General features: G+C 43.4%; 1 protein-coding gene across 5 annotated transcripts; it reads left to right on the plus strand.

The window, feature by feature from the left end:
- Window positions 1-8057: 8057 nt before the first annotated feature.
- LOC147634149 (chaperone protein dnaJ GFA2, mitochondrial-like) lies at window positions 8058-87162 on the plus strand. Of its 5 annotated transcripts, none has more exons than XR_015266987.1 (20): window positions 8058-8197; window positions 8909-9098; window positions 25687-25753; window positions 25865-25948; window positions 26051-26136; window positions 26212-26295; window positions 26404-26442; window positions 26798-26911; window positions 77354-77404; window positions 77794-77875; window positions 77975-78039; window positions 78147-78221; window positions 78328-78400; window positions 78511-78602; window positions 78700-78771; window positions 78860-78916; window positions 79108-79156; window positions 86349-86412; window positions 86527-86683; window positions 86779-87162. XR_015266987.1 is itself a non-coding variant. In XM_086805276.1 (20 exons), the coding sequence occupies exons 2-20, from the start codon at window positions 9000-9002 to the stop codon at window positions 86840-86842; spliced, it is 1404 nt and encodes a 467-aa protein (XP_086661402.1). In that variant the 5' UTR covers window positions 8058-8197; window positions 8909-8999; the 3' UTR covers window positions 86843-87162. The 5 variants fall into 5 exon arrangements, 3 of the variants coding, with proteins under 3 accessions (XP_086661402.1, XP_086661403.1, XP_086661404.1); XR_015266988.1 differs by having other exon boundaries at window positions 86527-86676; window positions 86779-86912; XM_086805276.1 differs by having other exon boundaries at window positions 86527-86613.
- Window positions 87163-128982: the final 41820 nt, after the last annotated feature.

Consider the following 128982-nt stretch of genomic DNA (forward strand, 5'->3'; position numbering starts at 1 on the left):
TTACAGTTGTAGAGGGAGAACATACTATTAGCTCGAATTCTCTTTCTATCCTCTCTAACTCTCTCTCTCTCTCTCTCTCTCTAACCCTCTAACTCCAAAACTATCTCTCTCTCTCTCTCTAACCCTCTAACTCCAAAACTCTCTCTCTCTCTCTCTCTCTCTCTCTCTCTCTCTCTCTCTCTCTCTCTATATATATATATATATATATATATATATATATATACCATCTACTCTCGGAGCTGATGTTGCTCATGTTTCTATGTTCTTAGTATTCCATGATGAGTTTCCTTGGACAATTTTGTATCACCCCAGTGAGATAGCCATGTTTACGCTTTCTTTTTGTTTTATTTTCCACTCCATAATGATATATTTAGAGATGAGCCTTGATGATGAGAGGAGCTTGGGATTCCAGCAATGAGGACACTTGGTGTGAAGAAGGCTATGGAAGCTATGAATGCAAAGTTACAAAGATATGGAAGAGTCAAAAAACCTGTGCAGAGGTTGACTTATGATGGTTATGTGGCACATCACTATTCTTATATGACAAAAGTTGTGCAAGTTGTAGAACCCACATGTTTTGATGAGGCTATTGGAAATGTGTGTTGGGAGAAAGCTATGGATGAGGAGATGAATGGATTGTATGGAAATGAGACTTGGGATTTGGTGCCATTGCCTCAAGGCAAGAAAGCTATTGGTTTGTAAGTGGGTGTATAAGGTGAAACATAATAGTAATGGTAGCATAAGTAGGTACAAGGCTAGATAGGTAGCCAAAGGATATGCGTAGACACATGGGATTGATTATTATGAGGAGACATTTGTCCCGGTTGCAAAGATGGAAACTGTGAGAGTTGTGATTGCGGTGGCTGCAGAGTTAAAGGCTGGTTTTTACATCAGATGGATGTAAAAAATGCATTCTTGCATGGTGACTTGCAAGAAGAAGTGTATATGGATTAGCCACCCGGTTTTGAGGATACAAGTCACCCAGAGTATGTATGTAAGCTTTGTAAGGCTTTGTATGGCCTGAAACAAGCTCCACGAGTATGGCATGACAAGATTGCTGAGTATCTTGTCACTATTGGTTTTCATATGGCAGATGCAGATCACTCTTTGTAGGTGCGCAAGAGTGATAAGGGTATTGTGATCATCACCATATATGTAGATGATCTTATTGTTGGGGACGATAACTTAGATGAGATTGAGCATGTGAAAAGTCTTCTCAAAAGGAAGTTTGAGATGAAGGATTTGGGAGATCTGCACTATTTTTTGAGAATTGAGGTCATTCGCACACTTGATGGTATTTGGTTGTCAGAGACAATATGTATTGGACATGTTGTCCAAGTATGGGATGGCTGACTAGTGAGTTAATCTCGGTGCCATTAGATCAAAATGGAAAACTTAGTATGGATGTAAGTTATGTGTTGGAGGATTCCACTATGTATAGGAAGATTGTGGGGAGTTTGATCTATGTCACGATCTCAGTAGGCTAGATTTGAGTTACATTGTTAGCTTATAGAGCCAATTTATGCAGGTTCCACACAAACCACATCTTGATAGTGTGCGACGCACACTTCGGTATTTGAGGGCCACTATTGATTATGCATTGTTTTATACAGCAAGTGTACCATTGGAGCTATATGGGTACACAAATGTAAATCGGGCAAATAGCACACTTCGGTATTTGAGGGCCACTGTTGATTATGCATTGTTTTATACAGTAGGTGTACCATTGGAGCTATATGGGTACACAGATGCAAATCGGGCAAATAGCATCTTAGATAGGAGATCTACCAGTGGATTTATGTTTTCATTGGGGAGTACTGTCGTGACATGGAGCAGCAAGAAGCAACCCACAGTTGCCTTGTCGAGTACAAAGGCAGAGTACATAGGAGTTGTGGTGGCAGCCTGTGAGGTAGCTTGGTTACGCAAGCTACTTGCTGATTTGGGGTTGCATGTGGAGAGAAAGGTTGTCATATATTGTGACAATATTAGTAGTATACAGTTGGCTAGGAACCTAGTTTTCCATGCGCGCATGAAACACATTGAGGTACATTACCACTTTATCAGGGAGAGAGTCTTGGCAGGTGACATTGACTTGGCCTACGTTAGCACACAGGATCAGGTTGCTGACATCTTCACAAAGGCCTTGGGAGCTGAGAAGCTCTACAGATTTCAAGATATGCTTGGAGTTCATGAGCTGGAGTTGAGCTTGAGGAGGGAGTGTTGAGATGTCAAGCTCAACATGAGCTAACACTCACACGAGGTGCCTACGTCAGCACACAGGATCAGGTTGCTGACATGTTCACAAAGGCCTTGGGAGAGCTGAGAAGCTCTACATATTTCAAGATATGCTTGGAGCTCATGAGCTGGAGTTGAGCTTGAGGGGGGAGTGTTGAGATGTCAAGCTCAACATGAGTTAACACTCACGAGGCGCCTGCATGATCGTTCGACATTTACATCACTGGCGGTTTTGGTAGCTGGCACCGACATATCTTTGCCAGAGATTCTACAATTGGACTACACCGACTAGTCCACACCTACCTACTCCACTTAGCATGTTCACATTATGGGACGCTTGTATATACTCTATTATGTGTGTTAGTCACTTTATCTTCTTTGAAGACCTCTTTTGTTGTGTGAAGAAGAAGAAGAATTTTCAGCCGCTCACCTTGTGTGTTCTCTTCTAGGGTTTGTGTGAGTGTGTGTGTGCTTGCAAAAGCTCAAGCTCTCTTCTCCCCTACATCTTTTCACAATTGTTATTAGGGTTTTCTTTCCTATTAGTTATTGAAAAAAGACATGGTGGCCAAGCTTTTGTGTAGGTTTAGGTAAGCGGCAATGAAGCATGGACTGGTTTAGAGCAAAAAGCAAGGGTGCACAGTTGTGAGTAGATTAGCACGGTGTGTGTCGAAGGTGAAAAATACTGAACACATAGCATAAAATCTTGCAAATATAATAAAGAGAATATCAAGACAAGAGATGATCCCTACCTTGTTATGGATAAAGAGGTTTGGTGCAGGTGTCGAGCGAAGGAGACGCACTGGAGAGTAGCCAAGGAGCATACAAGATCAAGAAGCAAAAAAGAAGATTTGAAAAATATAGCTAAAAGAGGAGGACAAGTAGGTTTAAATACAAGCAATGAGTGCCAAGTATGTGCATTTAAGTCATAAATAGGGGTGGGTGACCACATCGTCGAGTAGTGGCTTGCTTCATTACCTCTAATTTAGCCTTGAACTTGTTGCTCTTAAAAGACCAACTTGGACTTGAATTTGTTTCTTCATTACCTCTAATTTAGCCTTGAACTTGTCACTCTTAAAAGACCAATGAATGAGCTTTTATATTCCACATGAATAACTTGGAACTTGACTATGCTCATATTGAGATTTTTAATCATGCACTCTTCTAAAGAGGCGTGTAAGAAATTAAGGCTTCTAGTACACATATAATTATATGCTTATTCGACATGGGAAAAATCAAACCACAAGTTCCATACAAACAGAAATGGAGAGTAATATAAAATTATTGCTAAAATTTGATCACATTAAATGGAGAGTAATATAAAATCATTGCTAAAATTTGATCACATTAAATGGCTTTGTTCCCACTCGTGTGTGCGAATGGTTGAATTGGGGAACTACTAACACCAATTATATTTGCAAAGAGGATACGAGGGTGCATGTAAACTATAGGTAGATGAGTGAATGATGAATGAGAAAGTATGCCAAGGGTCTATATTATATAGGCACCTAGTAGGTCGAAGTAAGCCATACCACCCATCTAAAGTAATATTAGATTAAATATGATATTATAACATTCTAAGGACAAGGTGTCTTGTGAAGATCTCTTTCATAGTAATATGAAAATATACATCCATGCTTGCTTGTAACTTGTTTGGCAATATGCATTAAATCTATCTTTCTAAAGTAACTTGAAGTCTCTTACCATTTAGACTACCACCATTTGGTGTCTCAATCAAGTCTTACTAATAAATTGGCACCTACAAAGGATCTTTAAGTTAACTTAAGCTTAATATGTACAACCAAAATCATAGATACGAACTCTAGAGTCAACTTAAGTCTAATATGTACGTCCAAAACCACAAATATTAAACTTAAGTTTAATATGTACATCTAAAACCATAAATAGGAACTCTAGAGTCTACATCCAAAACTACAACTATGAACTCTAGAGTCACTAATAAACTAGGACATTTAATACCTACAAAGGATCTTTGAGTCAACTTAAGTTTAATATGTACAGCCAAAACCATAAAATTGAACTCCATAGTCACTAATAAACAATGAAATTTTAAAATTAGTTTTTCACGTATGAAAAAGTTTATTTACCCAAAAAACACTTATGTGCTACTTGATCAATCTTTGTCTTCTAATTGCTTGTGTTTCTCCCTTTGTAAAACCCTTCATATCATTTGATTCCTTATATGCAGTCTAGATTTTTTCCTCCCTACAAGGAGTTATATCTCATTGTCCTTCTTGGATATATGATACTATGTGACATCTTCCCAGATAGATAATTCAATATAGGTCTAGCTACCAAGTCCCTCTCAAATAAATCATCAACTTCCCTCCATATAGGGGTCTATGACTCTCTTAAAGTTGGAGTGACATCCATCTCCTTTCCACTCCTAGTATAAATAAAACTAATAAATGCCCCATTCTCAAGAAATTATTCATTATATTGGAATGAGGGGAGACAAGTTATTCCTTAAACTCCGCACCCTAGCAACCTATATAAGGGTATTCTAAGGCACTCATATGGATCAAGAAGCCTACATCTTGCAATACTATCCTCTCCACTTGCTAGTTCAAGACCAAGATCATTTGTCTCTATTTTAGTCTCATCCCCACCTCCCTCACCATCATGCACATCATGGGATTGCTCTCCCTCCTTGCCATCATGGTCATGTTCTCCCTCCTCACCTTAATGGTCATGCACTTTCTCTCTAACATGGGCTTGCTCTCCCTCGTAAATGGGCATGCTCTCCCTCTTCATGGGCTGAATGGGAATGGGAACTACTAAGACTAATTCTATTTGTAGAGAGGATACAAGAGTGTCCGTAGACTAAAGGTAGATGAGAAGGGGGTATATGCTAGTATCCATTAACTAGGGGTTACTTTCCTCGTCTTGTTTTTCACATAAATGGCATGGTTTTATTATGCCTTGTACCATTTTAAAATTTTACATGGTTTGTGTATTACAAAATGGCATAGTATTACTTTCCTCGCCCTTGTGTTTTAAGTAAATTGCATGGTTTTTAATTATGTCTTATATTGTTTTCAATTTATTGCATGGTTCATGTATTACGAATGTCTATTTTTTTTTACTAATTCCATTTTAAAATGTCTAATAAGTATTTGTTAGTAGGTTGACTACAATACTGATATGAAGAAAGCAACTGAAAGTATAAATGAGCCAATCAAGGAAAGAGCCATGGCAAAGAAGGAGGAGAAAGATTCCATATAGAGAATGATCTTGGATAGAATAGGCAAGGTAAACCTAAAAAATCATAGCATAATGATGTATGTGGAAAAATCATTTGTCACCTAGGTTAGCATTAGATGATAAAATAATCTTCTAGTAGGTCCTAAGTTGTATTGGGTGATATTTGGAAGTTCAAGTTGTTCTCTTTGAATTATGAGGATGGGGAGGGAGTGTTGAACCTTGATAAGTTGAAGTGTATTGTAATGGCCAGCTTAGATTGAAAAATAATATAGGATATTTATCCTTGTTTGAGGCAAGCCTAATAATAATGAGAAATAGTTTTTGCATGCCACCCCAAAGTGTGGAAATTTCGTGAGCTTGTTTTAAATAATATTGTTAAGAAGGTTTATTTGGTTTCTTATCTTTGAGTTGTTTGAAAAACACATCATCTTACTTATGGTGTTTATGTTTTAAGATTATTGACCAGAGAGGTCTTCCTAGTGAAGATAGAGAACCATGTTATTGGTGTCCTAGAGGACTTGTTCTTGAGGACCTGCAAACTATTGTGACATGGATGGCATCACCATTGGTGCCCCCAACTAACTATACACTTAGCCAATACTTAGAGGACATCAAATTGGAGGCTAGAGCCTTCATATAAGGAATCTAGTGAGATAAAAGGTTTTATAAAGGGAGAAAACACAAGTAGGTAGAAGACAAAGATTGATCGAGTAGCTCATAATTTGCACTTAAGTTGACTGAAAGATCCTTTATAGATCCAAATTTATTGGCAAGACCCGATTTAGACACCAATTGGTGGTAGGCCAAATGGTAAGATACTTCAAGTTACTTTGTTCTTTATTTCTATTGAACACATCAAAAGATGATTTTTACCTCACTTGGAGTTTGTAGAAAGATAGGTTTGGTGCATATTACCAAACGAGCTACAAGCTAGCATGGATGTATATTTTCATATCCCAATACAATAAGGGATGAAAGAGAACTTCACAAGACACCTTGTCCTTAGATTGTTATAATGTCATATTTAATCTAATATTACTTTAGGTGGGTGGTATGGCTTATTAGGTCGTTTGGACCCGACCCTGTGTGTCCAACCACAATCGACTTGGAACTACTATGTGCCTAATATAGTGTTGGATATCAATGCTCCACCCTTATATTGTATTATTGAGGCACTGGCTAGCTCATGTTTATACAGTCAACATTATGAAGAGTAGTCATGGTTGAGCAGCCTGGGTGCCTAGCATCTCCTGTATTCACATGAGAAGGTGGCCTAAGAGTAGTCATCATGGTTGAACAACGCGGGTGCATGGCATCCCCCGTGTTCACACGGAAAGGTGGCATAAGAGGCAAGATGGTTTAGAGATGGCTTGGATTAGATTTGGCACATTGCTAAATAGGCTATATGCTACACTAGACCATTTTCTTATAATTGTCCACACATGGAGTAGGTAGACTTTACTCTTGATATTACGGGGCCTAGGATGAGCTTGGATAGGCGTGGGAAGTGGGGAAACTGTGTAGTGTCTAGTACATCTTTATGGGTCAGGTTTACATGGCGTGAGCGGTGGCACCAACTATGACCGTGGCCTATGTGGTCATGTCATGGACGTTGCCTCATGTATACAAACATATATAGATACATGGCTTGCCCCTTCTCCACACAGTTCATCAGTCTCATCACTGGGAGTTTACTCCCTAGCTTCTACTAGCATACATCCTCCGTCTTAGTAGTTCCAAATTAGCCATCAAGTCTCCCTTCAGAGAAACACATGGGTGTGGGGATTTGAGTTTTAAAGTTTTGTGCTATGAAAGATCCTACGTGTTCTCTTGTATACACCGTACGTTGTATACATCGCATGTTGTATTCTCTTACTTCTTGAATGTGTTCTCTTGTATACACTGCATGTTGTATCCTCTTACATATCGACCCTTGGCATACTCCCTCATTCATCATTGACTCATCTACCTCTAGTCTACATGCACTCTTGTATCCTCTCTATAAATAGCATTGGTCTTCGTAGTTCCTATACCAATTTCCATTTAGCCATTCACACACATGAGTACAAACGCAAAGACATTTGTTGTGATCAAATTTTAGCTGTAATTTTTATATTACTCTCCTTTTTTGTTTGTATGGAACTTGTGCTTTACTTTTTCCCATGGAAGAATCATATGATTGTGTGTCTATCAGAAGCTATAACTTCTTATATGCCTTTTCCCAAGAGCGCTTGATTATAAATCTCAATATAAGCATAGCCAAGTTATTCATATGGAATTCATTCATTGGCCTTTTAAGAGCGAGACAAGTTCAAGGCTAAATTAGAGGGAGTGAAGTAAGCCACTACTCGAGGACCTACAATGCACATGTGGTCCATACACATCGAATCATGCCTAGATTTCATCTTCATGCCTAGATTTCGTCTAACCATCAAGAGAGGCAAGACGATTGATATAAAATCTCAAATCAAGTATGCTGTGGTCAAAATTTTTAACATCATATCATGTAGTCATGTTATCATTATCCCAAATAAAAACTTAGTACATTATGATATTATATCATGAACTCAATTCAGGCCTGACCAGCTCTTAGATTATGGAATCTTAAGTTTCCATAAATAAAATGATCAAATATATATATTTAAGTGAGGCTAAAATAAATAGTTCGATTCGAAAACTGTTTGATAGAACCCGCGGCTTCTTTCTCGTGAGGCCTGCTTCCTTGCGGTTTTGCACTCAAGTAAGTAAAAAGTGTTCTATTAACGATCTAATGAAATGCAATTATATTCAAATTATTGTTCTGCCCTAGCTTAAAATGCACATGAGTGTGTTCATTCAAAGAAAACACCTGGACCGTACAACCAGATGCACCATATGTACAGACAGCTACATGCTGCACTGCATGTACGGATGACCTTACACAACTAAATAAAGGTGCACTTTAGTTTTTCTTCACCCGTTTGTGTGTGTGTGTGCGCTCGCGCGTGTGTGTGTTTGGGGTGGTGGGGTGGGGGTGGTCTGTGGTGCTGGCTGGAGAACCATACTGTTGGATTGCATCAACAAATTGGGGAGTTCTTGGTAGCAGTCTTCATGGAGATAGTGGCTTTTTGAACTGTCTGTGCATGTGTGCGTTTGCAAGTGTTTGTATGTGCGCGCTTGTGTGCATGTTGCCTCTATGATTGCTTTCCTCACTGCCAATATTGATTTACTTTCTTCTGGTGAGTTCATGTAGAATGTCTCAATCTTTTCCTTCTGGTTGGTGTTTAATTGGTAGCACTGTCTTCATGGAAATAGTGGTATTTGATCCATGTGTGTGGAGTGTCCATTCGTGTGTGTTCCATGCATGACTTCTTTCCTCACTGCCAATATTGAAGTAATTTTTTTCATGTGAAGTCTTGTGAGATCTTGATCTTTTTGGTGGTTCTTTACTTGTGTTATTACTCACCACCAGGGCCTTCGGCTCCCATAAATGTACCAAACTTGATAGCTGAGCATACCATTGAAAAGAGAAAGGAAGAAGAAGACGACCAACTCCTGTGTTCATGGGCAGGATTGTCCTGTTTCAGAAGTACTATTATTGTTCACAATTTCTCAAGAATCTAGGACATTATGGTTCATCACGGCTGTTCCGAAATCCGACTGTAAGTCTCATCAGTGATAGATTGAGCTACTGTTGTCCTTTTGCCATGCAAATTGCTGTTTCTATTATACACTTTTTCAGTCAAAGTCAAGTTGTGCGCTTTGAAACTTTTAGAATGACCTTACACACATGTACCTAGTAAGGCACTCTTCTTGTCCCAGCTTGACATGTGTTAATGCCCATGCCCTCTCTTACCAAGGCGGGCTAGACCATTGCATGCCATATTGTACAGCAGCTGCCTGAAAACCCTAGCCTTGCAGCCTGCCGCTAGGACATATGGGATATCTTGTGTGCCTAGGCTAATATTTGGATCATAGTTTGAGTGCCTCACAGCCTTAACATTGTTCCTCCAGATGTTGGGTGTATATGATACTATCCACCTTCAATTGTAAGTTCCAGAGATAGCTGTAACTTGGGGAGCTTGGAAGCGTAGCTCCGCCAACTGTATAAATCAAGAATGGTGGAGTATAGAGAATCCACAAAAGGAGATGCACGAGGTTGAGGAGCAGGCAAAGGCTGTCCAGAAGGTAGAGAAGGTTGCACATAGCCCATAGATTGCTAATATGGCTGAGGATATGCAGTAAAAGCATAGATAGGATTATTACCCGATATAGCTCCATGATTGGGCTGTCCCATATACTAAGATGGTACCTGAGGTGTACAAGTCATGTGTACTTGAGTGCCAAGTGGTACCTTTGCAGACTGCATGGTAGTATTGCTCACAAGCTCATATATAGATGACAAGGTCATGGGCTGGCCACCAAAAGCATCCACATGAACCCCCGAAGTTGCTTGCTGTTCCGCCATGGAATAGAGGATGTAGAAAATCAGGAAACGTGGAAGAAATCAAGGTCAGGGTTAAAGATGGTCGCTAATAGTGGGTAGATTGCATAAGCTTCCGCTTTTTGCAAAAGCACAACTCACAGAGGTCGACTTTCAACCCACGCATCAAGCATGCAGGCTTTTATTAGTTAAGTACTCCAAAAAAGCAAGCTTATCCCCAAAATTGCTCGGCAGACAGCTTTTTCCCTTTTTGTTCCCCCTTTTTTAGCATAAAGGCCATTTATACCAATGCATGTGTAAAATAACCCCATGCACATGCTTTTCCTTTTTGAAAGGCCGTGTGTCCCTGTAGTGTGCCCATGCTCTCAGCCACCCATCAGTCCTGCTACCCGCCTTTTACACACAGGTGGGCTTGTTATAGTACGGCCAACTGGACGGCAAGTTACACAGAAATCTCCCCATCACTTGTGTGTATAGACAGTGCTGACAGCAATCAACGAGCATGCCCAGCACGCTACAGTCCACCACCTCTCATCTCTCTTCCACGTGCCCTTCTTCCATCAGACACCCCCCTGTGCTAGGGTTTACCCTTTCTCTAGTCATTCCTTTCAGGTTGAGGCACTGATGTTTGCAGCCATGTACAGAGAAAGCATCTAGTAGAGTCCCAAAAAGCAAAAACTCCGATGCTTACCAAAAGGCGCATAGGATTCAGCCCTCTGCAGAACTTGACCAGCCTTCTGTTTAACACAGCAAGAAACCTACTGTGTATGAAAATGACTAAGACCTAAGGTGTCTCCCACAAGCACACACATACAAGGACTGTCATAGAACAAGCAAACGCACACAAACATAACAAAAAGCTCTATGCAAATATTTCAAAAACCATCTAAGCATAGCTAACCATAGCATCTTCTCCACTCACCTTTGGCTCTCCTCGGTCTTCTACTCATGTCCCATACCACTGGGCTTTTGGAAGACAAAAAGCAGCCCACATATTAGAACCCAAAAGATCCACGCGATGGAGTTTCTCCTCTCCCTTCGGACTATTCCGAGCTTAATTCTAGCAAGTCTGGCTCTAATACCAATATAAAGCCCCCAAGCTAACAGACCTACGATTAAGCATAAACAAAAAGGAAACAAACATAGACACTAGCATCTAGCTCACCGCCCAGCCATAGAGCCATTCAAGCTCACCCTCGAGCACAGGAGGTAAGTAGCATCCAAGACGAAAGCAAAACATAAAAAGGCAAAGCAAAAGCATGAAGGCTTTTTGGCAAAAAGCAGGATCTCTCTTTTACAAGTATAAAAAGGATTGGCCTTCTCTTGTAGTACCATGAACAACATCATTGAAGATTGAAGGAGATTGTGGAGTGTGTGTGGGCATCATTATGATCATGGAGAGCTTCTTCTTCGCCATCAACACCTTCTCCAACTTGCTTTTTAGATGTACGGTTAGCCCTAGACTTGTATGGGCATATGCATGGGCAATACGGATGCATGTACGGAGCTGCACGGACAGAAATTTCAGAAATCCTAAAACTGCTCCAAAAACCATAAAAACTATTTTTTGGATGTTTTTATCGCCCAAAAACCATTAAAACAGGTTTTATATGAGTTTTCTTGCCAGAAAGAGCTTCTCTAGGGTTTTCATCATCGACAAGGCTACAGAAATTGTGGTCATTATTCATGGGATGAGCGAGTGGATTTAGAGCTTGGACATGGAACATGGGCATAGAGCTTGGACATGGAAGCTTGAACTTGAGCATAGACATGAAGAACTTGGACATAGAGCTTGGGCATAAAGCTTGGACATGAACATGGAACACAGAGCTTAGACATGGAGCTTGGATTTTGGACTTGGATTTGGATTCATTGGACTTGGGATCCACTGGATTTGGATATTGGATCTAGTACTAGCTCGGTGAGAGATACTTGTGGGTCATCCCCGTGGTCTGCTCGGCATCAGAGATCTTGTGCGTCGACATCGACATCGACTTGGATATCCTACATCAGCATATTTATTTGTTTTGTATTCATTGATTGTATTGATCCTGGCGAGCGTGGTCGTGGATTGTTCCTGAATAAATTCCTGAAAGGGGGCGGGACCTATTCCCCGCTCGATATGGTGTACTGTGCAAGATCCCCATTCCCTTTTCTCTCTCCCCTCTCTCTTTATATTTTTCTCTCTTGGACATGTGGTTGAGTTTGTCATTGCACGCCCCGCTGGGCTTACATCCCGTATTTCATGCTCATATCAAGCACATTGAGATCCATTATCATTATGTCAGAAAGAGATTACATGCAGGGGAGATCAGTTTATCTTACTGCCCTACCCACTGTTGCCACATCTACCTGTGAGGTTGAGTACAGGGCAGTCTTCAGTGCTGCGGTAGATTGTGTATGGCTAAGGAGATTATTGGCTAATCTTCATGAGCGTTAGCAGACATGCACTACTATTCTCATTGATCGCGAGAGTGCTATGGCCGTGGTACGAAATCCCGTATTTCATGCTCATACCAAGCACATTGAGATCCATTATCATTATGTTAGAAAGAGATTACATGCGGGGGAGATCAATTCATCTTACTGCCCTACACAAGATAATGTTGCAGATCTATTTACAAAGGCTTTGCCTAGAGAGAAGTTTGAAGCTTTCCGAAAAGCGTTAGGCTTGCTCTCATACGGAGAGTGATTTGCTACCTTGTCCAGGTTCACTTTTACACTATTTGTAGGCAAATGCACACTTATGGTAGTAGCTACTGTGTGAAAATATGCCAAAAAGGCATTTACCCAGCCCAAAAAGGGGATTTTATATGATATTTTGTTCTTGTGCTGCTGGCCGACAACCCTTCTCTGGGCCGTCCAGCAGCCCTTCCACAACATATAATCAACATTAACCAACTTCTGTTGCCCGGCGCTACCTCTGCAGCTTGAATCGACCTCCGAGTTCCCCCCCCGGGTATGAGGATAAAGTCTTCCGCTTGCATAAAGCTCTTTATGGGCTTAAGCAAGCCCCCCGAGCGTGGTATCACTGCATCAACAAATTTTTACGCAGCCAAGGTTTTCAGCCATCTCACTATGATCCCAATATCTATATCCACACAGATCAGGGGATGGTTTGCTATCTAGTGCTGTATGTTGATGATCTAATCATCTCTACTCGGCAGTTGGAAGATAACAGGTAGGGGGCGCCCATTTGCTGTTTCAAGAGTTGGGTTCAAATCAAGCCAAAGTGGCTGATATCATGGCACAGCTGAGACGAACATTTAAGATGATTGATCTCGGTCTTCTCTCATATTTCGTTGGCATGGAGGTGGTCCAACATCCTGAAGGTATTTTTGTGTCACAACAAAAGTATTGTCTTTAACTCATTACTTCCTACTTTGTTGATGGTGCTATTCCTGTGGCTATCCCACTGGAACCAACCGTCAAACTTTCGAAGGAAGAGGACTCATCGCCACATGAAGAGCGAGCCTACTGCCAAGTGGTTGGGAAACTCATATGACACAAACTCTAGACCTGACATTTCCTATTGCACATCCATCTTAAGTCAGTATTTCAATGCTTCGAAGGAGCCATATTGGAGTTCAGCAAGGGTTGTTCGCTATCTAGCGGGTATCTATATGTTTGGACTTCACTACAGTCGTGGGATCACCCCGCGTGGTTACACTGACTCCGACTGGGCCGGTGATATCGATTCCCGACGTTCTGGTGATTATTTGTACTCACTTGGATCTGGCTCTGTCTCTTGGTTCAGTAAGAAGTAGGATACCGTTGCAGGTTCTTCAGCGGGGCCGAGTACTGGGCCCTCTATGTTGCCACCACTAAGGCTATGTATCTCCATCAGCTTCTTGAGGAGATGTGCGTTCCCATGGACACTGCTTCTACCATCTTCGTCGACAGTCAGAGTGTGATTGCCCTCGCCGGCAGTCCTATTTTTTCTAACCGTACCAAGGATGTTAGTGTCCATTTTCATTTTACCAGGGAACAGGTTGAGCTTGGTACCATCAGGCTCCAGTACATTCCTGCGGCCGGCAGACAACCATACCTATTGGCATATATGCTATGAGTAGTGCCACATGTGAACATGGGCTAACCAAGGGCACTTTTCTCCCTTTGGGGTTTTCCCCTTGGATATCTGGTGTGAAAGGACACCACCACTTTTATTGTATTTTGATATTATGGAGTTGACTCCCTAGCTTCACATTCCAATGCAATCCAGTGTGAGCATCAATCACCATCCACTTTGTACTTGTGCTGCTAATTCTGTGTGTGTGTGTGTCTGTGTGCAACCCTAACCCTAATCTGCCCTAACAGTGGTATCAGAGCCTGATGTTCCCGCAGTCCCCTTTCGGCGACCGTGCGCGTTCCGTGCGGTGACTGTGGGCTCCCTGGTTCGTTCGTCGATTGTGGCACCCGTGCCGTGCCATTCCGTCCGGCTTCGAGTCTTACTCGGTGCCTCCTTTTCTGCCGCTCACCTTGCTGTGCTCCGCCAGCTTTTCGTCTCCACGAGGGGCAGCACTAGTGCCCAAAGCACCGCTGCCCAACCGAGTGGTGACGCTCCCTCCACAGTAGGCGTAGCTCCGTGGAGCTCCGCCACACTTGTGGCTTACATGTGCCAATGGACGGAATTTTGCATTTTTCTTGGCCCCTCCTGTCTGGCAGATACGCCATTTGGGGAAGTCTCCGTCATCGTCCACTTTGCAGTTCGATGCCCGTCACACCAGCCGCCCGTTCACATCTGCCGGCTGTTCTTTGCCGCCTATCGTCACACATATTGGCGATGTCTACCGGCTGTTCGTCTACACCGCCTGTTCGTCCCGCCACATTTGACACCCGTTCGTGTGCTCGACTGGACGCCATCGCCCACCGTTCGACGCCGCCGCCAACTGCCCTGCTCAACGATTCGTTGTCCCGCTAGAGCAGACGACTGCATCACATTGTCATCAACATCCATCTAGCCTCTTTTAACATCTTTGCAAAAGCTGATCTGGACAAAGATCATTCAGGTACTTGTTTTTGGGTTCATTTCATGGGGCTTTTGTGAATTACTTGCTTCATTGCAAAAATCAGGTGCAGGTAGCAGTACAAGGCAACATTTTGGTGCAGGGTTCCGTGAAAATTTGGGGAATTTTCAGAAATTAGTGCTTAATTGCACAATTGCAGTTAGAGGACACTGAAAAATTTGGGGCTTTCCTAAAATCAGTGCTTGATCTCACAATTAAAGCTCATTGGTGCACAGAAATGTGGGGCTTTTCGCATTGCCAGCCTTGTTTGCAAATTTATGCAGTGATTGTGCAAATATTTGCATTGCATGTGTTGTCAGGACACTACACCTTTATTTGTAGCTATGTATTTGAGGCAAAACATTTGCACAGGACCTTGTGGTTTTTTAGCATTGCACTCAGGTGTGTTGGGATTTTGCCTACAAGTGCTTTTAACAGCATATTTGGTTGCACGTGTTTGCATATCTCCTGGTAAAGAGATTTTAGTAAATGGCTGGGAATCTAACCAATATATTGTTCGAGGTCATCTCTTGTCTATTTTTATACACCAGGGCCTTTGTTGTGGGTGTGCCCGCCCTTATGAGGTGTTTTCTCATTTTTCCCCACTCTCCGTATTTTTTTCCCATTTTTCCCTATTTTTTCTATGGCTTGGGTGGCTTCCCAGGGTTGGCAGGAGTGCCCATGTACTAGCCGACTGATGGTACTGGTCCACGACTCCATATCTGTGATGGCCGACTGCTGACAGCTGGCCGACTGGCTGTATTTGCTGGTCGTGGAGGTTTAGGGCCAGTCGACTGCCTTTAGCACAGGCTGACTGGGTATTTGGGGCCATATAAAATGGCCCCATGGCCCCCATTCCATTTTGTAGTATTCTCGGGATCTTCTTGTGTATATAGAGCAGAGTTACACACCTCTATCTCTCTCTCTCTCTCTCTTGTGCTGTGATTTTCTGCACTGCGTTTTGCTCTTGTGTTCCCAGATCTGGTCATCATCTCCGCTGCGTATTCCGACATGGTATCAGAGCCTAGGCTCTAGATAGTTCTTGGGATTTGTGTGAGCAAGAGGGGGACTGCTGTGTTGCTGATTGGTGGACCATACAGTACTGTTCGGGAAGAGGAGAAGCAAGAGGATGGCGGGCTGATTTGCTGGACAGCCACTTGCAAGTGTTAGTTCTGCCACGCACACAAAGGCATGGAGAGTGGGAAAGAAGAGAGAAGGTAGTGGCGAATCTTCTAAGGAGAGAGCACTTATCATTCGTTTCCCCTCCATGGAAGCGAAGGACTCCTTGAATAGACGTCCTACACTCAAGAAGACGGGAATATTTCTTGGAGATGACCTCACACTCTCGCAACTTGCCCACATGAAAGAAGTTATGCCTGAGATAAGGGCAGCCCAAGAGAAAGGGAAAGTGGCCTTCTATAGAGATGGTAAGAGTGATGGAGAGGCGCTCTTCATGACGGCTTGAGACCTATGGGACTACATTCAAAGTTGCTACTTGGAATTGTAATGGATCTCTACGCCTTGATGTAGGGGCTTTTGAGGATAGTTTCACTGGGAGGGACATCATCTTCTACTGTGAGACGCATCAGGCTCCTGGACAGTCCATGCCACATGTTAGTGGATACCGATGGTAGACAGCTTGTAGACAGGAGACTCGTTCAGAGCATAGAGGACGGGGCTCAGGAGGAGTGGCAATATTGTTTAGAGAGGAGCTACAGCCACTGATACATATAGTCTGCAGAGATGAGTAGGCTAGGTACATGTGGGTTAGTCTGAGGGCAGAGACGGGCAGATCTCTCTACATTGCTATATGCTATTTTGCTCCTAGTACATCAGTGTATGTATCACCTAGCGGGCAGTCTCCCTTTTCTATTTTGGATGATGACATTTGGGAGTTCTCCAGGGATGGTGACATCATTCTCTTGGGGGACTTCAATGCCAGGACCGCCCATAACCAGACAGTATTTTATGATACCTCAGAGGAGATGTTGAGGGAGCTTGATGTTAGGGATATGGGCCTATCTAGACTCTCACAGGATGAGGAACATACAGTGTATGGGCGGTATTTGATAGACATGGGGACTGCACATGGATTGGCCATCCTGAATGGCCTACAGAGATTCCCGACAGCGGGCGGTTTCACTAGCTTTCCACATCGGCATGGTGCTAGTACAGTGGACTATGTTATGGCTCAGCCCAGTCTCATTCCCTCTTTTCAGGATTTTATGGTAGGCACTAGGCCGGTTGGAATAGCAGTGGATCATGCTATCTTGTCCTTCACTCTCACATTTCAGTTCAGCACTGCTCCATTGGGACAGGTCTCCACACACACTCATTATACCTTTACGAGGGAGACTGACACCGTGTACACGGATGAGATATATAGACGCTTATGTGCCGAGGAGCCGGGACGGCCATTAGATGAGCTCACTCAGATATTGATAGAGATGCTTCATGCTGCAGCATCAGAGGCATATCCCCATAGTCAGCCTACACGGAGACGATCTGGGAACATGCCCCAGAACAGCTGGTATGATGAGGAGTGCAGAGAGATGAGGATCATATTACAGAGAGATGCTCATGGGTGTTACCACTCACAGACAGTCACGGATTACCTTCCGGCACCTAGTGGGACGGAAGAAGAGGGCTTATCTTGCTTAGTTAGAGAGGGATTTGTATGAGTTATTTATGAGTCAGGACTCAGGCGAGGCATGGAGACTATTCATGAGCATTCACCATCACCAGCCATTACCTCCACAGAGATTTGGGGTGAGTATGCAGCATCCCTGTACACAGCACCAGGACAGCCGCCCCTGCCAGACCCATCGGAGCCATGCCCAGAGACATGTGCTTTCTTTACTGCTGAGATGGTAAGGAAAGCTATTGACAGGATGAGGACTGGGAGAGCATATGATCATGATGGTTTGGTAGCAGAGCACTTTATTCATGCCAGAGATATGCTTGCAGAGCTTATTGCTATGATGTTTAACCGAGCCATGTGTGAGGGTTTTCCTGAGACTTGGAATATGTCCACGATTGTGCCTATCTTCAAGTCAGGGGATCCCATGCTTCCTGGGAATTATTGTACCATCATGATTGGTCACACATTGGCTAGATTATATGCATCTATTCTTGAGCAGGAGTTGAGTAGATGGGCAGAGAGAAAGGGCATACGTGCATCAGGGCAGGCAGGGTTTAGGAGAGGTTTCTCCACTCTTGACCATATCTTGACACTTACAGCTATTATTTAGGAGGGCAGATTATATGGCAGGAGGATTTATTGCTGCTTTGTGGATTTCCGCAAAGCTTTTGACACAGTACCGAGAGCCAGACTGATGCGCAGACTACAGGAGATGGGAGTGCCCACAGAGTTGATTTGGGGAATCATGGCTTTATACAGGACAGTTGTGGGGCAGGTACGTACTACTGAGGGTATATCTGAGATGGTTCACTCCACTATTGGGGTGAAACAGGGCTGCCCCCTTTCTCCCACCTTATTTGGGATGTATGTGGATGAGGTTTCGGACTATGTAGAGCGGGAGGATGCATTGCACACGTTTGCACAGGACAGTGGATTGTCTGTTAACCTTGGTAAAACCAAGGTGATGGTGTTTAACACCACAACACAGTGGGTTAGGAGGTCAGTATCCACCTTTACATATGGTCAGGAGACAGTGGAGTATCCAGATGCATATACTTACCTTGGTGTGGTTTTTAGTGGCCCACTATTTTCCTTGAGGAGAGCAGCGGAGTTCAGATTGACCAGAGCTCATGAGGATGTGTTTGCAGGTTCAGTTTCAGGAACCTCGAACAAAGCTCTGGCTCTTTGACACTTTGGTCACTACAGCCATGCTGTATGGAGTGGAGATATGGGGACCCTCAGTGGATCACCACAGTCGAGCTGGTAGCACTGATGGATGGAGATGTATGGAGAGGCCCTTGGTTTCTATGATTTCCCGGATGATTAGGGCCAAGGCCTCCGCACCACATGATATTATCGTGCAGAGATGGCTGCCCCCCCATTGGTAGTAGAGGCACTCACTCGATTAGTCTCCTTTATACATAGCACTTGGGCTCTCCCCAGAGACAGATATGCTCGCTTAGCCCTGGAGTCTTCACGACAGTTGGCATCACAGGGAGACGGATCATGTTGGTATGCACATATGACAACTTGGTTCCAATTGCATGGCTTTAGTATGGACAGGCTACCTCCATTTCAGTACTCCCTGGATGCACCCTCCCTCTCTCTCACACGGGCAGAGATTATCAGACGTATCAGGCAAGACTTGACTCAGCTGGACACTAGGAGGACATGGATACAACCGACACACGAGCTTGGTACGAAGATGGCTTTCTATAGAGATCATCTTCTCCAACTCATGGAGGATGGGTTTGTGATTAGACCCAGCTACATGGATACTCATCTTTCTCATGGGGTACTGTCAGATGCGCACATCCTCACACCAACTAGAGATTGAGACTGGCAGATTCAGAGGAGTACCAGCTGAGGCCAAGATTTGTCAGCTATGCCAGATGGAGCCAGAGACAGAGTTACATTACATATCATGTCCAGTATATTATGAGATACGAGGCCGTTTTCACTGCCTGTTCAGAGAGGGCTTCGGACCACTTTCTAGGGTCATGAGATACTAGGATCAGAGATGCCTCGGATTATACTTGCTGGAGCTACGTAGACATAGAGAGGGTCTCTTGAGGGGGAGGGAATCAGAGAGGGAGAGACACCTACAGAGGCAGGCAGATTACAGACTTCTTTCGACCAGAGATTGAGCAGTCAGGCCAGCAGGCATTGCAGCTAGCCCCAGAGTATAGCCGCACTAGAGGTACACTGATTGATCGGGCTATAGAGCTGGGGCGGTCCAGGTGCCCCAAGATGAGAGGCCCATCCCAACACCGACGGAGACTACAACAGAGGATCAGGACCATACTAGCACGGCATGGGAGACGTCCAGTCAAAGTACTCACCATGGAGGGAACATTGAGGATATCTGCCATGGACCGATGAGAGACATCTTTGGATAGTGAGGTATATGATGCTTACCTTTGTTGCTGGTGTTTTCCTTCCCAGATGTTATCCATTAGGAGCTCCTAGTACCTTACTTTTCCTCATAGTTGTTGTTTCAGTTTCAGTTAGTTGTTTAGTTGTTTTAGCTTTTCTTACACAGACATTGTATCAGATCCACCAATTGTTGTAACCTTTTTGGTCTCATTTTGGCCTTTTGAGGACGTTAATATACCATCGACCACATTTTTACATTGAGGTGCCTGATTGATCAGGCCAAGGCACGGAGGCAACGGCTCTATTGTTGCTTTGTGGATTTCCGCAAGGCATTTGATACTGTGCCCAGAGAGCGCCTCTTTCGGCGACTACAAACACTAGGCATACCTTCAGACATGATGTGGGGCATATACAGGCTATATGAGCAGGTCTTTGGGAGAGTCCGATGCCCAGGAGGCTTGTCCGACATAGTTGCTAGCACCATTGGTGTGAAGCAGAGGTGCCCGCTCTCCCCCACGCTCTTTGGGCTCTATATTGATGAGGTGGTTGATTACATCACACAGGGAGGAGGCTCTGGGGTTGAGCTATCAGGTATTACTGTCCATGTTATGCTTTATGCTGATGACATCGTCTTGGTGTCCGACATGCAGGTTGGGCTTCCTAGACAGACTGGACATAGAGCACCCCGACTCCGTCACCGAGAGATAGCAACTATCCGAATGAGACACCAGATGGAGACACAGGAGAGGCTAGCTCGCTTTCATTCAGACTCAGGGTACATGTTCATGCCATTCACAGCCTCAGCATCGGCGATGTATGATATCTTATATCCCTCTTATGGCACTGGATGGAGTTAGACATAGATCTGCATAGCATGCTTGTACTACCCCTTCAGCATATAGAGATGCATCTTGCCTTAGCACTCCATCCACATCCCCACCCCCCTTATATTGTTTGTATATGGGCTCCACCGATCCATGATGATTCACAGTTGTATCCAGACACATGCACACTTTTTCTTTTGTTTCTTTTCTTCCGATGACCGGAAGAACACAGTTGTATTATTTTTTGTCTCATAGGCCGACTTTGGCCTCTCGTAGACGTTAATATATCTTTCTTTCTTTCTCTCTCTCGCTCTCTCGCTCTCTCGCTGTGGCCTTCCAACAAGGGAAAGTAGGCGGGTACAAGTGGCTAAGGTTCAGATTTAATAAATCCAAGGTTATTGGCTATTTATGACTAGACTGTTATTTATAGCGCATAAATAACAACAATAAACACTATATGTGAGTCTTGGGTTATTATTGATTCATTGTGGTTTGGACATGGACCAAGAGGCTTAGTGCTACCATGGACATGGCGGATCATGGGTAGTCTTGCCAAGGGCCCCTATAGGCAGGCATTGGTGGTATGGGACACCAAGCCTGACTGGCATGGACTCGTGGGAGTGGAACCTTAGCCCTTGGCTCGAGGGAAGTATGTGGATGCAAACCTACGGTTCACAGGTGGAGGTCTGTTGAACAGGGCACTGTGGTGGTGGCAATGGGTGGCGCAATTGACGATAATAGCAGGCTGAACAGGGCATTGCACTGATGGCAATGGGTGGCACATCTGGCGGCGGCAACAGTGGCGGATCTAAGTGTTGCATGGGTTAAGCTTGCAGCTTAGGGCGCTGCACAGGCAGGAGTTGACAAACGTGGAAGTAAGTACTGCTACAACAAGTGGTGGGAAGCTACGGGTAGGACATGGTTTTGTATAGGTGGCTCCGACATCAGCAGGATTTATTGTGCAACAAAAAGTCAAATACCATCAAAGCAAGTCATCAAGTATACCATTTTGATACAGTGCAGTTCTACATTCTTGTTACAAGTCTCCATACTTGCAGGCACACAGTGTTGGGATACGTGCTCTAGTACTTGTGTTTGTAGTAGTGCAGTGTGGTTTTTAAATTGTTGAGCAATGATGCCTCAGGCATAGGATGTATTTGGGTAGGAGGACAAGTTGATTGGAACCAACTACTCATTATGGAGTTTTATGATTTGGAATGTGTTGGTAGCTGAAGGGCTGTGAGGTATCGTGTCTGGTGAAGACACACGCCCACCAACAATTCAGCCAACTACACCTTCTAGAAATGCAGCACAAAGGGTTGCAGGTGTTGATGCACAGGTTGTAGTCCCTCCTATATGCGGGAACAAAGGAGATGGGATTCTCGTGATGCACATGTGATGTCCTTGATAGCATTGTTTGTCAAGAAATCTATCATACCACATATATGGTCATGTAAATCTGCAAAACAAGCATGGGACACACTAGATAACATGTATCAAACAAGGAATGAGGCACGGGTTGCATATCTCAAGACGGAGCTTGATATTCTTGAGATGCATGAGGGAGATTCTGTGATAGAGCATCTTACCAAGGTCAAGGATTTGAGGGAACAACTGCTGAACATTGATTGCTTGTTACGAATACTGTGAATTCTTTGCCACCTTCTTATCGCGGATTTCATACATCTCTTAATCTCTCAATGAGAGGTTGTAGGGATCCAGTCACTTTTGATGAGCTTGTGGGCTTGCTTTTACAAGAGCAAACGAGGGCCAATTGTACTCATGGTGGTGAATAGGCTTTTGCAGTGAAAGACAAAGGAGAAGTCCAAGGCCGACTTCAAGAAGTCTTCTTCTAAGGGTAATACTTCAGTGAAGGGTGAGGCTTCTAAGAAGAAGGGTAAATGCCACTTTCGTCATAAGCCTGGACACTATATCAATGAGTGTTGTAAAAGGATTGCTCTAGAGAAAGACAAGAAGAGGGATTTGGCAAGGAATCTAGTAATGTGGCTGATGCATCTGAGGGTACACAAGAAAATTCAGCCAACCTTGTGGATGATGATTGGGTGTTTTTGGCCATGGAAGAGGTCAATAATGATGGTTCTGCATCCATTGATGTATCTCTTAGTAGTTCTCCTATTTGGTACATAGACAGTGATGCTACCCCTCACATAACATCTATGAGGGATGTTTTTAGCTGTTTCAGATCATCAGAGTCTCTTTTGTGCAGAGCACTCAACATACCTTGTTAAAGGTATAGGCAAGGTGCCTTTGGTATTGGCCAATGGGAAGCAGAGTTGCATGAATGATGTGTTGTTTGTGCCATGCATATAGAAGAACTTAGTGTCTGTGTCTTCTATTGCCAAGCAAGGTATGCATGTGGAGTTTGTGGGTGAGAAATGTCTCATCAAGGACCCTAAGAAAGAGTTCTAGATTGTATCCATAGGTACACTTTGCAATGGATTGTATAGGTTGGATACCTATGACAAACATACACATCAAATATGTTGAGGTGCATTAGATGCAAATGCAATGAAGGCAACTGAATTATGGCATGCAAGGTTTGGGCATGTAAATTTCAGAAGTTTGATGCTTTTGCAAAAGCATAATATGGTGGACTGTACGCCCCATATAGAGATCCCAGATGATCGTGTTTGTGAGGGTTGCATTCTTGGCAAAATGCATAGAAATCCATTCCCAAGAGATGGTTTAGTGAGAGCTAATAGCAAATTAAACTCATTCACAGTGATGTTTGCTGTCCTATGGGGGGATATCTATATTTTGTCACATTCACAGATGACTACACCAAGTCACATAGGTGTTTCTTCCCATGAAGGAAAAGTCTTAGGTATTCATGCATTTTCAGCGTTATGTAGCTTTGTTGAGAATTAGACAGGGTGCAAAATTCATACTCTTCGCATAGATAGAGGAGGAGAATACATTTTGAATGCATTCAAGGATTTTTTTTGCATAAAAGGGGATTAAGCATCTGTGTATGGTGCCATACACACGTCAACAAAATGGTGTGGCCGAATGCAAGAATAGATCTTTGATGGAAACGGCTAGATGCATGGTCAAAGGCCAAGGTTTGCCACACAAATTTTGGCTTGAGGCAATCTTATGTGCAGCACAGGTGCCCTACAAAACCTCGAACTAAACTCCCATGCACAACCAAAAGCGCATAGGATTCAGCTTTCTACAGAACAAGACCAGCCCTTTGTATGGCACAATAAAGCTGTTCAGAAGTGTCTCTTACGCATGAAAACGTCCATGGCCCAAGGTGTTACCCTCATACACACGCATACCAGATCTGTTAGAGAATAAGCAAACACACAAATATGATAGAAAGCTCTTGCTTTCTCCATAGATATGCAATGATTTTGAAAACCATCCGAGCATACCTAGCCATAGCGTCTTCTCTGTTCGCCTCTGACTTTGCTCCCTCTTCCGCCCTAAGTGTCCCATACCACTGGGTCTTGGAAGATAAAAGCAACCCACAGATTAGAACCCAGAAGATCCACGCAATGGATTTTCTCCTGTGCTTTTGGAGTGTTCCCAACTTAGTTCCAACAGGTATGGCTAGGCCTTCAAGGCATAAATAAAAAGGAAATACGCGAATGCTGGCATCTAGATCACCGCCCAACCATAGAGCCGTTTACGCTCGCCTCGGAGCAGAAGGGGATAGTAGCATTGGAGACATGTCTCCACGTGCAAAGTCCCTGGCGTCCCATACCAACAATATACACCCATCGGATGTAAGCACGGAGTAGTCTCAAGGCCTCGAATCTAGGTCTAAGGAGTTCTCTAACATCGGATGTAAGCACGGAGTAGTCTCAAGGCCTCGAATCTAGGTCTAAGGAGTTCTCTAATTGACTTATAGTGTCACTTGTATAAGCCTCCTATAAATGAGGAGACAAATATAGCACACGTCTCATAAAAGCCATTCACCCCCACTTAAGATGCCTAACCCCTAGACTATGGTTAACCTAACCTGAAGGTCTTAACCCTAGTTAGCCTTGGTATTTCTCTTTCCATTGCCAAGCTTTTGCCAGTGGGCAAGGTTTGGGCATACATACATGCTAGACAAGACATCACACTTTCTTGAGACTTGAAAGTTCCTTTCAATCATTTTTGGTTATATCCCTTGTTGTTAGGCATGTTTGAGACATTTGTTTTGGTATTTCTCCACTAGTGTTCTTGTGGAGACATGCTTATGATCTTTAAGATGTCCTACCTTGCATCAACAAACACAATTACACTAGAAAAAAGTTATTGAAATAAGCAAATTTATTGCAAGCCTTGAGGCCTGTGACGTTTGTACTGTGAGCTTGCTTCTACAGCTGTAGGTATATATGTTTAGAAGCCATTCGATACAGAATCTGTGATATTTTGTGAATTTTTTGATTGGGAAATAGGGTGGTTTTTGAAATCGTTCATTTTATCGTTAGTTGCTCGTGGTTCTTCAATCAAGAGCCAATTCATGTGGTTCTAATCAAAGGCAGTTCTATTTGCCACAAGATTAGATTAAGCTCTTGCCTTTCTGCTGTATTAGTGGACACACAGATTTCTTTTGAAATATCAGTCCACGTTGCAGCCAGCTATCCAAAGGGTTGCAATTGTCCAACGTATGTGCGCGCGCGTGTGTGTGCACGTTCTCTTTAGTGCTAGCTTTCATCATGGCTGAGTCTGCCCACCACCACCTTTGGAGAAGTGATAGAAACTCATTTGGTGGTTTAGCTATGAAGATTTTTCTTCTACAATGACATCTTTATGCATGAACCTAAACCTAATATCTAGTGTTGATGACGGGAGTGGGGATGCCATAGCACGTAGTCTATACTATATGCATGATAGAGTTGATGATTTGAAGCTTTGTGACTAGTCTCATGGAGTCAAGGTCACACTTTGGTTTTTGTTAAGTTTGGGAAATAATCTGAACTTTCCATTGGTAATTCTATTTAGGATATAGTTTGTGGAGAGGACCAATTTCGACAACTTCGACAGCTATGGGGCTATGCTTACTCACAAGGTGCATCTTGTTGTATGAAACTGGTCTGTCGTGCTAGATATTTTCCCTTTTTTGATACCCAGAGCAAGCTGTGTGGTAAATTTTGGCTTTACTTCTTGTTATGAACGTCAGGGTGTACTGCATCAATAATGTCAAAAATGCAAAAGACGCTGACAAGTGTGAATGGCATGTCCTGTCGGAAATTTCATGCCACAGGTGGTTACATATGGTGATAATAATTGGGCTTTCAGTATGCTCTCGTTCTCTATTTTATGTTACAGATGGTTTTCAGGTATTGATTTGTGCTCCATTGTAAAGGTATCAACAATGCTCGGGATTACTATGAAGTTCTTGGTCTTAGCAAAGGGGCATCATCATCAGAAATCAAGAAAGCCTATTATGCGGTATGATTACTTGTTGCTAGATCACTTTTGTGTCTCGTTGTTTTGCTGATGTGTTGGCAATCTTTCGGAGCTCAGCTGGCCAAAGTGCATCATCCAGACATGAATAAAGGTGATGATGAAGCAGAAAAAAGGTTTCAGGAGATACAAAAGGCATATGAGGTACGCACTTTAGGTATCCATGAGAATTGCTTAAGTTAAGTCCAGAACTAGCTTTATTTTGAGGCCTCTTATCAATCATGTCTTCCTGGACCTTTGTGTTCTCTTCAGGTTCTCAAAGATGACGAGAAACGAGCACTGTATGATCAGGTGCGTGTTGGTGTGAATGGATTAGTGCTATAGCTGGATAGTGCTTGAAGAAGGAAACTTGGTTGGATTGGGGAGCATGCTTGAAGTAAGTAGCTGAGCTTTCGTGAAAAAATTGAAGGTAGGAGTGAGCTTAAAAAAAAGAGAAGAGAAAGGGTGTATCAAAAGGAAAGGGGACTTGTGGTTTATAGCTAATGGTTATTACTGAACTTTATGGAGTTTGGTAAGGTATATAACTAATGGTTTCTAAGCTTTATGGGGTTTGGTAAGGTTTACAGTAATGGTTACCAAGTGTTTTTTGAACAGTAGCATTATGGCAGCCCTAGTTACGTTGAGGTTTTTTTTTCCCCATTTACAGCTTGGGCCAGAGGCCTATGAGCAAGCAGGGTCTGGTGGTGGCGGTGCAGGACCAGGATTTGGTGGATTCGGATTTGGTTTTCCCTTCTCAGATCTGCATGGCATGTGGAGCGAGGTATGTCTAGGGGCCTTCTCAAGGGGCACCATCTTTCTCGTTGGTATCTGTTTGATTTGGCAATGTGTCTTACAATGTTTTTCAATCTGAGCTATGTTTCCACATGGGTTTTATAAGGAAAAAGCTAAGTGTTTGCACATATCCACATGCTCCAGTATACGTGCATTGAAGCATCTGTCTTGAGGTTCTGTCTATTGTCCAGCTGCCAAGCTGGCATTTCTTATCCCCATAGCATGCGTAGTTTCAAGTTTGGCTGCCAGAGAGCTCAATCAGGATTCAGATCCTCGTCAAGAATTTTTGAGCCCTTCAAAGTGTCTCTAATTTTTTTAGCGAAAATGCACAAAGGCTTATTCCCCTATGCCCAAGTCAGGATTCATATGGACGGCCATAGTTTCCAAGTCAACTTCATGCGACTCTCCAGCTGGCTATTCTCTCTAATGATTCATATGTTTGTACTTGTGTTGGAGCTCATGTAGCTCATTGAATATTGATGGATGCTTGAGGATTTTGTAACCGTAAAGGACCATCAATGCCACATTGGAAAGATAGGCTGACTCCCCCTTGTGTGCCTTGTAAGGTCTCCATAGACCTAACCAAGGATTATCTGACATAGAGTCACAGAGGATTAGGGATAGACCCACATACCCGAGAAACCCTAACAGAGGTTTCGTAGACTCGATGTCCTACACATCTCATGACTGCAAAGATTTGTGGTCAGCACCCAACCGTAGGTTCAGAACCTTGAACTACCCATGATTGTCGTGAGCCTGCCAATCTGAGACAGCGTCTCATAGCACCAGGACGATCCACCCGCTCGCTGCTCCATGGCCCGGAGGTCCTGCACATCCCTGTGTTGGCATGTCCGCTGTGTGGATACCCCTCGTAATTCATAAGTGCCCCAAGGTCACTTCTATAGCAATAACCTAGGTTTTATTGGCCCTTGCTTTATTTATAAGCTTTCCTACTTATATAAGTTCCCTAAGGTCACTTATATAGCAATAATTGGCCCTTGCTTTATTTATAAGCTTTCTTGCTTTAATTATAAGCTTTTAGCTATAACTAGCCCCTTGACCCATGACCAATTGAGACCTCATCCTGGTGCTCTTAGCCTAGGTGTGAACCCTTCAGGAGCCCACGCCCTACTAAGCCAACTCTAATCTTGGGTTAGCCCTAACCCTAATCTTGGGTTAGCACACTTCCCTCGCCCTGGGTTAACCTAAACCTAGGGTGGTCGGGACGTAACATTATTTCCCCGTTCTATTAGATTCACGTCCTCGTGAAGACACACCACTATAAGTGAATCACCCATAGCATCTACTCAAAGTCTCTTGGCTCTTACCTAAGCCAGTATGAAACCCCTTGTAGATCTTGCTACAAAGATCCAACTACTTTTGTTTTTCCTCGGAAAAAAGATCCTTCTATTAGTTTACAAAAACCAGCCCCGAAGGGCTGCATACAACCTCGAAGGGCTAGATACAAACTCACCTCCATGTTTGGGAGAGGATCAAAGAACAAAAGGGGGGAGAAAGATGCGCTTCTCCTCCGGTTGGCTGCTCTATGAGGAGAAGGCTATCATACAGGGGGTGGGGGAGGGAATAATCACATAGGTGGTCTGAAGTGCCAAGTCGGCTCACCACCTCCATCTGTAAGAAAAGGGCCAGGTCGCCAAAGCCTCAAGAAGGCTTCCCGCCGCTTCCGCATACGGTCAGAGCCACCCTACAACTTCCCCCATTGGCCGCGGAGGGTATGAATTATGTTGAGCCAAATGCTCGTGATGGACTTCGCAGGCGGAGTGTGGGTGCCTTTGATGATTTCGCTACATGGAGCCCTCTTGATGTGCTAAGCCGCAATGCTGCTCTCTGGCACAAACCCAGAGTCCAGTGATTAGTAGCGATGGGGTTGGGATTGGTACTGATGAAATTCGAAGGTGAGAGACTTGAAGGGCTACCCCCCCACCTTCCTCCTCATAAGCCATGACAATCTCAGCCTCTGTGGCCCAAGTGACAATGCCCCATGAAATGATACGGGTAGAGGTCTTGTCTATCGTGAAAATGTGGAGAATCCGTTGCCAAACTTGCTATGCCTTCGGGCAATCCTAAGGACAATGTCAGTGAGACTCCTGAGAGTGGCTGCACCTCAGACAAGCTGCTGGTCTACTGCCAATGGCCAACCACGTGCCAATTGTAAAACTCCTGTGTGCAAGCAGCCACAAAAAGGGTGATCTTTCGACCCAAAAACTGTCCTTATACAAGCTCCCCGAGTTTGTTATGAGAAGATACATGCTTATTTGACTAGCCAATGCTATCAAAACAGTTCGATTGAAAGGACCCTACATGTCAAGGTGGATGAAGAGGTTGTGGTCATCCTCTATGTGGATGACATGATACTCATCGGGACACATGAGGATAAGAATGTAGCATTTAAGGATGATTTGGAGGTCTCATTTGAGATGTTAGATCTTGGCCTATTGCACTTTTATTTCGGCATCATACAATTCATGCAGACAGATGAGGGCATTGTGCTACTACAGTCCAAGTACATAAAGGGGTTGTTGGGAAGGTTTAAATTTCAAGATTACAAACCTATTTCTACCTCGGTTAAACCCAGACTTAGACCGAGCATGTATGATGTAGGAGAGCCTTTTGATTGCACATAGTGCATCCAAGCTGTGGGCTGCCTCATATATTTGTGTAATACAAGGCCAGACATACAATATGGGGTGTTTCAGTTGAGTAAGTTCACTGCCGAGGAGGGTCAAAGCATTGACAAGAGTAAGTTCACTGCCGAGGAGGGTCAAAGCATTGACAAGCTGTGAAGCAAGTGTTTCAGTACTTACAGGGCACCAGGATGTTGGACTGCTTTATCCCGGGGGGGGGGGGGGTGATTGTCATTTACGTGCTTACAATGATTCAGATTGGGCTGGTGATTATGACACTCGAGTGTCCACAAGGGGGAATTGCTTTTTCCTTGGCAGCTCATGTATGTCCTAGTTGAGCTGTCTTCTTTGGATAGAATCCCCCTCGCACCCCTTTTCAATTCGTCCCTTTCAGCATGTGAGTCTATCCACCATGGCTTGAAGAGCATTATTGGCCTTTTCAAGATCCGCATCTCGTTCCATTGTTCATTGTTCAAACGCTCAGATCCCTAACTCCATCTAGGTCGTCTCTTGTAGAAGTTTGAGCTGATCTAAGCATCTAGTTCCATGCTGATCTGATTTTGTAGAGTGTTGGCCTCCTTTCGGGCCCTATCCCTCTTCTTCATCTCCGTTGCTAGTGTGCATGTAAGTTCCGCAACCTCCTCTTTGGCCCTTTACAGACTTTTGGCATTAATCTCTCAGCTTGGTCTGCCAGCTGCTGTAACTTCATTTGTAGTTCATCTGCACGAGGAATTTGTCAGAATATGCAGCGGAAATGATAACCAAACTTGGGTAGACAAGAGCAAGTAGACTGCAGAAAATAAACAGCACAAGAAACACAGAGAGATAGGTGTGTAAACTCTTCTCTATACACAAGATCCCGGAAAAACTGAATGAGAAAGTGGTGGGGGCTGAGGGGCTATATATACATCTCCTAGAGGGCAGTCGGCCAGCAGCAAGAGTGCCCACGACTGGAGAAAATAATCCCACGACTGAATAAATGTAGTCGGCCAGCATTCTGATGCCCACGACTGATCAAAACAAGTCAGCCAGCAGCCCTGAAGCCCACGACTGATGAAGATCCAGTCGGCCAGCAATGGGGTGCTCCTGGCATCATCTGGCAGCCCTCCCACCACTAGGAAAAATGGGAAAAAATAGGGAAAAAATACGGGGAGTGTGGAAAAATGATATACGGGCGGGCACACCCACAACAGAGGCCCTGGTGTATACAAATAGACAGGAGATGACTTCTAACACCCCCTCTCAGCTCCTGGCTGTGAAACCAACCCAAGGGAGCTGGAGTGCCGCCTGAGCGTAGCCTGAGGTAGAGACTTCGTGAAGAGGTCCGCCGCATTGTCCTTCGTCGAACAATAAAGTAGCAAGATGTCACCCGCCAAGATCTTCTCACGTACAAAGTGATACTGTATCTCTATATGCTTGGTCCGGGCATGGAAAACTGGGTTCCGAGCAATAGCTATACAACTCTGGTTATCGCACTGGATGACTGTGGGCTCCCTCTGTGGAAACCCAATCTCGCCTAGCAGCCTCCGCAGCCATACAACCTCACAAGCAGCATCACAAGCAGCCCGATACTTTGCCTCTGTCGAAGAAAGGGCAATAGTTGGCTGCTTCTTGCTGCTCCAAGAAACTGCTCCTGAGCCGAGGGTAAAAGTGTATCCTGAAGTAGATCTCCTCGTGTCTGGATCTCCTCGTGTCTGGATCTCCTCCCCAATCTGAGTCACTCCAACCTTGGAGCTTGACTCCATTCCCTCCTGTGTAAAAGAGTCCCAGATCCTTCGTACTTTGCAGATACCGCAAGATCCGCAATCCTGCGTCCCAATGAGTCTTCAATGGCGTTTGCATAAAAGAGCTCAACAGCCCCACGGAGAAGCTCAAGTCCAATCTGGTGTTCAGCAACCAGATCAATGAACCAACCAGCTTCCGGTACTGCGAGGCATCAACTGGCTCACAAGGATCTGTAACGGTTAACTTTGTGTTCGGGTCCATCGGCGAAGTAATAGGCTTGCAGTTCTCCATCCCAAAGGCCTCAAGCAACTCATGAACATACCGCTGCTGAGAGACGAAAAACCCCCTCTGGGTCTGCCAGATCTCCAATCCCAAGAAGAAGTGGAGTAAGCCTAAGTCGGTCATCTCAAACTCCTTTGACAAGGCAGCCTTCGTCACTCCAATGTGCTCCACATGACCGCCGGTGAGAATGAGATCATCCACATAAAGGATGATAAGTGTGACCATGCCGCGTTCCCGAAAGAGATACAGGTTCGGATCTGCAACCGATCTCTGAAATCCAGTCCGAATAAAGAAGGAATCAATCTTCTGATTCCAAGCCCTGGGAGCCTGCTTAAGACCATACAAGGCCTTACGTAACCTGTAAACCATCCCTTCAGATCCTGGAACAATAAAGCCTGGAGGCTGCTCAACGTACACCTCCTCCTGCAAGTCACCATTAAGGAACGCAGATTTTACATCCATCTGGTACACGGGCCACCTCTGAGAAGAAGCAAGGGCAAGAACGGTCCGAATCGTGGTCATCCGCGCTGTCGGTGCAAAGGTATCCTCGTAGTCGATGCCTGGCCGCTGAGCATAACCTTTAGCCACAAGCCTGGCTTTGTGTTTGTCCACCGACCCATCAGACGCGTACTTGGTCTTAAAGACCCATTTGACACCAACGACTGACCGCTTCGACGGCCTCGGTAAGCGTTGTTCTTCTCGATGGCATCAAGTTCCACCTGCATGGCTTTCCTCCAAGTATTCTATGAAAGGGCTTCCTTTACGGAAGTGGGCTCTTTGTCCCGCATGATACGAGACATCAAAGCATAGTTCACCTGAAGAAGCTCCGCCGTGTTGCTTTTATCTCAGACTCGATGTGATCTTCGAGGGCCGTCCTCTGTGGTCCACTCGGAGGGTAGCTCCGTGACACCTGACTCCCGAAGGGTGTCTAACAACCACCTAGGTACTCGAACAGATCGTGGAGCCTCCTGTGGTCGCGGGGGCTCAACTCCAGCTGCGGGCTCAACCTCCTGTGACGACTGAGGTGGATCAACTGGAGTAGTAGACTGGGAATCATCATCAGACTCCTCTGGATCTCCAAGAAGTGGCGGCTCCTCGACAGTGGATGCTGGAACATGCTCGTCAAAGACCACATCCCAGCTGACAACAATCTCGTTCCTCTCTGGATCATACAACCTGTATCCCTTGGAAAGAGAGTTATACCCCACAAATACCAGCTTGCGGGACTTGGAGTCAACTGCCCCCTCTGCTTCTTCGGAATATGTACATACGCGTCACTCCCAAAGACACGGAAGTGTGAGACATCGGGTTTCCTGCCAAAATATGCCTCAAATGGAGTCATATGGGGTACAGAAGTCGTTGGAGAGCGGTTAATGGTATGGACAGCCGTTGCCACAGCCTCACCCCAAAGTGGACGAGGAAGATCACGATGCTCCAGCATGGTCCTCGCCATCTCCACCACAGTCCTGTTCTTACGTTCAACAACTCCATTCTCCGAAGGCGATCCGATATTGGCCAATTCCCTCTTGATGCCATGATCTGCACAAAACCGGAAAAATACAGTCGAGGAGAATTCACCTCCTTTGTCAGCCCTGAGAGTCTTGACCTGAAATCCAGACTCTTTCTCCACCATCACGTGCCAATCCTTGAACCGAGCAAAAGCCTGGTCCTTCTGGGAAAGAAAGTAGACCCACGTGAATCTGGTACAATCGTCAACAAGCAGCATGAAGTAGAGAGATCCTCCCAAGGATGGTATCTGCTGTGGTCCACACAAGTCAGTGTGAATCAACTCCAATGGTTTCGAAGCCCGCCTGGAAGCCTGCTTCCCTCAAATTCCACCTGAAAGCCAGTCTTGCATACCTCATGCACTGACAGAAGATGAAAACCCAGAGCAGGGACATAAAGAACACGGGAAGCATGCTTGCCCCCCTTGCTGTCGGGAATAATCTCCATCCGGCCCTCACTATGTATCGGAATAGTGGAGTTATCGCCAATAAAGATACGACCTGACTGCCATTTCAGATCCAGAAAGAAGTCACGGGATGGAGTCATGTGCCTGGAAGCACCACTGTCGAGAATCCATTCTTGGGTATCCTTCGCGGTGAAGCCAACTGCCTCCTCGCTCGAAGATGATGAAGCATCGGAGTCCTCCATCTCTAAGTGCACAAATGCCGGAGTCTTCGCAGCTGAGGCTGAGGAATGAGCACTCTTCCCTGTCCGCTTAGGGCACTTCCTCCAGTAGTGGCCTTTCTCGCCACAATCATTACAAGATCTTTCGGCCTTCAGCTTCTCTCGTTCTGGATCAGGCTTCTTCTCAGAAGACTTCTCCGGTGAAGCCTTCCCTTTGCCCTTGTTGGTATTACGGCCTTTCGACCGATGGCCAGTTAAGGCCTCTGAACCTCCGCCGTGAGGAGGGTTCGTGAAACGTTCCTCCTGGTCCAAGACCATTGGCACAAGCTCCTCCCAAGTAATGGTACTGAGCCTACCACTCGTGATCAACGAGGAATAGAAAGCAGAATACTGACCAGGCAAGTGGGAAAGTAACGTGATGGCCATATCTTCGGATGATATCTCTTTCCCAGCTTGAAGGACTTCCTGCTGAAGGGCCTGCAGCTTGTTAATGTGTTCCCGCATCGTCGAAGACTTTGCAGGGTTCATAACCCGCATCTGCACTTCTAAGGAAATCCGCTTCATGGGTGACACCCTGTTATACAAAGAAGCCAAGTGCTCCCATATGCCTCTTGCCAGCGTCATGTGCTTCACATGGTTGATCACCTGTGGTGTGCAATTGAGGAAAATAAACGACCGGACCCTGGCGTTGACACGATCCCACATGTGTGCCTGTGCCTCTCGGTCCTTCCTCGTCGATAATAACTCCCCTTCCTCAGCTTCCGGCCGTGGCACCCCTATGATAATAAAATCAGCAAGGTCATATGACTCCAGAACTGACTCCATCATGACCTTCCAGATGCCGTAATTGGACCCGTCCAACTGACGATCCACTGGGAACGTGGGGAGAGTCCGAATCTTCACGTGCTTCTCAGCCATCTCTAGTAAATCTGCCATCGCGGAGAGTAACCTGAAAGGGTGGGTTGGTGGGAAAAATCTGAAAATCTGCAAGTGGCTGTCTAGCACCTTTGCCCGCCTTCCTCTTGCACCTTCTCTTCCCGTTCAGCCCGAAACAGTCCACCAATCAGCAACCTGTTGCTCCCCCTCTTGCTCAGAAAAACGCCCAAGATCTCCTAGAGCCTAGGGCTCTGATACCATGTCAGAATATGCAGCGGAAATGATAACCAAACTTGGGTAGACAAGAGCAAGTAGACTGCAGAAAATAAACAGCACAAGAAACACAGAGAGATAGGTGTGTAAACTCTTCTCTATACACAAGATCCCGGAAAAACTGAATGAGAAAGTGGTGGGGGCTGAGGGGCTATATATACATCTCCTAGAGGGCAGTCGGCCAGCAGCAAGAGTGCCCACGACTGGAGAAAATAATCCCACGACTGAATAAATGCAGTCGGCCAGCATTCTGATGCCCACGACTGATCAAAACAAGTCGGCCAGCAGCCCTAAAGCCCACGACTGATGAAGATCCAGTCGGCCAGCAATGGGGTGCTCCTGGCATCATCTGGCAGCCCTCCCACCACTAGGAAAAATGGGAAAAAATAGGGAAAAAATACGGGGAGTGTGGAAAAATGACATATGGGCGGGCACACCCACAACAGAGGCCCTGGTGTATACAAATAGACAGGAGATGACTTCTAACAGAATTGTGGCCACATCATCTTGTGAAGTTGAGTACAAGGCAGCTTTCACTACTATAATTGAGTGTGTATGGTTGAGGAGATTGATGGCAGATCTTTGTGGGTGTGAGGAGACACCCACTTCCATTCTTAGTGACAGTGCTATGGCTGTGGCAAGGAATCCAATTTTTCATGCTCGCACCAAACATATAGTGATTCATTTTCACTCTCTTAGAGAGATTACATGCAAGGTAGACACCCACTAAGGAATGCGGTTCTATGCGGGAGTTATCCCATATGCAGATGGGTATCTCGAAGTTGTATAAAAGGGCATGTACTTGGGTCTTTGGATTTCTGTTTGATTCATTAGTTTAGTAGGCAACCGCAACTGCTACAGATGAAGTGGTTTCCATCTATCTCATCCCCCTCTTGCTCACCACACTTGCTCTCCTCTACCACACTTGGACCTTCTCCATTGCCTCCCCCACACTTGGTCTACTGAGGTGTTGATCATTGCCTTGTTTGGCTAGCTTGATCTGTTGTCTTACATATGACAACATTGTAGATATGTTTATGAAGGGGTTGCCTCTAGAGCAACTCGAAGCTTTCCGCAAAGCTTTAGGCTTACTCCCATTTGGAGAGTGACCTGCTACCGTGTACATGTTGACACTATTACTACATGAGAGATTTGTAGGATTATACATATGTGGTAGTGACCCTGTGAACGGGGGCTTACCAAGGACACTTTTTCCCTCTACACATTATAGAGGTTTTTTTCCCCTTGACATTTGGTTTGTCTAGAAACCTATACTTTTACATTTCAGGTTTGTACATAGAGTACTTGTGGTTGTACACATCTTATCACTTCATTCTAGTATATCCACACTTCCAAGCTCTCTATTGTTCCCTACTCTATGTTCTTGCTGTTTTTTGTGTATTTCTGTTGAACATTAGGGTTTCTCAGAACCCAACACCCTATACCTAACATAGTAGAATCTAGGTTTTTCATTTTGTATAATCTCAAAGTTTGAGATCTAGCTTTTAGATTTTAGTTTAAGTTTACCATTGCCTTTTCTTTTTTCATCCACGACGAGATTTCATGCACATCTATGTATGCTGATCAGTTGAAGTGCTTCCCTCTCCTCACATTAAATATCTCTACCATGGGGCTGTCTAGAATGGAGAGGTCGTAGAAGCAAGGTAGGCGCCTCTGATGCTGAGCAATAATGGCTCTAGTCTGGTGATGGTGAGGATGCCGTGGTCGGAATCCTGGTGGGCGTGGCCGACGAGCACGACATAAGACAACTGCTCTATCAATGTTGACTCCCTGGGAGCGTGGCTAGTGTCCTCATGACCCGATGGAGGAGGTATCAGGAGGCTGGACTGCTAGTGCTGGTGTTGGTGGTGAAGAAATCTGAGAGAGAGAGAGAGAGAGAGAGAGAGAGAGAGAGAGAGAGAGCAAGTTATATTAGCGTCTTCAAAGAACCCAAAGGGTCTATGAAACTAAAATGACGTATTTTCCAGTATTTTCTACTCAGTATCATCTAGGAGTCTTACTTACAGTTTCTATAACTATAAGATAATCAGTTTATTATACTTTTTACTTTCATTTGGTTGTTCTCTTTGATGAGACACCAACTTCAGATGTACTCTTAGTTTTGGTCTCATAGGCCATCATGGCCTCTTAGAGATGTTAATATATCAGTTCCCCGGTAGGGGCGCCAAAAATGTAATGGGCTACCACGCCTCCAAAGAATGAACTCTATGCATTCACCTTTGGAAGAAGCAATAGAACACAACTGTTGTAGGGAACTTACCAATGCTTCGAGCTCTTGTCCCTTAGGTCTCTAAGCTCACTTCGAGAAGCTCCAATCCTCCAAGCTTCACCTCCACACTGTCACCATAGAGTCGCTCACACCACCACGCAAGGCAATCTCTCTCTCACTTCTCTACACAAGCATGCATGCATACAAGCATAGAGAAGGCACATGTACTAGAGTACTCTCTCACATTCTCTCTCAAGACAAGGCAAGAACTCTCATAGCAGAAAGGGGGATTGCGTCCATTCATTATGAGAAAATACTTTATAATCAATTGGCTCTTGTTCACACTTGGGTGCCCAAAACTTACTAAGGCCTTGGGTGGCCAATATCTTATAATGTTACAACTTTTATAGTGTCTTTGTATGACAGTTAGTAATGTCCTCAAATGGAAGAGCATAATTGTTAATCCTAACTGGGATTAACATCCCTACTTGATATAGGTTCTATCCTTAGAACCTGTCACCGTGGCCTAAAGACCTGGTCACCGAACTCATGACGATAAAAGTTACGGCGTGATTGAAGCTTTTCCAGGGTTCTTCTGAATGCAGAGTGTGATCTCCAGAACCTGGTGTCTACTATATCTTCAAATGTTACATGCATGTACGTTGGTAAACACTTGAGGCGATGATAGTATAACATCATGCCTCTATCAGTGGGACCTTGGTTCATGTCGAATAGTAGTTGATCTGCATCATATCCATCATCTCTCTCTTTGGGTTGGTCAATAAGGACCACCATAGTTGTTACGAGGCACGCCTCTAACAATTCGATGCGTACGACTGCCTGATCGAGGCGTCCACATATTTATTTATTTTTGGTTGGTACGAGTCTTTAGACGGGGGCTTTAAGGGCCCAAGGCAGCCCCTCTCACACACACTCTCTCTCCCTCATTCTCTTCCTCCCTCCCTTAAGCCTTTCTCAAGATCCAAAGTTTAAAGTTCAAACTTCAAACATACTAGGATGATGATGTTTTTTATACCCACTTTTGGAGCTATCTCTATACTCTACCGGTTCATTTCATTTTACTTTGTACCCTTGAATCTTGATGATGTATCCAGATGATGAGGATGGACTATTTTTGTCTCATAGGTCATTTTGGCCTTTTGCAGACATTTAATACAGCTTTCTTTCTTTCACACACACACTCTCTCTCCCTCTCTCATACACACCCTCTCTCTCCCTCCCTCAAGGCTCATACATACACACTCTAGTCTCTCTCTCTCTCTCTCTCTCTCTCTCAACTTTCACTATATATCTATCTATCACTATATATATATATATGTGTGTGTGTGTGTGTGTAAACAGACGCCTCTAACACGCCTCTAACGCCTCTAAAAAATACGAGTCTTTCGAGGCGCGTCCCATACCCGCCTTGTACCAAACGCCTCTGACGCCTCTAACAACCATGAGGACCACGATCAACTTCAGAAATCGGACACTGGCCACAATAGTAGGATCCGGGATGCGACACCAATACATGTATCCAAGTTAGCAATTGCTTCCTTTGCTGTCCTGTATCTGAAAATGTTGCTGGCAAAAATAGAGGAAAGTTGTAGCAGATATGTGAATCTCGTTACTTGGCATCATGGAATTTCAATGGTGTCCATCTTCGTTTCAATGGCATATATAATGGGTCCACTCTCCGTGTGGGCGGAGAACACATGTACTGGTGACTATATTCTGGAATTGTCAAGTACTCTTACCGTCATGCTGGCTGCATACCAAAATCTTCAATTCTAGGGTTTGCATCCTCTGTGACAATTGTTGTATAGCCTCCTCGTATATGGACTGGATGTGCCTTTCTCCACCTGCAGAAGTAGTAGTTGATCATGAATGTTATAATCTTGATTTCAAGTAAATTTGCCAAGTGCGGGTTAGCCAATTTGGTATGCCTCGCCACATTTGACCATAAGGTGCCTTCTCTAGCTAAGGGCAATAATTCTTCTAACTTCGGCTTTGGTGCTCGGAGAGGGTATAGTATATAAGGCTGCTTTGTAGATGTAACGTCAGAGTATGTTTCTGGCAGGATCCGCCTGGTAGGTTTAAAAGGTGTTATTTGCATTAACACTTTGATGATTAACTTTGGCTTGAACAATAGATTCCGTGCTCTGATGAATCCTTCATATTCTGCAGCAGTAAACAAAGACTCAAGAACAATATCATTAGTAAAAGGCTCAAGAGTATCTTGTGGTAGAGTGTGACTAACCTCTTGGGTTGGCTGTGGTGGAGAGAGGTGGGATGCCGGCAACTCCTCGGGGGCGAGAGTGTTAGTGGGAAATTCTAATGGAAGAGAAAGAAGACAGGAGAAAATACAATCTGCCTGAGATTTGTCAGTAGGAGGAATACTAGGGTATGGATTTAGTAATTTACTTGCTACAGTGAAAAGCACTGGATAAGTTGAAAGATTAGATGAACTTGGTGTTTCCTCTTGACCCTCTCCAGAACTAGGGGGTGGGTGGGTGGTTTGTTGAGCTTCACAAACTCCTGGATGTCTATGACCTCCGCAGGAGATATATCAAGATATATATATATATTTTTCCAGAAAGGAGACTTCTATAAAGTATGAAATTTTTTTACAAAATGGAGATTTCACACCAAGAAAGGTGGAGATCTCAACCAATCAGGAGCCCTGTGCTGCCAATAGGGTCCCGAATGAGAGGACGTGAAAAAGATACCAATGTCCCACTCTCTCATAAACTGGCTGCGCTTCCTCTCCGCAGCCCTGGAAGATCCCTGGATTCTGGCCCAGGTAGCCATGATGGTGTGAATAATATCACTCCAAATCCTGCAAAGACACTGAGAAAGAAGAACGGGAGTACCCTCAATGGCCTCGGTGCATCTAGCCTTCCAGATATTCCAGGCTGAGATGCTAGCAATAATCTCCCAAGGACTGTCTAACCTCTGTGTCGGAGGGACAAAGTGCGAAAGTGGCAAATCCTGAAGACAACACTGCCGAGCAACTCCTTGCCTAACCATAATGGCCAAGCTCCTGTCAGTCCCCTCGAATCTCAGCTGAGGCCCAGATTGTGTCAACCAAATGATAGAACCAAAAGAAATGATAGCATCCCTCTTAATCCTACCAAAGAGGTGTGCAATCGCAGACCAAACCCTCTGTGCTTCCCTGCATTCCCATAAACAATGGTAAACTGACTCCGAAACTCCTACACATCTAGGGCATGCTGGGCAAGCACCAGTAACTGACCTCCACTGATTGGTGGCCAGACCACCATGAAGAGAAACCCAGATAAAGGAGGAAATTTGTGGCTTCCTATAAGAATGCCACAATCTCCGCCAAAAAACCCTTTGAATGTCTGTCATGTGCATCACAGATGCCATGGACATTTCCAGGGCTAGATCCAGACGAGGCAAACAGATAAAGACCATGAACCAGTAGAAGATGGACATGGAGCAGGACTTGGAGCAAAAGCTTGATCCAGATAAGTGCAGTCGGCTGGCTGCAGAAGTGAGTCGGCTGGCTGTAGGAGTCGTCGGCTGATCCAGCACATAGGGACAGCAGCAGGCGCCTAAAGAACATGATCAGATCCAGTCGGTTGAGCTTGGAAAAAAGGAATTAATGAATTATGAACTGGCCGACCAGCAGTCGGCCAGTTCCCCATGTAGTCCAAGGGGCTATAAATAGCCCCTCTTGCTCTATGGCTTAATGATTCAACCCACTAGGGGTATGAGTCATTAGGAGTCCTAGTCTAGGGCAGTTTTGGTGTGTTATCACCTTTTCAAGAGGGCAGCCAAGGGCTGCAAAGATATGTACCCTTTTTGTACCATAGTATATACTGAATTTCCAGCACTTCTCACTCTCTCTCTCTACTCTCTCTCTCTACCTGCGTTTTTGCATCAGATGGTGCGTTTTTGCATCAGAAGGTTTCCAAGAGTGTTTAGGGCTGAAAGAAGACTACCCAGAGCTTCCGCGTGTTACATTGGTATCAGAGCATCAGGCTGAGCAAAGCTAAACACTGATTCAGTCCCAGATGATGGTGTACAGGTCCAAGGTACAGGAAAGTACACGGATTCGAAGCCCAAGGCGAGAGCACAGAAGCAGGAAGAACTCCCAGGAGGTTTGTTGGTGGTGTTCCACAGTGCCAGATGGGGATGGCAGTTCCGTGAGCCAGATAGGTTCTCAGGTAACGGTCCCAAGGGAGGTTGATCCTCCAAGGGTGATGTGAGAGTGCCAGACTCAGTTCCAGGAACGAAGACCAAGACGGTGTTCAGAGCCAGGGCAGGAATGGATTGTGGACTAGAGGAAGACCAGATGCATAGATCTTCATCAGAGACAGAGTGGTTTGGAGAACAGACCGGATTTTCAGAGAAAAAGGTTTGCCAGGGATGGATGATGACAGAGGGACTTCGGGACAGGATTGGGATGATGACAGTCATCCAAGAGCAGGTTGGATTCCCGTCATCAAGTTTAGCAGAGGGGGATGTCATGTGCATCACAGATGCCATGGACATTTCCAGGGCTAGATCCAGACGAGGCAAACAGATAAAGACCATGAACCAGTAGAAGATGGACATGGAGCAGGACTTGGAGCAAAAGCTTGATCCAGATAAGTGCAGTCGGGGCTGGCTGCAGAAGTGAGTCGGCTGGCTGTAGGAGGAGTCGGCTGATCCAGCACATAGGGACAGCAGCAGGCGCCTAAAGAACATGATCAGATCCAGTCGGTTGAGCTTGGAAAAAAGGAATTAATGAATTATGAACTGGCCGACCAGCAGTCGGCCAGTTCCCCATGTAGTCCAAGGGGCTATAAATAGCCCCTCTTGCTCTATGGCTTAATGATTCAACCCACTAGGGGTATGAGTCATTAGGAGTCCTAGTCTAGGGCAGTTTTGGTGTGTTATCACCTTTTCAAGAGGGCAGCCAAGGGCTGCAAAGATATGTACCCTTTTTGTACCATAGTATATACTGAATTTCCAGCACTTCTCACTCTCTCTCTCTACTCTCTCTCTCTACCTGCGTTTTTGCATCAGATGGTGCGTTTTTGCATCAGAAGGTTTCCAAGAGTGTTTAGGGCTGAAAGAAGACTACCCAGAGCTTCCGCGTGTTACAATGTCAGTCGAAATGCTGTAGGATTCCCAATGGGGTCTAAGAGTAGGGACACTCTGAATGTGTCCGAAGATAAGATGTCTGGCATTCCGCACCGTATAACTGAAAAAAGGCATGCTTTTCAAGGGGTTACAAGCATCCTTCCACACCCACTCACCGGGGTTACAAGCATCCTTCCACACCCACTCACCGGGGTCCCAATACAAATGTTTGATAGGGCAGCCACCATACAACCAAAGGCTAACACTCTCTGTGATCATCCCGGGAGGGGGGGTCAACAAAGACGTGCTTCCCTAACTTGCCAACAACTCTGATTGGACGAAACTGGGGGCCCTCAATAAGGTCCTGCACGTCACATCTCTCCAACTGCCATCCATCCTGTACAGAAAAAAAGACCGGTACATCATCCTCCCTAGGCAAGGGGAGACCCATAACCTGAAGAGGAACACCTGTCCCAGAAAAAACCCCAAACCAAGAATGATGACGATCTTCCAAGAAAGATCCAGTAATCCAGTGGTTAGGAATGGCTGCATCAATCTGTGCAATCCTCCGACTAGAGCCTCTCAAATGCTGCGTGAGATACAATCTCTGTACCTCGGTGAGGCTTTGAAACCTCTTCCAAGCCAACACTGTAGGGCAAAGGGTCTCCCAGCCAGCCCAAAGAATATGCATAGCTGCCCCAAGAGGCCTACCATGCACATCTAAGATCAAATCATTCCATAGAATGGGCTGCCAGTTTATTTCCTCCGCTGAACATGGGGGGATGTGTACCAAAAAAATCCTCAGGCAGTCCCAGGCCCGTAGGAGGGACCTAACCAGGGGGGATGAAGGGGAGCGGTGAACTGCATCCGAAAAAATAAAGCGTGAGCTGAGAGTCCAGTCACCTCCGCGAACAGGGATACACTTCGTGATCTGCTGCATGAGAAAGTCTTTCCACGGCTCAGTGCTTGGAAGAAAGCCCCTAACAACCAGCTTACACAGCAAAGCCTTACATTGCACCTCAGGGTCAGTGATATTCAATCCCCCTTCCTGCTTAGGCGTGATAATGGTTTCCCAAGCAACTCTAGCCCTGGTGTGTGCATTTCCATCAAGCCCTGACCAAAGAAAGTTCCGAATAAGGCGACGAAGCTGGCCAATGCAGTCCTTATGAAAAATCCAGCACGAAGCGATAAACCAAGTTGTGGCTAGCAAAACTTGGTTAACCACCAAAGCTATAGAAGCCAAGTCGAGCTTCCTCCTACTCCAATGATGAAGTTTGCTTTTAATGCTTAAGAGCACTGGAGCAAAGTGTTGTGCAGGGGAGATGTCAGCGCCCACCTGACAACCAAGGTATTTGGCAGAGCATCCTCTCTCAATCCAAGTAAAACCAACATCTGTACCGCAATCTGCAAGAGGAGAATCACTGATCCAAAAACCAACTGACTTATGCCAATTGATAGTAGGTGCTGCTGCCAAACAAAAGGCCTCCAAGGCTGTCCGGAAAGCACATAAACAAGCATGTGAAGCCTCAAGGAACAACGCTGTATCATCTGCTAACTCAGAGTCCAAAAACTCTTCCTCCGTACATAAAGGCAGCCGAAGACCCACAACACCAGGGGCAGCCCGAAGAAACCTGCTCATATCCTCAGCTACAATGAGGTACAGTAAAGGGGCGAGGGGACAGCCCTGCCTCACTGAACGGGAAATCTGAAAACGCTCGCCGCGCCCCCCACAGGCTAAAACAATGCTATGAGCCTCCCTTTATAGGCAAGACAGATATATCAGGATATTCAATGTGTGTTTTATCAAAGTTATAGACAAGTGTGGTCAGCATGGCTTCTAATTGTTTATGTATATAACGATACAATTTAAGAATGCCAGAGGCATAGTAGAGGGTAGATTCACAGAGGTTTAAATGTTGATGCGTATTATACACCTCTAGCCACCTATGACTAATTATCCACTGATAACTTCTAGCTACAACCTCGTAATTGGCCGGTGTAACATGAATATCATCTGGTACAAACAGATCAAGTTTATCGACATTATTGTCCAAGATGTCCGAATTTTGCAGCACCTGACACCAACTACGTAGGTTGAGCACAATAGGTGTAATGGATAGAAGAATACATCTTTGGGATCGGTTAGTACTAGGTCCCCCCGGAAGATACCCATAATAATGGTAGGGTCAGCATCACGTTCTGTATTTTGTTTAATTAGTGTTAAATCTCCTAGGCTTAAATCTTTAGACAGATTTATTTCATATTGAAGTAAAGAGAGTGTTAGTGTAGACAAAAAGAGAGTAAGACTTTGAGGGGGGGCCCGAGGAGACACCGGCAACGAACCCATCTCCGAGGCTCGTTCAAGAAGCAAGCACAACTCATTGGTAGGTTCTTGTCTTTCACTTCGTTACCTGATGTAGCATTCTTGGAGGGGGCCAACAAAGGCCCTAGTGCATTCCTTGAATGGGCAAGAGGTAGGCCTTGTGCCACCCGAAGGGGCCAACAAAGGCCCTAGTCTTTGCCCACCAGCCCATAGAAGGGATTGGCAGGCTATCAGCTAGCCCAAGGGGCTTGGCCAAGCAACTGACTCGTGGGGGGGGGGGTGTCACTCATATGTATGTAAGCGTAGCACATGGGTTCAAAAGAAGGGTTTTTAAAAAATCCCTTTTTTACACATATTTTACATACAAAAGGGTACCATTTAAATGGGGTATTCATAGATTGAATAGAAAAAGGGTATATTTTATTCATGAAAAATTCACAGAGAAGGGATTTTTAAAATAGGCCTTGAACGCATGTGATACAGAGAGTGTACTCATAGTGAACTCCCTGAGGCAGCCGAGTGGCTCTAGGAGACTTGCCCAGCTAGGCGGCCAAGCACAAAGACTGCCCAGCAGCCTGCGCAGAGGCCAGGAGTAAGCGCATAAGGACTAGCTAGTGACTAGTGTGAACACGACTAAATAAAAGTGCATTTATTTGCATTAGAACTAGTCTAGAAGGGCCAACTAGTGACTAGTGTGAACACGACTAAATAAAAGGGCCAACTAGTGACTAGTGTGAACACGACTAAATAAAAGGGCATTTATTTGCATTAGAACTAGTCTGCAACATCCCCTTCTTGAGCTCATTATGAAAATTTAATACAAGATCTCAAGGGACATGAGCTGGAAGCATTGGTAAGTTTCCTACAACGGTTGTGTTCTATTGCTTCTTCCAAAGGTGAATGCATAGAGTTCCTTCTTTGGAGGTGTGGTAGCCCATAATATTTTTGGCGCCGTTGTCGGGAAACTGATATATTAATGTCTCTAAAGAGGCCATGATGGCCTATGAGACCAAAACTGAGAGTACATCTAAAGTTGGTGTCTCATCAAAGAGAACAACCAAATGATACCTCTGAACCGGAAGTCGAGGAGACTCCGGCAGTCACACGGGCTAGTGCAACTGGGTCACCTATAAGCAGGAAGAAGAGACCAACATGTGGCCCAAAACTAAGCTATTTGGGACAGTATGCATTCCATGGATCATCCATACTACCCATCATGGGAAGATAGCTTTGTAGTACCACAGCCTAGAGTGCTTGCAGATCTTGGAAGAATCTGAAGTCAAGAAAAAACTAGAGAAAGTAGGCCAGCCCAAACTATCTTCAAAAAACCTCTCCCCACTTTGGAATTCCATTATATCAGATCCACATGCATCACCTGAGTTGGGTACAGAAAAAGCCATAGACCAAGAGAAGTTGCAAGAAGAAGGGCACCAGAGCCACGAAGAGGCAACCTCAACACCTGTAGAGGTCCCTGAAGAAAGACTGAATGCAGCCAAGAGAAAGAGAAATGAGGAAGCAACTAGCCCCAGTAAACGACAACGGCTGGAGGATGTAGATAGAATTTCAGAAAAGTCCTCCTTACATAATCTGGATTACGAGCACTTACTGAACGAGACTGTAGAGAGCCTGGATAGTCTATTACAATTACCACACTATGATTTGGAAGGCGCAGCTGCAACCAGTGCCTCTATTTGGGAACAAGAACATTGGGTGTGGCGTTGTCATCTACTAACAACTCACATGCTTCAAGACAGAAATGCAACACTATGGAAACAGGTCCAGGACGCCACAAGCCAAGTTCAGACGCTCCAAGAACACTTAACAGTAGCAAAAGCAACCTATTGAGATGTGATTTTAAAAAGCTTAAAGGCTGTCGAAGAGCAAGAAGTAAGGTACCGAACACGAGAAAGCAATAATCTAGTTCTCAGCCAGACACTAGTACAAAGAATTAAAGAAAATACAAACCTAAAGGCACATTCAAAGAGAAGTTGCGCACATTAAGGAACAAGCCAGCATCCAATGCTCAAAAGCTTCAGGAGGTCCAAAGTACATTCCAGGCCAAGAAAGAGGAATTACAAAAGAACTTGACATCTATATGTGCAGCTCTCAAAGATGCTGCTCCAGCTTCAGACAAAATGGGAACAAACAAACAAAGCCAATGCAGAGAAAATAAGGGCCTTGAATGAGACAATCAATGCCAAATCTTTGGAGATGGAGACATTGATGAATACCCACAAACAGGAAATGCTACAGATTACCTAGCAACTCCAAGCTAGCCAAGCATTGGCAGCTGAAAGGCTTCAGAAGATTGCAGAGACTCAAGAGTTGGAAGGCTTGGCTAGACGAGCACAAGAAGCTGCCACCAAAAGATTTTAGGAATTAGATGCAGCAAGAATGGTCTGAGAAACGGCCATTTCAGAACTTCTAACCACCAAAGACTCAAGGATACAAGAATTGGAGCGCCAACTAGCGATTTGGTAACGAAGTGAAAGACAGGAGCCTACAGACGAGTTGCGCTTGCTTCTTGAGCGAGTCTTGGAGATAGGTTCGAGTCTTGGAGATAGGTTCGTTGCCAGTGACTCCTCGGGTCCCTTCTCAAACTCTTACTCTCTTTTTGTCTACACTAACACTCTCTTTACTTCAATATGAAATAAATCTGTTTGAAGATTTAAGCCTAGGAGATTTGACACTAATTAAACAAAATACAGAATGTGATGAGTGATGACCCTACCATTATTATCGATATCTTCTAGGGGGACCTAGTACTAACCGATCCCAAAGATGTATTCTTCTATCCATTACATCCTATTGTGCTCAACTTACATAGTTGGTGTCGGGTGCTACAAAATTTGGACATCTTGGACAACAGTGTTGATAAACTTGACCTGTTTGTACATTCCTGTTACACCAGCCAATTACGAGGTTGTAGCTAGAAGTTATCAGTGGATAATCAGTCATAGATGGCTAGAGGTGTATGATACGCATCAACATTTAAACCTCTGTGAATCTACCCTCTACCATCCCTATGGCATTCTTAAACTGTATCGTTATATACATAAACATTTAGAAGCCATGTTGACCACAATTGTCTATAACTTCGATAAAATACACATTGAATATCTTGATATATCTCCTGCGGAAGTCATAGACCTCAGGAGTTTATGAAGCTCAACAAACCCAGCCACCCACCCACCCCCTAGTTCTGGAGAGGGTCAAGAGGAAATACCAAGTTAATCTAATCTTTCAACTTATCCGGTGCTTTCCTCTGTAGCAAGTAAATTACTAAATCCATACCCTAGTATTCCTCCTATTGACAAATCTCAGGCAGATTGTATTTTCTCCCGTCTTCTTTCTCTTCCATTAGAATTTCCCACTAACACCCTCGCTCCCCAAGAGTTACCGGCATCCCACTTATCTCCACCACAGCCAACTCAAGAGGTTAGTCACACTCTACCACAAAATACTCTTGAGCCTTTTACTAATGTTATTGTTCTTGAGTCTTTGTCTGCTGCAGAATATGAAGGATTCATCAGAGCAGGGAATCCATTGTTGAAGCCAAAGTTAATGTTCAAGGTGTTAATGCAAATAACACCTTTTGAACCTACCAGGCGGATCCTGCCAGAAACATACTCTGACGTTACATCTACAAAGCAGTCTTATATACCATACCCTCTCCGAGTACCAAAGCCGGAGTTAGAAGAATTACTGCCCTTAGTTGGAGAAGGCACCTTATGGTCAAATGTGGCGAGGCATACAAAACTGGCTAACCCGCCCTTGGCAGATTTACTTGAAATCAGGATTGTAACATTCATGATCAGCTACTGCTTCTGCAAGTGGAGAAAGGCACATCCAGTCCATACATGAGGAGGCTATACCACAATTGTCACAGAGGATGCAAACCTTAGAATTGAAGATTTTGGTATATAGCCAGCATGGCGGCAAGAGTACTTGACAATTCTAGAATATAGTCACCAGTACATGTGTGCTCTGCCCACGCAGAGAGTGGACCCATTATATATGCCACTGAAATGAAGATGGACACCATTGGAATTCCATGATGCCAAGTAGCGAGATTCACATATTTGCTACAACTTTCCTTTATTTTTGCGAGCAACATTTTCAGATATAGGATAGCAAAGGAAGCAATTGCTGACTTGGATAGATGCATGGCATCGCATCCCAGATCCTGCCATTGTGGCCAGTGTCCGATTTCTGAAGTTGATCGTGGTCCTTATTGACTAACCCAAAGAATGATATGATGGATATGATGCAGATCAACTACTATTCGATATGAACCAAGGTCCCACTGATAGAGGCATGATGTTATACTATCATCGCCTCAGGTGTTTACCAACGTATATGTATGTAACATTTGAAGATATGGTAGACACCGGGTTCTGGAGATCACATTCTGTATTCAAAAGAACCCTGAAAAAGCTTCAATCACGCTGTAACTTGCAAGCTTTTTTAGCTACATGCATGCATCATGCAATGCTTTATCTTTTCATGCATCTAAAAGTGTGCCATGCAAGCTTACTTTTCTTAAAAGTAAAGCATGCAAGTTCACTTTTCTCCAAAAGAGTCATGCAAGCTAGTTAACTCAAAAGAAAAAGCTACACGAGTTGCTACTTTGCTAATAGCCATTCTTTGATCCAAAAGTCTTGCACAAACCTCTCCCTACCACAGCTTTTCACGAGCAATAACCTTCACTCCTCCACTTCATCTAGGTGCCTCCTTTTAGGCTGAATAGAACTCTATAAATTCAGATTTCCAGCCTCATTCAAGAGAACTTCTTGGCCTTTGTTTATTGCTCTATCTAATGCACTTATTCTAGAGTATTTTTCTAGCCATACCATAGTGTTTTCCCCAAAACACTTAGAAACTGGCTGAATTCTGATTTTCAGAATTGAAAGTCTCCATTCAAGCTAGAAGAAGAAGAAGAAGACTATGCCCAAGATTGAAGCTATGGAAGAATCATCTTGGATCCGGTTGCTACGAGTTCTATGTGGGAGAACCCTTGGGAAGTGCTGGGCATTCTCCTAAGGCTGATTTTCAGCCATTAGTTGGTTGATTTTATTGAAGTTAAGCTACATTTGAAGAAACCGGGATTGTTGGGCAATCTTGGTGAAGGGTACTAGGTACCATATTGCTAACTTGTAGCCGGGCTACTTGTAGGCAAGTATAGCATTTGTAAGTTGTTTTCATATTCAATCATTTTGGAAGAAATGGTGGTGTATGGCTAGGCCAATCCACCCGTTTTATGTACTTGTAAAATTCTTACTCCCTTAAGGCAATACATATCCGTGAGAGGGGCGAGGGGCGGGGGGGGGGGGGGGGGGACCAGCCCATCTTCTGGTCCCTAGTGCAGTATCATTTCTTTTCAGTACTTGTATAATCAATTGTTATGGTTATGTATGTGGAATATGGTAGTGATCAAAGGACGATAAATCTTGTGATTTCAATATTTAAATTCTGTATAACCACGCCCCCGTTTGCGACAATAAGGGCCAATTGAATATAAGGTATTTTCTCATGAATGGACACAATCCCCCTTTGTGCTATGAGAGTTCTTGCCTTGTTTTGAGAGAGAGTGTGAGAGAGTACTCTAGTACATGTGCCTTCTCTATGCTTGTATGCATGCATGCTTGTGTAGAGAAGTGATTGCCTTGCGTGGTGGTGTGAGCGACTCTATGGTGACAGCGTGGAGGTGAAGCTTAGAGAATTGGAGCTTCTCGAAGTGAGCTTGGAGACCTCAAGGGACACAAGCTTGAAGCATTGGTAAGTTCCCTACGATGGTTGTGTTCGATTGCTTCTTCCAAAGGTGAATGCATAGAGTTCCTTCTTTGGAGGTGCGGTAGCCCATAACACTCGCTCTATGTCTCTCTCTCTCCTACCCTCCTCGCCCTTGCCTCTCGCCTCTGCTCATTCATGCCAGGCTTGGTGCAAGGCACCGCCAGGCCATGGCGGTTACCTCAGATAGGGGGCCCACCTTGTCATAGCTGATGATATAGATGTAGGTGGTACAGACGACCTAGCCCTACCAACGATCCACGATGCCAAAGAAGTCGTATGCTCGTGCCCTGGTAACACTGACCAAAACCCTAACCAGTCAAAGTTCGAGCTCATGGGAGGTGTTTCTCCTAACAGAAATCGATAAGCTGCGAGAGGAGAATGGCAAACTGAAGGATCAGCTCACCGAAATTGAAACCCGGCTGGCCTCCCTTGAGGGCAAGCCCGACCCAGTTCAGGTAGTTCAGGAGCAGATTCATGCAGCCAAAGCAGAGTTCATTGAAGCTACAGAAGGTATGGAGCAACATCTTACCGCAGATATCATGTCAACCATCAAGGAAGAAGAACTCCGAGAAAGCATTGCTGAGCATCTCCGAGTAGGTGGACTCGCAGAGGGTTGGGACGAGCAAGAAGTCAGAGAGCAAACAGAAATTGATGAAGATGAATACATCTCAGACATGGAGATTATGAGGAGGCAACTCAGTAAGGCCCTCTCCCTCATTGATATAGGCAACCCATGGTCAGTGAGAAGGCATGAATCATTGTCACGTCACTGACAGGCCCGTAGGTTTCACATGTAGAAAGGTTGGGATCTGCATGCCATTGCGAAATATCACAACAAACAGGACAAGACTCAAGTTCTCCAACAATCCAAATCATTATAGGGCACCAGGCTCTGGTTAGCTGATGAACTCACTCCCCTACAGCTTAAAAACAAAAGTGCAGACCTCGCCAAAGTCCAAGCAGCCCGCCAAGCTGGAAAGTGGACAGTCTACCGCGACGGAACGGCAATAATCGAGGACTTCTGTAAGCCTAAACCCAATTGACTAGCATTCTGATGTGCCATCGGCATTTTTTGTATCAGAGATAGTTGTTTATCATCCTAGGGTTTTCATTAATCTTTTGCTTATGCCTAAATGCACCCCGAAGTGCATTGTAATGACTGTGAGGTACCGGTTTTTGGTCCCATATGCCTTCAAGGCATTCCGTGGACATTAATATGACTTTCTCTCTCTCTCTCTCTCTCTCTCTCTCTCTCTCTCTCTCTTTCTCTCTCTCTCCCCTTGGGATCACTTTTGCTGGAACTCAGTTCTTGATGCGCAAGGTGACCGAAGGTAGATTGATGAGGGGATATGCAGCCCTTGGCTCGCTAGAGAGGCAATGCTCAGAGATATAGTTTCAGGAGCCGAGGACGAAGCTTTGGGTATTTGATACTCTAGTTACACTTGCACTACTGTGTGGTGCCCCCATCTGGGGTCCCAGCTTATATCACAGGAGGAGACAGAGGAGAGACCTGGCCGAGACAAATACAGAGGTGTATGATGTGTGGAAGTCGATGGAAAGGCCCCTAGTGGCGATGATCTCGCACATGATTAGGAGTAAGCCGCCATCAGTGCCACATGAGATTGTGTAGGCAGAAATGGGGGCTGCACCGATAGTGACAAAGGCTCGATTCTAGACAATGACATACTGGCACAAGCTATGGGAGCTTCCACTAGATAGATACCCCCGGCCAGCCCTGGAGTCCTTGAGATAGCTGACACTCGAGGGAGATACAGAGTGCTGGTATTATGCACATGTAGGCACTTGGTTTGGCATGTACGACATGTAATGGAGGCACTCCCCCTGTTCCAGTACAGCATAGAGGCCCCGTCTTTTGCTCTTAGCCGCACAGAGTGGAATAGGGTTATTAGGAAGGACATTGTCAGACTGGATATTCAGAGTACATGGAATTCACATAGTCGTCCGCTAGGGACGAAGATGGCCTTCTACAAAGATCAACTCCTATGCCTAACAGAGGATGGCTTCATCATCTGCCCACGCTACATGGACACACACCTATCTTTTGGGGTGAGATGTGCGATCGGCCAGATGTGCACCTCGTCCCACTAGTTGAGAGTGGAGATTGCCAGATATGGGCCCAGGGCGGCCGCACTAAAGGACATGATATGCTAGCTCTGTCACATAGAGCCCAAGATAGAGGATCATTACATATACTATGAGATTCGTGGAGGTTCCACTGCCTCTTCCGAGTTGGGTTCGGACCACTTTCTAAGTCATGGACTTCTTGGATCAGAGATGCCTGGGAATTTTCTTCTAGAGCTCCGCAGACACAGGGAGTCCTTAGCAAGATCCAGATCAGCTCTACTTGCTCGAGGACCAGCATAGAGAGCTCACTGACTTCTTCCATACCAACGCTCCGAGGGCCGATCCACCCACCATACCCGGATTACAAGCTAGTGCAGGAGCTCGTCGAGTGGTGTGACACTCGACAGAGCCACTGAGTTATGCAGAGCTCGACGCCCCAGACCCCATGGCCTGCTAATTACCAATCCAAACATGCCCCGATTGTGACCAAACTTCGCAAGCGTGTGGGGGTGGGTCCCCCCCCACATGCTTGCAAAGTTTGGTCCCCATCGGGGCATGTTTGGGTACGATGGTATGGGGAAGGCCCGGATTTTCAATGGCCTCTTAAGCACCAAGAGACTTGAAAAATCCGCACTGGGCGCTAATTACCAATCCAAACATGCCCCGATTGTGACCAAACTTCGGAAGCGTGTGGGGGTGGGTCCCCCCCACATGCTTGCAAAGTTTGGTCCCCATCGAAGCATGTTTGGGTACGATGGTATGGGCGCTAATTACCAATCCAAACATGCCCCGATTGTGACCAAACTTTGCAAGCATGTGGGGGTGGTCCCCCCCACATGCTTGCAAAGTTTGGTCCCCGTCGGGGCATGTTTGGGTATGATGGTATGGGGAAGGCCCGGATTTTCCATGGCCTCTTAAGCACCAAGAGACTTGAAAAATCCGCACTGGGCGCTAATTACCAATCTAAACATGCCCCAATTGTCACCAAACTTCGCAAGCGTGTGGGGGTGGGTCCCCCCACATGCTTGCAAAGTTTGGTCCCCATCAGGGCATGTTTGGGTACGATGGTATGGCGAAGGCCCGATGGCCTCTTAAGCACCAAGAGACTTGAAAAATCCGCACTGGGCGCTAATTACCAATCCAAACATGCCCCGATTGTGACCAAACTTCGCAAGCATGTGGGGGTGGGTCCCCCCCACATGCTTACAAAGTTTGGTCCCTATCGGGGCATGTTTGGGTACGATGATATGGGGAAGGCCCGGATTTTCAATGGCCTCTTAAGCACCAAGAGACTTGAAAAATCCGCACTGGGATGGCCCACGACCACACCACCACAGGAGGCATAGTTGTCACGGTACGAAAATACGATACCGTATGGGAATTTTTGGTACGATATGAAATTTTCGACAAAAACCGTACGATAAAATACGGGGGTTTTTTTTTTCACTTACAAACTATGGAGCTTCAAGCTTGAATGTGAAGGAAGGTTGGGGGGAGGGAGGAGTCTACAGTGCTTGAGGAATCAGAACACGGAGATGTGTCTCTCCCAGTTGGATCTACCAATTGTCTCCAAAAAAGAACCTGCGTGGGTAATGCAATTCCAAAGGTCTCCCAGTGTAGCGTTTATGACTAAGGGACCGTCCTTGCACAAATACAAGTAGTGCATCTAGGGTGATAGGTTTAGGGACTCCTCTCTAGATCAAAATGGCCACGTCCAAATCTTCTCCCTCGTACATAACTTGAGGATCTGACTGTCTAGCCTACCTATACCAAGGATCTCCAAGTGATGTAGCAAGATTCTCTCATCCTACCAATCATGTGTACACTACCAGTCTACCTTGCCAAATTTTTTAGGTCTCTCAACTCCATATGGAATACTCAGTGGACACGAAAGTTGCGAAATATTGCGAGCATTTGGGATCTTCGTTAAGCAAGATTTCTATATTTTTTTAGCATTTGGAATTTTTTTCTCAAGGTTGGGGGGGGGGGAAGAAAAAAGAAAAAAGAAAACTCGTACCATACGATATTATACCGTACAAACCGTACGGTGCGAATGGGTTCGTACCGGTACGAGAAACAACTATGACAAGAGGATCCGGGCCATCATCTCCCATCATCGCAGGACCTTCTCGTGCCGGCTCAGGTTTACCACGTTGAGCACCATTTCACAACGGCCCATGGGGGATGTATTAGGGTGATATGAGAGCTCTCTACTCATGTACCTAGATCAGATTTTTTAGTTCTAGATTTTTGTTATCTTTCTTTATGTATATTACTATTTTGTACCCAGGATGATGTACCTCATGGATATGATGTACCCTTTTGGTCTCATAGGTCATTTTGGCTTTTTGAAGACGTTAATACAACTTTCTTTCTCGTACAGAACCATCATGCTCGGCCATATCTTGGCCAAGCTGAGTTCATCACACTGGCAGAGAGAGGGATACAAGGCACCATGGCGGGTAGGGTTCAAGAGGACCTTCTCCATGTTGGATCACATGTTCACGCTTCGGGCTATCATCGAGGCCAAGGCAGATGGCCGCCGACTATACTGCTGCTTTGTGGACTTTTGCAAAGCTTTTGATATAGTTCCACATTGCTTACAGCATCTCAGGGTCCTGTCTGACATGATATGGGCTATTATTGCCTTATATGGGTCAGTTTATTGGCAAGGTGAGATGCCCTGGAGAAGACTCTCTGAGGAGGTCTCTAGCACCATCGGAGTGAAACAAGGATTCCCACTATCTTCGAACCTCTTTGGACTCTACATAGATGAGATCTCAGACTTCATTGGCAAAGCTAGAGGTGGAGGAACTTTTCTAGGAGGTATTCTTGTTTCCATTGTTTTTTATGCTGATCATATTGTATTATTGTAGATTATGAGGAGGGGCTACAGAAGCACATGGATACTTCACATGATTTTTGCACACAGAGGGGGCTCTTAGTCAGCCTTGGGAAAACCCAAGGTTATGGTATTCCACATCTCCTACCCAGTTGCAAGCCGTACATATATCACTTACATAGGTACACTTATATGTGTAGCAGGGTTAAGGTGGTGCACTCATGTGTCTATCTTGGAGCTACCTTCACTTACATGGGTACACTTATATGTGTAGCAGGGTTAAGGTGGTGCACTCATGTGTCTATCTTGGAGCTACCTTCACTAGTCCTCACTTCTATATGAGACGAGCAGCAGAGGATATGTAGCTCTAGCCTTATTGGAGAGGCAGTGTTTCCAGGTGCATTTTTAGGAGCCAAGGACAAAGGGTTGGCTTTTTGACACCCTAGTCACCTTGGCACTTATGTACGCAGGTCCCTTCTGGGCACCAGATTCATCCCCGGTAGATTGGCAGCGCATAGAGCGTCCTCAGATTATGATGTTATCATGGACGATATGTAGTAAGCCATCTGTTCCCCACCAGATCATCCAGGCAGAGTTTGCTGCGGCTCCTATGTTGATGGAGGTGCTGTTCCAACTTCCAAACAGTCACTTATGTACACAGAGTGAGGGAGACGGATCTACTTCGACTCCCCCGACTTGCACTATAGTCATCACAGCAGATAGCGGCCGGATGAGAGCATTCATCTTGGTATGGGACTCACTTGATTTCAGGCACATGGATTACAGATGGACCGGCTCCCTCCATTTCAGTATGATGCAGATTCCCCATACATTAGGTTTACACATGAGGACAGGAACCGCATGATCTGATACGATCTATTGGGGCTATACACATGGATCACACTGGTAGGCCCATTGCCTACCAAGATACAGTACTACAGAGATCATTTCCTGAGATTCACAGGAGATGGTTTCATACAGAGACCAAGTTATCTCGATGCCTTCATGTGCCATTCTATGAGGATAGCCATTGGCCAGCTTAGGCTATCATCCTATAGACTGAGGATAGAGACTGGCAGAGCTGAGCGGATTCCAAAGAGGACATGAAATGTAGACTCTGTCAAACGGGGGTTGAGTTGGAGGAGCACGAAGTTTGCCAGTGCCTAGTCTTCTATGAGATAAGAGGGAGATTTCACTCTTTATTCAGAGAGGGATTTGAACTCTTATCCTGGATCATGGAGTACCGAATCAGAGGTGCCTTGGACTCTTCCTACTGGAGCTCAGCCGACACAGACAGTCACTACTCAGAGATCCTCGCCCCCAACAGCCCTCCTCTCAGCCTACCATCACTAGTTTTTTCCAGCCTAGGGGGTGGATAGGGAGGCACCAGAGCCCATCACAGTGGATACGGGAACCTATACCATAGTGCCCCCTCACAGCATGCCCATGGGAATCACATCAGATTGGGCTTGCACACTCCAGACTCCAGAGAGCTAGAGGTCCTCATCCCGTTGGACCCCGGCCACCCCCAGCTTATTAGCCCCAAATTCTGGAGATCTTGGCCTGCCATCATGCAGCACAGCAGACTATTGACATCTCTAGCCTTCTGGTATCACCCATAACGGACATCTTGGATGGGCCCCCGGCATATAGGGCTGATTGACTCTTTTAATTCAGCTCTCCCATATTCCATCACTTATTGTACCCTTTACCTGGCGTAGTAGGATCTAGATGTTTCATCTTGTATAATCTCCGAGTCTGAGATCTTAGCTTTCAGTTTTCAGCTCTAGTTTACTGTTGCTTTTTCTTATTACATCCATGAGGAGATTTCATGGACATTATGTATACATCATTTTGGTCTCATAGACCCTTTGGGTCTATTGATGACGTTTGAATAACTTTCTTTCTTTCTTTCTTTCTCTCTCCTCCCCCCCATCTCTCTCTCTCTCTCTCTCTTTGGCCGCAGTCAGACAGCCTTACATCTTTTCCGCATGGGGGAGGCACTAGTATGGTGGATTACCTCATGGGATCTCCTACTCTTATACCACACATCCCAGACTTCACCATCCCTCCTCCCCCCATACTAGCTGACCATGCATTACTTTCTTTCACGATCTCATGCCCCATCTTACCGCCCACACCCACACCCACACCCCCTGTCACCACCTTCACCCGGATTCATTTCCATCACGATCTTGACCACATCTATAAGGACCACCTCTCCTGCCACATTTCAGCTCTCGACTTATCCCTCCCTATCTCCACCATCACATCCCAACTTTCCTCCTTTTAACACGCTTGGCACTTATCTCTAATTTATCCTCTAGTTGGATGAGCTCTTTTTTGAAAGATTCTTCAAAATTTTGCCAAGTGGTAGGAATGGAATCCTCTTTGAGATCCTTCCACCAAATCAATGCCTTCCCTTTGAATAACCCTTGTGCCATCTACAGCGTTTGTGCATTCATAAATGGATGAAAGGCAAAGTGTGTAGTCCACCTGTTGAGCCAAGCTTCTACACATTCTTGAGTCTTCTCCTTTTTGTCACCGCCATACACCTTTGGTGAAAATGACGGAGCAATTGCTTTGGTAGGAGCAGGAGGCGCCACCAAAAGAGCCTTTTGCAAAGTCAAGATCTGTACCTTCAGTGACTACATCTCGTCATGGCATTTGGCAATAGTTGCTTCTAGACGCTCGGTCACTTCCATAAATTCACTCTTTCCAACAACCTCCTCTTCTTCAACAAGGAATTTAAGATCTTTCCTTCCTGAGTCGGAATGATCACACATCTCATTGACATTATCATTGATCGAAAAATCAATGTGAGCCATGGTAATAAGGTTCTCTGAAAATTACGAATCACTCGAGCTAACTTCACTTGACCACCCTTGACCAAAATGATCTAGCAAATTAATTCACCAGAATAAAGTGCACATAAGAAAACATCCATGACTCCGCCCACGCCAACTTCCCCTACACCACATGCTACACAGCAAGTTTGCTAGTGGGATCCCAGCCCCAAAATGGATGGCATGATGAAGAGTGCAAAACCACCAAGCTTCGCCTCTTACGCGAGAGGGAACATGGGCTGATTTCAGTCCATAAGATGCAACGCAACTTTCGTACATTCACTCGCCGAAAGAAACGGGCATTTCTTGCCAGACAAGAACAAGACTTATACTACCAGCTCTTTTTGAGCGAGGACAACTCAGAAGCTTGGCACATTCTGGAAGAAACAAGAGCACCTACACCTATCACAGATCCTAGCCTTTGGGAAGCCTATGCATGACAGTTGTATGATGTGCCAAACCAGCCTATACACATCCCTAGGCCTATATCATCTTATCTCTTTGATTCCCCCAATGTCACTAGGGCTCTTAAAGAGCTGCATAATGGGAGAGCAAAAGATCACAAGGATCTACGCGCGGAACATTTTGCCCACAAGCACCACGTATTGGCTCCCATTCTTGCCAGTCTTTTTAACAGAGCACTCTGTGAAGGCTTCCCACCCTCCTGGACTACCAACACCATTGTCCCCATCCACAAAGCAGGAGACCCCACGGACCCAGGTAACTACAGGACTATCATGATTGGTCACACAATGGCCAAAATCTATGGGGCAGTACTAGAGGACATGATGAGCTCTATGGCAGAGAGGATGGGAAGCAGAGCATCAGGCCAGGCAGGCTTCAGGAGAAACTTCTCTTTGCTGAACCATAGCTTTACTTTACGGGCTATCATAGAGGAGGTGAGGTCCTCAAAGAGACATGTGTATTGCTGCTTTTTGTGGATTTCCTCAAAGCCTTTGACTCCGTCCCTCGATCTCGTCTGATAGGACGCTTGCAGGAGCTCTAGTTCTCACATGAGATGATATGGGGTGTGATGGCATTATATGAGGCAGTACTTGACCGAGTACGTGCACCGAGTGGGACCTCGGGAGATCTATGTAGCACTATTGGGGTTAAGCAGGGCTGTCAACTCTCACCTACACTCGTTGGCCTATATATTGATGAGATCGCAATATTTGTGGATAGTTTCGGAGGTAGAGGTTCACCATTGGCTCAAACAGCAGTGCCCATATTGCTATATGCTGACGACATTGTCTTGATCTCAGATTCAGCAAAACCAAGGTTATGGTCTTCAATGCATTGGACAGATTTTGCAGGGGGAGAGACCTTACGGTCAATTTGGGCAAAAACCAAGGTTAAGGTCTTCAACACTTCTTATGCAGTCACCTCACGATTTTCTTTCATATATAGAGATGCCCTAGTGGAGATTGTGCAGAAGTATGTGTATCTAGGTGGAAAGTACAAGCTTTGGGAATGGGGGATTATCGTAGAATACAAAGGACCACACTCCTAAAATTTAGGAGAGTTGCTATTTTTGGCCCGACTCCGATGGAAATTCTGTTCGCGTCATTACATCTGGAAATGAGCAGATACCAAGAGTTGGCAAAGTGCCTATGATAGAATGTCTACCAGTTGGGATATTTTTAGAGATAAAGTTTATGGAAGGACCCATCTCTTAGATTGGGACATGTGGCAAGAAAGTGAACCAAAGTGAGACAAGTGGCCTGACACTTGTTAGAAAATGGATCAAAGTGAGACAAGTGGCCTCACACTTGTCACTTCAACTATTGTGTGGCTCTCCACTTGTCATTGTAGCCTTCTCTTGCCATTTTAGCTCATGGGAGGCCCAAATCTATAAATTGGAGCCCTCTATCTTCATTAATGGAGGCTCTCTCTTGCTGCACTACCACCGTTGAAGGCTTCCCTAATGATGGCTACTCTCTTTCTCTCTCTCTTGAAGGCTGCCCATGAAGAATACTGGCTGTTGGGGACTATTTTGGAGGCTTCCTGTCACTTCAACTATTGTGTGGCTCTCCACTTGTCATTGTAGCCTTCTCTTGCCTTTTTAGCTCATGGGAGGCCCAAATCTATAAATTGGAGCCCTCTATCTTCATTAATGGAGGCTCTCTCTTGCTGCACTACCACCGTTGAAGGCTTCCCTAATGATGGCTACTCTCTTTCTCTCTCTCTTGAAGGCTGCCCATGAAGAATACTGGCTGTTGGGGACTATTTTGGAGGCTTCCATCGCGAAGAAATACTGAAGGCAAGGGTATTTAATCATTTATTATGATTTCTAGCCATTGTACTTGTTGTACCAGCCCTTGTACCTATTGTACCAACCCTTGTACCTGCTGTACCAGCCCTTGTACCGGTTGTACCGGTTGTACTGGCCATTGTACCCATTGTACCAACCATTGTACTTACTGTACCAGCCACTGTACATGCTGTACCGGCATTTCTACTTGTTGTACATACTGGACCAGCCATCGTACCGGCTGTACCAGCCGTACTAGCCATTGTACCTACTATACCAGCCATTGTACCGACTGTACCAGCCATTGTACGTGCTGTACCGGCTGAATGGAAAGTTGTACTTGCTGTACCAGCTCTATTGCATGAAGACCCGTGGTTTTTGGGGAAGAATCAGTACCCACACGGAGGTATATGGATTATGTTGTTGGCTCGGCATTTCTACAGCCTATGTTCCGGCTTGGTTGCCTCGTGTTGGGCGTGTTATGGCATTTGTATATGGATAATCCGGCATCTCCCGTGGGGAGAGTAAGGCCCTCAAAGCTTTTACATGATATTATTCTCCTTGGGTAATAAAATACTCCAAGGGGGGGGGTCGGCCCATTCTGGACTCTATGCGGTGTCACATGTGCAAGCTCTATTTTCAGCATTTGTGGATGTTTTGTCCAGCTTTATGTTTTATGCAAAGTGATGATGGATATGTGTTAAGGCTGTGGCCATGTTTAAATGTTTTAATATGCATTGATGGTATCAACAAGTGTGTCAAAGGCCCTAGTCCCCCGGGCACCCGCCGCGAGCTACATTGGTATCAGAGTATAGGCTTTCTTGGAAGCGGAGGCTTCCTTTTATCAATAAGGAAGAGAAAAGATCTCAAGTGGGGACCACACTTACCATCATTGCTATTAAGCATGGCCAGCCACTTCATAGCCTATGAAGCAAGAGCATGAGCATGAGCATGAGCAGTAGACAGCTTGTTGATCTAAGGATTTATGAATTCACAAAATTTTATCTTGGAAGTGTGAAGTTGGCTTTATGTGCACACGTTTAGCACTCTTTCCATATGGATATTGTGGATTATATTATCAAGCTTACAAGAAAGCTATATGGAGATATATCTCGGGATATCTTAAGGATATGGTGAGGAGATATTTCTTTTGGCTTCATGACCAACCTGGCAAAGAAAAGCTAAGTATACTTTGAGTTTGCAAAGTTGGTGCTTTGGCTATTTACTATGAAGTATTTTTGATGTTCACTAACCCTTGTATAGCCATGCAAGGAGAAAGGTGGTGTTCGATCCTTAGGTTTATGGATTATTCTTTTTTGTTCCCTTTATTTGGGTTGCATTGGACTTATGAAACTCATGGTTCACATACCCTGTGTAGTATTCTCTTGTCCTACGTGCTCTCTTGGAGATTGTTTCTACCATGTGAGGGTGGAACAATAGAGAGCAGATGGAAGGGAACATGGGCACTTTAGAGGGTAGTGTCGAGCACAACATGCCGTGTGTAGTGTTCTCTTGTCCTACGTACTCTCTTGAAGATTGTTTCTACCATGTGAGGGTGGAACAATAGAGAGCAGATGGAAGGGAACATGGGCACTTCAGAGGGTAGTGTCGAGCACAACATGCCGTGTGTAGTGTTCTCTTGTCCTACGTGCTCTCTACCATATCTGGGTGGAACAATAGAGAGCAGATGGAAGGGAACATGGGCACTTGAGAGGGTAGTGTGAGTTGGTGGCTGAAATGCGTATAAACTATGTGTAGCAGAAATGCTTATGGAACACCAGGTTATCTATGCCTGCGAGTGATTGTTTTATCTTGTTACTTGAGAGCCCACCTCTCATCCAAGGTGTGTGGTCAGAGTACCAACACGGAGTGCAAGTGGTAAAGTGGACATGACGCCTGGTTTGCACGGGACTTATGTCTATGCCAAGGGTCATGTGGACCGATGCGTTGTTGGCAGGAGACTTATTTTGTCTCGCCCATTTACTTGGGACATGGATTATGATATCTCGACTTATGGGACTGATTTGTCTCGCCCATTTACTTGGGACATGATTATGATATCTCGACTTATAGGACTGTTTTGTCTCGCCCATTTATTTGGGACATGGATTTATTTATCTTTATGACTATCTCCCCATACAGAGGCCAAAAGGGTTCATTGTTCATCTCACCATGCATGTGGATTCATGTTGGGATTGTGAGAGGGCAATTCAATGAACACTCCACCATACACGTGGATTCGTGTTGCGATTGTGGAGTGAGTGTTTCACACCATGCTTGTTGATCAGAGTTGGGATTGTATGGGAGAACATGGGAACTGTTGGGATTGGGAGAAAGGATTGCCAGAACTATGGAAAATCAGCTTTTTTGTCACCATGGTTTGTACTCTTGAATGGCACCAGTTTGTATGCATAGCACATGTTTCTGTGCGAGGCACTAGTTTCTTGTGCATGGCACTTATTTAAGTGTCTTAGCACCTGGTTCATGATTTTCATTGGCATATGATTATCTCATTGATATTGGTGATTGAGACACAATTGGCTCTTGTGCTTGTGTCTAGTATATCTTCCATGGAATTCTCGCCCATTTATTTTGGGACATGATTTTGATATTGGTATTATGGAGACTTATTTAGTCTCACCCATTTCTTTGGGACATGGATTCTTCAGTTATATTAGATTTTTGAGACGGTCTCGTCTCGCCCGCTTAATGGGACATGATTATATCTTGAATATATGGCTTGAAGCTTCAAGTTGCGGACAACTTTTAAGAAGTTGGGGAGGATGTCACCAGCCTGGACATTTCCCAGTATGAAAGGAGTCTGGTGGACTCCAGGATGTCTAAATATTTGGAAAGTACAAGCTTTGGGAATGGGGGATTATCCTAGAATACTAAGGACCACACTCCTAAAATTTAGGAGAGTTGCTACACTTGTCACTTCAGCTATTGTGTGGCTCTCCACTTGTCATTGTAGCCTTCTCTTGCCATTTTAGCTCATGGGAGGCCTAAATCTATAAATTGGAGCCCTTTATCTTCATTAATGGAGGCTCTCTCTTGCTGCACACTAGCCTCTTCCACCGTTGAAGGCTTCCCTAATGATGGCTACTTTCTTTCTCTGAGATGGTTCACTCCACTATTGGGGTGAAACAGAGCTGCCCCCTTTCTCCCACCTTATTTGGGATGTATGTGGATGAGGTTTCGGACTATGTAGAGCAGGAGGGTGACAGAGGAGCACAGCTAGCAGGGACATGGATTCCGCTGTTATTGTATGCTGATGATATTGTGCTGATCTCAGATTCTCCAGAGGGGATGCAGCGTCATTTGGATGCATTGCACACGTTTGCACAGGACAGTGGATTGTCTGTTAACCTTGGTAAAACCAAGGTGATGGTGTTTAACACCACAGCACAGTGGGTTAGGAGGTCAGTACCCACCTTTACATATGGTCAGGAGACAGTGGAGTATACAGATGCATATACTTACCTTGGTGTGGTTTTTAGTGGCCCACTATTTTCCTTGATGAGGAGAGCAACGGAGACCAGATTGACCAGAGCTTATGCAGCATTGGGGAGACTAGAGAGGATGTGTTCGCAGGTTCAGTTTCAGGAACCTCGAACAAAGCTCTAGCTCTTTGACACTTTGGTCACTTCAGCCATGCTGTATGGAGTGGAGATATGGGGACCCTCAGTGGATCACCACAGCCGAGCTGGTAGCACTAATGGATGGAGATGTATGGAGAGGCCCTTGGTTTCTATGATTTCCCGGATGATTAGGGCCAAGGCCTCCGTATCACATGATATTATCCGTGCAGAGATGGCTGCTGTCACCAATTGGCCGACCATTTCCAGATTTGTGTCTCGTTCACTTGAGGCCAGGCCGGTGTCTCATGTGAAGGGGCCAGTATTTTTGCATAACATGGACGGGAGCCAGACTGGTGCCACCCGTGTGTTAGCAGGATGGTGTCGTATGGACAAGAGCCAGACTGGTGCCACCCGTGTATGACCTGGACTGTGTTCTATCCATGGGATTGTCACGCCATGGAAGAGCCAGTATTTGTGCCGTGTCTTGCCTATGGGACTGTCACTCCATAGGGAGGCTCGTGCCTGGATCTGTGTCTTATCTATGGGACTGTCACTCTATAGGAAGACCGAGATTTATACTTTCTATCGTGCCATTATTGTGCCCGACAGGAATGTTTAGTACTTGTTCCATGAACGGGAGATATGTCCATGATACTGTTTGCACATGCATTCATGTTTTGCATGTTTGGAACTGTTTTCGCGTGACTTGTTTGCTCTGTCTTCTGACGAGTTTTGTTGCGTGTGAACAGGTGGTAAGTGTATTGCATTTGTTTATTTCATAGCATTCTTTTTAACCTTTGTTTTTATAAGGTTGCAGTTTCACACTCATTAATGAGTGGGCACCCTTCCCAATATTTCATGGTACCTTTAGAAGGGTGGGCACCCACGAATGGGCCATGGTGGGGAGAGAACTCCTCCCTAAATCTTGTGTGTGGGGGTGGGTGCATGGCCACCTACCCACCCCCCTTGGGAACGTTGGAGCTGGCCGCTTCCATGCAATCAAGGTGGGCCGGCTAGTTGTTGGTCGTGTGCCTCTCCATGCAAATCAGGGGTAATACTTCTCTTGCATAAAAGCGGCTATGCATGGCCACCTTCTCTCTCATCTGGCCGCCAGGTGACCTCCCCATCGTTTACCCGCAAGACGGCTGCACCCAAGTTCTGATTCGACGCTGGCCCACAGGCAACTCTGCTTACTCTTGCGTACAGGTCTCTCTTCATCTTGCTCTGCAGGCGGCTATCCTCTTGCCTTGCAGGTGACTGTGCGCAGGTCCTTCCATCCCTCTCGCTTTACAAGCGGTTGTACAACTTGCAGGCGGCTACGTAGATTCCATCTCTCTCTTGCTTTGCCTGGCGACTGCAACTTGACGGCTGCGGACAGGTGTCCTCTTCATCTGGCTACCCACAAACGGCTGCGCACAGGTCTCCTCTGTCGCTTGCCCACAGCCGGCTACGCCCACGCGCGACCCTCTCTTGCTTGCAGATGGCTGCGCACAGGCCCTCCTTATTTTGCCCGCAGGCGGCTGTGCCCAGGTGTCCTTCTCTAGCCCCTATGCAGCTGCACTCAGGCGCCTTTGATACTTGTTCTCCCACTAGCGAGCTACAGGTGACTCTCTCACTTGCGAGCTGGCAGCAACAGCAGTAATAGAGACTTCTCCTTTCATACGTGGGTGCCTAGTACTTCCGAAGGCCATATCCATTATTTTACAAGGTAAGTGGATTGAGATTTAAGCAAAGGTCTTTGGTGTAAATCTTGCAAGGGATACCCTCTGCTGCTAACACCTGTTTGGTGCCGGGTAGTCCAAGCTTCTGGAGAACCACGGTCAATGGGTGCCGAGATCGGGAGAGCCAGGCCTTAGTACGGGAGCGCCTGTTTGTGCGTGGTCCTGGAACACCAGTGGGGCGCTCTCTGCGGATTCCAGTGATGAAGGCACAAGACCGTAGAGATTAAAACGTCTATCTCTTGTTTGGTAACTGTATTCATCTCAGTTGTACATGGACATCATTTGGTTCATTGAACCCATGGAGCATTGTATCACTTTAATACTCCCAATAATATATCATATATTGAGGGGGGGGGGGGGGGGGGGGGGGGCGTTCCGGACCCAGTGCTGGTGTCCATTGATCATCATTTCAGTTCATTTCAGTTTTCAGTTGTTGTTGAGTTGTCCATTCATATTGTGATATTTAAGTTGTGCTATTTACGCGTGTGGGTGCCCAACAGAGTCTATTCCCACTTGACGGGATCGGTTTCATTGGTATCAGAGCACGGTTATTTCCCTCTTCGTAGTGGGGAAACAAAGTTGTGTATTGGACACCCCGCTTCTAGCACACTTTACACAATGGACAGCCAAGGCAACCCTTTGGAAGTGCCTAATTCAAGGGGCCCATCAAGGGCCTCGCGTGGTTTTGATGCTTTACAGGGAAGGCACAAGCCCCTTGAGAGGGTCAATGATAGTGATTCGAGGGGACAACCGTCTCGTGGAAAGACAGTTATGCAAGAAGAGTCTAATGCAATGAGGGCTGAATTGGAGCATATGAGAAAGCTTTTGCAGGCACAAGAGAAAGAGCTGAAATTTTTGCATGAAGATCCCCATGTGCAAAGTGCCGTTGAAGCAAGGAAAGCCGATGCAATGGTGGACATGACTTTTGAGTCCATGGCACGAGAAGTGGGCAAGAAGCCAAGGGAGTTGGCACTTTCATACCTCCTCCGCAAAGGTGACATCAAAGAGGGGGAAGATGGAGAGCTGAAATTCAGAAATCCACCTCGCTTGAAGCATGGAGATCCCGCATCTCAAAGGTTGAGGTCATTTATGCAAAGGGAAGAGGTGACAGCCACCTCTCGTCATGCATCTTCTCCACAAGGCACAAAGGGTGACAGGTATATGTATGCTAGTGCTCATGGAGGGCATGATGGTCACATGTATTCAAGGCATGTATCCCATGGAGGGGGTGACAGGTCTGCAACTAGACGAGCTTTGCCTACTGAGTTGTCTCATGGAGAGACATTGCCTTATGCAGGAAGGTCACATGCATGTGTTCCTCAGGTTTGTGGAGCACATGCCACCGTGCTTCATGAAACTTCCATGATGGCCCATGAAGCCCATGCAGATAGGGCTGCCCTGTTGGATAAGGGGAAAAGAAAAAGAGAGGACCATGAGCCTCATCCTAGAAAGCTCAAGGAATTTAAAGCAGGTGACAAGTCCGTTAAGTTTGATGTTTTTCATGGAGAGCATGATGCTTCCAAGGTGTTAGCATTTGTGGCACAGTTTGATATTGCCTTTAGTGATGAGGACTTCACTGAGAAGTCTAAAGTACGCCATGCTAGCATGTTCCTGAAGGGGACAGCCGCTCATTGGTGGATCACTGAAAAGACCACCAAAGACCCCATTTGCACTTGGAAAGAGTTTAAGGACAGATTTTATGCCCAGTTCTTGCCACCTAATGCGGAGCAAACTCTCACTCAAAAGTGGGATAGACTTGAGCAAAGAGATAATGAAAGTGTGCAACAGTATGTCAATAACTTTTGGAAAGTGTTGCTTGAGGTAACTTCTTTTATGCAAATCACCGAAGATGAAAGAAAGAGGAAGTTTCGCTCCGGATTGCAACCAGCTTATCGTTCGGGCATTGAATTGCACCCGAAACACACTTTGCAACAGCTTATAGCCTCTGCTCTTGCTACTACGGAGGAATTGGTGCTCAAAATTAAGCAAGATCAAGGGGGTTCAAAGGGCAAAGATAAGGCTGTCCCAAATCTACAAAAGGGTGGACAGCCACCTAAAAAGAGCTTCCGGGAGATCCAGAAGGGAGGTAAAGCTGAAATACCTCATCTAAAGATCATGGGCCAAAGAAGAACAAATTCGGCTTGACTCCCGAGCAAAGGGAGCAATATGCCAAGCAGGGGAAATGTTTTTCTTGTGGCAGCAAAGAGCACATGTTTAGACAATGTCCTGACCGCAAACCAAGACATGAGGACAAGCAAACCAAGGCTAATGTGCATGCAGTTCCCGATGAGCAGGGAAACACAAAACATGATGCAAAAGAGCGGATGGTATGCAAAGCATGGGGTCAAATCAAGGATCAGCCTGCCTTATTTATGTTTGATGATTGTGCAACTGATAACTTCATCTCTATTCAGATGGCAGCTGCCTTGGGTATTGAGTTGAGAACATGGGACCTCAAATTGAAGCAGAAGCTGCCTTTGTTGGTAAAGAGGTGCAGGTTACCCCACTAATAGGGAAGTTGCGCATACATATCTAGGGTTACCTTGATCATGAGCATTTCTTGGTTGCACCACTTAATGGATGTGATGTATTGCTTGGTAAGCCATGGCATCATAGGCTTGAGCCCTGCAAAGAGTACAAGACAAACATGATTTCTTTTATGCATAGAGGCCGCATGCATATCATTGATGCCGGCAAGGAAGGGGATTCTATCCCACTTGTATCTCACATCCAAATTAATAAAGCAATGAAAAAGAGTCTTTCTGTGTACTTGGTTTTTGTTCGTGATAGCATTGACCCAAGTCATCAAAATGTGGATGCTTTGACTCACGATAGGCTGAATTTTCTTCATGCATTCAACATTTGTTTTACTGATGCATTGCTAGGTGAATTAGCTCCCCAAAGGCCCGAGGATGAAGCAGGTAAATGGGCTTTTAGAGAAAGGGTTGGTTCAGCCAAGTTCCTCACCTTATTGCTCTCTCGTGCTTCTTGTTTAAACGAAAGATGGGTCATTCCGCATGTGTGTGGATTATAGAGCTTTAAATAAGCTCACCATCAAGAATAGATTCCCAATCCCGCGTATTGATGAAATTTTGGATAAGCTTGATGGCTTGGCTTGTTTCAGCCGTCTTGATTTGAAGAGTGGTTATCACCAAATACGAGTGGTGCCACAAGATGTCCACAAAATTGCATTCAGGACAGCTTTTGGATTATATAAATTTTTGGTGATGTCTTTTGGTCTCACCAATGCTCCCGCCACATTCAATCGTATGATGGATAGGATATTCCGACCCCATCGCAAATTCACAGGTGTATTCTTTGATGACATCTTGGTTTTCTCCAAGAATGAGCAGGAACATAGAACTCATTTGGTCACAGTGTTCGAAGAGTTGCGGAAGCATAAACTTTTCATTAATGCCAAGAAAATTGAGTTCTTTCTTTCAGGGGTCACATTGTATCCAAGGATGGAGTAACAATGGATCCTGCAAAGATAGAAACCATTCGGAATTGGCCAGAGTTGCAAAATGTACATCAAGTACGTAGTTTTCTGGGATTATGTTCATACTATAGGCGTTTCATAAGGCATTTTGCTATGATAGCCACCCCTCTACATGATCTCACAAAGAAGAAAACCACTTTCAAATGGACTCCAAAAGAACAGGATACCTTCTTGCAACTCAAGCATGCTATCATATGTGGACCCGTATTGATTGTCCCCGACTTACAAAGGTCATTCATAGTGGAATGTGATGCTTGTGGCGACTGTATAGGAGTTGTCCTAAATCAAGAAGGGCATGCAGTTGCATATGAGAGCCGTCGTTTGCATGATGCTGAGCTTCATATGGATATCTATGAGAAAGAGCTCTTGGCTGTAATTCATGCCTTAAAGATATGGAAACATTATCTTCTTGGGGTTGAATTTGTAGTCAAGACAGATCATCAAAGCTTGAGATACTTTCTATCTCAAACAAAGCTTTCGGAGAAGCAGATGAGAATGGCAAACTTTCTTTCCATGTTTCATTTTCAGATTGTGCATACTTCGGGAAAGAAAAATGTGTTGGCAAATGCATTATCCAGGAGGCCTTATGTGGCTGCAGTTTCAGTGGCCTCTCATGGGGACTTATCTGCTATGCGAGATTTGTATCATTTGGATGCTGATTTTTGCCATATATGGACTGATTTGATGGCTGGTCACTCACATGCCTCTTATGTGATCAAAGAGGGTTATCTTATGAAGGATAACTGCTTATGTGTGGTGAAGGATATGCGTCCAAAGGTTATGGACGAATGTCATGCTCCACCTTATGCTGGTCATAGAGGTATCATGCCTACTACACGCATGATTGAGAGATATTTCTTTTGGCCAAGCATGACATTGAGGCATATGTACGTGCATGTATTACTTGCCAAAAAGTGAAATTTGACACGCAAAAACCTCCAGGTTTGCTTCAGCCATTACCTATTCCTTCGCAGCCATGGGAAAGTATTACTATGGATTTTATTATGGACTTGCCTAAATCCCAGCATGGGAATGATGCTATTTGGACCATTGTGGACAGGTTTAGCAAGCAAGCTCATTTCTTGCCCATCAAGAAAACCATTAAAGTTGATCATATAGTGAAGCTTTTTCTTGCTAATATTTTCAAGCATCATGGTATGCCTAAATCCATTGTTGGGAATAGAGATCCCAGGACTACGAGCCTTTTCTGGAGGGCTTTATTTGATAACATGGGCACTAAACTTGAGTTTTCATCAGCTTATCATCCCCAAACGGATGGCCAAAGTGAAGCTGCAAATTCAGCCGTGTTGGATTTGTTGAAGTGTTATGTGGCAGATCAAAAGACTGCATGGGAGAAGTATCTTCCACTTGTTGAGTTTGCCTACAACAATACGATCCATGCCTCCACAGGAAAGGCCCTGTTTGAGATTATTTATGGCAGAGTGGTCTTGCCACCCATCCTTCGTACAAAGGATGAGATTTTCGCAGCTGATGAGTATGTTCGTGACTTGGATGTAGCCTTTGCTCAGGTACGGACAGCCATTGCATAAAATGGTTGCTGACAAGCATAGAAGGGACATGCAAGTCAAAGAAGGTGATTGGGTTTTGTTGAAATTTGAGAAAGCTAGGCTTCGGAAGAGGCCAGGACGAGAAGGATCATATCCTAAGCTTTCTCCTCGCTATTATGGACCCTTCAAGGTGATTCAAAAGATCAATTAAGTGTCATACAGGCTTGCTTTACCTAGTCATTGGAAGATTCACAATGCATTTCATGTGAGTCTTTTGCGGAAGTATGTCGGGCCAGATCCTGAGGAGCTTGTCACAGAAGATCTGCTAGAGATTGATGAGCTTGAGGAGATTCTCCAGCCAGAACAGATTGTCTTTCACAAGGAGAGAAAGCTACTTGCAGGAAAGCTTTCCAGGAGATACCTTGTGAAGTTCAAGAATTATTTACCCATTGATGCAAAGTGGATAAACGAGGATTATTTTATTGACTACCCACAGTTGTTGCAGGCATATCTTGAGGCTTTTCAGTTGAGGACAACTCTTTAGAAGCCCGGGGGGATGTCACCAATTGGCCGACCATTTGGTCCACCTCTAGATATGTGTCTCGTTCACTTGAGGCCAGGCCGGTGTCTCATGTGAAGGGGCCAGTATTTTTGCATAACATGGACGGGAGCCAGACTGGTGCCACCCGTGTATGACCTGGACTGTGTTCTATCCATGGGATTGTCACGCCATGGAAGAGAGAGTATTTGTGCCGTGTCTTGGCTATGGGACTGTCACTCCATAGGGAGGCTCATGCCTGGATCTGTGTCTTACCTATGGGACTGTCACTCCATAGGAAGACCGAGATTTATACTTTCTGTCATGCCATTATTGTGCCCGATAGGAATGTTTAGTACTTGTTCCATGAACGGGAGATTATATCCATGATACTGTTTGCACACGCATTCATGTTTTGCATGTTTGGAACTGTTTTCGCGTGACTTGTATTCTTGTGTTTGCTTGTTTGACGTGCCACTTACTGAGCGGGGACGCCTGTCAGTGAGTCGTGAAGTTTGCTTTGTCTTCTGACGAGTTTTGTTGCGTGTGAACAGGTGGTAAGTGTATTGCATTTGTTTATTTCATAGCATTCTTTCTAACCTTTGTTTTTATAAGGTTGCAGTTTCACACTCATTAATGAGTGGGCACCCTTCCCAATATTTCATGGTACCTTTAGAAGGGTGGGCACCCACGAATGGGCCATGGTGGGGAGAGAACTCCTCCCTAAATCTTGTGTGTGGGGGTGGGTGCATGGCCACCTACCCACCCCCCTTGGGAACGTGGAGCTGGCCGCTTCCATGCAATCAAGGTGGGCCGGCCAGCTGTTGGTCATGTGCCCCTCCATGCAAATCAGGGGTAATACTTCTCTTGCATAAAAGCGGCTATGCATGGCCACCTTCTCTCTCATCTGGCCGCCACGCGACCTCTCCATCGTTTACCCACAAGACGGCTGCACCCAAGTTCTGATTCGACCCACAGGCGACTCTGCTTACTCTTGGGCACAGGTCTCTCTTGATCTTGCTCTGCAGGCGGTTGTCCTCTTGCCTTGCAGGTGACTGTGCGCAGGTCCTTCCATCCCTCTCCTTTACAGGCGGCTGTTTAACTTGCAGGCGGCTACGTGGATTCCATCTCTCTCTTGCTTTGCCTGGCGACTGCCACTTGACGGCTGGGAACAAGCGACCTCTTCATCTGGCTACCCACAGACGGCTGCGCACAGGTCTCCTCCGTCGCTTGCCCACAAGCGGCTGTGCCCAGGCGCCACCCTCTCTTGCTTGCAGACGGCTGCGCACAGGCCCTCCTTATTTTGCCCGCAGGCGGCTGTGCCCAAGTGTCCTTCTCTAGCCCCTATGCAATTGCACTCAGGCGCCTCTGATACTTGTTCTCCCACTAGCGAGCTACAGGCGACTCTCTCACTTGCGGGCTGGCAGCAACAGTAGTAATAGAGACTTCTCCTTTCATACGTGGGTGCCTAGTACTTCCGAAGGCCATATCCATTATTTTACAAGGTAAGTGGATTGAGATTTAAGCAAAGGTCTTTGGTGTAAATCTTACAAGGGACACCCTTTGCTGCTAACACCCGTTCGGTGCCGGGTAGTCAAAGCTTCTGGAGAACCATGGTCCATGGGTGCTGAGATCGGGAGAGCTAGGCGTTAGTACGGGAGTGCCTGTTTGTGCGTGTTCCTGGAACACCAGTGGGGCGCTCTCTGCGGATTCCAGTGAAGGCACAGGACCGTAGAGATTAGTCTTCTTCAATTGGATCGCTCTCCTTCGAACGTCTACTTCAAGTCTCTTGTTTGGTAACTGTATTCATCTCAGTTGTACATGGACATCATTTGGTTCATTGAACCCATGGAGCATTGTATCACTTAAATACTCCCAATAATATATCATATATTGAGGGGGGGGGTCGGCCCGTTCCGGCCCCAGTGCTGGTGTCCATTGATCATCATTTCATTTCATTTCAGTTTTTAGTTGTTGTTGAGTTGTCCATTCATATTGTGATATTTAAGTTGTGCTATTTACGCGTGTGGGTGTCCAACGGAGTCTATTCCCACTTGACGGGATCGGTTTCAGCTGAATCCCCATTGGTAGTAGAGGCACTCACTCGATCAGTCTCCTTTATACATAGCACTTGGGCTCTCCCTAGAGACATATATGCTCGCTTAGCCCTGGAGTCTTCACGACAGTTGGCATCACAGGGAGACGGATCATGTTGGTATGCACAGATGACAACTTAGTTCCAACTGGATGGCTTTAGTATGGACAGGCTACCTCCATTTCAGTACTCCCTGGATGCACCCTCCCTCTCTCTCACACGGGCAGAGATTACCAAACTTATCAGGCAGGACTTGACTCAGCTGGACACTAGGAGAACATGGATACAGCCTACACGAGCTTGGTACGAAGATGGCTTTCTATAGAGATCATCTTCTCCAGCTCACGAAGGATGGGTTTGTGATTAGACCCAGGTACATGGATACTCATCTTTCTCATGGGGTACGGTGTGCTATTGGTCAAATGCGCACATCCTCACACCAGCTAGAGATTGAGACTGGCAGATTCAGAGGAGTACCAGCTGAGGCCAGGATTTGTCAGTTGTGCCACATGGAGCCAAAGACAGAGTTACATTACATATGTCACTGTCCAGTATATTATGAGATACGAGGCCGTTTTCACTACCTGTTCAGAGAGGGTTTCGGACCACTTTCTAGAGTCATGAGATACGAGGATCAGAGATGCCTCGGATTATACTTGGTGGAGCTGCGGAGACATAGAGAGGGTCTCTTGAGAGAGAGGGGATCAGAGAGGGAGAGACACCTACAGAGGCAGATTACAGACTTCTTTCGACCAGAGATTGAGCAGTCAGGCCAGCAGGCATTGCAGCTAGCCCGAGAGTATAGCTGCACCAGAGGTACATTGATTGATCGGGCTATAGAGCTGGGGCGGTCCATGCGCCCCAAGATGAGAGGCCCATCCCAACACCGACGGAGACTACAATAGAGCATCAGGACCATACTAGCATGGCATGGGAGACGTCCAGTCAGAGTACTCACCATGGAGGACATTGAGGATGTCTGCCATCGACCGATGAGACACATCTTTGGATAGTGATGTATATGATGCTTACCTTACTTTTCCTCATAGTTGTTGTTTCAGTTTCAGTTAGTTGTTTAGTTGTTTTAGCTTTTCTTACACAGACATTGTATCAGATCCACCTATTGTTGTAACCTTTTTGGTCTCATAGGTCATTTTGGCCTTTTGAGGACGTTAATATATCATTTCATTTCATTTCATTTCTCTCTTGAAGGCTGCCCATGAAGAATACCGGCTGTTGGGGACTGTTTTGGAGGCTTCCATCGCAAAGAAATATTGAAGGCAAGGGTATTTAATCATTTATTATGATTTCTAGCCATTGTACTTGTTGTACCAGCCCTTGTACCTGCTGTACCAGCCACTGTTCTAGCTGTATCAGTCCTTGTACTTGTTGTACCGGTTGTACCAGCCATTGTACCGGCTATAGTAGCTATCGTACTTGTTGTACCAGCCATTGTATCTGCTGTACTAGTCACTGTACATGCTGTACCAGCATTTGTACTTGCTATACCAGCCATTGTACATGTTGTACCAGCTATTGTACCGGCTGTACTAGCCATTGTACCTACTGTACCGGCTGAATGGAGAGTTGTACTTGCTGTACCAGCTCTATTGCATGAAGACCCGTGGTTTTTGGGGAAGAATCAGTACCCACACGGAGGTATATGGATTATGTTGTTGGCTCGGCATTTCTACAGCCTATGTTCCGGCTTGGTTGCGTGTTGGGCTGTGTTATGGCATTTGTATATGGATAATCTGGCATCTCCCGTGGGGAGAGTAAGGCCCTCAAAGCTTGTACATGATATTATTCTCAAGGCATCTCCCGTGGGGAGAGTAAGGCCCTCAAAGCTTGTACATGATATTATTCTCCTTGGGTAATAAAATACTCCAAGGGGGGGGTCGGCCCATTCTGGCCTCTATGGGGTGTCACATGTGCAAGCTCCATTTTCAGCATTTGTGGATGTTTTGTCCAGCTTTATGTTTTATGCAAAGTGATGATGGATATGTGTTAAGGCTGTGGCCATGTTTAAATGTTTTAATATGCATTGATGGTATCAACAAGTGTGTCAAAGGCGCTAGTCCCCCGGGCACCCCCCGCGAGTTACATTGATACTCTAGTTTGACGAGCGGCTATGTATGGTGCAGCCTTTTGGGGGCTAGGTCTAGGGAAGGATCAGTGGAGGAGCATAGAGAGGCTACAGGTGATGATGTTGTCATGCATGATTAGGAGTAAGCCATTTGTACCACATGACATTCTACATGTAGAGTTTGGGGTGGCCCCACTGGTTACAGATGCCCTTTTTCAGATTGTCACTTATATTTAGCATGTATACACGCTTGACAGAGATCGCCTCCCACGACTAGCACTAGAGTCCTCTATGCAATTATACCGTGAGAGGGAGATGGAGTGATTGAGACGAGCTGGACTGCCCCCCTCCTCAGCGACACGGCCACCACCATTACCGACACATGCATGGTACTCTGAGGTAGTCGAATGGTTTCATGCACATGGCATATAGATGGACCGTCTCCCTCTGGTTTCAGTATAGCTTGGATTCCCCATACCTTGATCTCTCACGTCAGGAGATTAACCGGATCATCCAGTTAGATCTACTCAGGCTACACATACACCAGACATGGGTGTCTCTGTCAGAGATTGGTAAGAAGTGTGAGTTCTATAGAGATCACTTCTTGAGACTCTTCGAGGATGGATTCTTTAAGATCCCGGGATACATACAAATACACATGTCACATGCCATGTGTATCACGATCCGCCAACTCAGGGTATCCTCCCACCACCTCAGAGTAGAGACTGGCAGAGCTGAGGATATCCCACATGAGGAGTGGACATGCACAGTTTGCATCACAAGAGCAGTAGAGGATGAGGCCCATTATATGCTCAGCTGCCCGGCTTACTATGAGATACGGGGGAGATTCCACTGCCTCTTCCGAGAGGGATTTAGACCACTCACACAGGTGATACAGTTTGAGAATCAGAGGTGTTTGGGCATGTACTTGATGGAGCTCAGACGACACAGGGATGTAGTGTTGAGGCAGCATGCTAAGAGAGAGCCCCGGCTCCAACAGGACACCTCATAGAGAGCCATCACAGATTTCTTTGTGGTACATACATCCACATCGGAATCCACTGCCCACAACAATTCCTCTACTACGACATCAGAGCCCACCACCCGTATCCATGCTCTAGCTCCATGCCCTAGAGGAGTTCTTAGCGAGAGAGCTCGATCCATTCTGTGAGCCAAACGTCCCCGACCCAGAGCATCAGGACCCTCCACCACACAGAGACAGATTCGTGAGGTTCTCCGTTGACATGTCACGCTCCCATTACAGAGGCCTGACATTCACTCCACCATCAGATCGGTTCTGGCCGAGGCGGGTATCGTCATTAGCTGGTCACAACATATCTCACTCTACACAGGATCATCAACTGATCACATGTGCTGTGAGATGTTTTCATTTTACTTTTTCTTTCAGTTTTCCATGGCTCGGTATATCCATGGTACCATTGTATTACTTTTGGTCTCATAGGCCCTTGGGGTCTTCCGTAGACGTTAATATAACTTTCTTTCTTTCCTTCTCTCTCTCTCCCCCTCTCCCCCCAATCCCCTCTTGTGTGCCAGCCTCTGTTTGCCCACTTGACATATTTTGCAACTTTTCATCTTAGTGAATGTAAGATACTCGGTTCCTTATTATTTTTTGGTTTTTGAATTGCAGCTTTTGCTGCTGTAAAAGATAAAATTTTCCATGTAATAGTCAAATTAAACATAACAACTAAGTCAAAGTTGTGCAATGGTGGAAGAGATGCTATGCAAGCACATAGATTGCCTAGGACTGGGCTATGAGTATCTTCAATCCTTGTTCACAAGTAGGCAGGGCATGGCCCACTTGTAAGTAGGATGGTTCTTGGATATATACATGACACCTCATGGATGGTCAATGATGCATTTGTACAATTGATATGTTTTCTGCTTAGTATTAGTCTTATTCATTTTTTAAAATCAGCTGTGTTCGTCTTTGAAGTTTCTGTTCAAAATTTGTTGCTAAGAATCTCTAACATAATGGTTGCAGTTCATGAAGGATGGTGTTGATCCTGACGCATCTGAGAATGTTGAATTACCGGTAAATTGTTAGAGAGTTGAGTTTCAAATATATCCATACATATATATGTACCTATTTACCCACCTACCTACCTGAATGTGTACATGCATACATGCATGCATACATACATATATACCTACATGGATACATACATACACACATACATACATATATACCTACATGCATGCATGCATACACATAAATACATACAAATTAACTACATGCATACCTGCCCAACGACCTACCTACTTACCTGCATACATACATACATACATGCATACCAACGTACATGTATGTGTGCAAGCATGCATACATCATGCACACATGCATGCATGCATCTATACATATGTACTTATATACATTGTATTCAATGCAAATCATTTATCTCATATTCTGATGTTTACATGCAGGTGCAACTTTCATTCATGGAATCTGTGAAGGGCTGCACAAAGAAGCTACAATACAACACAGCAATGCGATGCAGGAATTGCAGTATGTCTCAGGACGTTCTTCTTGAACAATGGGTTTATTTTTATGTTAATTGTGTAGGTTTTTTCAGAGAGATTTTAAAGGTTTGCTTTTGACTTACAGAGGGTACTGGAGCTCCTCCAGGGGCCAAGCCTCAAGTTTGTAGAGCATGCAAGGGAAGCGGAAGGGTTTGTTATACTGAAACACGCAATTCTGATATGATTGGTTTTTAAAATTTGTTTAGAATTTTGTTTCTCAATGATTAAACGGCTGAGTTTCTCCCCCCATTTTGCAGACATACTTAAACACGGGTTTCTTTTCTGTGGACACGGCATGTTCAACATGTGGAGGCGAGGGCCAAGTCGTGAAGGTAACAAGTTTGTAGTATTTATCACAAGCTTGCACTTTTTCTCGTTAAGATTAATGATGGCTCTTTAGTTTAGCTAATGACTGACTGGTTTGTCTTATCATTTTAGGATAATTGCAAGACTTGCAATGGTGCGGGAACAGTAACGAAGCTTAAAGAGTTGGAAGTTGACTTCCCCCCTGGTATGTGAAGTTAGAACAAGAGTATCACGTCATTGAAGTGGTATGCTTCTCCTCATCCATTATTGTTGAAATTATAGCTAGGGATGTAACACTGTTTCCAAACAAAACAGGAGTGAAAAACGGAGAAGTCATCAGGCTTACTGGTGAAGGTGGAGCTGGTCCCCGTGGACATGCACCCGGAGATTTGTTTGTAAAATTAGAGGTAAGTTAAACAAGTACCTTAACACTTTAGAACTTAATTATCTCTGATTCGGTTATCCAGTTACTTGGATTTTAAACTGCTGCTGATACTTAAACAGGTTCTGCCGGATCCTGTTTTCCGAAGACAAGGATCAGATATTCACGTGGATTCTTCTGTAAGCTTTACTCAGGTATTTGACTGATTTGATCATTTGAATAGATCTCTGTGTTGTCAAGGATGATTTGAGTGTATGGCACATTGATTTTCTATTGGTGTAGGCTATACTCGGTGGAACAGTTCAAGTACCCACTTTGACTGGACATGCAGTGTTGAAGGTACATAATTTTCTCATGCATGCATGCATGCATGATATATGTATGTATGCATGTAAATTGCAAAACCTAACATCATCAAGAGTAAGACCATTTTCGTTGTTCTAGTCTCACTTCTCATTGAGTTCAGAAGGCAGTAGGCGATCTCGTATTGCACACAAAAACATTAGTTGATTGGATCGTGTCTATTGCAGGTTCGTCCAGGAACACAGCCAGGCCAAAAGCTTTGTTTGAGAGGGAAAGGTGTGTTTGTTTTTTTCTGTAACTTGCATATATTATGCTACTGTTTTATCATCTTGAAGAAGCACATGTAGCAGCATTGGGCCATCTGTGGATTATCATCAACAGAGTCTTACACCCCATGACTGGTCTAGGACTGGTCCTAGAATGTCTTTCAGCTTGCCCTGTAGGCCGTTCCACTTGGTGGAGCGAGTCATGGTCTTGAACAAAGACGATGACCTGGGCTGCACTGTGCACAGAGGAAAGAGGGGAAGGTGGGCAGCACAAAAGAGGGAGAATAAGGAGCAGCGAAGAGAGAAACAGGAAGAAGGGAGAAAAAAGAGAGAAATGGGCAGCAAAGAGAGAAAGCTGCGAATGAGGGTTTCTAGGAGAGAGAAAGGCAGTGCAAAGAGAGAGAAAGGCAGCGTGGAGAGACAGAAAGCAGAAAATAGGGTTTCGAAGAGAGGGGGGCAGCGCAAAGAGAGGGAAAGCTAGGCATTTTTCTCCAAACTTAGGGTTACACCCAGGCTACAAGGCTTCATGCCATGAGAGAGAAAGAAAGATATATCAAGCATCTACTAAAGACCCAATGGGCCTATAAGACTAATTTGATACAATATTTTCCATGGCATATCTCATCATGGAACAAAAAATAAAATAGAACAAATCAAAACTATCTCACTGGAGTGATGTAGCAGACCTTGCTGCCTGGCACACTGGGGTTGAGATACTGACTGTGTCACGGGTTCACTATGTGGCAGTATGCCTCTAGGAGTTGCTGCTTGGCTAGGGAGACGTGTGGCTACACTGCCCCACTCCACTACGCACTCACACACATTGGCAAGACATTATGCTCGATGTGCACCCAAGAGACAATGACAACATGCGATTGGCAAGACAACACTTCAGTAGAAACCACTTGAAGGGAAGAGACACACATAGTTACGGAGACAACGAAGAACAAGAACGATTGCATTCATTCACTAAACTGACAGATTGATTGATTGATCGGTTCGGGGTCCCTTGGCAGTCCCCCCCCCCCCCCCCCCCCCCCCACCGTGCAAGTAGGTGCACCGTTTGGGCCATGAAGTGTGTGGAGTGTGATTCCGTGTGCAACCTGTTGGCAAAGGGGGATCTCAATGGTCTACTCCTGGGAGAGTTGTTCCTGCAGTGTGGTGACCTCCTGTTGTAGGTGACTCTCGGAAGATCTTGCCTGGGTGATTTCCAGTTGGAGGGCAGTGAGGGAGGTGGCATGAGAGTAGCTCCTCCAAAATCCTGCCTGTCCTAACGCTTTGCATCCCTATTTACAAATGAACCAAGCTCTGCCTCTTGCACCCATCCACAAAGTTTGGCCAATGTGTGGCCAATCCTGATTGTCGTGTAGTTATTAGGATCAAGTGGATCTCCAGCTTTGAGGATGGGGATGATGTAGATGTGTGGAGAATGTTGGTGAGTTGTGTGACACACCTACGAGTGTGCAAGGCACAACTGGACATCACATAGCAGCCGACAGGCAAAGTTAGACAGCACATGTGACACATGGCAGTGATGATGTGGTGGTAGTGATGTGGCACATTGATGATGTGGCAATCGGGTATATGTGACTGACATCAATACTACTGGCCAACTAGGAGCATTGGTACATATAAATACATGGGTAGCCAAATCATTATATCCATTTTCTTTCCTCAATGTTGGACTTCATAGAGGGTTTATCTGTAGGCGAAGTGCTAGCTAGGAGTGTACAGTAGGTCACAGGGCAATGATTTGATGTCTTCATTCTGAGCCACATCTTCTACTTGAATTTTAGTTGTATTACTTCTTTCTTGTACATAATAGAGAATAGTAGTTTAGGACTTGTGTGTTGTATGTGTGATTCTATTGCACTCTTCTTTCTAGCTCTAGAAAACCCTAGCACATAGGCACCCGTGTTCTACAGTTGGTATTAGAGCCTAGGAAATCTGCAAATTCTTTTCTTTTCTGGTACCCATGTGCATTGAACTGCTTGGATAGGGTAGAGCACTTCGATTCAATTTCGTGAGGGATGTGTCTCTTCATTTGTAACTCTTGAGGCCCTATTTAAGGCGGCCTAGTGTCTCAATGCAACACAACACAACTTTTTTCTCTCTGACTCCTATTTACTCTAGTATTTAACTATTAAGATCTTTAATTATGTTTAATAATGCTCTAGTATTTAACTATTAAGATCTTTAATTATGTTTAATAATGTTTAATTAAACTAAAAGCTTAACAAAGGTGTCAAATAGCCACATCTTGGTCCTCGGCTCCTAGAAATGGGATTGGAAGCACTCTCTCTCCTTGGGAGCGAGAGAAGCATACCCGCGCATCAATCTAGCCTTTGCAAAATGGCTCATCGAGAAGACTAGTCTAGTAAAAGTGATTACACATGAGTGTGCAATCTCCACTGGGCTGCCCATGTAGGTGAAACTTAGTCGAGATGTGAAAAGAGGGGATGTTATAACCTTTGCGGAGTTTGGACGGTCCATTTCATGACATATCCATGGACTTTGTCACAAGCCTTCCCCCAGTGCAGTAGGAACATGACATGCTTGACTATAGTTGATCGCTTTAGCAAGTTTGTCATGCTGATTCCTTGCAAGGTCAATGTCACTGCTGAGGATGTTGCCCGATTGTTTGTTAGGCATTGGTGCCCAGTTTGTGGTTTGCCTAGGGCCATTGTGATAGAGATGCTAAATTTGCTTCGCATTTTTGGCATGATTTGTTTTACAATTTGGGTACTAAGGTTCATTTTACCAATGCATTCCACACACAAAGAGATGGTCAGGCAGAGATTTACAATCAGTTGGCATTTGATATCCTAAAATGCTACGTGAACGACCAACAAGGTAAGTGGGAGATCTTTTTGCCATTGGTTCAAGCAGTTCTTACAACTCGTATTCTTCATTTATTGGTGGGACACCTTACGAGGCCACTTCTGGGAGGCCTTCTTGACGAGATCGTGCTCAAAGGTACCTGAGGCTAACAAGGTGACTGAGTCATATGCTGAAATTTTTTATTCAATAAAGCTGCATTTGGCCAAGGCGCAATAGGTCTACACACACCAGGCAACCAAGGGTAGGCGTGACATGTCATTGCATATATCTTTGAATTGTGAAGCAGAGGCTCAAGCAAGTGGGCAAGCATTGCCCAAAGTGTCTTTTCGCAGTTTTGGTCCTTTTTCCCATCATTAAAAGGATAAATGACGTCTTTATGCAACTTCGGTTACCGCCTAGTTGAACTATGCATATTATGCTTCATGTTACTTTGTTGAAGGTGTTTTAGGGACCGACTCTCAAAGGAGATAGTTGATGAAGATCATCCATACATTCTTGATGAAGCGGATGTGTTGGAAATGGAGCAATAAGTTCTGCACCATTTCAAGCATAGTTCTGGTCACAAGAAGCGCCAATTCCTGACGAAGTTTAAGTACCGTGGTACACATGAAGCGGTGTGGTTGAACGAGGACTTCTTCGAGCAATACCCGGCATTGTTGGTGGACTACTTGGAAGCTCTCCAAATCCTACCATCAACTTAAGTAGGAGGAAATGTCACGTGTTGTTATGTACCTGGAGCTAATCCTCGGATTAGCAAGCATAATCTAGCAAGGCTGGGGGGCCCTAGGATTAGGAGATAGTAGGTAGATACGTGTGGGCTAAGGTTCAGAATTAATAAAACTAGGCTATTGGCTATCTATAGCAGGTTAGCTATTTATAGCGGCACTTATCACTATATAAGTGATGCCTCAGGTTATTATTGCTACAAGATTTTGACATGAAAATTCGGTACCGAAAGCTTAGCTTGAACAGGGTTGTAGATGCATTGAGTCAGATTGGGAAGGTGAATCTTTTGAGTTTCATCGAGATTTAGGCTGACCTTTATGATTCCCTGAGAGGGCTATGTGAGACCGATAGATATTTTCGTCGGTTTTGGCAATAGGTCCAGGCAGGAGCTCCATGATTACAGACCAGAGCTTAGGGATCATTCCACCTGTCAAGGTGGTTGGAGGTCAGTATCTTATTCTGAACGGATTGTTGTTCTGAAACAATAGAGATTGCATGCTGGATAGTGCTGACATTAGGAGGAGGATCCTTTATGATTGTCACGACACTCCTACAGTAGGTCATCTGGGGGTACAATGAACTTATGACTTGGTAAAACATATGTTTTATTGACCCAAGATGAGGGCAGAAGTCCAAGACTATGGTTAAGTGTCGTGAGTGTCAGGTAAATAAGGTTAAGTACCTTAGGACTAGAGGACTATTACATCCTCTAGGGATCCCTTGTAGTAAATGGGAGAGTATTTCCGTGGACTTATCACCGGTTTACCAAGCACTTGCAGGGGGCATGATGCCATTTGGGTGGTGGTAGACAGATCAACAAAGATGGCAAGGTTTTTATCCACAAGGAAAACATCGTGAATTGGCATAGCAATTTGTTGAGCAGCTTTTCAGGTTATATGGTTTACCTTGTGACATAGTGAGTGATAGGGACACGAAGTTTACAGGACACTTCTGGCAGCTAGTCTTCTAGAAATTTGAGACCAAGCCAAGTTTAAGTTCCTGTGATCATCCTTAATTCGACGGGCAAGTTTTGGAGGATATGCTTCATGCATACGTCTCCAAGCGACCATCAGACTGGGGAGGTACATCTTGATGGTTGAGTTTGGCCATAGCAGTGCTATGCATGCGGCCACTGGTTACAACCCATTTATGCTAACGTACAGTTACCAACCTACATCCGGTAGCTATGGATCTTGAGGGTATTCAAAATGATGCAGCTAGGGAATTCTTGGCAGATATGCTGGAGAAGTTAGCCAAAGCTAGAGATTCTATCAGGAGTGCTCGGTATAGAGCACGGTTTTATGCTGATAGACAACGTTCATCGAGGGAATGTTGGTGTACTTGCAAATACCCAAGAGTTCTCAGACATTATGGACGAGGAAGGTTGGGAAGTTATCCCCTAGGTATTGTGGACCTTTTCGGATCCTTAAAAAGATCGGAGAGGTAGCCTATAAACTAGAACTACCTCAGAATGTGACAGTTCATCCAGTCTTTCATGTCAGTAGACTGAAATAGATGCTGGGAGCTGAGGATAGCATTGTGACTCCTCATGAACTTGTTGAGGTTGAGGAATTGGCCTATGTTCCACATGAACCAAAAGCTATGATTGATTTCAAGGAAAGGCAATTTAGAAATAAGTTGATCCCTGAGTATAAAATTAAGTGGAAAGATAGGGCAAAGGAGGACTCAACTTGGGAGACATTTGCTAGTATATAGCATAGATTCCCCAATTTTCTTTCTCAGATGTTGTTTCCAAGAGTGGAAACGTCTGAGGAGGGGAATTATGTTATGTACCTAGACCTAATCCTCTGATTAGCAAGCCTAATCCAAGTTAGGGAGGCCTAGGATTAGGAGATAGTAGACAGATACAGTGGGTCAAGGTTCAAAATTAATAAACTAGCCTATTGGATATCTATAGCAGGTTAGCTATTTATAGTGGCAGTTATCACTATATAAGTAATGCCTTGGGTCACTATTTGATAGTTAGTTGTGCGGTGCACTTTTCATGTTTGTGTGCCTTGACTAGAGTTTCTACTGCTGTAGTGGACATGGTAGATCGCAGATAGTCTTGCCGAGGGCCCCTGTGAGGAGACACTAGTGGTATGGGACACTAGTGCTGATTGGCATGTGTCTGCAGAGTGTAACCTTAGTCCCAAGCCAGGCTTGGGGGAGGACGAAGTACCGATCCTATGGTTGGGTGGTGAGCTTGCATGCTCTCCTTTTATTTGGTTTTCTCTAATCTTGTGTTGGATTGTGTTTAAGAGATCTTGGTTAGAGAGGCGTGGAACCTACTATAGATAGCCTGTAGCATAGTTTTATTAATTCTGAACTTAGCCCACTATATCTGCTTGCTATCTACTAATTTGCCTACTATCCCCTAATCCCAGGGCCCCCTAACCGTGCTGAATTAGGCTTGCTAATCCGAGGATTAGCTCTAGGTACATTACACGTGCACCGTTTGTCCTAGGGTGCTATGTGGACATTGTTTTTCATCTAGGACAGAGGATCCCTTTTTTGATGAGCCTTGAGCATGTTATCCCCTAGTCAAGGGACAATCGCCAAGCGCCATCTAGGTCTTTAGGGTTTGGTTCGGTTGTTCTTGTGGCACAAGTCTTTTGTAACCCTCTTTGCAAGTTGTAATGGTTGTGCAATCGGTCAGGTGCCTAGGAAGGCTAAGTCAGTGTCAAGTCCTTGTCCAAGTTCTGGGCAGTTAGGTCTGGCCATGCGTGAAATCCATGCACTTACATGGCTACTAATAATGGTCATTTTTGGGAGCATGGCTGTGGAAAGCCCATGGGCACCCTTCAAGATGGACCAGTTTGGGACAGTGGACCAAAGGGAGGGGCAGTAAAGGGTGCCTGTGCAATTCTGTGGACAGCACTTTCAATCATCGTACCTCTTCATACTCTTGCAATAAATCAAGCAAATACACCGGCCAGTGGTGGGGGCCCGTGAGAGGGTAATTTGGACCCAATATTGTGTTATTGCATATCTTCTAATCCCTAATCTCTGTGCATATTCAGTTTTCAGCAAGTGTGATTGCATGTTATTTCAGAAATGCTTCTGCATAGGTGCATGTTACACCCCTTTCCTTTGTGATATCAGTGCTCCATTTCATAATGTAATTTCTTGCGGGCATACTGGCTGGGTCATGTATGCATGGTCCCCATTACGAGTAGCAGCTATGGCTAAGCAACTCGGGCACTAAACATCCTTGTGTCCACTTGGTATGGTGACCTAGGAGGCTTGATGGTGCAGAGATGGTTAGATAGATTTGGCAAGTGCTACCTATTATTGCACCCTAGCACACCCTAGGACAACAACAATATGCTATTGTGCTCCATCTATGTTTTTTGTGCAACTTGAGTTTAAGTTTTGTCCTGTGAATGATCCTTCTTGTGAGTGTTGCTTCCATACAATATGCTATTGTGCTCCATCTATGTTTTTTGTGCAACTTGAGTTTAAGTTTTGTCCTGTGAATGATCCTTCTTGTGAGTGTTGCTTCCATACACCACGTGTTATATTCTCTTGGTAAACCCCGCCAACCCCCCCAAAAAGAAGAAGAAGAAAACTAAAGAAGAAACAGGGATTTGGGTGACCGAAGCAATGAGGGACTATGTTTTGATTGTAAGCAGGAATCAAGACTCCCCACAAAGTTCCAGGTGATCAATTGGTCAATATTCGTGTAGAGATGCCCAGGTAAGCTAGGCTATAACTGGCTTTCTTCATGATTGTAATTTTATTGCCGATGCTTTAACAACCACAAGGATAATCATGTGGATTTCTTACTAGACTTTTCTATATCTGGTGCAGAAACTTGTCTCGACGGCAACGATTAATAATTGAAGAGCTTGCAAAAGAAGAGGCTGAGGCTGAGAGCACAGCTGCAGCTGGTACTGGGTAGGTTTATTATTCCAAGGATTGGTACACGCAGTGTAGAAGATCATTTCATGCAGCTCTTCGGTAATTTGTAAGTCACTTCTTGTAGCATTCTTATGTCATTGGGGTAACTTTTATTGAGTTTTTCAATTGCCAAAAGTTGCTTACTGGTTGTCGTCTTTGCAGATGCAACCTCTTCATTAAAGATCAGACCAGGCAGGATAAATATTTCACGGCTTTGGTTTGCTGAACCTTTGCTATGACCTTATTTATCCTTGTGTTATAATACTAGTGCCTGAGCATCTGCCCATAGGTCTTATATATTCAATGTTTACTGCTGAAGGGCCATCAAGTTTTTCTTCCTACTCAAGATGGCTTGTTAAAGCAGTTCAAAATTTTGACTTATGCAACATTTAAGGGGTTAGCCAATCCTTCCTCACAGATATTCATGTTTAGATAGTACAGTCTCACCACAATTTGAAGTGTCAGGGACTAAGGAGCAGCCAGTATATAAGCTGAGCAATGACTTAAGCCAAACATCTCAGATCATTGTGATGGTGCTTTATCGATTGTGATGCTCTCTCTCTCTCTCTCTCTCTCTCTCTCTCTCTCTCTCTCTCTCAGGTCATTGTGATGGTGCTTTATTGATTGTGACGAGACCAAAGATGGCTTGGAAATGGCAGTTTGGAATCGTAATGGAACTCTTTGGTCAGACATAGGGGTTTAAAGAGACATATACAGATAGAGATGTGGTCTTTTATATAGAAACTCTTTGGTCAGACATAGGGGGTTTAAAGAGACATATACAGATAGAGATGTGGTCTTTTATATAGAAACTCACCAAAGCCCTGAAAGAGGGCGACCTGATGTCACAAGATACGTACGCAGTGAGATAAAACGTGGGGAGTCCCCATATTTGTTGACATTGCAGACTTCTCCCAGCAAGGGGGCATACTGTTACTAGGGGCCTTTAATGCTTGGACAGCAGGCATGCAAGTGCAAATGTATGTTTTCCATGATGATGTCGTCAGATTGTCAGAGATTGATTTGCCTGAAATGGGATTACAGAGGAGCAACAAAGATGAAGGGGGTGTCACAGCTTATGGTAAGCACTTCCTAGAGATGGGGGGATGCTTGAACTGGTTATATACAATAGGATGACAAGATGGCCAGACAACCTTACATCCTTCCCACATGCGGGGTGGACAAGCCTGGTGGGATCTCTTGCTCTTATACCACAGATCTTGAATTTCACCATCCCACCCCCACCCATTTTGGCCAACCATGCATCTCTCTCGTGTACAATCTCTTGCCCTGTTTTGACTCTCACACCTACACCTTCCGCCACCACCTACACTCCCATCCACTTTCGCCATGAGCTTGATCATGTATATGAGGACCATTGAATATCACTACCTCTCACCACCCAAATCTCCTCTGTCATCCAGAACTCCGCTCATGCCAGCTTCCCCCACACCCCACGTTCTATGGCCAACCTACCAGTGGGTTCTCAGCCCTAGAATTCATGGTATCATGATGAGTGCCGGACCGCCGGATTGCCCCTCTTATCACAATACGCAAGATACAGTGTAGCTTTGACCGACTCATCTGGTGCAAGAAGAGGGCTTGTATCAGCTCTTCTTGAGTGAGGACAATTCAAAGGCTTGGCACATTTTTGATGAGAAGAAAATCCCCACCATCACAGATTCTGTCATATGGGAGGCATATGCGAAGCGTCTATATGATGTGCCGGATCAGTCTATACCTCTTGTAGGCCCACATCATCCCATCGTTTCAACACTACAAATGTCACCAGGGCCCTAAAGAAGTTACGTAATGGGAGGGCAAGAGATCATGAGGATTTATGAGTGGAGCACTCTGTACATGGGCATATGCAAGGCATCTATATGATGTGCCGGATCAGCCTGTGCCATAGACGACACACATCTTCATGCCCATATCATCCCATCTTTTTAACACTACGAATGTCACCAGGGCCCTAAAGAAGTCGCATAATAGGAGGGCAACAGATCATGAGGATTTATGAGCGCAATACTTACACATGGACACCATGTTTAGCTCCCATTTTTGCAAGCTTATTTAGCAGAGCACTATTTGAAGGCTGCCCGCTTATAGAGCATCGTTCACATTCATAAAGCGGGATACCGCTCGGTTCCCAATAACTATAGGACTTATGATTGGTCATAGTATGATCAAGATCTATGGGTGGTGCTTGAGGACATAATCAGTTTGGTGGCAAAGTATTTGGGTCACGTGGCAATTGGTCAGGTAGGCTTCAGCAGACATTCCTCCACATTGGACTGCATATTCTACGAGCTCTCATAGAGGAAGCACAATCACGACGGAAGCATGTGTATTACTGCTTTTAGCAAAGCTTTTGATTTGGTTCTTCCCGGTTCATTGGACAGTTGCAAGAGCTCCGTTTACCACATGATCAATTTGGGTTGTGATGTGAGTTTATGGGGTAGTAATGAGCTAAGTGCGTGCACTTGTGTTTTCTCAGGAGAGATGTAGCACTATATGAGGTAGTAACGGGCTGAGTGCATGCACCTAGTGGTCTTGAGAGAGAGATATGCAACACTATTAGAGAAACCTTATGGTCAATTTGGGTAAAACGAAAGTGATGGTATTTAACATCAACTGTCTGACCACCAGTATTGAGAGGCTGTAGGTGCCGATGTTGTTATGCCGACATAATACATGCAAAGTTTGGGGTAGTCCCAGTCACAAATCAGACCATTATTTACATTCAGCATGTATACTCTCTCGACAAAGACTATCTCCCTCGGCTAGCACTAGAATCTTCTGTGCAGCTATATCATGGGAGGGAGAGGAAGTGGGGGAGAGAGGCCATCTCTCAGAGACAACAACCGCTACCCTTGCCAAAGCATGTATGGTACTCGTAGGTAGTTGAATGGATTGCAGATGGATCATCTCCCCCCCATTTTTATACAACCTAGACTCCCCACACCTCAACCTCTGACGATAGGAGATCAACTCGATCATTTGCTTGGATATACTTGGCCTACACATAAACTAGAACTGAGAGCATTGAATATATGCAGAAAGATCTCCCTTTCATTGCTGCCTCTCTTGGCAAGGTATTTTGTCTTCCTTGTCAAACAGGGAATCGCGATAGATTTTATATCTTGCGGGACACAGATAAGCCTATTATTCCCTCTATTGCTATAGAGGTTGAGAATATGAACATGGGTGCTAAGTATTTTGAACTCAAATGGGGTGTATTTGCACGTGCCTGCTATAGATGTCACAAGTTTAGTCATGTGTTTGCGAAATGCCCACTGACAATACTGCAGTTTGATTTGCCTACATCCAATAGAGTGTCTAATGATGTGTCTGCAAATGCAAAGGGAAACTTATCCATGGCTACGCAATGCTTTTCTTTGGGGAGATTTTAACAATGCTCCAAATTATGATGATAACACAACGCATAGATCGGGCATGCTGAATATGGAACACAGCTCATGGGCTAAATGCTATCTTGCATCAATGCTTCTAATATCTAGGTATTGTCCAAACCTCATGACAAAGGCTATACTTTCCATCATAATGCACATTCTCAGTATTGGGGGATATTAGACCAGTGGTACTAGCTAAATGTTGACACGCATGATAACTTCACATGTGACATGTGGGTGGACCACTCGATGACCCTTTCGGATCATGCACCCCTTTGGTTGGGACTCTATTTTGGTATGAATACGTATGCATGTAGACTGCCTATGCAAAAACTTCTTATTGTTAACAAAAGCTATTTGGGGCACCAACAGTTTGTTGACATGGTAAAGCATTCAATCTGCCCTTTTGCTCCCTCAAGAATGTGAAGATATGGATGTAGCATGGCATTCTTTTGTAATGTGAATGTAGCAAATTATTGCATGATATGGACGACACTATCTAGGTGAGCAAAGACAGCAGGTAGCAAATGCAAAAGAAAAAAATCATGAGTACTCTCAATTATGTTAGCGAAGACCACTACAAGAATTTGAGATGCTTGATCTTTTGGTAGCCCGGAATTGCATCACTCAAAATGACCATAGAAAATTACAGAAATGGCAAATCCGTGCGCGTCAAAAATCCTTTGAGGATAAGGGCTGCTCATCCAAAGGTTTGCATGCATCCAGTCACCTCACAGAAGAAATTTATTGCTCGGGTTAAGAAACTAGATGCTCTCAACGTGAGGTTGCAGCTAAAAATGTGTTGTTGGATGAAGTGACTACCATAGTGTTGCCTGAAGATGCTCTTAGCATGGATATGCCTTTCTTGCAAGGGGAACTTGATGATGCATTAAAATCTCTTGGCACATGGAAATCCCCAGGATGGGATGGACTCATAGTGGAATTCTTTCATACCTATTGGGATCAACCCAAGGATACAATCCCTTACACGGTTAATCACTGTTGGGAGATTCAGCTACTCCCATCTCGTGGAAGGAAGGCTTGGTTAAGTTGGCCTTGAAAAAGCAACTGTGTGAGTCTCTTGGTGATTGGCGTCCGATAACATTGATGCTTGTTATATATAAGCTCATAATTAAAATGTTGGTCAATCGGTTGAAAGGTGTCCTTTATGCGGGTCTCCATGCGGGTCTCCATCTGGCTCAGTATGGTTTTGTACCGTGTAGGAAGATTAATGATAATATTGCAAATGCCCACATTGGGATTGAATATGCGGAGTACACCAAACAGGATGTGCTAATCATGCAAGTAGATATTGCCAAGGCTTTTGATACGGTGCATTGGGAATACATTGCTCAAGTAATGAGAAAAATGGGGTTCGGTCCTAAGATGAGTAATGTTATATATTGGTTGTATAAGGATAGCATTGCTAGATGCATTCTTAGTGGTGATCTGTCTCGCTCCTGGATACTTGGTAGATCAATACAATAAGGTTGGCCCCTTAGTGCATTACTTTATGCCATTGTTGCTACACATCCATTATTATTGTATATGGATAAACTCATTGCTGTGGGACGTTTGCATGGGCTGCAGCTACTTGATGGAAAGCATTTTGTCGCTCAAGCGTATGCAGATGACTCTTTTTCCCCCCCCCGAAAAGCTGAGTTGGACCTGCGATCCATTATGGATGCTTTGGATTTGTATGGATTAGCTGCTGGGTTGCAAATTAATTTTTGCAAGTCAAATCTCTTGCCTTTGAATGATACGGATTGGCATGACATTTTGTGGCCAGGGAATATTTTGTCACCAAGACAAATCATACGACACCAGGGCTATCCCATAGGCTGGTCTATTTCGCTCAAAGATGAAACCCAATGAGTGATGCATCGCATACAACAAAAGCTACATTATTGGAAGCTCTCAACATGGCCTTTGCATGTTCGCCTGAGAATTGTTCAATCGATTATTATGGCGTACATATAGTTTTACTTACCACTTCTAGCATGGAACAAAAAGGATTTGGATGCTTTTATGTCACAAGCTATGGAATGTCTATGGAAAACCCACACTAATAAAAAATCACTTTGCCTTTTGAAATTTGGGCTGGTATGATCTCCTAAAATTCAACATCCTAAACATTCATTATCACCTGATTGCAAGGAAAGCTGCCATGCTCCAAACTTTTGCCGCCCAACTGCAACCATGGACGAAAATGTTGGGTGAAATGTGCACCAAGGTGCAGGCTGATGTATTTGGCAATCGGGAGACCACTATATGGGACTTTATCATCACAGGCTGTTTCAAAGGTACAATTCTTGGCAGCCCTTTTTTCAACGATCTGATCACAAATTAGCAAGAGATCCTGCAATATATGTGTTGGTCGGGGAGACCTCCTCCGGTGGGCAACAACATGGCGTTGGAAAGTGTGCATTGGAGTCGTATGTTTCAAATGCCCCTTGCAGTGGTTGAACCCAGAAAGGCATACTTTCTTGCCTGTAAAAGAGTCAAACATGTGTAGGATGTTCTACAACCAGTTGGTTCTTTTATGTCTTTTTCGTTGGCCAATAGGCTATGGTTTGGGCATGCACTCTCGGCCAATTTGGCATAGAATGCAAGAGTTGCTTCAACCCTTCTTGCCTGCTCCCATGCTAGAGATGTAGAATCTTCTGGATGATTGGAAACTAGATCGACAAGAGACTGGTTACACTGCCATTCCTATGAAGGAAATAATAGTAGCAAAGACCTATGGAGGACTATTGATTCCCCCGTCGTGGATAAAGCAACATGCCAATCGGCTTTGGAGAATTGATAAACCTCTCAGATGGTGGACTCGGTGCCTATGCTGTATACGAAAGAATGGTCTTCCTTTGAAGCAAAAAGTTTTCATGTGGAGATGTCTGCTCAAGGTGTTACTGGTGGGGATGACATTGGCAAAACGACGTATTGCATCGTCACACTATGTGCGCTGCTCCTACTGCAGTAGTGAGACCGTTTCGGCATTGTCAGCATGCCTACAGATTCGTTTTCCATCAAAACGTTTCTTGAAGCAATTTTGGCTCTTTGGGAAGTTCCCCTCATCACTGGACGACGCATATGCCCCTTTCTTTGCTTGGGTCAAATTTTATGCCTTCTGGATTATCTGGCATGATAGGAATCATTAGACCTTCATGCATGCCCCCTTAGATACGTATGCAGATTTGTTTTCCATCAAAACGTTTCTTGAAGCAATTTTGGCTCTTTGGGAAGTTCCCCTCATCATTGGACGACGCATATGCCCCTTTCTTTGCTTGGGTCAAATTTTAGGCCTTCTGGATTATCTGGCATGATAGGAATCATTAGACCTTCATGCATGCCCCCTTAGATACGTATGCATTTTTTAGGCATTCTTTGCATACCTCTCTATATGATGCCTACCATATAAGAGACATTTCTCTGCATATCTTAGAAGTGTCTCCCCACTATGTCTAGCTTCTACCACCCATTGAAATGACTGTTTCTAGGCAGTCATATATAGGGACCTCAGTTGTATCATGATGTTTTGTTTACGGTTTTTGTAGGTTTTCACCTTGCAATGAGGTTTCCCACTGGTAATATAAGAATTGCTATATATAAAAAAAGTGTGTGTGTGTGTGTGTGTGTGTGTGAGAGAGAGAGAGAGAGAGAGAGAGCTTTGTGGTGGTGGATGTGGAGACATTTGGACAGTGTGTAGGTTTGGGATTTCGAAGTTGGATGGAGCAGGACGGTTGAGTGAGGCACACGTGGGCAGGGAAACCTAAAGTGATGGGGATTGGGTTGATGATTGGGAACACTAGTGAGGGATTTGTGGTGGATGGTATGAGGGAAGACCATATGACTAGGAAAAAAGGAACTAGTACAACATTTTGGATGGTGTGGTTGATAGTATAGTACGGCATGGTTGACAGAGTAGCGAAAGGCCAATCGATGGCCTTTCTTTGCGGTCGTCATAGTTTGGGGGATTTAAACTTGATCCAATGAAATTTTGCCAGGTCATCTAACAAAATGTTGATTGTGACAAGCAATGCAAGCAAAACTCAGCAACTCAGTAGGCAGACTGGATGTTGACAGGGGAAGCCTTCTAGCACAATTTTAAGTGGAGCAAGGGCCACCTTGAAGAAATGGTCATGCACAATTTTAAGTTCAAGTACTAATAATCTCGTACAATCATTCCATACATAGATATGGCCCCCACATTAGACATCACAATTACCCATCATGCCTCACATGATAGATCTCGTTAAATCTCTCGGCCCTACAATTAGTAAAATAATTATAATGCCTATTTCGATGCTCAATTTTTAAAAAAAATAAATTCAAGCCATCTTTGTTATCATTCAAGGCCCAAATGCTCATTAACAATGGTGTGCTATGATGTAGGGCTTCAATACTTGGACTACAACCATGCTAGGATTAGTGCTCTCAATAATGAGATATATAGATGCAACAACATAGAAAAAGACTAGACAGTGAGTATAGATAGCTTGGTCAGGATGCATCAATACTTACAATGTGCTAATGATGTCAAGCATAGACCCATCACCCCCTCCCCCTTCGAGCGCACAGCTCCCTATTTTTATAGCTTATCATACTATCAACTAGAACATGACCATTAATAGCTTGGTCACGTGACCTGGTAGGTTAAAGTTAATTAAAAGTCTCCAGTATCAAATACACTATGATTTGCCTTGCTTTTTATAGTAAATTGCTACAACAAACAAAAGGAAGTGAGGCGAGAGAAGGGGTTCTTAAGAACATGTAACTATAGAGAGGACCTTTAGTAGAAGAGGGTGGAATTATTTCCACCAACCCCATACCCTCCTTGCAAGAAAAGGCAAATAAAAACCTAAGTGAGCACTTAGCCCTACCAAGCATCACCAAAAACTTATAAAACAAATCTTGTGCTAATTGAGATAGAGAGTATGTGAGCATTTAGCCCAACGATTGTATACGGTTAGAGTGTAGAGATCCACTCTAAAGTTTAACTCCAATAATGTTGTGGGAAACTTTCCATTGGCCAAGGCTCGAGCTGCCAAAGAGTTCCACACCTCCTTGGGTGGCTGGTTTCTCCCCTTTCCTCTCACGAGCGTCATCAATACCATCGTGGTGTACTATGGGTCCTCGTCCCTCTTCTCATCTCACACAAACTCACTAGCGTGTGATTAAGAAGAGTATTAGCAACAAGAGCAAGAGCAAGAGTCAATTACAACTACAGAGAGAATGTAACTATAGAGAGGACCTTTAGTGGAAGAGGGTGGAACTATAGAGAGCATGTAACTATAGAAAGGATCTTTAGTGGAAGAGGGTGGAATTCTTTCCCCATATCCAAACCAACCACATACCCTCCTTGCAGGCAAAGGCAAATAAAAATCTAAGTAAACACTTAGTCTTACCAAGGCTCACCAAAAACTTATAAAACAAATGTTGTGGAGAGTACGTGAGGTGTTAGCCCAACGATTATATAGGGCTAGAGTATAGGGATCCACTCTACCTTTAACTCCAATACTGTTGTGGAAAACTTTCCATTGGCGAAGGCTCAAGCTGTGCTCCAAGAGTTTCACACCTCCTTGGGTAGCTGGTTTTTCCCTTTTCTCTCATGAGCATTGTCATACCGCCATGGTGTACTATGGGTCCTCGTCCCTCCTCTCATCTCACCTAAACTCACTAACATGTGATTAAGAAGTTAACAAGAGGAAGAGAAAAATTCAATCGCACGATGGGTGAGTATATTGCATTATGAGAAACTGACTTATATACAAGGTCATAAGTGTTCACACACACTTAAACTGTGGCCAACGAAATGTCCATGGCTCATAAGTGGCAGATTTCTTATACAATTCTTAATCTCATAGTGCATTCATGAAGTACATCATTTGAGAAGTCACGCTCGTCCAATTTGTAGATATGGACATTGCATTGTTGCTTCATCGCTTCTTGATGGTGCATCTTTGGGTGTGTTCATCCTATCTCTTTGATATAGAATATTAGTGGCATCATTTGTTAATCCCATAATGGGTTAATATTCTTCCCATCGTGCATCCCTAAGATTGTGTAAAAAAGACTTTGTTGTAAGGAGAATTAAGAAGTTATGTTGTTTTCTTTTGATATTGACTGAATGTTCAATGGTCATTATTTCTCTAAAAGGAATGGAGAGGACTAGTAGTGGATGGAAAAAGCTAGTGATTGATATGTAAATGGAGGGGGGGGGGGCCTTTGCTAGTGATTGATATCTAAATGGAGGGGGGGGGGGGGGGCTTCGCTAGTGATTGTATTTTTCTTATATGTTTGTAAGCTTTTTTTTAAGATTTTGTTTATTTTTTCCCACTTCCTTTTAGCAATCACAAGCAGGATTACAATGTTTTATTATGAGGTTAGCAAAATTCTAAGACTTGTTAGCAATGGAGGAGAAGAAATGGGGGTTCGGAGGAACATAGACACAATCATTAGATTTAAATTATGAATCTCAATTCCTCATTCGATACATTGAAGAAATATGTAAGAGATGAGCTTCTTGGATGATGCTTTCCTCAGGATTGTTTCCATGTGAACTTAGGAGAACCTGTCCTCCTACATTCTTCATCCCATATGCTTTTTTTCTTTTAAGTGATTTTACAAGCAGTTGTATAAATGACGTATATAAAAGTCGAGTCAATCATATCCTCAATGTAGCTGATGTTGAAGTCAATACCGTTGGAGAGGCATGAAAGAATTAAAAATTTGACTTGAAAGTTAAACTACTCCAACTTCTTCAATCAGGAATGTAAGGCTCATTACGTGAAGAGGTTGCGAAGCTAATGACAAACTTCTCCACCTTCTTTAAATAATTATGTGAAGAGGTTATTATTGGGGGGCCTTGCTATTGGCAAGGTTAAGGTTGTCCAGATGGTATGTTGTAATGGTGTTAGAGGACAACTTATTGAGTTTTCACCTTTGAGGAAATCCACATGATGGGTCTTTCCATGTTGCACGATTGTTGTCATGTTGAAGAGGACATGTCTTTGCATGAAGTTCTTGAAAGTTAAGTCAAGAAGACTCTTGATGTAGTTGGTGTTGAAGTCCAAAATGTTGGAAACATGGATCCTCCCACTGTCCGGGAGGTCACCCATCCCAGTTGTGTTCCTGTGCAAGCACGCTTAACTAAGGTGTTTTGCAAATTGGTCTAGCTATCTAGACCCCAAAACCATAAGGTGTTAGGTGACCTACGGTAATCCAATTTGTAGAAACCTCAACTTGCCAAGATTCAAACCCAGTCTCACCACGTGAGCGGTTCTCTCTAGAAGTGTGGATTGCATATCCAATACCCCCCCTTAAGCCACTCTTTGGTTGAGGTCTTAGCTTCCAACATCACAATCTAGGCTCTGATACCATGTTGGAAACATGGATCCTCCCACTTCTAGGGAGGTCACCCATCCCAGTTGTGTTCCTGCGCAAGCGCACTTAACTGAGGTGTTCCACAAATTGGTCTAGCCATCTAGACCCCAAAACCTTAAGGTGTTAGGTGACCGAAACCCCAACTTGCCAAGATTCAAACCCATTCTCACCACGTGAGCTGGTTCTCTCTAGAAGTGTGAAATGCTGATACAAACTAGCATCAAAAGAGTCTCCTACATCTTGAAGAGACTAAGTCGAGTACCTATCTCCATAGGTGTAACCACACAGGTTTACAGTCTTCAAGATTAAACCTCTTCAATAGATTCTGTATATATTTAGACTGTAGCATAACAATGCCATCATTGCGCTGCATAAACTGAATCCCCAAATAGTAATACAACGGCCCCAAATCTGACATCTCAAACAATGATTGCAAATAAGTCTTAAAGGCTGAAATCTAATCTATATTGGGTCTCGTGTGAGCAGCCTGTCTCATCAACGTATAGAACGATGACAAAAAATGTATCCTTGCTCCTCTTCACATAGAGGGTACTCTGTGTTGGACTGTGTTGGACTATTGCAAAAATCATTTGCAACTAAGTATGTATGAATCTTCTCATACCATGATCTAGGAGCCTACTTAAAGCCATAAAGAGCCTTTTTCAACCTCCATACTTTAGATTCTTCTCCTTTCACAACAAAACCAGGAGACTGCAATACATACACCTCCTCATGTAAATTACCATTCAAGAATGCAGTCTTAATGTCCAACTGGTGTACATTCCACCCATGATGTGCTACCAAAGCAATGAGACACCTAATGGTAGTAGTCATATGAGATGTGGGTGCAAAGGTCTCATCACAATCAATGCCCTTTTGCTGGGCATACCCCTTTGTAACAAGTCTGGCCTTGTAGCGATCAATGCTACCATCTGCTTTATGTTTTAACTTGTGAACCCACTTAGTACCAATGGCCTTCTTGTCATGAGGTAGATCTGTTAAATACCAGGTGTCATTCATGAGTATAGAGTTATACTCATCCTGCATAGCATGCATCCAATGATCATCATCTTGTGCTTCCTCAAAGGAAACAGGTTCCTCCTCATTACATAAAGTAGAAATGAGAACATGATCCACATGAGAATAATCTGCATGATGAGAACCTGCACAAGTTCTGCTAGGTAAAGGAGCTGCCAACTTACTATCCCCCTCAATGTATGCACAAGCCATTTTGGCATACGCTTAGATTATTTTATGGCTACTTTCTCCTCATCATAATTACCTCATCAAAAGGCTGATTTGCAAGCTGATTTTGCACCTGCAAAGGCTGAATTTCAGCACTTGGTTGAGCATTCAATTGCTCTACATATAGCTGCTCTCCATTAAACAAAGGTAGGAGCGAATCAAACATGTCCTGTGAGCATACATTCTGGTGTTTTTTGCATGACCGTATGGGCTGAACTGAGTTTTCGACAAAAGCAACATCTCTACTTACCAAAATACGCTTTGAGGCCAGATGGTAGAGTCTATATCCCTTGCTTTCTGAACTGTATTCCACAAATATGCATTTAACTGCCTTATCATAAAGCTTTTCTGCATTGTTGCTCAGGCACAAGAGCATAAGCAAGACAACCAAAAACACAAAAATGAGCCATAGAAGGCTTCCTTCCATGCCAAGCTTCATAAGGAGTTTAGACCGCAAGGCCTTGGTAGGGCATTTGTTCAACACAGTTTTCGCACATAGTTACCTTTAACCAAAAACCATGAGGTAAATCTTAGGCTTTCACCATATATCGTGCCATCTCCATGAGAGACCTGTTCTTCCTCTCAGCCACACCATTTTGCTGAGGTGTGTATTGCATTGTACATTGATGCCTTATGCCTTTTCCAGCCATATATACATGAAATTCCTTGGACATATACTCCCCCTCTCAATCTAAACGAAGGGTGCCAACTTTACATTCACATGCATTTTCAGCCATGGATACGAAGTGCCTAAAGCACATAAAAACCTCTAACTTTTGCTTTAATGGATACACACAGCTATATCTGGAGTAATCATCAATAAAAGTGACAAAGTAGAGATATTCCCCAATAGATGGTGTCCTCATAAGACCACATAGATCACTATGTATAAGCTGTAATTTCTTGACAGCTCTCACAGATCCATCCTTTGGAAATGATACCCAATGCATTTTACCAAGAATACACTCCTCAAATACATGTCTAGTAGGGCTCTCAAGAGTTGGCAACTCAGACACCATATCATGCCTTTGAAGACGTAACAAACTGCCATGATTCAGATGGCCAAATTGTGCATGCCATAATTCTGCATCACTCAATTTTAAGAGGTGATTCAATAAACAACTCGACAATCCTATGCATACTATCCCATTGTGCAATGAAGTCTTGCTCTTGTTAATCATCCTACTAATCTTCTTCTTAACCACATGCTAGTGAGCTTGTGTGAGAAGTGTGTGAGGTGAAAGGAGGATCAAGGGACCCGTAGTATAACGCAATAGTGTGATGTGACAATGCTCGCAGGAGAAAGTGTCAAAACTAGCTACAGAAGTAGCTCTTGGAGCACAGCTTGAGATCTCGGCTACAACGGAAAGATCTCCTCAATAATGTTGGAGTTAGAGATATGCAAAAAATCCTTAGTTTCAGTCTCTATTGATGATTAGCTTGTAGTGTCACTTGTAACCTTGAAAATGATATTGAGCTTCTCCTACTCATGGAGAAGTGGAGCTAATACTGAAGTGGTGAGAAATGGTTTAGGAATTAAGACGAGATGGGGCTCTAGCCTTGAAAAGCACAAAGGGGCTGAGTTGGTAGGGCATCGGATTCAGTGCAAGTGATGCTTGATTGGAAGTCCAACACATGTGAATCTTCCTAGGTTGCATACCCTCCTTAGAACTAGCCTTGAATTGATACATTAGTAGTGCTATTGGTACTAAATGATATAGATAAACTATAAAGACCAGTGTTTCTGGCTAGTGGCAACCCCTATTCCTTTGTGTACTTTAGTGAATAAAAACTCAGGAGCATCTGAATCAATAATATGAATCAACATTAGCAGCTGATTACCATGGTAACCTTGGTCATAGTTAAGCTATATTATTTTTAGAGTAGGGAATTAGTTTGTTAGAGCTTATTTAGTTTAATGATTCATCATCTCAACAATCAACAACTTCATTTAATCAGAAGCTGCAATAGCAATTGCACCTCCTCTCAACCCAATGTGTAACATTGTCTTCCTCAAGCTTCAATAGTAGCATAATCAACAATGTACATGTCCTTTCTAGCTCAAACAATAGTAGTGTTGACCACACTCTTAGTGGCAACCCCTATTCCTTTGTGCACTTTAGTGAATAATAGCTCAGATGCATCTGAACCAACATTAGCAGCTTAAGGGTAGTGCAATTAGTATGAATAATTTCACGTTTGGCTCTAGCAGTGGAAACTAAGGGGGTAATGTCTAAAGAGTATATTCATACAATTTACACTAATGATTATGTCGTGATGTTCCATTAGGGGACCCATAGAGGCTTGGTGACTAGTGTGATGCAACATGTTGAACCCTAACTTTAACTTGAAGATAGAAAACATAGTGTTGTACATGCCCATGTTTCACCTCTTTGTGATGGTGTGCTATTTTGTGTTGTCTAATAGTGTCAGCAACACCATACCATCACTATACCATACACAAGTTTAAGGGAGAGACCATGCTTTCTAAAAGTGTCGGCAACAACATACCATCACTATACCATACAAAAGTTTGAGAGAGAGGCCGTCATGTTGTCCTTGTTCTTTTTATCTTTTAAGTGAATCTAAGTACTCTTACAAGAAAATTTACAATGAAGTGCTTGAAAGTTGAGTCAAGAAAACTCTTGATGTAGTTGATGTAGTTGCTGTTGAAGTCAATAACATTGGAGAGGCATGAAAGAATTACAAAGTTAACTTGTGAAGCTAATGACAAACTTCTCAACCTTCTTGAGATAGGAATTTAAGACTCATTATGTAAACATGTGAGATTAGGTTTATTAAGCTAGTATGACATAATGGTGTTAGAGGAGGACAACTTATTGGGTTTGCATCTTTCAAAAGAATCCAGGCGATGGGTCATACCATGGACCAGGTTTTCTCCCACCATCTAGAGATACACCTAAAAGGATGTCAATGGGTGTATAAAAACTTTGTGATATGGGTGAGTAAATACTTCTGTTTACTCATGAAGTAGTAGTTACAGTTATTATCTAGTTGAAATGAAGAATGGTAAGTCAATGAACAATACCAACTGGATGTTGATGGTTTAGGAACAACTCTAATTGGATGTTATTGTTGATAATTTGATCTATTATTTGTGGGAATTTCTTATTGCGTTTAACCTTTTTTTAGGTAGACAGATCTTGTGACTCTCATGGTGTTATTTTGGCCTTCTTGAGAGCTTATGTATACTCTCCTTTTTGGAGGGATTGGATTCTTATGTTTTCCACTAAGCTTGCAAATTTCAAGTCTTCCCATGATGTGACTAAATGACTTTGTTGTTGAAGTGGTTAAGCAAGGGTGTTTAAGCTTAAAATGGAAACTCTTCAAATTTTGATGAAGTGCAGGAAAGGTTACATATTACTTGCCCTTGTTGTCAAATGCTAGCGGGTTTTCTATTTTTGGAAAAGTGTTCTTGTGGTCTACTTATTATTGATGTTGCTTTGGCTTCCACACTGATGAGGCTTCTCTCTCTCTCTCTCTCTCTCTCTCTCTCTCTCTCTCTCTCTCTCTCTCTCTCTCTCTCTCTCTCTCTCTCTCTCTCTCTCTCTCTCTCTCTCTCTCAAACCAGTACACCGTTGCGAGAGGAAATTTATAATGCCTGCAAGAGGGATCAGAGCTCCAGTAGAAGCTCTTGGATGTTGTGGGGATATGGGTTAAAATAGCCTTAGGTAGCTTTCAGATTCTTATGGTTTGATGCTTGGTAGTAGTAGATGACTGAAGTGCATGTAAAGAATCATGGAAATAAGCTGTGTTGGATGATATGCATGATGGTGATACATGGATGTATGTGGATGGAGTCTGTTTATATGGGTAGCATAAATTTGTTAGGGATACAAGTTTGGGTGAGCATGTTTGTAAATAGTTATAGCATGTTTACCATGTAGGGATGCATGTAGGGATGATGAGGTAAATGAGTGTACATATGATGGTGCTGAGGATGGCTCATGGCTAATCATGTGAATAGGGATGGTTTGCTTTTTGTGTTTTTTTAAGAGCAAAGGGGATGAGAGAGTCTGAGAAGGAAGGAAACGAGATGAAGTTAAGTAATCCAGAGGAAGAGCTTCATCTTGCTAAGGGTCCATTATAAATAGTTGTTCTTTTTATTGTTTTCAACCTTCAAAATTATAATGCTTTCTCCATCCTTGTATGATAAGATGCTATGGGTTGAGACATTGGTACATACACCCCATGTTTAAACATGGAGAGATTCCACTTGGCAGGATATGGAGCCACCATCAGACTTGGAAAGGCCAAAGGACTAGTTCAAAATGGTAAGTGGGTGGAATTGCTATAAAAGTAAACTTGTGGGATGCTCACCATGAGGAGAATTGGGGGAAAAAGTTGGGTCTTTTTGTTGCAAAGGAAACATACACACAGAGAGGACAAGGCTAATCCCAGCTAGTTGTTGGTCAATTGACAAGGAAAATACTACTAAGATGATGGTTAGTTATACACAAAAGAGAGAGCTGGGGTGATGAAGAGCCTGAGACGTTGAGCAACAAAGCTGGAAACATGCTATTTTTGTACAGAGTGTAACAAGGAACAGAGAAGAAGCGACGAATGATCATATGAAAGTTAAGGGAAAGAGCATGGAGTTGAGCAACAAAGGCTGGTCACTATACTTTTGGAATTGGAGAAGAACCTTCAATTTGAGAAGTTGAAGTTGTTCTTCTTGAGACTTGCAAACCTTTTTTTTTTTTTTGAAGAAATTGAACTTGTGGGATGTTGAGCGAGAGCAGGGGGTAGATGTAGGTTGAAGCCCAAGAGAGTCAAGTGGTTTAGACCATCTTCCTAGTTAAAATTTGGTTCTTCCTCAAGCTCTTTGATGGTGCATAAGGTCAAGGCCTAGTTGTTATTTGCTGCTGCAAGCTCATGAACATGGACCTCATCTTCTCTTCAACTCTATCAAATTATTTATCTCCACAAGAGAGTAAAGTACCATCACTTTCTTCTTCTTATTTTTGGAAGCTCCAATGAAGAGGGTGTGCTGTAAGTTTTCCATGTAGTCTATTTTGTCTTAAAGCTGAGAGAAGAGCCCTTTTAAATTGTATCAAAGGTTTAAAGTTCAAGCAAGCTAGATAGGTTGGGAACCTTTTGATCTAGAGAACTAGACAGGGACAAGGAGTTGCATCCATCGAACCATCCAAGGGGGTTGAAGCTGTAGGTTTAGATTACTTTCGATTCTCAAGGACTTTGATGGAATTACTTGGATAGATATTTTCTCTTGGAAAAGGTGGTTTGGAAGCCCTAGTATCTTACACCTATTTATTTATCACTTGTGTGCTAGCCTGGTGTTGCTGTAGAGGCCAATTGCCAGAGCTCTCACACCGTAAAATGATAAAGTGACCTAGAGAAGAACCCTAATGGCAAAGTTGAAAATAGAGTTCTCTTTGAGCTCTATGCATAATGTAGCACCCTTATGCAAATGCATTAATCTCTATGCATGCATAGAGTGCTCTATGCATGCACATGGTGTGTACCTTATGTAGCACCCTTATGCGAATGCATTAATCTATATGCATGCATAAAGTGCTCTATGTATGCATGATGGCGCTTACCTTATGCATAGATCTCTCTTTGAGCTCTATACATCTCTACGAGCTCTATACATGTATAGAGGGCTCTACCTTATGAATAGAGCTCTGTGCATGTATAGAGGGCTCTACCTTATGGATAGAGATCTCTATGCATGCATAGAGCTCACTATGAGCTCTATGCATGCATCATCGTGTCCTCTCTATGGATGCATCGTGTTCTCTATAAGATCTATACATGCATAGAGCTCACTATTATGAGCTCTATGCATGCATCATCATGTCCTCTCTATGGATGTATAGTGTTCTCTATAAGATCTATACATGCATAGAGTGCTCTCTACATGCATGCATAGATCTCTAGGGCTCCCTATGAGATCCATCCATGCATGAGTGCTCTATGTATGCATAGGGCTCTATATGTGTACATAGGTCTCTCTATGAGCTCTATGCATGGATATAGCTCTCTATGCATACATTGGGCTCTGAAAACTCTATGCATGGAATTACGCCAGCTCATCGAACACGCCTCGGAGATAGGTTCGTTTGCCAGTAACTCCTCGGGCCCCTCCTCAAACTCTAACATTGTTTTTATCTACATTAACACTCTCTCTTCTTCAATATGAAATTAAATTAACCAAAGGCCTCAGTTTAGGAGACCTAACCCTCATTCATCAAACACAGAAAGGGATGCAGACCCAACCATAATAATGTGAATCCTAGGTTCTAACTGACCCAATTGATATTTTCTTTTTCCCCTTACATCCCATAGCACTAAACCCTCATAGTTGATGTCGGGTGCTGTAAAAGTCAGCCATCCTGGATGACAGTGTCAATAAACTTGACCTATTCTTACCAAATGATATCCCAACAATGACACCCGCCAACCACGAGGTGGTTAAACGAAGTTACCAATGGGTTATTAGCCATGGCTTGACTAAAGTATATAATACCCACATCAACATCTAAACCTCTCAAAATCCACGTTATATCATCTTTTTGGCATTATAAAACTTTATTGAAATATCCATAAGCATTTGGAGGCTATGCTCACTAACATGATTTATAATTTTGATAAAGAGCATATAGAATATCCTAATATAACCACCAATGATATAATTGACCTCTAAGGATTTATGAAAACTAACAAGCCCAGCCTACCACCCCCAAGTTTCAGAGAGGGTCAAGAAGAAACACAAGGAACCTCCTCATCTTTTACTTATCCCCACTATTCTATTCCATTTCCAATAAGTTATTTTCCTAATGTATCTCCAACTAACAAAACTGAGGCCGATTGTATCTTCTCTCACTGGTCTTCTATCCCCGTTGCTTTTCCCACTAACACTCTCGCCCCCGAGGAGATGCCAGCACCAACTCTATCTCCACCAAGGTCGATCGATGAGGTACATGACCATCACCCGCAAGATGATATCCAAGCTTTTACTGATGCAAATATTCTTAAGTCTTTGTCCGCTGTAGAGTACGAGGGCTTCATATGCGCAAGCAACCCACTCTTGAAACTGAAACTCATGTTCAAGGTGCTGATGCAAATCACATCATTTGAGCCTACCAGAAGAATCATGTCGGATGCGTACTCAAACATGGAAACATTCCATACCCTCTCCGAGCCCCACTACCAAAATTAGAAGAGCTTTAACCAATGGGAGGAGAGGGGACCTTATGGGAGAATGTGGCTCGTCACACCAAGCTGGCCAATCCGCACTTGACTGATCTGCTAGAGATAAGAATTGTCACATTCAAGATTAGCTATTGTTTTCACAAATGGCGCAAACAACACTCAGTGCAAAGGGAAGGCTATGCAGCAATCCAAACAGATGATACCAACCCTCGCCTAGCAAATTTTGGCATACAGCCAGAATGGCGCAAGGAGTATCTGACAGTCCCAGAATATAGTTATCAGTACCAGTGCTCCCCACCAACACAACACAACAAGTGGATCCCTTATTCATGCCACTCAAAAGGTGCCTGACTCCACTCCAATTGAGACAAAGAAACGGGATTCTCATGTCTGCTACTACAACTTCCCTCACTTCTCGCCATCCACATTCCAGGATATAACAAGTCAACAACAACAATTGCTCACATGGATATCAGCATGGCACAGAATTCCAGATCCAGATATAGTATCTGTCGTGAGATTCATGAAGTTGATCGTAGTTCTCATCGATCAACAAAAGGAAAGGCATGATGGATTTGAGACGGAGCAGCTTTGCTTTGACATGAATAGAGGCCCAACTGAAAGAGGCATGATGCTTTACTATCATCACCTAAGGTGTCTTTCTAGTTACATGCATGTCACATTTGAAGACATGGTCAACACCAGGTTCTGGACATCCAACTCAACATTCCGAAGAACCCTTAAAAAGCTTCAATCCCGCCACAACTTCTACATACAGGAGTTCAACAACCACTCTTTTGACCTAAGTAAAGGTTTTGAGGACAGAACCTACATCAGGTAGGGAGGGATGTTAATCCCATTTTGGATTAACAAAGATGCTCCTCCAATTGAGGACATTAATAAGTGTTATATGTAATGACACTATAAAAGTTGTACATTTTGAGATACTGGCCACCCAAGGCCTTAGTTAGTAAATTTTGGGCACCCAAGTGTGAATAAGGGCCAGTTGTATAAAAGGCAAATTCTCATAATGAAAGGACACAATCCCCCTTTGTGCTATGAGAGTTCTTGCTTTGTCTTGTGAGTGAGAGAGAGAGAGAGAGAGAGTGCGTGTGTGTGTGTGTGTGTACTCTAGTGCATGTTCCTGTTCTATGCATGTGTGTGTGGAAGAGTGAGAAGTAGATTGCCTTGCAGCATTGTGGTGAGAGCGACTACGGTAATAGGGTGTAGGTGGAGATTGGAGGAGTGGAGCTTCCAAAAGTGAGTTTGGGAAGCCTCAAGGGACATGAGCTCAAATCATTGGTACATGCCTAACGATGATTGTTATCTATTGCTTCTTTCGATTGTGAATGGGTAGAGTTCTCTCTTGGGAGGTGCGGTAGCCCATAACAAAGATCGAGCACTCAGAGTGGGTTTCACCTATTGTGGTTGTGCCTAAGAAAAATGGAAATTTAGAGTTTGTGTAGATCTCAAGAAGGTGAATGCTGCCACATGTAGACAGTAGAGGGATCACTACCCCTTGCCTTATTCTAAACAAGTGCTAGAGCGAGTTGCATGCAATAGCTTTTTATATGGATACGCAAACTATAATCAGACCAAGCTAAAATAGCATTTGTTTATAGAAGGCAGGGTGTATGCTTATCGTGTTATGCCATTTGGCCTAGCCAATGTATGCTTATTGTGTTATGCCATTTGGCCTAGCCAATACACCACCATGTTCCAAATACTGATGAACATTGCCTCTAAGGACTCTTTAAGAGAGTTTGTTGAAGCTTTCTTAGATGACTTATGCATTCATTCATCCTAGAAAGAACATCTAACATGCTTAAGAAAGATCTTTGAAAGGTGTAGGCTTTATCGCATATCATTGAACCCTTTTAAATGCCAATTTTGGGTTAGCCATGGAGTGATCTTGGGACATATAGTGTCAAAAAATAATATTTCTATAGATGAGGGCAAAATCAAAGTCATTTTAGACTTACCACCACCCACAAACCACAAGGGAGTTCAAAGATTTATGGATCATGTTGGCTACTATCGAGACAGTTCATATTATTCTATGCTGAGATAGCTAGAGCTTTGTACAAGCTTCTCATTATATTTGAGTGAACATAAGAAAGCTAAAAAGGCTATGACATGTTGAAGAAATCTTTGGCTAATGCTCCCATACTTACGAGTGCCAAATTGGGATGTTATCTTCCATGTGTATACTTATACTTCTAACTTTGCAATTGGATGCATCCTAGCCCATAGCCAAGGGATTATAACGTATACTGCCCTATTAGTTTCGCAAGCCATCAATTGAATGAATTATATCGCCACATAGCATGAGGGTTTAGGAGTGGTATATACTATTAACAAGTTTAAGCATTACCTTCTTGGTAATAATTTTCTTTTATGTTGATCATCAAGCCCTCTTGTACCTTGTTAACAAACCATGCTACACAGGGAGAATCACAAATTGGTTATTGATTCTTCTTGAATTTGATTTCACTACGGTTGTGAGGCTTGGCAAAAAACATGTCATGGCGGATCATCTATCAGTACCTAATGGTGAAGCACCAATCGGAGATGATGACGAATTACCACATGCTACACTATTTAAGGTCGAGGCTATTCCAAAGTGGAGCAAGAAAATCGTTTAACTTTTTAGTTAATGGTTTTCTAGAAGGAAAGGAACTGAGGAAAGATTTAGCCAGAAAGTTGCTAAAAGAGAGTGCGCCTTACCAACTTATTGCCGGAACTCTTTATAGAAGAGGTAAGGACAATATTCTTAGATGCTCCATGAGAGGAAGAATATCTCATAATCATGGAACAAGCACACAAGGGGGTAGCAGTGGACATTTTACGATAGAAATCACACCCAAGAAAATACTCCACTTGGAATACTGATGGCCAATGCTTTTTAAGGACTGTGCGCTATTTGTAAAAGGTTATAATGAGTGCTAACTTTGTGCCAAGCCACATAACAAGGACATGATGCCATTGTATCCTGTCAGGAGTTGGTAAACCTTTTGAAAAATGGGGCTTAGATTTCATTGGCCCTATTAGTCCTTCTGCACGTGGCACACAAGCACACTTCATCATTGTTGCCATAGATTATGTAACCAAATGGGCTAAAGCAAGAGCTTCATGAAAAGCAAATGCCATGGAAACTGCTAAGTTTCTCTATGCTAACATCATTACCCACTTTGGATTTCCATTTAAACTAGTGATCGATCAAGGTAAGCATTTCATCAACGATGTTATCAAAAATCTCACTGACACATTCATGATCGCACATTGTAAGTCAACACCATATTACCCACAGGAAAATGGCCAAGCAAAGAGCACCAACCAAGGTTCTTATTTCGATATCGACAAAGATTATTGAGACGGCTTGACGCACTTACTGGGAGTCTAAGCTCACATTATCTTTATGGGCCTATCGCACATCATACAAAGTTGCAATTGGTTGCACGCCATTTAAGATGGTGGGATTTCATGATCCCTAGCTTAAGGGTAGCTATAAATGAAAAGCTTGATGGTAATGAATCGGCTGACTAGTTGTTTACTTTAGAACAACTTACAAAGGAAAGACAAATTGCAATGCAAAACATCAAAATCTCAAGGACAAGGAGATCAAGGAAGGAGATCTTGTACTTATGTATGGGGTACGTAGTGAAAAGAAAAGGCATAGATATACTGGAAAGGGACCGTTTAGGGTGTGTGAAGTTACTCCACAAGGTACTATACATGTTGAGACTCTTGATGAAGTTGAAACTATCAATTTCCTTAATGGTAGTAAGTTTAAAAAATACTATGGACCCCTCACCAAAGAATCCTTACGTGCTTCTCATGACAAGAAAGCCACCATGGAAAGAACATCTCAAAAGAAGATCCAAGCCCAACAGCAGGAGGCAAGGGAAAGACAGCCAAAACTTTAACAATATTGGGAAGCAAACCTTGGACCTACTACACAAGCTTATGTTGGAGAGGTAATTGAGAATATGGATGATCACATCCCAACTCTCAGAACACCCATTGAGTTACCTAGCCCTTATGGTAAAGTGTCTATAATGCTATGCTTGACATGGGTGCTAGTCATCATGATCTACTTTGATTTGCTACATGGAATCAGTTGGGTAAACCTCAAGTTGAAAAGTTTAACATGAGAATAGAGGGTATAAGTGCTAAAAATACTAAAGTACTTGGTTTGCTTAGAACTGTCATCCATGCTAATAACTGGCACTTGGTTTGGTAGCTTTTTGGTCATGCCCATATGAACTTTAAAAGAACATGTCGTTCTTGGACAAACCTAGATGATAGCAGCTCAATGCGGAGTTGACTGGGCCACAAGGAGTGTCTTAATGGTAAAGAATTATAACCCTACACTTTTACACTCCACGAGCGTTGCCTCCACATCAAACGTGTTGAACTAGCAACAAGCATTTGAATGCCGCAATAACAAAGCCTCAACATCGACAGGGTTGTCGTTTCCTCCCTATCGACATCCATTTCACCAACACAAGGTTCTTCATCTTCAAGCTCCACATCTATATCTACCTCCATACCGAACTAACTACCAGTAGGGTATCAGCAAAGAAAGCCACAACCTACCCTTAATTGGGTCCCTAAAGCCTCTTACCTATCGATGGATTCCAACTCATCTTCTTCAAGCTCAAGGATAATATGAGGGTAACACATGGATTTGGGTGCCGAAAAGGATACAGATGTCTATAGCCTCATCATTCACACAGACACATCTGTCGGCCAATCAACAATCTCTACCAACCCTAATTTCAAAGTTGACAAGGGAAAACAAATCGATATACCTTCATTGCCAACATCCCACAAGATTTGGATTCCGAAAGCTGTTCAAGAAATGGTATGGCCCCCCTTAAGAAAATAAGACTCTAACAAAGCCTCCAATTCCCATGAGGCCTCTACAAGTTCTTCAAGGCCTACCCAACCTCCATTATCAAAAGTACTTCAAGAGAGCCCAGTACTCGAGGAAAGGCCTGCTACCCAACAAATTCTCGCATCAATGTCAAAACCTCTCCAAGAACATGCAAGGCCTATATGTGCTTATGAAAGCATATTACCACATTTAATCCCTGATTACTCATCAACAGCATCAACAACTACCCCAAAGCAAGAGTCCCAAGTGAATAAAAGCTAGAGAGGATGGCTATATGAAGCTTACATAAGCCTCCGTGAAGTCCAAGGATGACCTGCAATAGGAAAGGGGGTGTTTCCATAAAGCATGAATATTTATCCCCCACAAGTTTTGCTCCCTGAAAAATTTCATATCCATATCAGGAGGGATCCTGTTGCAAAAAGCTAACTCATGACAATATAGCTTGCACCACCATGTACAACAATATAGCACCTATACACATACTAAAAATTTGACTAACCATAAAAATGATGAGAAAAAACACATGTCAAAATAAGAGAATGAAGTATGACTCTACTATGACTACAAGCCTTGAACATGGACTTTTTGTGGTTTGATACGAGTGACCTTATCTCCTAGACCCGGATTGCCTAGAATGGTACTATCAAGGAGGGCAACTAAGTATTCTTCCTTTCCAAACTCAATCATGTTATTTTTAAGCACCACTACTTGTGGAGCCACCTTCGTGGACATGTTCTAACTACAGTTTCATCCCCTTGCACCATGTTTTACCTATGAGCGTCACATGTTATACGTAGTGTCCTACTTATGCTAGCACTATAGGACTTAATTTTAGATGCTATATGACATGACTATTATAGTCCATGGTAGGAGAGACACCACAATGACATGATGATGTAAGTGTACTTTACCCAGTGGGAGGACCCTATTAAGTAAGAAATGCACAGGAGAGCTTGTAGAGCAAGGGAGAAGGGCAAGAACTTATGCACTTACACCGTCATTCTATGAAATAATGTTACCAACTCCTTATCCCTTCTAGACTATGGTGGGTCATTTCCTAGACAGCTTAGCTAATGGTAGCTACTTAGCTCACTTACCTATAGTACCTATGCCCTTTCATAGTCAAGATACACAAAGACCATTACCTTCCCATCCAGCTACTTAGCTCACTTACCTATAGTACCTATGCCCTTTCATAGTCAAGATACACAAAGACCATTACCTTCCCATCCAGCTTAAGGTTATGTTTTAGGAAACCCAAGTGAGGGGGGAGATCAACCTAGTGATATCAAATTAGAGCATGCTTATGAGTTATGGTTATCTAACGAGATGAGCTTGCTAGATGAGTTTGATTTACAGGTTATTAAGGTATAGTCGTGTAGACCAGATCCAGATTTACAACTTGCAGTAGACGTGCAACCTCGATATGGACCGAATTTTTCCACTTGAATGATCAAGTGTATCCTAACTCACTTTCAACTTTGAAACTATTCTTATACATCATTACATGCATTCATAGAACTAAAGAGACCTTCTGACTGGGTAAAATTTTCTTTCTAAGTGCCACTTAGAGGAACTTTAAGGTCATATTCTTTCTTAGACTTAGTAATGTTCCTACCTATCTATGACTGACCTTAAATTAAGCCGATAGAGTATGCAAAGTACTCCCACTTAGATTTTAGTGACCTTTAGCTCAGTTGTAGGTGAGAAAATAATCAAATTTTAAAAAAACACAAAAAATACCAAGGCCAAGAAGATAATTATCACCACATATAGGACCAAGAAGATAACTATCACCACATATAGAACCAAGAAGATAACTATCACCAAGAAGATAACTATCACCATATATGAGAAAATAATAAAATTTAAAAATAACACATAAAAAAAGACCAAGAAGATAACTATCGCCATATAGGATCCTAGTACTCTTAGTTACTCTAGTGATGGTACCTTGAGACCAATGCCTTGTTTCTTATGGAGTAGGACCTTGTGTCATGAAAAGAGAGACTAACCAAAGACGTTCTTAGGAGATTCTTGGCACTCCTTAGATACTCTTGGTGGAGGTCTCTTTACCATTACCTTGGTGTCCACAGGTTGGTGCCTTATCCCTTATATTATAATTACTAAACTTTTTAAAAAAAACACCTTTCCCATTTTGCATTGTCCACTAAAGTTTATGTAACTTGAGACTGGACCATAACCATAGGCATATGACTAGTGATTAGTTTAGGTATAGATAGGCTTATTACTAACCTCTAAGTTAAATTGAACTTACCTTTCCTCTTCATAGCACAACTTGAGACTAGACCATAACCATAGGCATATGACTAGTGATTAGTTTAGGTACAGATAGGCTTATTACTAAGTTAAATTGAACTTACCTTTCCTCTTCATAGCACACCTTGAAGTTTACCCAGTCATTTAAAAAATGCATGCATAACCATGTTTCATCTTATTGTTACAAAGAACTTTACTAGTTGATTTGTTTTTCATGCAGGCATCCAACACTTAGCCTTCAACTACCATCACCTTCCTATCCATGGCATTGACTCGTCTTCACAAACATGTTCTGAGGACAGAATCTGCATCAGGAAGGGGGGCATTGGACACATCTCCATCATCAATGCCATCCATTGGCCACCGTCACATCATTTGGCCGCCCGTTGGCATTAAAAATGCTAATATTGTATATTTTATGTGTGCGATCGTGCCGCTTATCTATGAAAGGCATACTACGGGATTAATTATGGAGATTGCATTCTTAGATTAAGTGTTTGCACAAGCTTAGGTGGCCTTGGATATCCATGGACCTATATTTTAAGTATGGCCGACCATGGTGTGAATACTTGGGGTCAAGATAAGGGTCAATTTATATTCTCACCATTCATTCTCTTATGCATAGTCAACAGAGTGCTCTTCTTCTCTACTCTCTTGTGTCTTGCTTGCCTATTTCAATTTGAGCTAATGTGTGCTCATCGCATGTGCGTGAGAGAGAGATGGGTGAGAGGAGGATCAAGCTACGTTTGGAGTGCAGAGGCGGCAGCGGAGTGGAGCTCTCGGGTGCTCTTACAGTGGCGGCGCAACCTACAAAAGGATCCCAAGCACAAGTATTCATGAGGTGAGTGACACACCCTATAAGAAGATCCCAAGCACAAGTATTCACAAGGTGAGTGACACACCCTACCCCTACATTTGTGAGCTAGGTCATGAAACATTGGCTTCTCGGTTAAGCTATTTTATGCTCCTAAGTTTGGTTGGGCAAAGCCCCATGACAAGTGGTTGTTTCCTACGTCTTTTTCATAGCACAAGGGCCTTTCATTTGGCCTTTGAATCAAATATTAAACTTAATTCATCCCATGCTTGTTTTGCTATGGTTTTGGAATCAATATGATGAATGAGGTTGGTACCCAAGTGCAATCCAATTAATGACAATGCTTGTTCATTTTTTTAATCCAATCCTTAGTTGGATTAATTTACATATCTTGTTGTGCATGAGAAGATACTTCATTTGTGTGTCCCATGTGTGAAATCCTTCCCCAGCAAAGAACTTCTCAACATTTTGTGATAGTGCTTGATGCCATTGCAAAGGTCTTACCAGAGTTTGACTCTCGGCAGTGTCTAATTGCTTTACAAATTGGCACTACACTGAACTTTTAAGTGAAAACACATGTAATGATATGTTTTGGATTCATGTGAGAGTTTTTAAATACTAAATAAATTCCCCTCTTATGAGTTACAACGTCAATTTTTGCTCAGAACAGCTAATTGAATGTTAATTATTATGATTATGCCTTAGTTATATAGTGATTAATAGGGCTCATTTTTTGAGGCTCAAATTGAGCTCATTAAGACATCCATTCAAGGGGATTTTTTTCAAGCCTCTTGTCCTTGAAGAGAGATATTACCCCACTAGAAAGCTCTAGCTTAAATCAACTCTGGAAGCTCAAAATCCAATGAGAAGTCGTGACTGGGGTTCTGCTCACTATGCTTCACTTGGGATGAAATGCCACCAAATTCAAGCTATGGGTAGCTTACGGCATGGACAACATGTGGCTAAGAGAAATTATCCTAATTTGTAGCAGGCGACAAGGATGATGCAAAATGCCAGATTGTAGGGAAGGAGATGCTAATTTTGGACAGTAGGAGGCGAATTCACCTGCTGGTGGGATTATGGAGGTATGTGAGGCGAATGTGTGGCTAAAAAATCTCACCCAACGTGCCTTGAGTGAGGTGAATGAGCAGCTCAAAGTTTGGCCACAAAAGGGGGAGAATGGATAAGGTGGGATTAGTGACTAATTAACTGAGATTTAACTATGGACTAATACATGCATAGGAATGAATGTAAGATGGCTCAAGAGGAGAGGGGTGGCTTTGATACCATGTTGATAAACATGGGTACCAGGCATGCAGCTATGGAAGCTTGCAAACACAAACCCTAATCTAGGTGATTAGTGTATCCTAATCCTATGGGAGGTGAAGCCTAATTACACACATAATGAAAATCCTAATCTAACTATAAGCTTGACTTAAGCTTAATTAGGTTACAAGATTGAGACTTGTACTCATAGAGAGGCTTAAGAGCAACTTGTTCCCATTACTATAAAATGGCCCCTTTTATATGAGGAAGGTACAACTTTTGCATATGTGCTCATGTGGGATAATGCCCAAGTATGATGTGGGATAATGCCCAAGTATGATGTGGCTGAATGCTCCTAATCATGGTCCTCTACTCGTGCCTTTCCCTCAATGGCACCACAAATCTCAATAGCTTTATCACAGCATGTTTCTTAAGCCTACATTAACCACATTCAACAAGTGGTCTTTAGATGTACAGTATAGAAAAACATTCTTAAACTATGAAAAATAATAAGACATAAAAGCAACTTACATGTAAATCTGCTATATGCAAACCAACAAAGGAACCCTCCTTGGATAAATCAAGGTAGACATCACTCTAACATGCTTATCTATATCCTCAAAGTATAACTCCAACATGACCTGCATCCATATTGTTTTACTTTGGTTGTTGCCTTCCCAAACAAAGAACATATTTTTAATCATGATTTCCATTCCTTCTTGAATGAAATTTCTTTTTCAAACTACTTATCCACTTCCTTCCACAGCTCAGACCAAGTGGATTTTATGTCGTCTATGACTCTGACCTCCTCACCATTTCTCTTGTAAAGAGAAATATTGATTGCCCCTTTCTCTAGCAAGTATATCTCATATTTAAATGCAAGATTTAATTACTCCACCTCCTTTCTTATACCTCTCACACAAGCATATGGAATTAACATATCCTAGGACATTAATCTGCACTAAGTACACAACGACATTGTGCAATAACATCCCCTTCTCTTGTCGATTAAACACTAGATTCAATAAGAAGACTATCATCATCCTCATCATCACCAAGATCAATATGCTCGACCAATGCTATAGGGTCCCCAATGCCTTTGCCTATACCTAAATTCTTTTATGTGAGATCTTCCTCTTGCTTGTCCTCTTCCACGCCTGTAGAAGTGCCCCATCCTTCCTTGTTGCTTGCTTTTTGTCCTTGCCAGGCCTCTTTGATAAAGATGTAGGAGGGATCTTATCCAAAGTTACTTTTTGTTTCACTGTTTTCTTTATCCTATATAGACATTCTGAATGCATGTGTGTATGTATGCATGTATATAGCCAATCTTCTTTGTGGAAAAAAAATCTTCATTGTTTAATACCATGAGTGTACACACATAATCCTGAATTTTTTGTTTTTCCTATCCATAAAATAAAACCAACAATCTTGTAAATGTACAAATATATTTCCTTGTAAAACATGAAACTCACACAACTATTAGAATAAAATTTTGAAACCTTTACCATACCTAATGAAATAGAACATAGCTTTGGTGATTATTTCTTTACTGCCTCACCCTCAAAAAATAAATCAAGTGGAGGGATCATAGAAGAGGCCTAGATACAAAAATATGATGATGAGGCTATATGTGACACAAGAGGCTCATCAAACACTCATGCACACAATGTATGTACATGTGCAGCATGACAAGCTTATAACATTTTCGGTAGGATTTTTTACCATTTTGCAATGTGTGTTTTCTTTTTGGCAAGTAAATTGTGTGTGTGTGTGTGTGTGTGTGTGTGTGTGTGTGTGTGTGTGTGTGTGTGTGTGTGTGTAAGGAGGTGGGTGAAATTACACGCACGTGCATGCGCATGTGTGTGTGTGTGTGTGTCTATGTAAGGAGGTGGGTGAAATTACACGCACGCGCACGCGTGTGTGTGTGTGTGTAAGGGGGTGGATATGATTTTTGTGTGTGTGTGGTAGAGAGGGGGTTTAGGTGGGAAAATTTTTAAATGGAGGGAGGGGGAAATGTGTTGAGAGGAAGTCCTTGGATGAAAAACCAACCAGCCATACCAAGTTGTTATGTAAACATGTGTATGGGTAGTCTTTAACTATGTGTATATTGAGAGGAGATGTGTCTACATAAAAAGCATATACAATTGTGTTGTAACCACATACACACACACACACCCCCCCTCTTGGTCCTACCTCCTGGTTCTACCATCACGCAAACACACTAAAAACACCTCTCTCTCTCTCTCTCTCTCTCTCTCTCTCTCTCTCTCTCTCTCTCTCTCTCTCTCTCTCTCTCTCTCTCTCTCTCTCTCTCTCTCTCTCGCACACGAGGTGTCTGACTCACTCTAAGATGCCGCCTACTTGTAAATGCTATAACTTTTCATCTGATAGAAGATTTGTTATTATTAACTACTGGGATATTCTTATGAAAAAGCTATTTATTTCTATTTTTTCTTTGATAATAATTATTTTTTCTAGGGTGTTTGTGGTCTGGTTTATAGTGTCTTGCATGTTACGCTAAGGTTTCTTTTCTTTGGAGAGTTGAGGATTGCATTGCCTATTAAGCTAGGGTTTCTTTACTCTCAAGAGATGAGGGTTGCATTGGCTGTTAAGTTAGGGTTTCTTTACTCAAGAGCTGAGGATTGCATTGCCAATCTTAGCATTCGTTATACTATGTCGTGTAATATGTGAATATTTCTTCAAGGAACAATCAGTGTCTCACTATGAGGTATGATACTAAATTATATGAGATGGCCTTGAAAGATCTTAAAGGACACTTTCAAATAAGGACAAAAATGGTAATTCTCTTAGAGGAGCTAAGGTATAATGATATAGAGTAGTCTTTGCCACAGACTTAGTTGGAGGATGGAAGTATGGGTTTCAGGCTAAATGGTAGAAAAAACATAGAATATAAAATAGGTGCAATGCCATCTTCTCCTATGGTTTGCTCAATAGAGGAGATGAGTATTTTGACTACTAGAAAACCTTTCCTTATATAGTTCAGTTCATGTTGCCTTCTCATCAACAACACAGTCAATACAAAAAGTGACTGAGTGTCCAAAAAATAACGATGGCTACTGCTTATTTGAGTTGCCACCATGCAAAGAGGCATTTACTATGCAAGGAATGGAGCAAAAATTTGACGGTCGTGTTTGGACAAGCTACAAAACAAGGACACTAGACTCATTCAAAGGAAGTGTGAAAATTAGCAGGTTTTGGGGCTATCATAGATGTTACAATGTGTAATATGCATTTGTTGAATTTACAAGTAGGGTAAATGAGATCCAGTGGAAGGAAAAGCTACACAATCCACCTATCATTGGTCCTATTTTAATGACCAAGTCTCATTGGTTTGCAAGTACTGTGGGGATCCACCTGAGTGCATTGTAACATGTGACCCTTATATATACTACTATGCTCCATATAATACGGCCATAACCCCACGAATATGGGCATGCATAACCACCCTGTGGAGTCTAGTGTCTCTAAACATGCTATTTAGAAGGTTGAGCAAAAAGGTATGGTTAGGGCCTAAATGAATCCTTATGCTTCTAGCAAAAACATTGAGGTTGTCATTAAAAAGGAATCTTGTAATGGACATGTTCCTTGTTCCAGAGGGAGAGCCTATGCAAGAATTCAATGACAAAAATCTTCATGAGGCGCTAAAGAACATTACACCCCTCTCTCAAAGGAGATAAATGCAAAGATCAATATAAGCTGCTAGGAAAGATATGTTGATAGGAGATGCTGGACTTGAATCTATTTTGAGGTTGAAGAGGAGGTTGAGATATCCATTTATCCATAGTGTATTATTTCTTGATCAACTAGCCCAAGGAAGCCAACCCCATATTTTCAAGATGTCCACTATTAAACCTGTATATCAGGGATTGATTTGGTGAATAGAACGAGGCCAAGAGAGTCTCTTGGAGAACAATTGGATATAGTTTGATGTCCATAGAGTAAAGGGCTAGTGTACTATGGGGGCTCATGTGTATGACCTGTTCACATGAGGGAGCTTCTTACTTTGCTACATGTGAATTTAAGGTACAAGATCAAGATGTTGAGGTAAGATTTTGGGAGATGTTGAAACTTGCTCGAGTTTAGCGGGTTTATGTCTAATGAAGCCTTGGAAAATTGGATTGCGGGGGAATAGTTTATAATGGAAGTCCTAAGAACATTATGAAAGATCTTGTGATTCTCATTGGGAGAGATGAACATGGTTAAGAATACAAGAAAATGTATTAAACTTGCTTTTCAAGAAGAACGTAAGCGATTATGAGTATGCCACATATGGAAAAATGTAACCAATGATTGTGATGAAGAAAAATGCAATCATGATGTAGAAATTTTTTACGTAGATGAGCATGTCATTGATGGAAAGTTGCAAAGTTTGGAATTATGGCGGCTTACATGTTGTGATGTTTGAGTTAGCCATAGGGGTGGCCAGTTTCTACAACATTTAATTTGGGGTTTGTGCCCCACAATAAATCTTTCTAAAAGTAAACATTCAAGCATGTGAGCAGCTCATGGATAGTTAAAATACCTCGCTTTTTGAGGCAAGAGCAATTGATGTGAGCATGGCAGCTTTGTAAAGTGCTCACTACAAAGCCTTCATGGAAGGATAACACTTGGGATCTGGTCCTGACTTGAAGATGGTGTTAGAGAAACTTTTGGATGGACATACATGTAAAAAACAATAGAAAAAAAAAGCAATTCATCTAACAAATGCTGCTTTAAAGGAGGCTGGTATTTAATCATCGAAGTTCTTAAGGAAGTATATAGAGGAGACTAGAACTAGAAGAAAGAGGGGGTTTGCTGATGCAAATGTCATCCCAAGACATAGACAGCCATAGGCTAGAATACTCTACAGTCACACTGTAAAGCGAGCTATAGGGGAAAGGCAGTGAGTGCTATATGAAAGGCCTATTGAATGTAATATGCATGATGCAAATTGGGCTATTATGCATGCACCACCACATAGTGAGGTCACATGCTTTGGAAAATTACTAGAGACAAGCGGTGGACATTATGGTAAGGAGATTAACCCATAGGGAAAAAGTCAAAGTTTTGGTGTTCTAGCTCCATCTTTTAAGGCTGGAAGATTATACCCTAAGGTCAAGACAAGAACAAGGCCCTAGATTTAACTTTAGAAAGCTAAATTGTGTAGATATGGATAGGTTGGATCAATCTGTTCAAAGAAAAACTTATCTTTAGAGAGAGAAAATCCAAACTGACCCTTAAATTGAGGATATTAAGAATACCTTATGGATATTAAGCCACATCGCAAAAGGAAAAGTCTTGAGTGCATTAAAGAGACTAAATTAAATGACCCTCAATAATAAATTAGAACTAGGATCAAGGCCAAAGTTAGGAAAAACAAGGACTAAACGTGCTTAAATCAAAGATGCTAAGTCCTTAAGTTTGTAAAGGATTCGACATCCCACCAATAACAAGGGAAATTAATCCAATCAAGATAAGAAATCAAGGTTGGGATTTTTTAGAAACCTTTAAGGAAATACCTTAATAACGAGCAAAGATCCTTAGAAATTTTCAACATGAAGATAATCCCAAGATAAGAGAAGTAGATCATTAGCCTTAGAAAGACCTTATTTATATGCAAAGGACTTTACTTGAAGTTGAATGAAATGACTTATGGAAATCAAGACTTAGTAATGATCCTAAGGAAGGAAAATTATTGAGAAGACCTTGCCAGGATATATGTGGCTAGAGGGATTTGACTGGTTCTAAGTTTCAACTAGAGAGCTCTGATGTCTCGTCGAGCAGCTTATGATGGTTTATACTACTTCGAATATGAATATGGTGTATATTGTCTAAAATTCTACTTTATTATTTGGCTATTATATTCATGTGATGCAAATGTGTCTATTTGTGTAAGCATGTGATGGTATGCCACATAGGTTTATGGATTACCTTGTGGTCGGTGGATGTCATTCACAAAGTGTATCACACAAAGGTGGTCGTCCAAGGCCTTGACCCCCTCTCGACCAAACGTGGGTGTGTTCGTAGCACGATTAGTGTGACCCCCTCTTGGCCGAACACGGTTCTCCAAGACCTTGACCCCCTCTAGGCCAAATGTGTGTGTGCGCCTGGCATGATTGGTGTGATGGACATAAAGTGGGCACTAGAGCAAAATTAATAGGGTACTGCTTGGTGAAACGGGTAGGGTAGTTTTTGGTGAAATGGACAAGGTAGTGCCTAGTGGCTAAGTATGCGTGTGCTAGTACTAGACACGCATGCTCATTTCATCGATACTTGGAGTGTTTGTGCTTTTGGGATAGGTGATGACCAATAGAAGAGTGACTCCTATAATTATTCGACACTTGTGTTAAGGTGGATGTGAGACATGCAGGGCTCCTCTGGTCATCATCGTGGTCTAGGAGTGTGTGGGCTCATTGGTGTGTATTGTTTTGTTCTAAGGATCATGATCATGGTACCAATAGATTTATGCTAATGATGTGACACTGATGTGTTATTTTTGATATCTAATATGGACATATGACATATGCATGTATAGAAAGAATTGTATGTTTTATGAAATGACTATTTTTTAAAGAAGTGTGTGTGTGTGTGTGTGTGAACTTATCTTAAGTGGTATGTGTGAGTAAAGTGCCAATTTCAATTATGGGTGTGTGAGTTCACACCAGCCCCATAGGTCTTGTGGAGGGTGGAAGGTTAGACCCATGGATTAGACGGGGCTAAGCTCAGCCTATGGATATGGTTTAAGGAGAAAAAGGATTCAACACTGGAAAGTGGGCGGTTGGATGGACTCAAGCTTTGCGGATACTTTTCAAAACAAAAAAAAACTTGTGTTTTTAGAATGGTAAAAACCCAGGACAAGTAGTTTAGTCTGGCAATCATAAACAAGGATAGAAGAATTGCTTTCATAATCTAGGAGTCATGACATCTTGTTGAGTCTCGAGAAGCCGCTCACAATGTGACCTACTTGTGAGAATTCTGAAGGGAAAACACCTCGAGGAATCATTCACCTTTCCTACGTCATAAGGATTGTTCTAATCATCACTGATGGAATAACCAAGCATTACGATATTGTGATATGAGGCCCTGAGCGAGTCGCTCTACCATGACTGTGATTCGCTGCTATAGATAGAGGAGTAGGGGTCTCACAACCCTCTTCACGAAGAAGTCCATTAGTTTTGATGACCACATTACCACAAATGAGTGGCCCAATGGTTTTGATTTTGATATCTTTCTTGATATAAGCTGTAAGTGATTATGCTAACTTCACCAACACCATCTAAGTAGTGTCTCGCTTGTTCACATGCACTTTAGGCAATCCTGGCAAGGTTTTTGGCTGAAAAGAGAGTACTTTCTTGGGAATTGATCTATCTCTTTTGGCTTTTTGATCTGGCCTCTTAAATTCCCATTCATTCAAGTTGATAAGTCTCTCCAAAGTTGAATATTTCCTACTGAAAGAGAACTCATATGGACTTGGACTTCTAAAGGACACAAATGTTGTGAGGCCTACTGAAACATGAATCTTTCTCCAAGTACAAAATTACACCACATTCTCACAATAATAAATGATGTGAATAGAAGAAAATAATTGAAACATAGAGAAGGTGAACGTGAATACTTGAAAAATAATTCACCTCACACGACACAAGAATTGGGTGCAATCTCCCACCTGACATGTGTGGCACCTTCTCCCACATGCAATGTTTGTCATATTCATATTTTTAGCCCTTGGAGCTAATAATAGCACCTTTTCCACTTTTGGGCTTTTTCTTTATAGATAAATAACCTTGTCAAAGGTTTCCAATGTTTATAAATGACAAAACCTTTGCCTAATGATAAATACTAATAAGCCTATACACATTACTTGTGCACACACACACATAAAATAATCTTATGCATATTCGCACATAAAATAATGTTATGCACATTTGCACATAGAATAATGTTGTGCACATTCGCACATAAAATCTAGCCACATGATAGGCTATAAATGATTAATGAAATTCTAATACACGATTAGTGCAAGATCTTCATCTTTGCACCACTGCTCCGGTACCCTCACACATCTGCGGTTCACCAGGTAATCTCTTTTTGGATGTGTTTCAAGGAGGGTTAGGGTGAGCCATAACATTTTTGGCGCCACTGCTGCTGGGGAACCATCCCTTGGCTTTTTCCATCGTTTTGCCACGAATCTGCGCATAACCCATTGCCCATTATCTTGATTAATGGTTTTCCATGAAAAAGATATGGATTTATGTGAGATTTGGTGTAGAATAGCTCTATTTTTTGTTTTTGAAAAGAATGCTTTTTGCTCAATTTTTAGATTAATTTGTTGTTGTTGTTTTTGTGGTTTTTCATGTTCTTAGGGTGTGCACATAGTTTGTAGTAGGCTTAGTTTGCATCCATTGCATGAAACAATGTAAGGGAATGCAATTCTTATTAGTGAATGTTAGCTCTCTTTAGTTTAAACATAGATCTAAGATCATTAATTTTAGTTTAATTGTGTGTTTTTTGTTGAAATTGTTTGGATTAGAGTGTTAGCAAGCATTAGAAGTAGCTTAAGCTTTCAAAAAATTTCTTAAAACTATTAATAAAAAACCCTTGAATTTGACTAATTTCTCTTAATGAACTGGTTTTTGTCATTACGGGTGATTAATCTTGTTCAAGAGGCCAAAATTTTAAAAAATGTGTTAATTGGGGTCTAAATTGATCATACGAGTAGTTGAAATTGGGGTCTAAATTGATCATACGAGTAGTTGAAATTGGGGTTTTTTAGTGTTTTGAAAGCATCTAGATGCATCAAAACACCTAATCACATCAATTGGAGAAATTGGACTCTCTTTGCTTAATTTTGCCTTAAAAGATGAGACTATAATTAAGAGTCTAATTAATCTCCCAATTTAGATTAATTTACACAATTGTTGATGCACAAAGATTAGCATTCCCTTGCCTTATCCAATGATGTGCTCAATTGTGTGAATTAATTAGGGATTAATGGTTAATTAGAATCCTTGATTAGTGTAAAAGAGGAAAATATTAATGAAAAGATTAATGTTGGATTAATCTTTATTAACTTTTTAACATAACTCATTAAAGCTAATGAGCATTCAATGGAGTAGATACTCCTAAGTTGTCAAAATTATCCATTTTGGGGGTCATTTATAAAGGGTGTAAGGGGTGTTATTCCCACTTACTTTTTTGGGAAAATGCACATACCCCTTTTGTTTTTAATTCAAAAATATTCCCCTCCAAAAAGGAAAATTCGTATTTCTCGCTAGACTCCAAAAAAATAAAAATAAAAAAATATGATCGTGAACACAAAAATTTTGGCCGTGAATGGAAAAATATCGACTATGAACAAAAAAATTCTGGCGGTGAACGAAAATTCGGTCGTGAACGGAAAAATTTCGGCCGTGAAAGTTCAGAAATGAAGGAAAACAAAATCAAATTTAATAATTCGTGGTTCACGGCGTGAAAGCCTAAGGTTTTATGCGAAAAAAATTAAAAAATATTAATATTCCATGGAGTCCGGTTCACAGCGTGAACCATTTCCAGCACTTTTATGAAACTAGAGTTCACGAAAAAAAAAGACTCTGGAAACCACCCCTGTTTTAAGGCCCGTATCTCCTAAACCGTATATCCAATGAAGGCGCTCTATGACTCATCGGAAAGCTGACATCGAGCTCTTCAACTTTGGACCAAGTCATCCGAAGTCAAAATCGACCATTTTGGTCTCTGACCAGTCTCAAAATTCGACTCGAAAATAAGGGCAAAACCAAAAACCATGAAAAATTGTAAAAATTAGCGCGAGAACAATGAGGAGCTATATTCGAGCTACTTTTTGAGGATCTAAACGACAAAATCACGGACGACTTAGGGAAACAAAGTTGTAGTACTCCAAAAATACTACAACTCCCTCATACAAAGTTGTAGTACTCCAAAAATACTACAACTCCCTCATACAGAGTTTTAGGACCTCCTCTTCCATCTCGGAAGTTCCTAGCATACACTTTTTCCGGAAAAATATCTACAAGGTCGTTCATGTGCATAGTGCTGCCTAAGCTAATTAGGGCAAACGGACACCCGTTCAATCCAATGAAGAGTACGCCAAGCCTTTTTGAGGCTATAAACGGGCTGTGGGAAAGTATAAAAAGCAAAAAGAAAAACTATGATTGCTCATTAAGGATCACACAAGCACTGAACCCAATGGTTAACATCTTCGAGCCATTGAGATCTATGCCACAAATTCACCTCCCCATGCCATTGGCCATGCCTTATAACAAGCATGTTATTGGGTTTTACACCCCCTATGACTTTGATCCCACTGGGCTTTGGTCCCTTGCCTAACATTCCCGCAAGTCTTATAAGTACCAACCCTTTCCTGGATGCCTACACCTTGGACATACTGACTAGTCTAAGAAGGGGGGTGGCCTAAGGACTCACGGAGTCTCTTCCAACAAGAGCACTCACATACGGCGCCTTAGTGACTCGTACAAAAATACGACTATTCAAATTTTCAAAATTATGGGCAAATACGACAGAACAACAAACCCTGTTCAATTCATTCCAAATGTTTGAAAAGAGATGTGAAGCCTTTGTAAATCCCAACTGCCTCACTAAGGTACATGCGTTGAACTTATGCTTAGAGGAAAAAGCTAGTTAATGGTACATCGCATTGATGCCGGCAATCGAGACCAACTTCAAAACCTTGAAATCAGTCTTTATACATGGCTTTTCCAAACAAGGTGATCGGTGGAGTGCAACAACAGAACTCTATTCAATTGAGCGTCAACCCAATGAATCCATTCCTTCAGATGTCGGCAATCGAGACCAACTTCAAAACCTTGAAATCAGTCTTTATACATGGCTTTTCCAAACAAGGTGATTGGTGAAGTGCAACAACAGAACTCTATTCAATTGAGCGTCAACCCAATGAATCCATTCCTTCGGATAAAACTTTTAGACTCACGTTGTGAGTCATGGGAAAAATTAAACGATGTTCAATTGAAGAGATGTTTCATGATGGGCTTAAAGAATAACAACTTACACAACTTGACCATTGTATCCAATCCAAAAACATTCGATCAATGTTGTAAAGAAGCAATACGTTTAGATGACAACATGCTAGAAGATGATTATGCTACGAGGTGTTCCTCATCTAAACCAAGTGAAGCAATGATAAAAGAAAGATTGATCTCGGAATTGACATTCCCCGAATTTTATGCAGCCTTGCTTAAAACCTTATAGCCAACGTCTCTAAAAGAGGATGAAAACCTTCAAAACTAGACATCCTTAATGCGTCTAAAAGTGAGGAACAAAATGCCTTGTGCTGAGTGCAATCACTTACGACCATCCCAATCCTCATTGTGCATACAAGGCACCCGTTCTTCTATACTGCATATATTGTAAAACCTTTAACCATGATACTAAAAAGTGTCCCGCTTCATCCACAATTGACTCAAAACCTCCATCTCCTGTGCACCAAACAGAAACAGTCCAAAGGGTAGAAACTGCTTAAGAAGCAGTTAATCGAACACTTCAGTTTTTCTATTGTCATGGACCTCACAAGGTGGCAGACTGCACAGTTTGGAATACTTCTATACCCATAGTCATTGACACCTTGCGACCAATGTGTATACGATGTGGCATTGATCACATGTTCCAAGATTGCCCAAGACGAGTTGCTTCAATGCAACTTGTCTCACAAAATACAACTCTTAACATCTTAAGTGTACAAAACAGGAAATTGTCCATGGTACCCTTGAATGTGCTTACACGTTTACAAGTCAAGGCACGACAAACAGTCAAAAAGAATGTAAAAGATAACACCTCAACATGGGTAGAAGAATATGCTTTAAAACAGGCAATTGTCCATGGTACCCTTGAATGTGCTTACACGTTTACAAGTCAAGGCACGACAAAAAAAACAAAGGACAACAAACTGTCGAAACCAAGGTCGAATGAAAAGACAGGGAAAAGGAGTTTGTAGAGAACATAACCCCAAAAGGGGACATAAACACAAAAGAGCCAAAAGCTATACACGATGCAAAAGCGTCCACCTTAAAGACCACCACACAAACCTCGATACCCATATGTGTGACACAGGATACTAAAACCCAAAAGAAAATTCAATCTCGTCGAATGGGTAAACATAATGAAAAACTGACAATCCAAAGAAAGTCAGAAAATGAAACAAGTTCTAATACATCACTAAGTGAGGATGAAACAAGTTCTTACTCTTCACTCAATGCACCACATAGACCAATCAAGAAACTAGAACCCACCCAACCACCCCAAATGGATAATGATAATCACATGACATATGTGAAACCCAAAAAGCAAGCTCAGGAGAGCATGCTTAGCTTGGTTGAATGTCTTACAGGGTCACCGGTTGTGATTGAGTCTCATAATACTAATCCTAAAACAGCAACCAAAATACAAAGCCCAGAGGAGTACCGCTTCCCCTTTCAAGAGGAAGACATACTCTCTACAAAAGAGTCATTTAAAACAGATTGTACGAATTATACACTTGAGAAAGCACGCAAGGAATTCGATAATTCCCTTATAAAATTAAAACAATCTCTCAAAACCTTGTTTGGAGGAATGCTCTTCTGTCATGATAAAGCCAGCATCACATTAGCACTTGCACCTTTATAAGGGCTCAACCTGAGTTATACAAGGACATAACAAACTCCATAACACAGGACTGTGAGGATTCGCAAGTTTCCAAACAGACCTCATTAAGAATTGTCAGAGGGCCAAGTATGCCAGTGTACACATTGGGTACTCTTGAAAAAGCTAAAAGCCAAAATGAGGATGAAAGTGAATGGGAGTGTGAAACATAAATGGGATCTGAAGCCAAAACAATAACCAAAACACCTATGGTTCCCTTGGAATATTCTATCATGGTATGGTTGGATTTCCCTACATGCAATGATGTGAAGCGCAAATGCGCATTGATGTTAAGCGCAAATGTGCATTGATTAACACTCAAGCTAGTCATAACATCGTGAGACAATAGACACTTGGGTGTCATTGGGACAACCTAAACTCATCCCTACAAGCAATAGTCTTGCAAAAGGAACCAATGGACAAAATATTGAAGCTCCAGGTTACTTTAGGTACACTACTCAAACAATCGATGGGTGATATGGAATTTACATTCCATGTTACCCTAGATTCCCTTGATTATGATGTCGTCCTTGGTGGAACTTGGATAAGTGAGTTGTTGTATTCACTAGATGAATCCATGTAAATAGTCGCCTTGAACACTCCTGTAGGCAATGTACAATTACCCTAGATTCATAAGTGAATCGTTGTATTCACTAGATGAATCCATGTAAATAGTCGCCTTGAACACTCCTGTAGGCAATGTACAATTACCCAAGCACCACTGTGCTTTGCTCTAGCGATATAGTCATCATGATGGTCAACGATAAAAAGTTGGCAATACCATATTGCAAGGAAGAGGATCCAACCTTAATGGATATCTATGATGCTGAACGTAAAAGGATACAAGCCTCTTCCACAAAAGCCCCTCTATACAATGACCTACATCTACGTCAACAAACGACTCCGACAAAGCCTCTACTCCTTCAACCCCATCCTGACCTATGAAGTTTGATGCCAAAACCTCGCAATCAGTAGCTATTCTTGGAGAAGTTCCCAGAGCCAACAAACCATCTATCTCTAACAAGGAAATCAAAGGAAAGACCCCGGAGCCTATGCATCTTCATCGACAAACCTCACCAAAAAGACAACCACATGCTCAAAGACCTCGTCATCGAGACAGCCTCTCCGCAAGAGACTCTAACCTCATCATCATCAACAATGCCCATGAGTCTCAAACTTGCAGCCTCAGCGCTAAC

Source organism: Cibotium barometz, chromosome 11 (assembly GCF_041138505.1).
Source record: "Cibotium barometz isolate CiBa-2024 chromosome 11, ASM4113850v1, whole genome shotgun sequence".
In the NCBI taxonomy this organism is placed as follows: domain Eukaryota; kingdom Viridiplantae; phylum Streptophyta; class Polypodiopsida; order Cyatheales; family Cibotiaceae; genus Cibotium; species Cibotium barometz.

What these genes read in the sequence shown, in the direction of transcription:
- LOC147634149 (XM_086805276.1), top strand. Translation starts at nt 9,000, where the DNA reads ATGGGCAGGATTGTCCTGTTTCAGAAGTACTATTATTGTTCACAATTT. An exon ending in TGCATGGCATGTGGAGCGAG is followed by an intron (nt 26,912 to 77,353) that starts GTATGTCTAGGG and finishes TAATGGTTGCAG; the next exon opens with TTCATGAAGGATGGTGTTGA. An exon ending in CTGGACATGCAGTGTTGAAG is followed by an intron (nt 78,917 to 79,107) that starts GTACATAATTTT and finishes TGTCTATTGCAG; the next exon opens with GTTCGTCCAGGAACACAGCC.